This window comes from Oratosquilla oratoria, chromosome 13 (genome assembly GCF_046742065.1).
Source record: "Oratosquilla oratoria isolate Oo_2021 chromosome 13, ASM4674206v1, whole genome shotgun sequence".
Classification (NCBI taxonomy): domain Eukaryota; kingdom Metazoa; phylum Arthropoda; class Malacostraca; order Stomatopoda; family Squillidae; genus Oratosquilla; species Oratosquilla oratoria.
The window spans coordinates 484,271-605,526 of NC_134789.1; the positions used below are offsets into that span (position 1 = coordinate 484,271).

At 41.3% G+C, this 121,256-nt stretch overlaps 1 protein-coding gene across 2 annotated transcripts; it reads right to left on the minus strand.

Moving 5' to 3' along the window:
* Nucleotides 1-6,547: 6,547 nt before the first annotated feature.
* On the minus strand, nucleotides 6,548-98,718 carry S1P (membrane-bound transcription factor site-1 protease). Of its 2 annotated transcripts, none has more exons than XM_076196773.1 (14): nucleotides 98,261-98,718; nucleotides 89,057-89,408; nucleotides 88,819-88,970; nucleotides 70,979-71,329; nucleotides 63,144-63,261; nucleotides 56,412-56,635; nucleotides 54,645-54,829; nucleotides 45,671-45,787; nucleotides 39,773-39,910; nucleotides 25,345-26,283; nucleotides 21,251-21,743; nucleotides 21,047-21,147; nucleotides 19,274-19,413; nucleotides 6,548-8,835 (listed from the first exon to the last, which is right to left on the minus strand). In XM_076196773.1, exons 2-14 carry the CDS (start codon nucleotides 89,358-89,360, stop codon nucleotides 8,657-8,659), a joined length of 3,441 nt encoding a protein of 1,146 aa, XP_076052888.1. In that variant the 5' UTR covers nucleotides 89,361-89,408; nucleotides 98,261-98,718; the 3' UTR covers nucleotides 6,548-8,656. The 2 variants fall into 2 exon arrangements, with proteins under 2 accessions (XP_076052888.1, XP_076052889.1); XM_076196774.1 differs by having other exon boundaries at nucleotides 98,579-98,703.
* Nucleotides 98,719-121,256: the final 22,538 nt, after the last annotated feature.

A 121,256-nucleotide genomic window follows, 5' to 3' on the forward strand; every position in this document is an offset into this window, starting at 1 on the left:
ACACTTGGGTAATTTTGATGTCAGAAAATCACATGGGCCAGATGAAATAGCAAACTGGATTCTGAAAGAATGCAGGAATGAACTGGCAGACAAAATACATAGCATAATAAGCAGTTCCTTAAAAGAAGGAAAAGTTCCAGAAGATTGGAAAAAAGCAAATATAGTACCTATATATAAAGGAGGAAATAAAGAAGAACCTACCAACTATAGACCAGTCTCTCTAACAAGTACAATAGCAAAAATTTGTGAAAGAATTATCAAAAGTAGATGGGTAAAATACTTGGAAAAAAACAACGTACTAAATCCAAGGCAATTTGGATTCAGACAAGGACGATCATGCGTCACCAATTTAATATGTTTCTATTCAAGGCTAATAGATATAATACAAGAAAGAGATGGATGGGCTGATTGTGCATTTCTAGACCTAAAAAAAGCTTTTGACAAAGTACCACATAAGAAGTTGCTTAAGAAATTAGAATATGAAGGAGGAATACAAGGTAAATTGCTAAATTGGATGGAAGACTTTTTGCAAGAAAGAAAAATGAGAGTAGTGATAAGAGACCAGCACTCAAAATGGAATGAAGTAATAAGCGGTGTCCCGCAGGGAACAGTTCTGGCCCCAATAATGTTTGCTATATATATTAATGATATGGATGAAGGAATTGAAAGCTATATGAGCTTCTTTGCAGATGATGCAAAACTACTGAAAAGAGTGAAAACTGAAGAAGATTGTGAATCACTACAGAGAGATCTAAATAAAGTACAAGAATGGAGTAGGAAGTGGGAGATGGAGTTCAATACAAAAAAGTGTAGTATAATGGAATTTGGAAAAAGCAAAAACAGAATAACAGGATCATATAATTTGGGAGAAGAAGGAATAAAAAAAGTAGAAAATGAGAAGGACCTGGGAGTCATTGTTATGAATAATATGTCACCTGAGAAACATATAAATAAGATTTTTGGAGAAACTTATAATTTAATAAGAACAATCAAAGTGGCATTTACATACCTGGATGAAGAAATGGTGAGGAAAATCCTAATCACCCTGATAAGACCAAGATTGGAATATGCAGCAACGATATGGTCACCAAGTACAAAAAAATGTATAAAAAAACTTGAAAGAATACAAAGAGCAATTACAAAATTGGCACCAACACTCTCAAAACTATCATATGAAGAGAGACTACAAAAACTTAAACTACAGACACTAGAGCAAAGAAGAGAGAGAGGAGATTTGATAGCTATTTACAGAATCATGAAAGGCATAGAAATTACTGATAGAGAGAATCTGATAAAATGGGATGACAGAAATACAAGAGGACACGGAAAGAAAAAAGACAGCTATAGAAGAGATTTGAAAAAGAACAGCTTTCCTCACAGAGTAATAGACAGTTGGAACAAGTTAGATGAGAAAGTGGTGTGTGCAAAAACAATACATGAATTTAAAAATAGTTTAGATAAAATGAGATATGAAGACGGGACCCCACGAGCATAGCTCCCCTTCCCGTAAAATACAACTAGGTAAATACACACGCCCATACTGAAATAGAAGTAGAGAGAAGCGATAAAGTAAAACACAGTGCTAATGGTCAAAGGCGTCTGTAGTTGTTACAGAAACATAGGCGTCACCACATCTGTATGCCGCGGAAAAGTTGAAAACCAATGTTTGGTTGTCTTCGTTTTTTCGAATTTTTCCCGGGATACGGAAGTTCGGATTCACGAAAAAAAGACGTTCCGAACCCGGAAGTCCGAATCTTTTTTGACGTCGGTCCGAATCTGAACCTCCAAACCCAAATCCGGGATTTTGCCGGTCCGAACAAATCCGCAGATAAAGGTTCGCGAACATTTGTTCGGAATGCCCACCTCTGAATACAAGAGAGGGATGGATGGGCAGACTGTGCCTATCTAGACCTACAAAAGGCATTTGACAATGTACCACACAAGAAATTAATAAGAAAATTAGAATCAATAGGTGGCATCGCAGGTAAATTATTAGAATGGATGGAAGACTTCCTGACTGGGAGAAATGTTTGCCATATACTTAAATGACATGGATGAAGGAGTTGAATGTTATATGAAATTCTTCACAGATGATGCAAAAATATTGAAAAAAAAAGTAAGAACAGAAGAGGACTGATTCATTGCAATCAGACCTGGACAAAATCTGGAAATGGACTCAAAAGTGGGAGGTGAACTTCAATATAAAAAAATGTAACATAATGGAGTTTGGAAAAAGTAAAAACAGAATTTCAAAAAATTATAAAATTGGTGAAGAAATAAAAAAGTGCACTCAGAAAGGGACCTTGGAGTAATAATCAGCAAAGACATGACACCGGATAAACATATAAACAAAATAGTCTGAGAAACCTTCAACCTATTAAGGTCAATGAAAGTGGCATTTGACTACTTGGATAAAGAAATCATTAAAAAAATATTAGTTACATTGATTAGACCAAAACTGGAATACACAGTGACACTATGGACACCCAGTACTTAAAAGAATATAAGGAAATTAGAAAGAATACAAAGAGCAATGACAAAGTTGGTACCAGCACTTTCCAAATTAACAAGGGAGGTAGCCAAAAAGGAAAAGGCATAAAATCATTTCCACCCATTCCATCCCTGAATACACTCCACACCCCTCCACCCTCTCTCTTATCTTAGCACCTCCTGGATGACGGGTCATCCCTGCACCTTGTCCACTGCCCTGGGTCAGAAGCAGTGTCGCAAGACACAGCACATCCACAGCAAGGCCGCTTCATTAAATCGGCGACCCCCCCTCTCCGTCCCCCCATTGCATAAAAGGAGAAGACATACGAACAAAGATAATCGAAATTGGAGCTACCAACACTGGAGCAGAGAAGAGAAAGAGGTGATCCACTGACTATATTTAAAATCATGAAAGGGATTGAAATCCTTGATAGGAATGATTTACTAAAAAATGACAATGGAAAAACAAGAGGTCATGAAAAACTCAAAAAGGACAACTATAGAAGAGATCTGAAAAAAATAGCTTCCCACATAGAGTACTGGATATCTGGAACAACTTAGATAAAAGAACAGTGTGTGCAAATACTAATCAATGTGTGTCACTCTCTTAACCCATTCAACTCCGATGACAAGATGTCTTGTCATTTGGTCAAATAAAACAAAAAATCATAAAACACCAAAATGTTTGATCAAACACCAGAAAAATATGACGTCAATCCTCGCTTCGCTCGCAGCGAAGCGAGGACTGACGTCATATTTTTCTGGTGTTTGATCAAACATTTTGGTGTTTTATGATTTTTTTGTTTTATTTGACCAAATGACAAGTACCTTGTCATCGGAGTTTAATGGGTCAACTGACAATAATCTAGACACTGTCCTAATTCGACATCCAGACTTTGGTAGATGCTAAAGCTTACCTCACCTTGATAACCAATATATTTCCCCTTACAGAATGTAATGGAACTGCATAGTGTGGGCCTTGTGGTCTCTTGCATTCTCCTTATGTCTTTATTATTGCCATACAGCTTCACTGTATGTAGTAATGTGACCCGTGCATTATACATACTATATATAAATAGAAAGTGTCTACTGTACTAGGTTTGTCACTCTATGAGCATTTAAAAAAAAAAAAAAAAAAATTAGCCTAGTAACCCCTACCATACTTCTCAGGCATTTCATCTCAAATACATTTAAACTCTTCCTCTCTTATGTTCCATGTTTCTGCCCCATACAGTGCTGGTGGCACAATCACACTTTCATACAATCTCCTCTTAGCATCCATTCCCAAATATCTATTTCTCATTACACTTTTTAATTCCCTAAGGTATTGACTTGCTTCAGTCTACATTCTACCTCCACCTCCACATTTGTACCCAAGTATCTAAGGCTATCCACTTCCTCCAGTCTCTCTTCCTCAATACTTTCTTCCAATTTGCTGCCATCCTCTCCCCTTGTACATCTCATCACTTTACTTTTACCCACATTTATCTTCAACTTCCTTCTTTTGCACACCTTCCCAAACTCTGTCACTAACTTCATTCCTCCTCTGATTCTGCTACAAGTGTAGTGTTGTCAGCAAACTTGCTTATCTCCCACTTTTCTCCATTTCTTTCACCATCTCCAATCCCTGACTCATTACCTTTGTGTTTACCTCTCACACCACCCTATCCATATATAAATTGAACAGCCAAGGTGACATAACACATCCCTGGCAAAGTCCCACCTTTACCTCAAACCATTCACTCTCTCCATTTCTAAAACAGACTCTTCTACTCTAGTAGAAACTCTTGACTGCTCTCAACAGCTTTGCTCCTATCCTATGTATCTGCAATAGCTCCCACAGTGCCTTCCTGTCTACCCTGTCATAAGCCTTTTCCAAATCCTTACCTTTTCCTAAAGCTTTCTCATATTATGTCTGCCTTACCACAAAAATCTGATCCACGCAACCCCTACCTGTCCTAAACTCACACTGTTCCTCTCCTATTCCTCTCAACAAAAAACCTCCCATAAGCCTTCCAACCTACTCAACAAATTGATCCCTCTGAAACTACTGCACTCACACTTGTGGACTTCTATAGGCACTCCTCCAGTATTCTACCCTCTTTTTAGACAATTAAACAACCTCATGCTCTCATCATTAACTGCTTCCACCTCATCTTTCCTTATTTCTCCTCCATTTTCCTTATTCATCACTGTCATTTTCTTAGTGCTTCCCACTGCAACTGCCTTTCCTTCCCTATTCTTCTTCACATTTAGTAACTCCCTGAAATACTCTGCCCATCTTCCTCATACATTATCATCTCTCCATCTGCACCTACCTTTTCTTCTTTACTTGATTCACCTCCCCTTCCTCTCTTTTCTTCCAAAACATCTTTTATTACTTTCAAAATTTCCTGTCATACTCTTACTTCATTTCCCATCTGCTCTCCTTTATCTTATGCTTAACTTCTCTTTTCTTTGTACATTTCATATGATTATCTCATTCTATTTTGTAACCAATCTGTGAATGCTTGTTTCATCTCTTCTACAACCTTCTTCGCTTCATCATCCCACCACTCATTACCCTTCCTTCTATTTCCTCCCATCCTCCTTGTTCCACACACCATCTTTGTACACCTTGTGACTCCCTTCTTGAACCATCTGCATTCCTCCACTCCTAGTTCTCCTCTGTCCTTCACCCCCTCCCTCTCCTCTCTCCATTTCTTCTTGTACTCCTTCTCCTTTTCTTTCTCATTTAAACAGTTTACTCAAAGCACCTCCCTACCTTCTGCCCTTTGCCTCTTTCTCCATATATCTTCCACTCTCAATCTACCTTCCAAAAAATAATCTGATATTCTTCCTACGCTTCTCCTAGTTACCATTATATAGTCCATTGAAGTCCTATCTACCACCCTATCTCCCATGTGTACTTATGCTTGTCCTTCTTCCTAAACACTGTATTTCCTATCAACTCTTGACATATCTCCACCATCACCTCTCTATGATTTTTCCTGGAACTCCACACTTCCCAACCACTCCATCTATTGGTTCATCTTCTACCCTACATTAAGATCTCCCAGTAACACTACATTGACATTTCTCTCTAAACCCTCTATGCACTCATTTAAATCTATCCAAAAAGCCTCCCTTTCCTCTACACTCTTTTCACTACCAGGCCCAAATGCACTTACAAAAATCTACATCTCCCTTCTCAGTTTCACCTTCATCCACATTAACCTTGAAGAAACCTCCTCCCACTCCACCACTCATTTACCTATCTCCTCATTTTCTAGTATAGCCAGGCTCTACTATTCTCATAAAAACTCCTGACTGCTCTCAACAGCACTCTTCCCACCTCATACATCTGCAACATCCCCCAGTGCCTCCCTGTCACATACCTTTTCCAAATCCATAAAGGCCCAAAAAAACATTCTTACCCTTTCCCTAAGCTTTCTCACATAACCACCCCACCACAGAAATCTGATCCACACAACCCACTGTTCTTCACCAACTACTCCCTATGTTCCTCTCAATCAAAACCCTCCCACAAGCCCCCCCAACTACACTGAACAAACTGATCCCTCTGAAATCATCACACACTTGTCCTCCTCTCCCTTATAATGTGGAACCACACAGGCACTCCTCCAGTCCCCCCAGCACTCCACCCTCATTTAGACAAACACCAAACAACCTCACCAGCCAGCCCAACATCATTGTGCCTCATTTATTTTAGACATTAGAATAAATGTTATATTGTTGAACATATCTGATAAATACGTGCAAAAACAATGATAAAATGTCCAGTATGTCCTGAAAACATGAAGAAACTGACATCAACAAGGTTATTAGTTGTGATGACAATCCACAGATGAGCACACTCTGGGTCAGAAAGGGTTGGTGTGAGGTTCAGAAGTCACTGGAGGTGTATCTGCTTCTCACACCATAAGATTTTTTTTTTTCAAAGCCATAGGATAAATCTGCTTTCTGCAATTTTGAAAAGAAAAAAGAAAATTGGCAGGGACTTAAGGACCTCAAGCCCCCCTTTCCTCCTTTACCTACACCTATGGGTAATGAAACATTTGTACGAAAATTGACTTTATTTTAGGACTGAAACTATTTACATGATAAAAGTCAGTACACCCAATTAAAACCATATTCATTTCCAGAGACTCCATACCAATGCAATTTTCTTTCTTTTTTAAAGAAGAAAAAAACAAAACAAATCCCAACCAATGGCTAAGTACTTTGAATCCATTGTTTATAAAATGACCAGTACATTTATAAGGCCAGTGATTAAGTAGTCAGCACTAAAGAATAAAACTAGTTCACATCAACACAACATACATGTAATAAGTAGTAGCCAGTACAGAAGAATCAATTCAAATGGCTTACATCAACACAAGAGTTGCTGATAAGGAGGTGTGTTAAATGGCTTTTAATGTGTACAAAGTGTGTGCTTCGGCTCTACCAACCCTCTTATAATGGGGTAAGGATCATCCTCTTACAATACCTTTCATTCCCTTTAAGACAAACATCTGCTTCCCACCCTGCTACATGCAACTCCAAATACCCAAATCTCTACTCTCTCCAACCTCTCTCCCTGAAGACCTACATCCAACTCATTGTCACCCTACTCTCATACAGCTCATCACCCCATCCCTAGACCTCTCCCCCCCAATACACCCTCCTAAACTGTCACCAGTTGCTCTTGACCACCCCCTAACCTAGCCACAAGTATAGTGCATCTGAAAACAACTGGCTCACCTCCCACTTCCCTTCACTCCCAATCAATCTCCAACCCCCTGCCTATTACTCATATATCTACCTATACCACCCCATCCATATATATGTTGAATACAACACCATACAACCCCACACTAAACCATTCTCTTGACTCCCCATCCCAAGTTCTACTTATGCAAATCACCCAACCTCCCTCCCATAGATCTGCAATACATCCCACAATGCCACCCACCCCATCAACCTTGTCACATACATACATTGTCCAAATTCATAAAAACCCAAAAGATATCCCCATCTCTTGCCAAAAGCTTCATGCATATCTCCCCAATGAGAATCTGATCCATACTCCCCTTCCAAACCCACACTGCTCCCCTCTGCAACCACCAAAGCCCCATGTTCCCATATCAATCCTCTTAACTACACCCTCCCATACATCCCTCAAACATCACCCAACAGACAGTCCCCTCCAAAGCACACTCCCCTCCCCCCAATACACACCAAATATATGTGTACACACACACACACGAAAATCCTAAGGCCATATCATCAGTGCTCCACAGGTTTGCTCAGGTTAGCAGTGAAGTAAAATTGAGAGAGAAATTTTTTTTTTTTGCTAAAAATGAGTAAGTGTGCCTTACAGAAGCATAGATTACATAAAATTGTACCATTACCTCCTTTACATTTTAACCAATTCATAGATATTACACTTCAAGTTAAAAAAATTCATAGATATTACACTTCAAGTTAAAAAATTATAATTTTGCCCACATTCTTTTTACATGACTATTCTGTTCCTTAACAATCTCTTCCATACCAGGTGGTACTTTTCTCTTTTTATTCTGGCTGCTACCCGGCTATTTTACTTATTTTCATGGAAGTCCCTCAATAAAGGAGTTGATTTCACTCTACATTTGTGATCTACTTTACATAAAATTCTTATGTTGATGATACCCACTACCACCATGATTTACCTATCTGACTGTGACAAGAGAATAAACTACAACTGCACCATAAAAATTGAACCAATGTTTCCTTAATCCGATTCATACTTGCTGCTCTTGCAAACTATCATTACCAAGTATATATCTGGTACATATAACACACTATACTTGCTATATAATTGAAAGCAGTAGTTTACAAAAGGTTATAACCAAAATTAAGGAAATCTTCCACTTTCTCAGGCATGAAGCCAATCATACACAGGTGCAGTTTCTATATCTTTGGTTGAGCTTTAATCTAAATACTACTATCTCCTCTACCACTTGTAAATTACTATAATTACAAATTAGAGGTGGAAGCCAAGCTTGAGCTTCATACTTACTTCCACCTTTTATCTGAACAATATAGTGATGAATATATACAAGACTAAACTACAATATGTGAAGCCTAAAATCCATACATTACTCTTAAAATGATTTCAGAAAATTATTCACATAAAATTATTTCAAACAGAAGGAAGGCGTCCATTGATGGCTGCCAAAACAACTTTTCTAAACTTATTTCTTCGACGCTTGGGCCTGTTTCGAGTACAGTACCAATAACAAAATAGCAGGGCCAGGAGCAGCAATGAGAGAACTGCTAAAGTTGGGATCCGTTCCCTGTTGTAGAGGGATGGAGCTAGGCCTGTAAATACAAATGGTTTGTGTAGAATAATAACATAGTAGACTTGTTCACAAAATGGAACTATACATGCATTTCTCCAATCTACTAGCATCATGATCAAATTGGTTCAATTTTTTTTTCCAACAAAAAACATTTCAGGTAATGAACAGTGTCTCAAGTGATGAACATGCAAACCACCAACAACAGGGAGTGATAAGCTGGCAGTATTGGCATGATAGCGTCAGTTGTAGTATAGATTTTGCTTCATACACATCTGCAGTATTAAATTTTTCAATTATATTGTTATATCTCACATTACAGACATTTTTAAATGTACGCAAAAACAAACCTCATTTGAAAATTTTTAGTGAGATAGAAGTCCAGAGAGTCTCAAGCAGAGCTGAGTGGTGCTACGAGACAGGAAAGAGTAAGGAAAGAAACCCCAGAAAGACAGTTACCTGATAAGAAGCCCAGTGAGATGAGACAGTTACCTGAATTTTTATGGAATAGATATAACAGGGGGTATGGGATAGCAGAATGGAACTATAGTGGAGAAATGTTGGAGATTTGTATCAAAGGAGAAATGATGATAATGACTACAATGTGTAAGGTAAGTATAATTATATATGGACTTGGGTGGTGGGTAAGAGGATAACTGAGAAGGTATTAACGGACTATGTACTAACGCCCAAGAAGACTGGAAAAGTACTGGGTGAAAATATGTTCCAAGGAGTGGGTAGTGGATTGTCAGATCATTATCTGGTGGAAGTGAAAATGAGAGTGGAGGTTAAATGGGGAAGGAAGAAAAATTTGGGTGGCAGGGAGGTGGTGCTGAAGGTGGGCAAATAAAATGAGGAAGAACACCAGGCAAAGCTGAGAAATATGGGATGTAGTAAAGGATAATGGAAAAACAGAAGTAGAGGAAGCATATGTATGTTTCAAGTGCTTAACCTCTTCAATATGAGTCATATTCTTGTATTTACCTAGTTGTATTATACGGGAAGGGAGCTATGCTGGTGGTGACCCGTCTTTGTATCTCTCCACATCAAGTTTTATCTTAAAATCTTGTATAGTGTTAGCACATACTGTTTTGTTGTCTAATTTGTTCCATGTATTTATCGCTCTGTGTGGGAAACTGTTCCTTTTCAAGTTTTTTCTATAACTATCCTTTTTCAATTTTTTTCCGTGTCCTCTTGTTTTACCGTTGTCCCACATTAATAAGTCGTTCCTGTCTAAAACTTCCATTCCTTTCATTATTCTGTAGATAGCAAATCTCCTCTTTCTCTTCTTTGTTCCAGAGTTGGTAGGTTCAATTTGGATAGTCTTTGCTCATATGTTAGTTCGGCTAGTGTCGGTGCTAGTTTTGTTGTCGCTCTTTGTAATCTTTCTAGTTTCTTAATATTCTTTTTGGTACTGGGTGTCCAAAGTGATGCTGCGTACTCGAGTTTTGGTCTTATTAGTGTAGTAAGTATTTTCCTTATCATTTCTTCGTCCATATAGGTAAATGCCACTTTGATTGCTCTCAATAAGTTGTAGGTTTCTCCGAACATCTTGTTTATATGCTTATCTGGTTTCATGTCCTTTCCAATCATCACTCCAAGATCTTTTTCATAGTTTGTTTTATTTATTTTTTCTTCCCCAATTCTGTAATCTTTTGATATTCTATTTTTACTCTTTCCAAATTCCATTATGCTGCATTTCTTAATATTGAATTTTACTTCCCACTTTTGAGTCCAATTCCATATTGTGTCCAGATCTTGTTGCAAGGAGTTGCAGTCCTCTTCCGTTTTTACCTTCTTAAGTAATTTTACATCATCTGCAAAAAAATTTATATAGCACTCCACACCTTCATTCATGTCATTAATGTATACAGCGAACATGATTGGGGCCAGTACTGATCCTTGCGGTGACCCATCTTTGTATCAAGTCTTTTCATCAAGTCTTTTCTTAAAATCTTGACGTGATTGCACACACTGTTTCTTTGTCTAATTTGTTCCAGGTATCTATCACTCTGTGTGGGAAGCTATTTTTTTTTCAGATCTCTTCTGTATTTGTTTTTTGAGTTTCTTTTTATGTCCTCTTGTTTTTCCATTGTCCCATTTCAATAAATCATTCTTATCTAAGATTTCCATTCTTTTCATAGTTCTACAGATAGTAGGTCTCCTCTTTCCCTTCTTTGTTCCAGAGTTGGTAATTCTAATTTGGACAGTGTTCATATGTCGTTTTGGAAAGAGTTGGTGTCAGTTTTGTTGTTGCTCTTTGTATTCTAATTTTTTTATATTCTTTTTGGTACTGGGTGTCCATAGTGTTGCTGGGTACTCAAGTTTTGGTCTTATTAGAGTAGTTAAAACTTTTTTTATCATTTCCTCGTCCAAATAGACAAATGCCACTTTTATTGACCTCAATAAGTTGTAGGTTTCTCCAACTATTTTATTAACTATTTTATTCTAATTTGGACAGTGTTCATATGTCGTTTTGGAAAGAGTTGGTGCCAGTTTTGTTGATGCTCTTTGTATTCTTTCTAATTTTTTTTATATTCTTTTTGGTACTGGGTGTCCATAGTGTTGCTGGGTACTTAGTTTTGGTCTTATTAGAGTACAGGTACTCCTCGTTTAACGACCTACTCGGTTAACGACAACTCGGAGTAACGACGGGCTTTATGACGTCGTTTAACGTAAATCTCCCGAAGTTACGACGTCGTGTATGATAATTAAGTTGGCTGAGGCAAATTTGTATGATGTTATAAATGAACTTGCACTTGGATATTAGCTGTGAGGTAAAGTGTTCTGAAGCTTAGGTCTACATTACCATCCTGCAAGCTGCAAAAACTACTTGGGGTACAGTGTACAGGTAGTCGTCGACTTATGACCTATGCGACTTACGACTGATCGACTTTACGAACACGATATAGTCCAATAATATTTAACATTTAATAGAGTAATAGAATTGCAATGTTATGTCTGGCAGCGCAGAACAATTACTCCGCACGCCGCGAGACGCTAGTACGATAGTTTTGGCAGGCTGCCGACAGCGTCAGCATCCCAGCCAGCTAAATATTCTTTCAATTTTTTGTTTGAAGTAAAATCTTTCCTAATTTTGCATTGCATTTTGTATTTTTGTATTTCTATATGTTTTGCAATTAATAAAATGTAACAATATTTTTTTATGCCTAGGCTAGTTTGTCGATAACAGTATGTTCGGTACAGTACGTAAACGGAAAGAATGTGTTTTGAAATAAAAAAATTCCTAATTTTGCCTTGCATTTTGTATTTTTATATGTTTTGCAATTAATAAAATGTAACAGTAAAACTTTTTTATGCCTAGTCTGTTGTCGATAACAATATGTTCGGTACAGCATTTTGTATTTTTATGTTTTGCGATTAATAAAATGTAACAGTAAACTTTGTTTATGCCTAGTCTGTTGTCGATAACAATATTTTTGGTACAGTACGTAAACGAAAAGAATGTGTTTTGAAATAAAAAAATGTCCGAATTTTGCCTTGCAATGATTTTATTGTAACCAACAAAAAAGTATTTGTAGGTCAAAGATAACAGGACTTTATTCAGTATGCGTAGGCCTAGGCTACGTTTCCTAACGAAAATTATAAAAAAGTTAATGAATATTAAACAACGTAGCTCAAAGATAATAAGATTTTATTCAGTATGCATACGTTTCTTAAAGAAAGTCTGATGGTAAAATAATAAAAAGGTTAGAAAATACTCGTACAGTATTAGATATCATAGGTTAAAGATGATAGGATTTTATTCAGTATGCTTATGCCTAGGCTACGTTTCCCAAAGAAAATCAGATAAAATTATAAAAAGGTTAAGAAATACTATACAACATAGTTCAAAGATGCTAAGATTATTTCAGTATGCTAAATATAATATACAATATATATATACAGTAACAAAAATATTTAAAGGGTAATATATACTGTATATATATATATATAAAGACCGACTTGCGTCCAGATCGACTTACGACCTGTCTGTCGGAACTGAACTCGGTCGTAAGTCGACGACTACCTGTATACCGGTAGTGGTAAATTTTTAGTTTCGACCATGGGCGCAATATAACAATAGAAAATTAATTGTTAATTTTGTAAATTATAATGTATCAATGTAATATGCAATTTTGTGAGCGGAAATGAAAAAAAAAAAATGCTAAAACAGATTTCGTAAGATAAATTAATTCGTCTAACCTAAACTAAACTAACCTAACCTGTGTTTAATAAATCATTACCTGCAAATTAAATGTCATCCGGCTCGTCCTCGTTGTCGTCGTCGTGAGTGACGTTGGCAGACGACAAGATGGCGTCCCGAGCCTATGCTACCGACTTCGTTCATTAGCATATTTTCTTGTAGCAAGGTATTTTCTACTTTCATTTCCGCCCACAAAATTGCATATTACGTTGATACATTTTAATTTACAAAATTAATAATTAATTTGCTATTGATATATTGCGCCCATGGTCGAAACTAAAACAATACCCCGGTATTCAATATAGAATGTCAGCATACGCGGATTTGGTCATATACGGTAATTTTAGGAACCTAACCACCGTAAATAAACAAATAAAGCTTTAACGACGACAATTGGGACCAGCGCGCCGTCGTTAACCGAATTGGTCGTTAAGCGAAAGTGTATACATATACGTACATGTACTGTATGTACAATGTCCAGCAATACATGTATCTTTATTTTCGTGTATTTTCCCTCTTTTATACATACATACATACATATACCAAGGCTTTTTCCCCCTTTCAAGGGAGGTAGCCAAAAAGGGAAAGGCATAAAATCACTCCCACCCATTTAGGGATGAAATGGGTGGGAGTGATTTTATGCCTTTCCCTTTTTGGCTACCTCCCTTGAAAGGGGGAAAAAGCCTTGGTATATGTATGTATGTATAAAAGAGGGAAAATACACGAAAATAAAGATACATGTATTGCTGGACATTGTACATACAGTACATATACCAAGGCTTTTTTCCCCTTTCAAGGGAGGTAGCCAAAAAGGGGAAGGCATAAAAACACTCCCACCCATTACATCCCTAAAATACACTCCACACCCCTCCCACCCTCCCTCTCATCTGAGCACCTCCTGGATGACAGGTCATCCCTGCACCTTGCCCACCGCCCTGTACAGTACATGTACATATATGTATACACTTTCGCTTACAGTACATGTACATATATGTATACACTTTTGCTTAACGACCAATTCGGTTAACGACAGCGCGCTGGTCCCAATTGTCGTCGTTAAACGAGGAGTACCTGTAGTTAAAACTTTTTTGATCATTTCCTCATCCAAATAGACAAATGCCACTTTTATTGACCTCAATAAGTTGTAGGTTTCTCCAACTATTTTATTAATATGTTTGTCCGGTGTCATATCTTTGCTGATCATCACTCCAAGGTCTTTTTCAGAGTTTACTTTTTTATATCTTCTTCACCAATTTTATAATCTCTCAATATTCTGTTTTTACTTTTTCCAAATTCTATTATACTACATTTCTTGATATTGAATTTCACTTCCCACTTTTGAGTCCATTTCTAGATCTTGTCCAAGTCTTGTTGTAATGAGTTGCAATCCTCCTCCGTTCTTGCTTTCTTTAGTATTTTTGCGTTGTCTGCAAAAAAATTCATATAACACTACTCCACCCATGTCATTTATGTATATAGCAAACATGATCAGGGCCAGAACTGATCCCTGCGGGACACCAAATGTCATTTCTTCCCAATTTGAGAATTTATCTCTAATTACTACTCTCATTTTTCTCCTAGTCAAGAAGTCTTTCATCCATTCCAATAATTTTCCTCTGATGCCACCTATTGATTCTATCTTCCTTATCAGTTTATTGTGTGGTACCTTATCAAATGTCTTTTGTAGGTCCAGAAAGGCACAGTCTGCCCAACCATCTCTCTCTTGTATTATGTTTATTAATCTTGAGTAGAAGCAGATCAAGTTTGTTGTACATGATCTTCCTTGTCTGAATCCAAATTGATTTGGATTCAGTATAGTTTTTTCTTTCAAATGTTTAACCCATCTATTTTTGATTACCCTTTTGCAAAATTTTGCTACTGTGCTTGTCAGGGAGACTGGTCTGTAATTTGATGGGTCTTTCTTGTTTCCTCCCTTATAAATTGGTACAATGTTTGCCTTCTTCCAGTCCTGTGGCACTTTTACTTTTTAAGTGAGAATTTAATTATATTGTATATTTTGTATATATTGTATATTCAAGGGAGAGCGACTGGAGGAAGTAGATAGTTTTAGATACTTGGGTGCAAATGTGGCGGGAGAAGGTGGAGGTAGAATGTAGATTGAGAGAAGCAAGTAAATGCCTTGGTGGATTAAAAAGTGTAATGAGGAATAGACATTTGGGAATGGAGGCTAAGAGGAGACTGTATGAAGGAGTGATTGTGCCAACAGCACTGTATGGGGCAGAAACATGGAACATAAGAGAGGAAGAGAGAAGGAGTTTGAATGTGTTTGAGATGAGGTGTCTGAGAAGTATGATGGGGGTTACTAGGCTAGATAGAGTGAGAAATGAGGAGGTGAGAAGGATAACAGGGGTGGAAAGGGAGTTGGGAGATAGGGTTGATGAAAGAGTATTAGGATGGTTTGGACACATGGAAAGAATGAGTGAAGAAAGATTAGTAAAAGAGGTATGGAAGGCAGATATGGAGGGAGTGAACATGAAGGGACGTCCTAGGATGAGGTGGATGGATGGGGTGAAGTGGGCTTTGGGGAAGAGGGGAATGTCTGTTGAGGAAGGACGGGAGAGGACAGAAGATAGGGGTGAATGGAGAATGGTTGTATATGGATGATGTTGTGATGCATGAGGTGGAATGGGCGGGGATGGGGGGTGAGGTAGTATGTGTGAGCAAAATTTGATGCAGCCCGAAGGGATTTCTCCCCGTCTTCTCCTTTTATGCATGGGGGGGATGGAGAGGGGGGGTCGCCGATTTAATGAAGCGGCCTTGCTGTGGATGTGCTGTGTCTTGCGACACTGCTTCTGACCCAGGGCAGTGGACAAGGTGCAGGGATGACCCGTCATCCAGGAGGTGCTAAGATAAGAGGGAGGGTGGAGGGGTGTGGAGTGTATTCAGGGATGGAATGGGTGGGAATGATTTTATGCCTTTTCCTTTTTGGCTACCTCCCTTGTAAGGGGGAAAAAGCCTTGGTATATGTATGTATGTATATTTTGTCTGTTAATTCTTCCATGCATTCTTTCAGTATCCAATTTGCAATTCTGTCTGGACCATGTGATTTTCTGACATCAAGGGTTTTGATTTGGTCGCTGATTTCCTTTTGTTACAATTACTTCTTTCATTGAGGGGGATCTCTCTCTCTATTTCCTCAGTTAGGTGAGTTTTCTATTGTGAATACTGATTTGAAATGGTTGTTCATAATTTCAGCCATTTCCAGTTCTTCTGTATATTCATGTTTACCTTGGCACAGCTTTTCTATTTCTTGTTTGTTCTTCAGTTTGCCATTTAAATACCTGTAAAATAGTTTGGCTTCTTCCTTGCATTTTTCTATTATTTCGTTTTCATAGTTTCTCTTTTCATCTCTGCTTATTTTTACATACTCATTTCTTAGTTTGATGTACATTTGCCATTTAATTGTTTTCTTGTCTCTTTTCCATTTCTTCCAGGCTTTGTCTCTTTTATCCTTAGCCTCACTACACCTTTTGTTATACCAGCTTTTTATGTATGTTCTTTCTATTTTTTGTTGTGGTATGTTTCATTTAATCCCTCATTGTATGTCTGTTCGTATGTATGTGTAATCATTCTCAAAGTTTCCATGAGAGTCATATGATCACCATTCCTGTATACACTGCTTCTGACCCAGGGCAATGGACAGGATGCAGGGATGACCCATCATCCAGGAGGTGCCAAGATGAGAGGAAGGGAGGAGGGTGGAGGGGAGTGGAATATATAGGAAATGGAATGGGTGGGAGTGGTTTCTATGACTTTTTCTTTTTGGCTACCCCCCGTGTAGGGGGAAAAAGCCTTTGGTATATGTATGTATTTCAATTCTTGTAATGTGAAAGTGGGATGAATGTGTAATAGGATATCTTTATAAATATATCTATATTATTATATAATTTTGGGTGTCTGTTGTTTTCTGTGTGAAAGGGAATAAATGGAACTAATTGAGCAAATGGCAACTTAGGGAAAATTACAGTGTGCCCAGAAGGATGCGCCAGTGAGTCGTTAATTATAGAGCGTGAGTGCATGCAGAACAATAAAGCAGTGATACATGTCCGTGTCTATCTTTAGTGCCACATCTCTAAATGTTGAATAAAACTATTATAACATAGTAACATTCAATATTTGTACATGAGTCACCCCCAGATTCTGTGAACTGGTTTGATAAAAATTTCTGGGTCTATTATTACTCAGAGTAAAAGAGAATGAGAAATATAGCAGTACAGATTGACCTCTCATTAACGGACTAAAAGGGGGGTAACGGTGTCTGTTGATGTGAATAATCTGTTGATTTGGAGTGGTTTTTGTGTGTGTGTGTATTGGGGGGGAGATCACCTCTTAAGTTCTATAAAATCATAGTATACATACATACATATTAATGTTTTCCTTTCTGATACTGTTCACAAATCAATAATTCTCTTAAAATGCTCAAATGTTCATAATAAGCCTGAACGTCACCGTTAGCAGAGGTCAACGTAAGTTATGAGCGTGTCAATAGCCTGGCGCACCTCCGACATCTTGGGTTTAACTGCCACTACCTCCTTTTCCTCCTCACTGCCACTCGCTCCCTCCTGCTTGTTGCCAGCGAGAACAGCTTCAGCGATCTCCTCCATTGTGATTGCACAGCACTAAACAATAGCACCAAAAACACTGAAAACACTGCAAACACAGCTAATAAACATCCAAACGTCCACACCGATCACAATCTTGTTAACTAGTAAACAAAACAAAGTATGCGCCATCACGCCATCAGCCACTCAGCGGACAAACGCCAAACTAACGGACGCATTCACCCTACCCACGAAATTTAGACTGTCGGACCAGACCAGCGGATTTCTGACTGGACAAGCGGATTGTGTCCGTTGCACCCGATATCCAGTAATGCGGTGTCCGTTAATGAGAGGTCAATCTGTAACTATATTTTATAATGTGAGTAGTGTGATGAATTGTACATATGGCAGCTGATGATGTTGCGCATGAGAATTTGACTCATACTGAAGTGGTTAATCATGTCAAGAAAACCACTATGTGAGGACCAAGTCTTTATTGGTACAACATTTCACTCATTCAAGCTTTATAATGTACCTGATAAAGTCAAATGAGCAAACCATTGTACCAATATAGACTTCATCCTTACATGGTGTTTTTCCTCACTTACTTGCTGGCTGTTACCTTTCTCTTTCATCAGGGTTAATCATAATCATTAAAAGCTGAGGTGGTTTGGGCACACAGGAGAAAATTATTGAAGAAAGACTAGAAAAAATATATGGGAAACTGAAGTGGATGGAGTGAACTTTAGGGGAAATTGAGAATTAGGTGGATGGATGGGATGAAGGGAGCACTGGATGGAAGAGAAGCATGTTCAGGGAGGGTGAGGGCAAAAGATAGGTGTGAATAGAGAGTAGGTGTAAAATGGATGAAGAAATAAAGCAGTCCATAGGGATTTGTTGTTGTTGTTGTTGTCGTTCCCTAGACTGTCTGTCCGAGCAGTCCTGTCTCCCCAAGGAATGCTACAGCCGAAACTGGCTATATCACTTTCTAAACTATTCTATGTATTTATCTATCTAGTATGGTGAGTGGTGGGATGAGGAAGCAAAGACTGTAGAAGAGAAGAAGCAAGCATTCTGCCCTGCCCGACCCAAGCAGCATAATGGGATAAAGGGACGATCTTTCATCCAAGAGGTGCTATGATGGGAGGGGCAATGAATGGATTTTTTTTTCTTTTGGATGGGTGTGGAATGAGTGTAGTGTGGGTGTATGTCACCCTCCTTAACCCCTTCCATACGGTGCCGCACACGTAGGCGTCATGGGGAGCGAGTGTATTCGCGAGGCTGCCATATCGGCGTCTTGATTATATTTATTGTAGTCGCCCCTGTGTTTTTACATTCTCTCAAATGTGCCCTGAATCCCATTCTCTGTGGTATTCAAAATTCGCGGGTGAAAGAGAGAACGATCGATATAAGCGGTGACTATATTTTATGATGCGAGTATTATTACGACACGTCGTACGGCTGGCATTGGCTGCTGCCACTGAGATCTAAGTCCATGACGCCTACGTGTGCGGCACCGTATGGAAGGGGTTAATGGGGAAAGAGGCCTTTTAGAATATGTGTACATATGTACATAGCAGAAAATATCACAAAACAGGGAAAAAAATAGAATTCTACATTTCTTTGGTAAAATTATATTACCACATGAGGAAACTTCAACTTCTAAATCAGAAAATGCATAATATATGTACCTTCAGCCGCAACAACTTGTGGAGGGTGAGCCAACACATGGGCAACTGAATTTTCACCTTGTAGTTCCATGGGCATCATCTTAACTGCTGGAAGCATTTCTGGTTGTGACAATAACTTGAGGCCCACGTGGATGTTGAGGCTATGAAAAATATTTAAAAAGAAAATAATAATGTGGTTGTGTATGAGTGCTTAATTGTAGTATACAGGAAAGGAGCAACAGGGTCCTGCCTCTTACTCTCTAATTTATCATACCTAGCTTCTAATTCTATGGTTTCAACTTTGTGTATATCCTTAATTTCCAATTATCATATTTAGATTTGAATTCAAGTATTGTTCTGTGGCTATATCACTTTCTAAACTATTCTATGTATTTATCTATCTAGTGTGGTGAGTGGTGGGATGAGGAAGCATGACTGTAGAAGAGAAGAAGCAAGCATTCACAGTTTGGTTACAAAATAGCATAAGAAAATCATATGATAGGTACAAAGAAAAGAAAATAGAAGTAAAGCATTAGATAAAGGAGGCAAAGAGGAGAGCAGATATGAAATGGGGTAAGAGTATGACAGAAAATTTTGAAAGTAATAAATAAATGTTTTGGAAAGAAATTAAGAGAGGAAGAGGAGGAGAGTCAAGTAGAGATTCAAATGTCTTTTGTAGGTCCAGAAAGGCACAGTCTGCCCAACCATCTCTCTCTTGTATTATGTCCAAAAAAGAATGGAAGAGAAGGCAGTGAGAGGCATGTGGGCAGAGTATTTTAGGGAGTTGCTAAATGTGAAGGAGGATAGGGAGGGAAAGGTAGTTGCAGTGGGAAATGCTAAGAAAATGACTGATGAGTGAGGAAAATGGAGGAGAAATAAAAGATGAAGTGAAGGCAGCTGTTAAGATGATGAGAGCAAGTAAGGCACCTGGGTTGGATGGATGCCATTCAGAATGTCTGAAAAAAGGAGGTACAGTGATGGTGGACTGGCTGGTGAGGTTATTTAATGTTTGTTTAAGAGAGGGTAGAGTGCTGGAGGACTAGAGGAGTGCCTGTATATCCACTTTACAAGGGAAAAGGGGACAAGTGTGAGTGTAGTAGTTTCAGAGGGATCAGCTTGTTAAGTGTAGTTAGGACGGCTTATGGGAGGGTTTTGAGTAGATTAGGAGAGAAACAGAGGGAGTAATTGGTGAGGAACAGTGTGGGTTTTGGACAGGTAGAGGTTGTGCAGATCAGATTTTTGTGGTAAGACAGATATGTGAGGATGTTTTTTGAGCCTTTATGAATTTGGAAAAAGCTTATGACAGAATAGACAGGAAGCCACTGTGGGAGGTATTGCAGATATATAGGATACGAGGAAAGCTGTTAAGAGCACTCAAGAGCTTTTATGAAAGTAGTAGAGCATTCACAGATTGGTTACAAAATTTTACAAGAGAATCATAGAGGTACAAAGAAAAGAGAAGTAAAGTATAAGATAAAGGATGTAGAGAGGAGAGTAGATGTGAAATGGGGAAAGAGTATGACAAAAAAATTCTACTACATACCTTTCCAAACTCTATCACTGCCTCCCTCCACTATCTCTAACCACTTCCAATCCCCTACCCATCACCCTCACATTTACCTCCTGTATCACCCCATCCATACACACATTGAACAGCCATGGTGACATGACACAGCCCCATATTTACCTCAAACCACTCACTCTCTCCATTTCCAATCCTCTCATACAAACTCTTGACTGTACATAATTTCAAAATGCATTATATTCATAATAATAATTTTTTTTATAACATACTTCTTGTTGGAAATATTCAGAGGTTGGGGTGTTGATACCATGACTGCTGGACAATCAGGAAGAGGTCTGGTCTGTTCCACTCCAAGTGTATGCTCTACAACCTATAAACAAATTTTCATTTGCGTTACAAATTCAATAAATGTAAAATTTTGTAACTACAAATTATCTTAACATAAACTAAAGAAGCTTATCATTCTAACTTGCCTTAGAGTGTTTGTATAAATTACTGTTCTCCATTTTGGCTGGCAATTCAGACGATGGCTGGACTGGTGCTCCACTGTTTGCTGTGAAGATGGAGGCCAAATGACCTGACATGGTGTACTCCAAAAGAGCTTCCAGGAGCCAGAAACAATCTTTCTGAAGATGACTATTATCCAGGCAATTTGAGTCTCCATACACAGTAATGCGACCACCAGTCTTTGAAGGATCCTGATGAAATCCCAAGATGGGTACATCTTCAACATTTTCATTCTCAGCCTCAAGCACTTCTTTTGCTTGGTTCTTCAAAGTTTTCCTTATCACAGTTCCTCCCTTTGGGAACTGAGCTAGAGCAGTTCCTGTTGCATAATACATGTCCCGGTCTCCAAGAGAGTAATCACCTTCATAGACTCCATCACTTAGTGCCATACCCCAAGAAGCCAACAGGTAATTTAATGCTGGAATATTGCTTCCACCTGTCACTGGCATCCACAATTGCCTGCAATATCATAATTCTTCATAAGTGAAATATATTTCAAAGACCATACATACATACATATACCAATGGCTTTTTCCCCCTTACAAGGAAGGTAGCCAAAAACAAAGGCATTAAATCCATTCCTATCCATTTCATCCCCACATACTCCACTCTCATCCTACCCCTCCCTTCCATCATTATTGGGGGGATGTTTGAATTTTGCCATAAATTTGAATGGGGTAAATGACTTCATAGCAGCCCTCTGCTTCTTGCCGCTGACAACTCGCCAATGCTCAGTGCATCCTTGGCTGCAGGACTGACAGATTGTGTGCATGCTTCCTCCTGACTTCCATCATTATTTCCCTTGGGTTTTTCATACACATGTTGTGTTTGTAGCCTTACTATGGGTAAAGTAAAAAACTATTGCCCAGATTATTATTCTAAAGGTGGGGAAGCAAACTAAGGAAATAGCTGATCAGCTTTAAAGTTATTGGCCATGTAGTGAGACACTGTGTCATATTTTGTCATTGAACTTCGAATCGTTTGTTTGTTTGCGTGTCATACTCTGTCTGTCTGTCTGGCTACGTCGTTTGTTTTGGTTGCGAGTCATACTGGGTGAACTGTAGAGGAAGCTGACTAGCTACGTCATCGCATTCTGTCTGGGACCGGTTAGAGAAGCAGTCGTGACTCTCCTCGTAAGTTGCTTCCTTCCCTTACTTGTTCAATTATGTGGTCTACTCATATGATGAGTCCTATATGTTCATTATATATGTATATATTGTGTAAACTATATATTGTAATGTATTTCCAGGTGTTCTAGTTGATTAAAGCTTGGGAGTAGCTACCAAGTCTTATTATTATGACAATTTAATCAACTAGAACATGGAAAAACTATTAAAGCCGGCTCGTCTGGATCTGGACCCCAGCTCCTCAACTGCAGCGCGAGAGTGAAAGCACTGGTATAAAACCTTCTCCAACTTCATACAAGAGTGTGGATAAAATGCACCTGACAAACTAAGAACTCTTGTGAACTGTGTTAGTCATAATGTCTATGAATACATCGAGGAATGTACTAATTATGATTCGGCTATTTCTGTTCTACAGAATTTGTATGTAAAGACATCCAACGAAATATTCACTAGGCATTTACTCGCAACTCATCAACAAAAGCCCGGTGAATCCTTAGATGAGTTTTTGAGAGAACTACGTAAGTTAGGTAAAGATTGTAACCTAAAAGCAGTTAGTGCAGAGCAGTACAAGGAAGAGTTGATTAGGGACGCCTTTATTAATGGTCTAACCTCGCCTTTGATTCGCCAACGTCTCTTGGAAAACAAGACTTTAGATTTACAGGCTGCTTATGATCAAGCTTATTCTTTAGACTTAGCTCAACGCAATGCCAACTCTTACGGTCCCGTAACTCCTCAGTTTGTGCACAGCGCCGCTGTGATGACCCCTGATCGTACTCAGACTTGGGATGAGACTGTGAAGAATAAACCTATGTCTAAGGATTGTGTGATGACTGCTGAAGATCCGGTATTGGCAGCTACCCTGTCCATGAAGAATAGGTGTTACTTCTGTGGAGGACTACGCCATAAACGTATTACTTGTCCCGCTCGAAATGCTACTTGTAATAAGTGTGGTAAGCAAGGTCATTTCGCTCGTGTGTGCATGTCCAAGGTGCCGGCTCCTTCAGGTAAGACCCCTACTGCTACTATGTTTGACTCTTCCCAACCTTCGGTCCTTGCCACCATCTCTGGTACCACTTTCCCTCACAGCCTCCATCTAGCGGCCACCTCGACAACTATCAATGGACTAAAGCTATCGGCACTTGTCGATTCCTGCAGTGATGACAGTTACATAGACGAGGAAATTGCACGGGACTTGAAACTTCTAATACATCAAACAGGTAAAGATGTCACTTTAGCTCAGAAGTCATTACACACTAACTCTCATGGTTATGTCGTAGTTGACTTAACGCTACATCTTAATGGACAAACTTATCCTTCCAACCCAGAAAAAGCAGTCAGGTAGACCTTGTAAGACTAGGCATGCTAATAGCATTACCAAGATAGATCTACAGAAGCTTCCTCATACTTCAGTCCATAAAATTAAGGAAAGCAACAGTGGTGTGTTATGTGAAGTGTTTGTATTTCTGTTAGTTGATGTATACATGAACTTAGGTACTCCAGCCACAGTTCTGTGAAGAAACAGATTCTCAGCTGTGTGCAGAGGGTGCATACAAGATGCTTTCACTGAGAAATATCTCACACAATAACCTGAGGATAATTGTTTCAGCTTGCCAATAGTAAGGCTACAAACATAACAAATGGAAAAAAGGGACATAATGGCAAAGGTTGAGAGGAGGCATTTGCACAGCTTATCACTACTACCACCAAGCAAGTACTGAGTGTTGGTTACTTGCAGGGGATGCAGGGTTGTCATGTAATAACCCACTTAAACTTATGACAAAATTCAAACACCCCCAACCACATGAGTCTCCTTTGGACACAAGTTTGATCCTGCAACTCAAACTTTTGTGGAGTACTGTACATCTTTAAAAAATTGTACAGTAAATTTACTGAGACACAAAACTAGTGTAAATTGATTTGGAAACTAATACCTTTGAACAACAAAAATTACTGAAGGTCAACAGCTATTATGCATACTGTTCCTACAAATATACATAAATCATGTTAAAGTCTACAATACCATGAATTACAACAAAAAATAAGCTAATTAATTTCAATATATTAATTTGACCATACCTTTAATTTTGCACATTAAGATTTTTGGCCTGGTCCAGAGACCAGGTGTCATCTGGAAGTGAGGGTGTTGACAGATTTGAAGATGGGTGGGAGAGATGAGAACAAGGAGTAATGCTTGCCAACAGCTATTATACTTACTGTTTCTAAAAATATACACAATGTTTACAGTCTACAATATGATGAATCACAACTAAAAATAAGCAATTTGAATTCAATTAGTCTGATCATACCTTTGTTCTTAGTACACAACTCCCAACTACCTCTCTTTCCTATATTCCTGTTTTTTCATGTGTTGGTCAGTACCCCAGTACCTGCCCTCCCACATCTATTAGCTCACAACATACAAACCAACCCAGGTCCTTACACTCACCCCACATGCTCTAAACCCATACAACATGCACACACATCCATCAAATGCAACACATGCCACCACTGGTTCCACCTAAAATGCACAACACTTACCAACACAAACCAATACATAAAGAACTGGAGCTATAACCAATACATGACAACATTTACAAACACTACCTATTTATCTATATACTAAGGGCCTTTTCCCCCTTTTAAGGGAGGTAACCAGCCAACCTAAGTACTCACCCCCAACCCATGCCACTCCCATCCATCACCCATTTGTTTCCCTCTCCTCTTAGCTCCTCATAGATGAAAGATCATCCCTGTCCCTTTAAAGTAATGACCATATATAATTTATGCAATCAATACCCTACAACAGGAATTAGGTAAATATACCCTTTTTCCTTAGAGATTGGTATAAAGCATACTTTGTTCCTTTCTTTGGGCACTCTCTTTGTCTCTGAACATGCATCACACAACAATCTGGTGAAAACTTAACCACTTACTTTGTGTTCTCATCATAGAACTTGATCTTCTTCATGACTGATACATTATACCAGTCTGCAAACAAGATAATGGACAGCCCATTCTCAACATCTCTCCTAAGTTTTGTCACTTCTTCAGGAAAATATTCTTCTTCAGGATCAACAATCATAAGGGTCCCATAATCTTGAGCATTAAAACAAGTAAATGGTGATCCTAACACTTCAATGTAATAGCCACTATTACGTAAATGTTGGTACATGTCCTTAAAATTTGTGTGAATGTGATCAGCATTCCAGTCTAAAGGGTCATTCTTCATGCGCAGGTTGTCCCGTGGGAAATAGCCTGGGGGGTAACGCAGGTTGTGAAACTGGTCCCATAAAATACGTTTCTGTCTTGGTGGGGTAGGAATAATTTTGGCCTTGACAGGTAATTTTATGTAGGAGGTACGGGGCTGAGTTTCCCCTTCTTCTGGAGGTGACTGAATTGTTACAGATATGTGTCCTCTAGCATAGCCTTCCCAGTCATGTGCACTTTCATTAACAGATATCCAGACAGCTAGGTAACCAGACCAAGGCCACAATAACTCTGAATAAGTGAATGCTACATTAATATATTGTCCATTTTGAGGTGTATAAGGATGCCATACAGGTTTGTTTACTATGTGTCCAGACACACCCATTCCATTGAGAATTGTCACATTGATAATTGTAGGCATTGCTCCATAGTACAGTGGCTGTGTACAATATGGCCACATGTACTGACACTCGGTTAGATCAATATAACTTGGACTGAGAGAGGCTTGTGGCTTGTACTTCGAAAGAACTTGATAAGCTTTGACAAGATCTAGCTTGCCATGACCTTGTTCAAACATGTTTACACCTGGTAGTCTTCTTGCAGATGCCATAAGAGCTTGTTTCATACTAGCTGGGTTGATTATTCCACCACGATGTAGAACACCACTGGAAAAAGTAACAGACACATGTAATATACTTACATAAATATATATACATATATATATATAAGATGAGAGGGAGGGTGGGAGGGGTGTGGAGTGTATTTAGGGATGAAATGGGTGGGAGTGTTTTTATGCCTTTCCCTTTTTGGCTACCTCCCTTGGAAGGGGGAAAAAGCCTTGGTATATGTATGTATGTATGTATGTATGTATGTATATACAGTCGTACCTCGGTACTCGACCATAATCCGTTCTGAGGTGGTGGTCGAGCACCGATTTGTTCGAACACCGAAACCAATTTTCCCCTTATCACTGTCTTTCTTTGGACCCATTATTAAGGGCTAGAGCAACACGAAAAAGTTTAAATCTGGGAAGAAATACTCGAACAAACTGCGTACGTCTTACTCCGCTGGCGGTCTGAGTCGAACTGACGCTTACCCGCTGTTCGAGCTAGTCGAGTACCGAAAATCTGTTCGAGGTCCGATGCATTTTCTACTCGAATTTTTTGGTCGAGCACCGATTTGGTCGAGTATAGAGGCGGTCGAGTACCGAGGTACGACTGTATATATATATATATATATATATATATATATAATATATATATATATATATATATATATAATATATATATATATACTCTTGACAAGAGCTGTCAAGAGTTTTTATGAGATTACTAGAGCTTGTGTCAGGATTAGAAATGGAGAGAGTGAGTGGTTCGAGGTAAAGGTGGGACTAGGCTGGATAGAGTGAGAAACGAGGAGGTGAGGAGCAGAGCAGGGGTGGAAAGGGAGTTGGGAGGTAGGGTTGATGAAAGTGTGTTGGGAAGATTTAGACACATGGAAAGAATGAGTGAAGAAAGATTAGTAAAAGAGGTGTGGAAGGCAGAGGTAGAGAGTGAACATGAGGGGGCAACTAAAAATAAAATGGATGGATAGGGGTAAAAGGGGTAATGGGAAAGAGGGGAATGTCTGTTGAGAAGGATGGGAGAGAACAGAATATAGGGGTGAATGGATGATGGTGTGATGCATGAGGGGGAGTAGGTGGGGGATGGTGGGTGAGGGAATATGTGTGAAAAAATAATTTCATGCAGCCCGAACAGATTTCTCCCCGTCTTCTCTTTTTCTGCATGAGGGGACGGAGAGGGGGGACGTTGCTAATTTAATGAAGTGGCCTTGCTGTGGATGTGCTGTGTCTTGCAACAGTGCTTCTGACCCAGGGCAGTGGGCAAGATGCAAGGATGACCCATCATCCAAGAGGAGCCAATATAAGAGGGAGGGAATGGGGTGAATGGGAGTGGAGTATGTGGGGATAGAATGGGTGGGAGTGTGATTTTATGTCATTGTTATTTGGCTACCTCCCTTGTTAAGGGGAAAGAGACTTTGGTATATGTATGTATTGGGATGGTTTGGACACATGGAAAGAATCAGTGAAGAAAGACTAGTAAAAGAGGTATGGAAGGCAGATGTGGAAGAAGTGAACATGAGGGGCGACCTAGGACGATATGGATGGATGGGGTGAAAGGGTCTTTGGGGAAGAGGGGAATGTCTGTTGAGGAAGGACGGGAGAGGATAGAAGACAGGGGTGAATGGAAATAGTTGTATATGGATGATGTTGTGGTGCATGAGGTGGAATGGGCAGGAGGTGAGGTAGTATGCGTGAGAAAAATTTGATGCAGCCCGAAGGGGTTTCTCCCTGTCTTCACCTTTTTCTGCATGAGGGGATGGAGAAGGGGGATTGCCAATTTAATGAAGCGGCCTTGCTGTGGATGTGCTGTGTCTTGTGGCACTGCTTCTGACCCAGGGCAGTGGACAAGATACAGGGATGACCCATCATCCAGGAGGTGCTAAGATAAGAGGGAGGGTAAAGGGTGGAGGGGAGTGGAGTCTATTGGGAATGGAATGGGTGGGAATAGTTTTTATGCCTTTGTTTTTTGGCTACCTCCCTTGTAAGGGGGAAAAGCCTTTGGTATATGTATGTATGTATAGTTTGAGTTTGGGGGTGTAGTTGGGAGGATCTCAGGAGTGAAGAGAGAATGAGGGAGAGAAGGGGTAGCTATACAGACGCTCCTCAATTTACGTTTTAGTTACGTTCCGAACGGCCGAACGTAAGTTGAAAATGAACGTAAGTTGTTACTGTACTATACATCGGTAAATTCTATTACCATATCTTATAAAACACCCCTAAATAATTAATTAAACACATAACATTGTAAAATAATAACATTAATTTCAAATAGATTAAATTCAAGCAACATAAATTGAGGTGGTGGAGGAGGAGGAGGAGGAGGAGGAGGCAAGGCATCTTCAGTTTGTCGTCTGCGCAAATAAACAATGGACGCAGCGTCGTGCGCAAGTATCGTTTGAACTACGTTTTTTCTGCACCAAGGGGTGATTGTCCGGCGATCACCCCTCTTCTTCTACTTTTAGCTGGAGATGTAGAGAGCAATCCTGGGCCCACCACAAAATACACATGCCCAACATGCTCTAAACCCATTACTTCGAGCAGACAGACAAAGGGCTCAGTTCAGTGCAATATGTGCAAAAACTGGGCCCACCTCACTTGTACAACACTTGCTGACACAAACCAATACACAAACACTTGGACATGTTCTACCTGCCCTCCAGTAACTCCACTCCCACCTCCCCAACCACAGCCAGCACCCTCACCCACTCACAATTTCCCTCTGCCCTTACCCCCGATTAGTACTCCCCTTCCTTTGTCCCCGATCTCTCCTTTCCCCCCCTCTGACCCAGATCCTACACCTTCCCCACTACCACCCCAACCTCAACCCCAAACGGCAACATACAACACATACAAAACACACAACATCAACATATTACAACACAACATTGACGGTATTAACACGAAAAAACATGAACTTGAACACGTTCTTAAACAACACAACATACACATTGCGATTTTACAAGAAACAAAACTAAGACACTCACACAAAACACCATCATTTCATAATTACACCACCATCAGACAAGACCAGACTGACGGCTATGGCGGTGGACTCATCACCCTGATCCACCACTCCATCTGTTTTGTGGACACGAGTGCCACAACCAAAATTCTCCTCCCTACCACAGATAACACAACAGAAATCCAATCCATTCGAATCCGCACAGGCAACAAATCAACACTGACAACAGTTAACATGTACATTCCCCCCCAATCATCCCCCACAGTTCCAGACACCTTCAGGCCTCATTTTAGCCAACTAGCCTCAATCCCCAACCTGATCATGGGTGGAGACTTCAACGCCAAGTCGACTGCCTGGTATGTCGACAACCCTGACACAGACAGAGGGCTTGATATACAGACTCAGTTTGACTCATTGACTATCATGAACAACACACATAATCATACACATATCCCACACCAAGCCCTCTACACTCCCTCCTCTCCTGATATCACCTTTTGCTCCCCCTGCCTAACCCCAACAACATCATGGAGAGTGGTCGGAACCCTGGGCTCTGACCACCTTCCAATCATCATCACCACCAAAACAAGATGCACCCCAGTCGGCCACAGACACACTTACACCAATTACAAGAGAGCTAACTGGGAAGCTTTTACTGAAGAGACAGAACAACATTTTGAAACACTTAACAGTACACCAATCACAAACATAAACAATGCTGTGCACACTTTTAATACAATCATACAAAATGCAGACAAGAGATACATCCCTAGAGGCAACAGAAAATCACACAACCCCAACTTCACACCACAAATCCAAAGCCTCATCAGACAACGTGACACACTTAAACACGGTACCCCCACACCTATCCCTCAAAACATAGCAGACCAAATACAAACACTAAACACTGTGATTGCCAATAAAATACATGAACAAAAAACACAAAATTGGCAAAACTTTATCAATACACTTGATCACAAAACAAACACCAGCAAATTGTACAAAACACTCAACAGCATTACACTATCCAACAGTAACACTACTACACGCTCTCACGCAGCAATAATCACAACAACAGATAATCTACCCTCAAACAGACAACAAACAAACGCACTCATACGTCATTTTGCACAGACAAGCCATCTCACTTCTCACCCTGACGACCGACGCACCATTCGACGTAAGAAAGACTTTCCCACAGACTCAGACTATATACCCTTCATAGACAGTCAGACAAAACTCATAATACATAGTCTCAAGCACTCATCTGCCTGTGGCCCTGATAACATAAGCAACATCCACCTAAAACACATTGGACCACAAGGTATACATGCACTCACAAACATTGCAAACTACAGCTATTCACACAACACTATACCCGACATCTGGAAGCATGGTAAAATAATCACCATTCCAAAACCGAACAAAGACTCAACAATCCCAACATCGCACCGCCCAATCACACTTCTCTGCACCCCCTCTAAAGTCATTGAATGCCTAATACTTAAACTTGTCACACCACATATTCCCCTTGCTGACTCACAACACGGTTTTAGGCCACTACACTCCACAAACACTCTTCTGACAAACCTCACACAAAGAATTTTAGATGGCATCAATTCAGATAGGCCCCACCAAAGAACACTTCTTATAACATTAGACATTAGTAAAGCTTTTGATGCTATCCCCCGCCACAACCTAACAAATAAAATATATAACACAGACATGCACAATAACACCAAAAGATGGCTGGCCAATTATCTGGCAGGTAGGAATGCTTACGTGTCATATAATGGCCAATCATCGCACATCAGAAACATTAAGAACGGAGTACCACAGGGCTCAGTTCTATCCCCCACACTATTTAATCTATACATGCATGACTTACCCACGCCAGACACCTCAGAAATACAAATCTCTTCCTACGCAGACGACATAACAATCACATGCACACATCGTAACACAGACAAAGCTGCAGAAATAATCCAGCCATACCTTGACACACTCAACACATGGTTCATCACAAACAGACTCAAAATAGCTCCAACCAAATCTACAGCAACACTTCTCACCAACTGGACAAAAGAACACAAATACATACCTCATCTCTACATCAACAACACTCTGATGCCACACACAGGCACACCGAAAATTCTTGGTGTAACATACGATACATCCATGTCTTTCAAACAACACATCACAAACATAAAAAACAAATGCACACCTAGACTTAACGCACTTAAGTCAATCACTGGAACAACATTTGGACAAAACAAAGAAACTAATATAACAATATACAAACAATGCATACGCTCAGTGTTGAATTATGCGAGTCCTGCATGGGCTCCTAATCTCAGTGAGACACACCACAACACCCTTCAAATCATACAAAACAAAGCCCTAAAAACAATTACAGGCTGCACAAATACAACACCTACAGACCATTTACACCATGAAACAAAAGTCCTCAAAGTCAAGGACCACCTCGACATGAGAGGCACACAAACACTTGCCGCAGCCACCACAAACACATTACACCCGCTACACTACATAGCAGAACACCCACACACACCAAGAAACATTAAAACAACACCCAAAGACCTTTATCACGCACAGATACTCTCTTCTCTTCCTCCACAACCACCAAATACCAGCCTCCGGAAACATATTCATAATCATATCACTCACCACTCCATTAACACACTGAAAGACAACACACTGCTGCATGCCAGACCCCCTAATATCCACCCTTCTGAATCCTCTCTCCCACGAAAGGACAGAGTCCACTTGGCCAGACTGCGGTGCGGTCACCACCCAGCACTTCTAAGCTACCAGAAGAGGCTGGATGACCGTGTTGTGAACAGCTGCCCAGGATGTAACACTTCACCCCATACCATACAACACATAATGGAAGACTGCATTATACACAATCATGCACGCAAACAACACAACATACACTCTATAAAGGATTTGTGGGAAAACCCAGTTTCGGCTGTGGCCTTCCTTGGGGAGACGGGACTGCTCGGACAGACAGTCTAGGGAACGACAACAACAACAACAACAACACAACATACACTCTATAAAGGATTTGTGGGAAAACCCAGTTTCGGCTATGGCATTCCTTGGGGAGACGGGACTGCTCGGACAGACAGTCTAGGGAACGACAACAACAACAACTACGGAGAGCGTGGTAAACTAAAAAATTCACTCAAAAAAAATTTTTTTTTTAATTTTTTTTTTGCCGTCAGTTCAAACGTGAAATCGAAAAAACGTCTGTATTAGTAAATGAAGAGATGGGTAAACTTGTGGTAGAGTGGAAGTTCTTCAAGTTTAATGTGGAGGAAAGTGAAACTGGGAAGGGAGATGTGGGTTTTTGTAAATGCATATGGGCATGGTAGTGAGAAGAGTGTAGAGGAAAGGGAGGCTTTTTGGACAGATTTAAGCGAGTGCATAGGGGGCTTTGGGAAAAATGTCAATGTAATGGTATTAGGAGACCTTAATGCCAGCGTTGGCATCTTGATTAAATATATATATTTTGTAGTTGTACATGAGTTACCCCCAGATTCTGTGAATTGGTTTGATCATGTTTTATGTGTTTATTATTACTCAGAGTACATACATATACCAAAGGCTTTCTCCCCCTTACAAGGGAGGTAGCCAAAAAGAAAAAGGCATAAAAACCATTCCCACCCATTCCATCCCTAATACACTCCACTCCCCTCCACCTTCCCTCTTATCTTGGCACCTCCTGGTAATCCCTGCTTCTTGTCTACTGCCCTGGGTCAGAGGCAGTGTCGCAAGACACAGCACATCCACAGCAAGGCCGCTTCATTAAATCGGTGACCCCCCTCTCCGTCCCCTCATGCAGAAAAGGAGAAGACGGGGAGAAATCCCCTCGGGCTGCGTCAAATTTTTCTCCCACATACTACCTCACCTCCCATCCCCCCACCCATTCCACCTGATGCATCACAACATCATCCATATACAACCATTCTCCATTTACCCGTCTTCTGTTCTCTTCCGTCCTTCCTCAACAGACACTCCCCTCTTCCCCAAAGCCCCTTTCACCCCATCCATCCATCTCATCGTACGACGCCCCCTCATGTTCACTCCCTCCACATCTGCCTTCCATACCTCTTTCACTAGTCTTTCTTCACTCATTCTTTCCATGTGTCCAAACCATCCTGATACTCTTTCATCCACCCTATCTCCCAACTCCCTTTCCACCCCTCTTCTCCTCCTCACCTCCTCATTTCTCACTCTATTCATCTTAGTAACCCCCATCATACTTCTCAGACACCTCATCTCAAACACATTCAAACTCCTTCTCTTTTCCTCTCTTATGTTCCATGTTTCTGCCCCATACAGTGCTGTTGGCACAATCACTCCTTCATACAATCTCCTCTTAACATCCATTCCCAAATGTCTATTCCTCATTACACTTTTTAATCCACCAAGGCACTTACTCGCTTCTCTCAATCTACATTCTACCTCCACCTTCACTCCACCCTTTCCTGCCACATTCGCATGCAAGTATCTAAAACTATCCACTTCCAGTCGCTCTCCCTTAATTCTCACTTCCAGTCTTCTGCCACTTTCACCCCTTGTACATGTCATCAGCTCACTTTTACCCACATTTATCTTCAACTTTCTTCTTTCACACAATCTCCCAAACTCTGTCACCAACTTCCTCAATCCCTCCTCTGATCCTGCTACAAGCGCAGTGTCATCCACAAACAACAGCTGGCTCACCTCCCACTTTTCTCCATTTTCTTTAACCCCTTCGTTACCAACCCGTCAACCTTACGTAAACAAATGTTTCAAACCATCCCACAAATGGCTGGAGCCTTATATTTGTAAACACAGACACTTGCCACGAGAGCCCTCAATACACACAGCCCTCAATACACACAGCTTATAACTGTGACATGTGCGTGTCACGGGAAGCACGCTCGATTCCTGGCGGGTGCACTCAGCCGTGACACACAGGTGTCACAAAACACACATCCGGTACTCAAGGGGTTAAACATCTCCAATCCCTGACCCACCACCCTTGCATTTACCTCTCGCACTACCCCATCCATGTATAAGTTGAACAGCCAGAGTGACATAACACATCCCTGACAAAGTACCACCTTTACCTCAAACCATTTACTCTCTCCATTTCTAATCCTGACACATGCTCTACTACTCTTGTAAAAACTCTTGGCATCTCCTAGAAGCTTTCCTCCTATCCCATATATCTGCAAAACCTCCCACAGTGCCTTCCTGTCTACCCTGTCATAAGCTTTTCCAGATCCATAAAAGCCAAAAAAAGCATCTTTACCCTTTCCTATAGCTTTCTCACATATCTGCGGAGAGATACAAAGACGGGTCACCACGAGCATAGCTCCCCTCCCGTATATTACAACTAGGTAAATACAAAAATCTGATCTACGCAACCTCTACCTGTCCTAAATCCACACTGTTCCTCACCAATTACTCCCTCTCTTCCTCTCCTAATCCTTTCAATCAAGATCCTCCCATAAGCCTTTCCATCTACACTTAACAAGCTGATCCCTCTGAAACTACTACACTCACACTTGTCCCCTTTTTCCTTGTAAAGTGGAACTATACAGGCACTCCTCCAGTCCTCCGGCACTCTACCCTCTCTTAAACAAACATTAAATAACCTCACCAGCCAGTCCACCATAATTGTACCTCCTTTTTTTAGACATTCTGCATGGCATCTATCCAGACCACGTGCCTTACCTGCTCTCATCATCTTAACAACTGCCTTCACTTCATCCTTCCTTATTTCTCCTCCATTTTCCTCACTCATCACTCTCATTTTCTTAGCACTTCCCACTGCAACTATCTTTCCCTCCCTATCCTCTGTTACATTTAGCAACTCCCTAAAATACTCTGCCCATCTTCCCCTTACTGCCTTCTCTTCCATTATCATCTCTCCATCTGCAGCTTTTACCTTTTCTTCTCTACTCGATTCGCCTCCTCTTCCTCTCTTAACTTCTTTCCAAAACATCTTTTTATTACTTTCAAAATTTTCTGTCAAACTCTTACCCCATTTCACATCTGCTCTCCTCTTTGCCTCCTTTACCTTGTGCTTTAATTCTCTTCTCTTTTCTTTGTACCTCTCATATGACTCCCTCATCCTATTTTGTAACCAATATGTGAAAGCTCACTTCTTCTCTTCTACAACCTTCTTTGTTTCTTCATCCCACCATTCACTACCCTTCCTTCTATTTCCTCCCGTCCTTCTTATTCCACACACCATCTTTGCACACTTTGTGATTCCCTCCTTGAACCATCCCCATTCCTCCTCCACTCCTAGCTCTACTCTATCCTTCACTCCCTCCCACTCCTCTCTCAGCTTCTTCTTGTACTCCTCCTTTTCCTTTTCATTTAAAGAGTTCACTCTAAGCACCTCCCTACCTTTTGTCCTTTTCCTCTTTCTCCATCTATCCTCCAGTCTCAACTTACCTTCCACCAAAAAATTATCTGATATTCCCCCATTCTCTCCCCTTAGCACATGTACATCCTTAACTCTTCCTATTATACTCCTATCTGCCACTACATAGTCCATTAATGCTCTATCTACCACCCTTCCACCCACCACCCTCTCCCATGTGTACTCAGAGTAAAAGAGAATAATACAGCACTTTTCTCCATTTTCTTTAACCATCTCCAGGGATTGGAGAAAATGGAGAAAAGTGGGAGGTGAGCCAGCTGTTGTTTGCGGATGACACTGCGCTTGTAGCAGGATCGGAGGAGGGATTGAGGAAGCTGGTGGCAGAGTTTGGGAGAGTATGTGATAGAAGAAAGCTAAAGATAAATGTGGGTAAAAGTAAGGTGATGAGATGTACAAGGGGTGAAAGTGGCAGTAGACTGGAAGTGAACATTAAGGGAGAGCGACTGGAGGAAGTGGATAGTTTTAGATACTTGGGTGCAAGTGTAGCAGGAAAAGGTGGAGTGAAGGTGGAGGTAGAATGTAGATTGAGAGAAGCGAGTAAATGCCTTGGTGGATTAAAGAGTGTAATGAGGAATAGACATTTAGGAATGGATGCAAAGAGGAGACTGTATGAAGGAGTGATTGTGCCAACAGCACTGTATGGGGCAGAAACGTGGAACATAAGAGAAGAAGAGAGAAGGAGTTTGAATGTGTTTGAGATGAGGTGTCTGAGAAGTATGGTGGGGGTTACTAGGCTGGATAGACTGAGAAATGAGGAGGTGAGGAGGAGAACAGGGGTGAAAAAGGAGCTGGGAGATAGGGTTGATGAAAGAATATTAGGATGGTTTGGACACATGGAAAGAATGAGTGAAGAAAGACTAGTAAAAGAGGTATGGAAGGCAGATGTGGAGGGAGTGAACATGAGGGGACGTCCTAGGATGAGGTGGATGGATGGGGTGAAGGGGGCTTTGGGGAAGAGGGGAATGTCTGTTGAGGAAGGAAGGGAGAGGACGGAAGACAGAGGTGAGTGGAGAATGGTTGTATATGGATGATGTTGTGATTGCATGAGGAGGAATGGGCGGGGGGGTGGGGGGTGAGGTAGTATGTGTGAGCAAATTTTGACGCAGCCCGAAGGGATTTCTCCCCGTCCTCTCCTTATATGCAAGGGGGGACGGAGAGGGGGGTCACCGATTAAATGAAGCGGCCTTGCTGTGGATGTGCTGTGTCTTGCGACACTGCTTCTGACCCAGGGCGGTGGGCAAGGTGCAGGGATGACCCGTCATCCAGGAGGTGCTCAGATGAGAGGGAGGGTGGGAGGGGTGTGGAGTGTATTTAGGGATGAAATGGGTGGGAGTGTTTTTATGCCTTTCCCTTTTTGGCTACCTCCCTTGAAAGGGGGAAAAAGCCTTGGTATATGTATGTATGTATGTACTTTATATTCTATAATGCAAGTAGTGTGATGAATCATACATATGGCAGCCAATGCTGTGCACGAGAATTTTATTTGTACTGAAGAGGTTAAGAGCAGTCAAGAGTTATTACAAGAGTAATAGAGCCTGTGTTAGGATCAGAAATGGAGGGAGGGAGTGGTTTGAGGTACAGGGGCTTAGCCAGGGATGTGCTATGTCATCTTGGCTGTTCAATTTATACATGGATGGGGTGGTGCGAGAGGTAAATGCAAGGTAATGGGTTGGGGATTGGACATGTTTAAAGGAAATGGAGAAAAATGGGAGATAAGCCAGTTGTTTTTTGCTGACAACACTTCGCTTGTGGCAGGATCAGAGGAGGGCCTAAGGAAATTAGTGACAGAGTGTGGGAACATGTGTGAAAGAAGGAAGTTGAAGATAAATGTGGGTACAAGTAAGGTGATGAGATTTACAAGGACTGTGGCAGCAGACTGAGAGTATTAAAGGAGAGAGACTGGAGGAAGTGATTAGCTTTAGATATTTGGGTGTGACTGTGGCAGGAAAGTGAGTGAAGGTGGAGAGAGAATGTAGACTGAGAGAAACAAGTATACGACTTGGGGGGATTAAAAGTGTAATGAGAAATAGACATTTGGGAATGAATGCTAAGAGGAGATTGTATGAAGGAATGATTGTACCAACAGCACTGTATGGGGCAGAAACAAGGAACATAAGAACGAAAGAGAGGAAGTTTGAATGTGTTTGAGATGAGGTGCCTGAGAAGTATGATAGGGGTTACTAGGTTGGATAGAGTGAGAAATGAGGAGGTGAGGAGCTGAATGGGGGTGGAAAGGGAGTTAGGAGATAGAGTTGATGAAAGAGTACTGGGAAGATTCGGACACATGGAAAGAATGAGTGAAGAAAGATTAGTAAAGGAAGTGTGGAAGGCAGAGGTAGAAGGAGTCAACATGAGGGGGGACCATGGATGAGATGGATGGATGGGGGTAAAAGGGGCATTGGGAAAGAGGGGAATGTCTGTTGAGGAAGGACGGGGGAAGATAGTGGTGAATGGAGAATGGTTGTGTATGGATGATACTGTGATGCATGAAAGGGAGTGGGTGGGGGATGGGGGTGAAGGAGTATGTGTGAAAAAAAATAATTTGATGCTGCCCAAAAATATTTCTCCCTGTTTTCTCTTTTTCTGTGTGAGATGAGGTGTCTGAGAAGTATGGAAGAGGATAAAAGGATAGATAGAATGAGAAACAAGGAGGTGAGGAGAACAGAGGTAGAAAGGGAGTTGGGAGATGGGGCAGATGAAAGATTATTGGGATGGTTTTGGCACATGGAAAGAATGTGTGAGAAAGATTACCAAGGGTGTGTAAAGTAGAAATGGATGGAGTGAACTTGAAGGAATGACCAAAAATGAGATGGATGGATGGAGTGAAAGAGGTTTTGAGCAAGAGAGAAATGTATGTTGAGCAGAGAAGGGAGAAGGCAAAGGATAGGTGTGAATGGAGAATGGGTATGTATGGATGATATTTTGATGCAGCCAAAAGGGATTTCTCTCCATCTCTATTTTTTTCATGAAGGGACAAGGAGGGATGGTCACTGTGTAAATCAAGTGGCCCTGCTGTGGATGCACTGTGTCTAGCTGCATTGCTGCTGACCAGGACAGTAAGAAAATAGGATGACCCTTCATCCATGAAGAGCAAAGATGAAAGGGAAACAAATGGGCAGTGGATGAGAGCACATTGGGTGCAAATGGGTGCATGCCTTGGCTGGCTACTTCCTTTATTAACCACTTCCATACAGTGACGCCTACGTAGGCGTCATGAGGAGCAAGTGGGTACGCGATGATGTCGACGTCGGCGTCTTGATTATATCTATTGTAGTCGTACCTACGTAACCTCCATTCTCTCTAAACTGGCTTCATCATATTTTCTATGGTTATCAAAATTCACGGGTGAAAGAGAACGAACGATTGAGCACTGACTTTATTTTTTATAATGCGATTATTATGACGCAACATTGCATGTCGGGCAGCTAATGCTGCCAGACGTGCGATGTGCCCCGGAGTGAAGAGGTTAATGGTAAGAGGCCCTTGGTGTATAGATAGATGGACACAAAGACCGAGAGAGAGAGGGAGGGAGAATATTAAAGTGAGAGACAGAAAGAGAGAGAGAGAGAAAGAGAGAGATGGAGAAAGAGAGACAGAGATGGAGAGGGAGAGAAGGAGAGGGGGAGAAGAGAGAGAGGGAGAGAGGGAGAAGAGAGAGATGGAGAGAGAAAAAAGATAGAGTGAGAAAAAGAGAGATGAAGAGAGGGAAAAAGAGAGATGAAAAGAGATGCAGAGAGAAAAAGAGAGATGGAGTGAGAAAAAAGAGATGGAGAGAGAAAAAGAGAGATGGAGAGAAAAAGAGTGATATAGGGAGAGAAAAAGAGAAAGATAGAGAAAAAGAGATGGAGAGAGAAAAAGAGAGACACAGAGAAAGAAAAAAGAAAGATGGAGAGAAAGAGATAAAGAGAGGGAGAGAGCAATAACAATAGAGAACGGGTGAGAAAGCAAGGGAGGGGGAAGCAAAAGAGATAGAGAGAGAGAGAGAGAGAGAGAGAGAGAGAGAGAGAGAGAGAGAGAGAGAGAGGGAGAGAAGAGAGGGAAAGTAGAGCAGAAGAGGAGAGAGGGAGGAGAGAGGGAGACAAGAGAGATGAATAACTTTACCTTGCTAGGAGAGTGACTGCCCCAGCTACCACAGGAGAAGCTACAGATGTTCCTGAGAGTTGTCTGCATTTCCCTTCCTTACTTGATCCTTGCACAAGAGTGCCATATGTAACAATGTCCGGCTTCACACGACCATATCTGTAAATGTTGAATGTTTTAGTATTATGTTATTCTTAACTCACTGAGCTACCTCTCACCAAAACAGTATGATAGGGGACAAGGGGACCCTTCATCCTCGAATATTGAGACAGGGAAGATAGTTGAATGGGTTTTATTTGTGCTTGATGTGGGTGTGTGCTTTGACCAATCCACTGTCATTATAAGAAGGATAGGGCCTTTGATGTGTATGTGTATCTAACTACTTTTATTTACTTAACTGCAATATACAGGAGAGGACAAGACTAACAGGGTCCTATCACTCTAATTAATCATCCCTGGCTTCAGATTCAGGTATGGTTCCAACTTGGAATATATTTTCTTATTTTCCAATTATCATACATAGAGTAGAATTCATGTATTGTTCTGGCTTGGTATTATCAACTACATCTCTGACAAGAGATCCCCTTTTTCAATAACCTTCACTTTTCCTTCTTTAAACCTAAGATTTTATTCTCTTTTCTGCTGCTCCATGATCTCTATAAAGTTTACTCTATCCTTCTGTTGAACAAATAACCAGCCTTCTTCTACCTTCAACATTTCACTTTTGATTTTGTCCTGGCCTTGCTTGGTAATGTGAAGATGAATTCTCTCACTTGTCAAAATCTCACCTTTCCTTTCAAGTTGATCCATTTCTATTTTCTGAGCCAGACTTGTGGCTTTTTCTTGTTCAAACTTTCACTCTAGGTCATGAAACTTTGACTTATAGCAAGAAAGTAATCTACTCAATCTTTTCAACTCAATTGTGAATTCACCTTCAGAGTTAAGTTACTTTGACCTTGGTATCATCCCTTTCTTTTATTTTGGCCTCAGTATTATCCTTCAAAGTTTGTCATTTGTAGTGTAAAGATCAACACTTTGTGAGATAATTTTTTTTAATGAGTTTTCATCTTTTTTGTTTCTTATCCTGAGAGACATCAGCGATGAAAACACTATTTTCCATCCCAGATTTTTTCCCAAAGTTGGCATTACCAATTTTATATTTCAACAATGACCCTGAACTGCATTGTTTCCCACCATGTACTCAATTGGTAATTTTCTCCATTATAAGGAAAAAATTTAATGCATCAATCATTGCATTGATCCCATTTCACCCACTGTGACTGTGAAAATGTGGAACAAAACTGGGGGCAATACTGCTCTATGTGAGACACTGTTAAACATTCTCTTAGTCTTTGACAGATGTTTATTCTGAGACACTGCAAGCCAAAATGTTTGTCAGCCATTTTTTATCATTTTATTTTCTTTATGTTTTCACACAAAAAAAGTTGACATCTTGTGACTACTCTCCTACTACTACTATAGATCAGTACATACATACATATACCAAAGGCTCTTTTCCCCCTTACATGGGGGGTAGCCAAAAAGAAAAAGGCATAGAAACCATTCCCACCCATTCCATCCCCTACATATTCCACTCCCCTCCACCCTTCTCCCTCCCTCTCATCTTGGCACCTCCTGGATGACGGGTCATCCCTGCATCCTGTCCACTGCCCTGGGTCAGAAGCAGTGTTGCAAGACACAGCACATCCACAGCAAGGCCGCTTCATTAATTCGGTGACCCCCCCTCTCCGTCCCCTCATGCAGAAAAGAAGATGGGGAGAAATCCCCTCAGGCTGCATCAAATTATTTCTCATACATACTTCCTCACCCCCCACCCACTCCCCCTTATGTATCACAGCATCATTCATACACAACCCTTCTCCATTCACCCCTATCTTCTGTCCTCTCCCATCCTTCCTCAACAGACATTCCTCTCTTTTGTAATGCCCCTTTTACCCCATCCATCCACCTCATCCTTGGATGCCCCCTCACATTCACTCCTTCCACCTCTACTTTTCACACTTCTTTTACTAATCTTTCTTTACTCATTCTTTCCATGTGTCCAAACCATCCTAATACTCTTTCATCAACCCTATCTCCCAATTCCCTTTCCACCCCTGTTCTCCTCCTCACCTCCTCATTTCTCACTCTATCTAGCCTAGTAACCCCTATCATACTTCTCAGACATTTCATCACAAACACATTCAAACTCCTCTCTTCCTCTCTTATGTTACATGTTTATGCCCAGTACAGTGCTGTTGGCACAATCACTCCTTCATATAACCTCCTCTTAGCATCCATTCCCAAATGTCTATTTCTCATTCCACTTTTTAATCCACCAAGACATTTACTTGCTTCTCTCATTCTACATTCTACCTCCACCCCCACTCCTCCCTTTCCTGCCACATTCGCACCCAAGTATCTAAAACTATCCACTTCCTCCAGTCGCTCTCCCTTAATGCTAACTTCCAGCCTGCTGTCACTCTCTCCCCTTGTACATATCATCACCTTACTTTTGCCCACATTTCTTTTCAGCTTCCTTCTTTCACACACCTTCTCAAACTCTGTTACTAACTTCCTCAATCCCTCCTCTGATCCTGCTACAAGCGCAGTGTTGTCAGCAAAAAACAAATGGCCTATTTCCCTCTTTTCTCCATTTTCTTTAACCATCTCCAACCCCTCACCCACCACCCTTGCATTCATCTCTCGCACCACCCCCATCCATATATAGATTGAACAACCAGGGCGACATAACACATCCCTGACAAAGTCCCACCTTTACCTCAAACCATTCACTCTCTCCATTTCTAATCCTAACACAAGCTCTACTACTCTCATAAAAACTCTTGACTGCTCTTAACAGCTTTCCTCCTATCCCATATATCTGCAGTACCTCCCACAGTGCCTTCCTATCTACCCTGTCGTAAGCCTTTTCCAAATCCATAAAAGCCAAAAAAACATCCTTACCTTTTCCTATAGCTTTCTCACATATCTGTCTTACCACAAAAATCTGATCTACACAACACCTACCTGTCCTAAAACCACACCATTCCTCACCAATTACTCCCTCTGTTCCTCTCCTAATCCTCTCAATCAAGACCCTCCCATAAGCCTTCCCAACTACACTCAACAAGCTGATCCCTCTGTAACTACTACATTCACACTTGTCCCCCTTTCCTTTGTATAGCGGAACTATACAAACACTCCTCCAGTCTTCTGGCACTCTACTCTCTCTTAAACAAACATTAAATAACCTCACCAGCCAGTCCACCATAACTGTACCTCCTTTCTTCAGACATTCTGCATGGCATCCATCCAACCCAGGTGCCTTACCTACTCTCATCAACTTAACAGCTGCTTTCCCTTCATCTTTCCCTATTTCTCCTTCATTTTCCTCATTCATCACGGTCATTTTCTTAGTGCTTCCCACTGCAACTACATTTTCCTCCCTATTCTCCTTCACATTTAGCAACTCCCTAAAATACTCTGCCCACCTTCCTCTCACTGCCTTCTCTTCCATTATAATCGCTCCATCTGCACCTTTTACTTTTTCTTTTCTACTTGATTCACCTCCTCTTCCTCTTTTAATTTCTTTCCAAAATATCTTCTTATTAATTTCAAAATTTTCTGTCATACTCTTACCCCATTTCACATCTGCTCTCCTCTTTGCTTCCTTTATCTTATGCTTAACTTCCCTTCTCTTTACTTTGTACCTCTCATACGATTCCCTCGTCCTAATTTGTAGCCAATCTATAGATCAGTGCTATAGAAAAAGCCCCAAACTAATATAATACAAACAATAGTCTAATATTTCTTCTCAGAAAATTTGCTGGGATGTCCTAGGACTGTTGCCAGCCATAGTGGAGCTGCAGATTTCTGTCAGTGAAATTTGAAGCAACAATTATTATTATTTTTGATGGAGAAGAAACATGGAAAGACGAAGTAAAGGCAGTTGTTAGGATGGTGAGAGCAGGTAAGGCACCTAGTTTGGATGGGTGTCATTCAGAATGTCTAAAAAAGGAGGTACAGTGATGGTGGACTGGCTGGTGAGGTTATTTAATGTTTGTTTAAAAGAGGGTAGAGTGCTAGAGGACTGCAGGAGTGCCTCTATAGTTCCACATTACAAGGGACAAGTGTGAGTGTAGTAGTTTCAGAGGGATCAGTTTGCTAAGTGTAATTGGGAAGGCTTATTGGAGGATTTTGATTGAGAGGATTAGAAGAGGAACAGAGGGGTGAGGAACAGTGTGGGTTTAGGACAGGTAGGGGTTGCGTGGATCAGATTTTTTGTCGTAAGACAGATACATGAGAAAGCTTTAAGAAAAGGTAAGGATATTTTTTTGGACCTTTATGGATTTGGAAAAGGCTTATGACAGTGTAGACAGGAAGGTATTGCAGATATATGGGATAGGAGGAAACCTGTCAAGAGCAGTCAAGAGTTTTTATGAGAGTAGTAGAGCCTGTGTTAGAATCAGAAATGGAGAGAGTGAGTGGTCTGAGGTAAAGGTGGGACTTCACCAGGGATGTGGTATGTCACCCTGGCTGTTCAATTTATACATGGATGGGGTGGTGCGATAGATAAATGCAAGGGTAATAGGTTGGGGATTGGAGATGGTTAAAGGAAATAGACAAAAGTGGGAGATAAGCCAGTTGTTGTTTGCTGATGACACTACTTGAGGCAGGATCTGAGGAGGGATTGAAGAAGTTAATGACAGAGTTTAGGAATGTGTGCGAAAGAGGGAAGTTGAAGATAAATGTGGGTAAAAGTAAGGTGATGAGATGTACAAGGGGAGAAAGTGGCAGCAGACTGCACGTGAGTATTAAGGGAAAAAGACTGGAGGAAGTGGATAGTTTCTGATACTTGGATGCAAATGTGGTAGGAAAGGGAGGAGTGGAGGTGGAGGTAGAATGGTTGAGAGAAGCAAGTAAATGCCATGAGGGATTAAAAATGTAATGAGAAATTAACATTTGGGAATGGATGCTAAGAGGAAATTGTATGAAGGAGTGATTGTGCCAACAGCACTGTATGGGGCAGAGACATGGAAGAGAGGAATTTGAATGTGTTAGATGAGGTGCCTGAGAAGTAAGATAGGGGTTACTAGGTTGGATAGAGTGAGAAACAAGGTGAGGAGGAGAATGGGGTTGGAAAGGGTGTTGGGAGATAAGGTTGATGAAAGAGTATTGGGATGGCTTGGACACGTGGAAATAATGAGCGAAGAAAGACTAGTAAAAGAGGTGTGGAAGGCAGAGGTAGAAGGAGTAAACATGAGGGGGTGACCAAGGTTGAGATGACTGGATGGGGTAAAAGGGCCATTGTGAAAGAGGGGGTCTGTTGAGGAAGGACGGGGCATGACAGAAGATACAGGTGAATGGAGAATGATTGTGTATCGATGATGCTGTGATGCATGAGGGGGAGTGGGTGGGGGATGGGGGGGTGAAGGTGTATGTGTGAAAAAATAATTTGATGCAGCTTGAAGGGATTTCTCCCCGTCTTCTCCTTTTCTGCATTAGGGGATGGAGAGGGGGAGTCGCTGATTTAATGAAGCAGCCTTGCTATGGATATGCTGTGTCTTGTGACACTGCTTCTGACCCAGGGCAGTGGGTGAGATGCAGGGATGACCCATCATCCAGGAGAAGCCAAGATAAAAGGTAGGGAGGGGGGTGAATGGTAATGAAGTATGTGGGGATGGAATGGGTAGGAGTGGATTTTATGCCTTTGCTTTTTGGCTACCTCCCTTGTTATGGGGAAAGCCTTTGGTATATGTAAATATTTTTTATGGAATAGGTCTAGGGACTATTAAAAAAAAATTATTTCTATTGCTAGCACTGTTCTGTCAGATGGTACCCCTTTACCAAAACTATTTAATATTTGTTGTATTATACAAAGAAGTACAGACTGAAATATAAGATATATATACTAACCCTTGTGGCAATTCCCAGGTTGTCATACCACGTGAAGAAAATCTTGCTATTTGGTCTTCAAAATTTATTCCTCCAACTCCAATAACATCCATTTGGTCAGCAGGATTATTAAGTGTTCTGCATAGGAAAAAAAAGAAAAGAACCATACAGACATACAAGATACCTTCTCCACTTATAATGAAGCATACACTCACCTGACACCTATTCATTAAAAAAATAGTATACATATATATATATATATATATATATATATATATATATATATATATTATATATATAATATATATATATATATATATATATATATATATATATACACACACACACACACACACACACATATATATATATATACAGCCACTATCCGAGTTACGACCTAGATAGGTTCCGACCAACCAGTCGTAAGTCGGATTGGTCGTAAGTCGGATCCTATTCAAAATGGCCGATACGAGGGTTCTACTCTAGGATACATGATATCAATCTGTTGCGTTTTTAAGTAACTTTTTCTATTGAATACTATTAAATACAAGCTGTTTACTGTTTATTTATCAATGCTTTTTAGTTTCATTTTTATAATTTTTTCTTTTTTTTCAATGTTTTAATACTGTATTGTATTTCAGTATATATACATATGCAGGTACTGTATGTATATACTATACCTGTATACACACACACACACACACGTATTAAATATAACCTTGCTTACCATTTTTAAGTTTTTTAAATTGTAGTTTCCTTTTAATATTTTTTTCTTAATTCTTCAATTGTTGTATGTACTCTAAATATATGTGAATTTTAAGATCTATTTTTCTCATCCATTTCAATCCATTCTAAGTGTGAGATATAGGTACAGCAACGACTGCAACAGCACTGTAGGAGAGAAGCCAAATGCAGAGTATGGGATCCAATGTATTTAATGTTGCGCCCAGCAGGGCTTCTCCCGAAATAACATAGTGGACTTTTTTTTTTTTTTTTTTTTAACACCAGTTTCATGTTCGTTTCTCCCCGCAAGCTTGGGTTATATAAGGAGTCAGATGTTTGTCCACTATGTTATTTCTGAAGAAGCCCTGGTGGGCGAAACGTTAAATACATTGGATCCCATACTCTGCGTTTGGCTTCTCTCCTACAGTTGTATACAGTATTGTTTTCAGTTGCTTAGTTGTTAATATAATATGGTAAGTTAAAGAAAGAAAATACTTATTATAGTATATTCGTATTAGTAAACTCATAATAGGCATCAGCTAGACGTGGTCGTAAGTACGTAAATATCCTTCATCCATAATTTATCAAACTCTTCCACAAATGCCTTAGCTGCAGGCGCATCACTGCTAGCAGCCTCACCTTTTGACAACACGTGGTGAACCTGGTAACACTCTCGAAAGCAACGAAACCACCCAGCACTCACTATGAACTCATGTGAAGCGTATTCTTCACCTGCACTTTCTTTCAACATGTGAAATTAACTTGTAGCCTTACTTTGCACTGCTTGCAACGTCACTCTCACATTTCTTTGCCTATTATCTTCCAACCACGTGTATAGCAACTTTTCCATCTCTGCCATAACTGCCGTATGCGATGCCGGTTGCCACAACTATCTTACGCACTGTGCTGCCAGACATGTACAGTAAACTCATAATAGGCATCTGCTAGATGTGGTCGTAAGTACGGGTGGTCGTAACTCGTGTACGTCATAACTCGGATAGTGACTGTATATATATATATATATTTATATTATATACGAGGGGTGATTGAAAAACTCGTGACCTATGGTAGAAGGACACAAGATAGAGAATTATAGTTTTTTTCACACAAAATCTAATCTTCCATGAGCCGGTATAAGAATTTTCAAGCCTTTAACATAATATTTTTTCATTTTACAGATAACTGATTTGGGACAGTAGGGTATTGTAGAGTAATTTGGTCATCGGGCAGATTCAATTCTTCCACATCAAGGGCTTAACTCCAAAGGAAATTGGCGAGGACATGGTGGCTACTCTAAAAGTCAATGCTCCTTCATACAACATGGTTAAAAAATAGACAGCTGTCACTGTCACCACTCAAGAAATCATTGACAAAATCCAATGTTGCTCACAGATCGGTGTTTGACTGAATGTTTTATTGCGACAGAGTCGGGCATCTCCCAGGAATGTGTTCATGCAATTATCCACAACCATCTTGAAATGACAAAGGTCTCAGCTCTGTGGGTCCCAAAACTTCTTGGACCTGATCAGAAGCAGGTGTGACGCAACATGGCAAAGAACAATCTTGCCATTTTTGATACTGATCCACAAAGATTTATCAGACAATTTGTGACCATGGATGAGACTTGGGTTCACCACTTCCAGCTTGAGTCATAGGAACAATCAAAATAATGGAAGCATCATGGATCTCCAGCTCAAAAGAAGGCCAAGTCAGTGATCTCTGCATGGAAGGTGATGGCTTCCATTTTTTGGGATTCTGAGCGGATGCTATTAGTGGATTATCTGACAAAGGGTCAATCCATTACTGGACCATACTACATGCCAACTTGATAAGACAGCTGTGAGAGAAAATTAGGAAAAAATGGTGTGGAAGGCTGTCATTAGGGGTGCTTTTCCATCACAACAATGTGCCAGCACACAAATCTGCCATGGATCTTGTTGCCATACAGATTGACCTCTTATTAACGGACACCGCATTACCAGATATCGGATGCAACAGACAAAATCCGCTGGTCTGGTCCGACAGTCTAAATTTCGCGGGTAGGGTGAATGCATCTGTTAGTTCAGCGTTTGTCCGCTGAGTGGCAGATGGCGTGATGGCATGCACTTTGTTTTGTTTACTAGTTAACAAGATCGTGATCGATGTGGATATTTGGACGTTTATTAGCTGTGCTTGCGGTGTTTTTGCTGTGTTTTCGATGGTTTTGGTGCTGTTGTTTAGTGCTGTGCAATCACTATGGAGGAGATTGCTGAAGCTGTTCTCGCTGGCAACGAGCAGGAGGGAGCAAGTGGCAGTGAGGAGGAAGAGGAGGTAGTGGCGGTTAAACCTAACATGTCGGAGGTGCGCCAGGCTATTGACATGCTCATAACTTACATTGATCTCTCTGCTAATGGTGACGTTCAGGCTTATTATGAACATTTGCGCACTTTAAGAGAATTATTGATTCGTGAACAGTATGAGAAAGGGAAACATTGATATGCATGTACGTATACTATGATTTTATAGAACTTAAGAGGTGATTTCCCCCCCAATACACACACATACAAAAACCAATCCAAATCAACGGATTATTCACATCAATGGACAACGTTACCCCCCTTTTAGTCCGCTATTGAGAGGTCAATCTGTACATGCTGCTTCCAGCTAGTTGAACATCTGCCCTATTCACCTGATTTGGCTCCCTCAGACTAGTATCTATTTTCCAAGATGAAAAAAAGAGCTCAGCAGTCAACATTTCGTCATGGATAATGACGTCGTTCATGCCGTAGAGGTGTATTTGGAGGACCAAGACTCAAGCTTCTATGAAGAGGGGATTCGTAAACTCCATGACCATTGGAATAAGTGTGTAAACTTGGAAGGGGATTATGTTGAAAAATAAATGTATCAATTTAGCATTAAATACATTTTTCTACCTTGAGCCACAAATTTCTCAATCACCCCTTGTATTCATAAAAAAAATCTCACTTTAATACTCATATTACTCAAGGAGGATGGGAGGAAAGAGAAGGAAGGGTAGTGAGTGGTGGGATGAGGAAATAAAGAAGGTTGTTGAAGAGAAGCAACAAGCATTCACAAATTGGTTGCAAAATAAGATGAAAGAAATATATGGGAGGTACAAAGAAAAGAGAAGTAAAACACAAGATAAATGAGGCAAAAAGGAGAGCAGATGTAAAATTGGGGAAGCGTATGACAAAATTTTGAAAGTAATAAAAAGATGTTTTGGAAGGAAATTACAAGAGGAAGGGGAGGTGAATCAAGTAGAGAGGAAAAGGTTAAAGGTGCAAATGAGGAAAAGGTTAAAGGTGCAGATGGAGATATGATAATGGAAGAGACAATAAGAGGAAGATGGGCAGAGTATTTTTGGGAGTTGCTAAATGTGAAGGAGAATAAGGAGGGAAAGGTAGTTGCAGTGGGAAGCGCTAAGAAAATGACAGTGATGTGTGAGGAAAATGGAGGAGAAATATGGAAAGATGAGGTGAAGGCAGCTGTTAAGATAATGAAAGCAGGTAAGGCACCTGGGTTAGATGGGTGTCATGCAGAATGTCTAAAAAAGGGAAATACAGTGATGGTGGACTGACTAGTCAAGTTATTTAATGTTTGTTTAAAAGAGGGTTGAGTGCCAGAGGACTGGAAGAGTGCCTGTATAGTTCCACTTTAAAGGGAAAGGAGGACAAGTGTGAATGTAGTAGTTTCAGAGGCATTAGTTAGTTAAGTGCAGTTGGGAAGGTTTATGGGATGGTCTTGATTGAGAGGATCAGGAGAGGAACAGCATGGGTTTAGGACAGGTAGGGGTTGCGTGGATCAGATTTTTGTAAGACAGATATATGAGAAAGTTTTAGGAGGTGAGGCTATTCAATGTTTGCTGGAGAGAGGGTAGAGTGCCGGAGGACTGGAGGAGTGCCTGTATAGTTCCTCTTTACAAGGGAAAAGGGGACAAGTGTGAATGTAGTAGTTTCAGAGGGATTAGCTTGTTAAGTGTAGTTCGGAAGGCTTATGGGAGGATCTTGATTGAGAGGATTAGGAGAGGAACAGAGGGAGTAATTGGTGAGGAACAGTGTGGATTTAGGACAGGTAGAGGTTGTGTAGATCAGATTTTTGTGGTAAGACAGATATGTGAGAAAGCTATAGGAAAGGGGAAGGATGTTTTTTGGGCCTTTATGGATCTGGAAAAGGCTTATGATAGGGTAGACAGAAAGGCACTGTGGGAGCTTTTGCGGATATACGGGATAGGAGGAAAGCTTCTAGGAGCTGTCAAGAGTTTTTATGAGAGTAGTAGAGTTTGTGTCAGAATTAGAAATGGAGAGAGTGAGTGGTTCGAGGTAAAGGTGGGACTTCGTCAAGGATGCGTTATGTCACCCTGGCTGTTCAACTTATACATGGATGGGGTAGTGCGAGAGGTAAATGCAAAGGTAGTGGGTCAGGGATTGGAGATGGTTTAAGAAATTGGAGAAAAGTGGGAGGTGAGCCAGCTGTTGTTTGCGGACGACACTACGCTTGTGGCAGGATCGGAGGAGGGATTGAGGAAGTTGGTGACAGAGTTTGGGAGAGTGTGTGATAGAAGAAAGCTGAAGATAAATGTGGGTAAAAGTAAGGTGATGAGATGTACAAGGGGTGAAAGTGGCAGTAGTCTGGAATTGAGCATTAAGGGAGAGCGACTGGAGGAAGTGGATAGTTTTAGATACTTGGGTGCAAATGTGGCAGGAAAAGGTGGAGTGGAGGTGGAGGTAGAATGTAGATTGAGAGAAGCGAGTAAATGCCTTGGTGGATTAAAAAGTGTAATGAGGAATAGACATTTGGGAATGGAGGGTAAGAGGAGACTGTATGAAAGAGTGATTGTGCCAACAGCACTGTATGGGGCAGAAACATGGAACATAAGAGAAGAAGAGAGAAGGAGTTTGAATGTGTTTGAGATGAGGTGTCTGAGAAGTTGATTTGATTTGATTTATGAGTTTTTGGCCGACGGCCAGGCACTGGGACCAAAATGATCATTCAGCGCCACGGTGTCTGAGAAGTATGATGGGGGTTACTAGGCTGGATAGAGTGAGAAATGAGGAGGTGAGGAGGAGAACAGGGGTGGAAAGGGGGTTGGGAGATAGGGTTGATGAAAGAGTATTAGGATGGTTTGGACACATGGAAAGAATGAGTGAAGAAAGACTAGTAAAAGAGGTATGGAGGGCAGATGTGGAGGGAGTGAACATGAAGGGACGTCCTAGGATGAGGTGGATGGATGGGGTGAAGGGGGCTTTGGGGAAGAGGGGAATGTCTGTTGAGGAAGGACGGGAGAGGACAGAAGACAGGGGTGAATGGAGAATGGTTGTATATGGATGATGTTGTGATGCATGAGGTGGAGGTAGTATGTGTGAGCAATTTTTTATGCAGCCTGAAGGGATTTCTCCAAGTCTTCTCCTTTAAGCATGGGGGGACAGAGAGGGGGGGTCGCCGATTTAATGAAGAGGCCTTGCTGTGGATGTGCTGTGTCTTGTGACACTGCTTCTGACCCAGGGCAGTGGACAAAGTGCAGGGATGACCCATCATCCAGGAGGTGCTAAGATGAGAGGGAGGGTGGAGGGATTTGGAGTGTATTCAGGGATGGAATGGGTGGGAATGATTTTATGCCTTTCCCTTTTTGGCTACCTCCCTTGTAAGGGGGAAAAAGCCTTGGTATATGTATGTATGGATTTGAAAAAGGTTAATGACAGTGTAGAGAGTATGGCACAGTGGGAGATACTGCATATATGTGGGAAAGGAGGAAACCTGTTATGAACAGTCAAGATCTTTTACGAGAGTAGTAGAGCCTGTGTTAGAATCAGAAATGGAGAGCGAGTGGTTTGAGGGAAAGGTGGGACTTTGCCAGGTGTGTGTTTTGTCACCTTGGCTGTTTGATTTACACATGGATGGGGTGGTGCGAGAGGTAAATGCAAGGGTAATGGGTTGGGGATTGGAGATGGTTAAAGAAATGGAGAAAAGTGGAAGATAAGCCAGTTGTTGTTTGCTGACGACACTGCGCTTGTGGCAGGATCAGAGGCAGGATTGAGGAAATTAGTGACAGAGTTTGGGAATGTGTGTGTAAAAAGGAGAGCAAGTGGTTTAACCTCTTTACTCCGGGGCCCATCGCACGTCTGGCAGCATTAGCTGCCCGACATGCGATGTTGCGTCATAATAATCGCATTATAAAAAATAAAGTCAGTGCTCAATAGTTCGTTCTCTTTCACCCGTGAATTTTGATAACCATAGAAAATATGATGAAGCCAGTTTAGAGAGAATGGAGGTTACGTAGGTATGACTACAATAAATATAATCAAGACGCCGACGTCGGCATCATTGCGTACCCACTTGCTCCTCATGACACCTACGTAGGCGTCACCATATGGAAGTGGTTAAAGTAAAAGGGGGACTTTGCCAGGGATGTGTCTTGTCACCATGGCTGTTCAATGTGCACATGGATAGGGTAGTGTGGGAGGTAAATGCAAGGGATTGGAGATGGGTAAAGAAAATGGTGAAAAGTGGGAGATAAGCCAGTTGTTTGCTGATGACACTGCACTTGTAGCACGATCAGAGGAGGGATTACGGAAGTTAGTGATGGAGTTTGGGAAGGTATGTGAAAGGAGGAAGTTGAAGGTAAATGTGGGTAAAAGTGAGGTGATGAGATATACTAGGGGAGAGGATGGCAGCAAATTGGATGTGAGATATTTGGGGCATGTGTGGTGGGAAAGGGAGGAGTGGTGGTGGAAGTAGAATGTAGATTGGGAGAAGCAAGTAAATGCCTTGGGGGATTAAAAAGTATATTGAGAAACAGACATTTGAGAATGGAGGCAAAGAGACTGTATGAAGGGTGATTGTGTTGACAGCACTGTATGGGGCAGAAACATGGAACATATGAGAAGAGAGGAAGAGTTTGAATGTGTTTGAGATGAAATGTCCAAGAAGTATGGTAGGGGTTACTTGGCTGGATAGATTGAGAAATGAGGAGGTGAGGAGGAGTTGGGAGATAGAGTTGATGAAAGAGTATTGGAGTGGTTTGGACACAGGGAAAGAATGAATGAAAAAAGATTAGTAAAAGAGGTGTGGAAGGCAGATGTGGATGAATGGGGTAAAAGGGGCATTGAGAAAGAGGACGATGTCTGCTGAGGAAGGCAGAAGACAGATGATAGGGGTGAGTGAAGAGTGGTTGTGTGTGGATGATGCTGTGATGCATGGAAAGGAGTGGTTGGAGGATGGGGGGGTTAGGGAGTGGTTATGTGTGAATAATATTTTGATGCAGCCTGGAGGGATTTCTCTCCATCTTCTCTTTTTCTGCATGAGGGGTTGGAGAGGGGGGGGGGGTTGCTGATTAAATGATGTGGCCTTGCTGTGGATGTGCTTTCTTGCTGCATTGCTTATGACCCATGGCAATGAATGAGATGCAGGGATTACCAGTCATCCAGGAGGAACTACAAAAAGAGAAAAGGAGGGAGGGAGGGAGGGAGGGAGGGGTGGTGAATGGGAGTGAAGTGGGTGGGGATGAAATGGGTGGGAATGGAATTATGCCTTTTGACTTTGGCTACCTTCCTTATAAGGGGACAAAAGCCCATGGTATATGTAAAACTCGTTTGACTTTCAACATGTATGTCTGACATCTGACAGTAAAATGGAACATGATAATGAACATCTATCTATATATCAAGGACTTTTTCCTCCTTACCACCCTTTCCCCCCCATCTCATCTGATCTCTTCATGGATGATGGGTCATCCCTGTATCCTGAAAATGAACATACTACTGAAATATATATAGCAACCTACCACCTGTACCACTCAAACACATACACACTCAGATCATTAAAGCCTTTCAAGAAAGACCACCAATTTCAGTACTCCACCAACACCTACCAGACATAAACCCCACAGAAAAACTCTCCCACATCTGATTAGAGCCACTGGCATGCTTGCATTCCAGGATTGAAACAGTGCCAACACAGAATAGGACTGGCCACAGATTCAAACTGATCCAGATGCAACATAGAGGATACAGAAGACCTCATACTACAATGCCCCACACTATCAATCCCTAGACAACAACACAAGATATCTTCCCCGAGTGATTTATGGTACCACTCAAGAGGCTGTTGCCAGTTACATGAAGGCAGTAGCTCTTCTGCAAGAGACTACGGGCAACAAACTGATTGATTGATTATTGATGTGTCATCTAAAAATACAATAATAAATAAAAATGTGATTACTACTCAAGTACAATCTACACAGAATAGGTAAATCTGTAGTAAAAATAGTACATACCCATACAGCGGGCCATCATTACCGATGGCTGAAACCATGATGACTCGATTTGCTGTTAGTTCCCAAACCTTGTCTACAAATGGATGATCCATGAAATCAGGTCCACCAATACTCAAATTAAGGACATCAACTTTCTTCAGAATGGCATAGTTAAAGGCATCAAGAAACCATGAAGTGTAGGAAACCTGAAAAATAGGTCTGATATAAGAGTTACACAACAAAAAATGTTCAATTACAGCAATCTTTTCAGTAAACACTGGGATACTATACAGAAAAGTCAATTTTGCCAACATAAACATGTCCTACACTAATCTGTTCCTTGGTAGCTTTCTATACTAATCCAAGTATAAATAGTCACTAGCACACCAATGTGGTTTTTCAGAGTTTTATTCCTTCTACATACATGCATATACCAAGGGCTTTTTCCCCTTTACAAGGGAGATAGACAAAGTCAAAGGCATGAATCCACTCTCACCCATTTCATCAATGCAGCAAGACACAGTTCATCCACAGCAAGGCATACATACATATATACAAACATATACCAAGGCTTTTTCCCCCTTACAAGGGAGGTAACCAAAAAGGAAAAGGCATAAAATCATTCCCACCCATTCCATCCCTGAATACACTCCACAGCAAGGCAGTTTCATTTAATTGGCAATCCCCCTCTCCATCCCCTCATGGAAAAAAAAAGAGAAGATGGGGAGAAATCCCTATGGGCTGTGTCAAATTATCATTCACACATACTCCCCACCCACTCCCTTCCATGCATCAGAGCATCATCCAAACACAACCATTCTCCACTCACCCCTATCTTCTGTCTTCTCCCTTCCTCCCTCAACAGACATTTCCCTCTTTCCCTAAGTCCTTTTTACCCCATCCATCCGTCTTATCCTTGGTCACCCTCTTTTGTTCACTTCCTCCACCTCTGCCTTCCGTACCTTTTTTTTACTAATCCTTCTACACTCATTCTTTCCATGTGTTCAAACCATTCCAATACTCTTTCATCAACTCTGTCTCCCAACTCCCTTTCCAACCCCACTCTCCTCCTCACCTTGTTTCTCACTCTATCCAGCCAAGTAACCCCTACCATACTTCTCAAGTATTTCTATATATACTAGGTTTCTTCCCACTTATAAGGGAGGTTGTCAGCCAAGGCATGCACCCATCCTACACATACATGCATACATACATATACCAAGGCTTTTTCCCCCTTACAAGGGAGGTAGCCAAAAAGGAAAAGGCATAAAATCATTCCCACCCATTCCATCCCTGAATACACTCCACACCCCTCCACCCTCCCTCTCATCTTAGCACCTCCTGGATGACGGGTCATCCCTGCAACTTGTCCTCTGCCTACACATAATTACATATTTGTTTCTCTTTTAGCTTTGCTCCTTGGGGATGAAGGGACAACCCCCCACCCCTACATGCACACAGCCTGGGTCAGAAGCAATGGAATGAGACACAGCACATTCACAGCTGGGCCCAATAGCTTAAGCTGGTTTACTCCACAGCTTCTTTTACATGATAATCCTCCTTTCTCATCCCCTCACACATAAGTGAAGAAGATGAGAAAATATCTCTTTGGGCAATGTCATTGTATCATTCATTCACAACCATTCTCTACTCACACCTATTTCTTGCCTTCCCCCTACCTCCTCAACAGACAACCGCCCCCAACCCAAGTCTCCACCCCCAAGCCCACCCCAGCCATCTCCCCATGAATCAGAGTTTTCTAAAAAGTTCTAAGCTTATTTTCCTTACCTGATTATTGGTAAATACTCTATATATGTGCAGCTCAGCATCTGGTGCAAATCCCAAACAGGCTTTACCACTAGAAGCAATAACACCTGCCACAAAGGTCCCATGCCCAAGTCCATCATCTAATGTCTTTTCATTGGTCCAGTTGGTTCTTTCCTTGATTAGCTTAAAATGTGGATGTGTCTTGGATAAGCCTGTATCAAATACTGCCACTTTGATTCCTGTGCCTGAAGGAGAAAAAAATTATAACAAATAAATAAAATAAAAATAAATAAATACATACATATACCAATGGGTTTTCCCCTTTACAAGGGAGGTATCCAAAGTCAAAGGCATAAATCCACTCCTTCCCATTTCATTACCACTCCACTCCAATTTACCACCCCTCCTTCCTTCTTTTCTTGGCTCCTCCTGAATGACGGATCATCCCTGAATCTCACCCACTGCCCTGGGTCAGAAGCAATCTCGCAAAACACAGCACATGCATAGCTCAGCTGCTTATATTTAATTCAAACCTCCCCCTCTCTGTCCCCTCATGCAAAAAAAGAGAAGACTGGGATAAATCCCTTTAGGCTACATCAAAATACCATTCACACACACTCCCTAACTCCCCCATCCCCCACCCACTCCTTTCCATGCATCTCACAGCATCATCCATACACAACCATTCTCTAGTCACCCCTATCTTCTGTCTTCTCCCTTCCTTCCTTCCTCAAAAGACATCCCTCTTTCTCGATGCATCTTTCACTCCATCCATCTCATCCTTGGTTGCCCCCTCATGTTCACTTCATCCACCTCTGCCTTCTACCTTTCTTTTACTTATCTTTCTTCACTCATTCTTTCCGTGTGTCCAAACCATCCCAATACTCTTTCATCAACCCTATATTCAACTCCTTTTCCTCCCCCACTCTCCTCCTCACCTCCTTGTTTCTCACTCTATCCAGACAAATGACCCCTACCATACTTCTCATAAATTTAATCTCAAACACATTCAAACTCCTCCTCTCTTATTGTTCATGTTTCTGCCCAATTCAGTGCTGTCGGCACAATCACCCCTTCATATACATATACAGTATATACCAAAGGCTTTTCTCCTGTTGCAAGGGAGGTAGCCAAAGTCAAAGGCATAAATCCACTCCCACCCATTTCATCCTCACAATACTCCACTCCCATTCACCACCCCTCCCTCCCTCTTTTCTTGGCTCCTCCTAGATGACAGATCATCCCTACATATTGCCCACTGCCCTGGGCCAGAAGCAAATAAATAAATAATAATAATATCAACTGGAATGGGTGGGAGTGGTTGCATACCTTTCTTATAAGTGTGAAGAATCCCTTGGTACATTGATAGATATAGATGGATGAAGTGGGAAGGTGAGCAAATAGTTTGAAGTTGAAAGTAAATGTAGGCATAATCCCTTTAAAACTACTTAATTTATATTTGTCCTCTTTTTCTTTGTAAAACACAACTATTCAAGTCCTCCAGCACATTTCTATCCCATAGGCACACATTAAACAACCTCACTTGCCAATCCACTATAACCATTCCTCCCTTTGTCAGACACTGCATGAAACCCAGCTAACCCAGGCACATTACCAGCTTTCATCACTTTCAAAACACTTTGAACCTCATGTTTTTCTATAACCCTTTAAATTTCCTCACCAAGCACAGTCACCTTCCTAGCATCTCCCACAGTCACAACCAATCCCTCTCTAACCTTCCCCACATTCAGCAATTCTCTGAATTACTCTACCCATTTTCCCCTTACCAACTTCACTTCCATTAGTATATGTCTATCTGGACCTTTTACCTCTTCCTCTCTACCTCCCCCCACATTATCTACATTTCCTTCTAAAACATTTTATTCTTTTCAAAATTCTCTGTCCAACTCCTACCTTATTTTACATCTGCCCTCCTCTTTGCCTTTCTTACCTTGCACTTTGCTTCTTCTCTATTCTTGTTCCTCACATGTGCTTCCCTAGTTCTACCTTACAACCAATCCTCATACACTCACTTCTACTCTACCACAGCCTTCACCCCTCCATCTCACCATTCACTACCTTTCCTTTTATTACCTCCCATCCTCCTTGTCCTACATACCAACTTTGAGCATTTTGTAACTTCCTTCTTGAAACATACCCATTCCTCTTCTACTGCTGCTTCCTCTTTATCCTTCACCACCTCCCACACTTCTCTCAGCTTCTCCTGGTGTACTTTCTCACTATCCTTCTCATTCAATTTGTTTAGTCTCAGCACCTCTCTACCTCCCTCCCTTTTCAACTTTTCCTCCACTCTCAATTTCCTTTCCACCAAAAGATGATCTGTCATTCCCCAACTCTTACTTACTTCTTACTTCTTACTTCCGCTCCCAGGTAGGCTTACAGCCTGTCAGTCGGGCCAGCACACTTCTCCAGATTGTCCTCTCAAAGCTTCCCATTCCCCAACTCTCTCCCCTGAAAACATGAGCATCCACAACTCTTCCAATCCTTCTTTTGGGTGCTACTACATAATCCATTAACACCCTACCACCTTTCCCTCCACTAGCTTTTCCAACACATACTTATGCTTGGCTCTCTTCTTAACCACTTCAGTACGAGTCAAATTCTCACACGCAGCATTGGCTGCCATATGAACAATGCATCACGCTACTCGCATGATAAAATATATAGTCACTGCTGTATTACTCATTCTCTTTTACTCTGAGTAATAATAAACACAGAAAACATGATTAAACAAGTTAACACAATCTGTGGGTAACTCATGTACTACTACAAAAAATATATAATCAAGACACATCCTCCTGTATTCACTTGTGCCTCATGATACCTATATAGGTGTCATTGTATTGAAGTGGTTAAACTCTGTGTTTGCAATCATTACATCTTCAACATCAACTCTCCACTATAATTCTCACCTGGAATCCTAAACCACCCAATTATTCCATCTATTGGTTCATTTCCTACTTTCACATTGAGATTCCCCAATACATATTTATCTTCCTCTCAAAACATTCATTTATATCAATCCAAAAAGCCTTCCTTTCCTATTTGCTTTTCTTACTACCAGGACTGTATGCACTCACAAAGAATTTCACCTTTTCCCATAATATCTTCCAAGACACTTCCCCTTGTACTTTCTTATTTCATAACTTACCAGCAGAGTTACTTCTTCCCTCCCTCACCCCCTCATCACTCCTAACACTCTCCCCACCACACTCCCAAATAAAAACTCGCCCCGTCCCCTTCAACATAGTTTTACTTTACAGTAACACATTCATCTCCCTTCTCACAAACTGCCAATCTCTTTCTTTTTACTCTTAGCTGCACCACACCCAAGTATATTTAATGTTCCAATTACTAGGATTCTGACTGGAATCCTCCTCCCAGACCCTCTTATGTTTGGACTTTTCATGGGAGAAGCATGCAAAGCAGGATCCTTTGTCCCATCACTCCATTCCACTTAGTTATCTTTTACAAAACACATGGAAAACACATACATACATACATACATATACCAAAGATTTTTTCCCCCTTACAAGGGAGGTAGCCAAAAAACAAAGGCATGAAAACCACTCTCACCCATTCCATCCCTAATACACTCCACTCCCCTCCACCCTCTCTCTTATCTTGGCATCTCCTGGATGACGGGTCATCCCTGCATCTTGTCCACTGCCCTGGGTCAGAGGCAGTGTCTCAAGGCCGCTTCATTAAATCGGTGACCCCCCCTTTCTGTCCCCTCATGCAGAAAAGGAGAAGATGGGGAGAAATCCCTTCGGGCTGCGTCAAATTTTTATCATACATACTACCTCACCCCCTATCCCCCCACCCATTCTACCTCATGCATTACAACATCATCCATATACAACCATTTTCCATTCACCCCTGTCTTCTGTCCTCTCCTCTCATTCCCCAACAGACATTCCCCTCTTCCCCAAAGCCCCTTTCACCCCATCCATCCATATCATCCTAGGTCGCTCCTCATGTTCACTTCCTCCACATCTGCCTTCCATACCTCTTTTACTAGTCTTTCTTCACTCATTCTTTCCATGTGTCCAAACCATCCTAATACTCTTTCATCCACCCTATCTCCTCACCTCCTCATTTCTCACTCTATCCAGCCTAGTTACCCCCATCATACTTCTCACACACCTCATCTCAAACACATTCAAACTCCTTCTCTCTTCCTCTCTTATGTTCCATGTTTCTGCCCCATACAGTGCTGTTGGCACAATCACTCCTTCATACAACCTCCTCTTAGCATCCATTCCCAAATGTCTATTCCTCATTACACTTTTTAATCCACCAAGGCATTTACTTGCTTCTCTCAGTCTACATTCTACCTCCATCTCCACTCCACCCTTTCCTGCCACATTTGTACCCAAATATCTAAAACTATCCACTTCCTCCAGTCGCTCTCAATGCTCACTTCCAGTCTCCTATCACCTTCACCCCTTGTACATCTCATCACCTTACTTTTACCTACATTTATCTTCAGCTTTCTTCTATCACACACTCTCCCAAACTCTGTCACCAACTTCCTCAATCCCTCCTCTGATCCTGCTACAAGCGCAGTGTCATCCGCAAACAACAGCTGGCTCACCTCCCGCTTTTCTCCATTTTCTTTAAACATCTCCAATCCCTGAACCACCACCCTTGCATTTACCTCTTGCACCACCCCATCCATGTATAAGTTGAACAGTCAGGGCGACATAACACATCCCTGATGAAGTCCCACCTTTACCTCGAACCACTCACTCTCTCCATTTCTAATCCTGACACAATATATACATACATATACCAACAGTGTTTTCCCCTTACAAGGGAGGTAGCCAAAAACATATGCTTAAAATCCACTTCCACCTATTCCATCCCCACATACTTCACTCCCATTCACCCCCCTCCCTCCCTCTTACCTTGGCTCCTCCTAGATGACAGGTCATCCCTACATCTTTCCCACTGCCCTGGGTCAGAAGCAATTTAGCAAAACACAGCACGTCCAATAAAAATAATGATAATAATAACTGTAGGTAAATTGTACAGTGGGGGAAGCAAGTTAATGTTTTGGGAGATTGAAAAATATCATGTGAAATAGGCATCTGTGAATGGATGCAGAGAAAATTATATGAATGTGTGATTGTGCCTATGACACTATGGGGCAGAGACTTGGAATTTATGAGAGGCAGAAAGGGGAAGCTTCAATGTATTTGAGATGAAGTGTCATTAGAAGTATGGTTGGGGTTACAAGGTTGGATAAAGTGAGAAATGAGTATGTGAGAAAGAGGGAGGGGATGGAAAAGGGTAAGGGTTGATAAGGGCTGATGAAAGACTATTGGGATGTCTTGGGCACATGGAAAGAATGAGGAAAAAAATAACAAAAACACTGTGGAATGCAGAAGTGGATGGAGTGAACTTGAGAGGATGACTGAAGATGAGATGGATGGCTAAGGTGAATGGGCTCTGAGCAAGAGGGGAATGTCTGTTGATCAGGGAAAGGAGAAGACAGGGGATAGGTGTGAATGGAGAATGGTTGTGTATGGATGATATTTTGATGCAACACAAAAGGACTTCTTCCTGTCTTCTCTTCTTTCCTCATAAGGGGACAAGGAGGGAGGATTGCTGTGTTAGTGAAGCTGCCCTGCTGTGGATGTACTATGTCTTGTTACATTTTATACTTTCTCTGACCCTGGTGGTGGACAGGAGACAGAGATGACCCTTCATCAACGCATGCCTTGACTGGCTACCTCCCTTATGTGGGGAAAAAAAAAACTTTTTACAAAGGTAAATAGACTAATTGATAGATATACAGAGAAGAGGAGGAAGAAGAAAAGAAAATGAGGAGGGAGGGGAGGATCTAAGAACTGTTCCCAGCCACATTCGGGCTGTGGGTTTCCAGTCAGTGAAACTCATGGCAACAATTATTATTACAGGAAATCCTTGGTTTATGACAGTCTTGACTTCTGCCATCTCATCGTTATGACACTAGCAGTGTTTGTCCCTGTGCATTCCCCTTTGCTGATTTTCTTTTAATAATACAAAGAACTAGTTGGCAAGTGCATCAGAGAAATGTCATTTGTGATAAGAGACTAAAGCTTGTGCACCATTTTAGATTATTATTCATCATTCACTTTCTCATTTCTGTTGCTTTATTTGGGGACTTTGTGCCCTTCACTGTGGCTCCTAAGCATGAGGCACTCTTCTGATGGTAATGCACTGAAGAAAAGAAAAGCAATCACCAGGGAAGGTGCTCACTTAGGCTGGTTCTGACCTACAATGAAAATTGGTTTATGACATGGTAAACAGAACTCTGTTGTAACTCAATGACCCCCTGTATTATAAAAAACAAAACAGCTGACTTTGAAGAATCAATCAGTTGTTGACCTGAGGTTTATTGAGTGGAAATCTACAGCCCCACATCAGCTGGCAATTATCCATAGGCCCCCTCATAGATTTTTCTGGAAAGAAACCTTGAACTGAAATCTGTACTGTATTAGTGTGGGACTGTTTCTGTCACCAGCCAAAAGTAATAAAAAGTAGGGGAGCAGTCACTGATTGATAGCCCCTCAAAGCTACACCTCCAAATGGAAGCAAGAAAGTTGACAATATTTGAAGATGGTCAGCAAAGAGATGACTCTCCCTAATGTTTATCTCACAGGACCCCCATTTGCAGGTATCCATCACTGGCTCCTATATAACTAATCTTGTTAATATAATTAAATACTATACACAAAATCTTACCTGTTATACCCATACTCCAAAGTACATCTGCTTGTAAAGTGGAGGTTATCTGCCTTGGAATTGCTCTGAGGAGTCGTCTACTAGTATGTCGCCCTGTAGTCTGCCAGAATGCTGTTCCCTGTAATGAAATATTATTACAGTACTAGAGACTAGTCTTTATGTAGTGTATTAAAGTTCATGATAAAAAGGGAACCTGTCTACAAGATACTAACTGATTTTTTGTTGAATGAAAGTAACTGATGCATCCCTTTAAACTAAGAAAATGAATATGCAACCTTCAGCATAAAGCAAAATTTGCTCAACATGTACATTGCCAAAAAATTATTTAAACCCAAAAATAAACATAAATAGAATCAAACAAACAAACTTTCAGAGCTGTAAGCATTAGTATACAAACATTCCATACATATGCTATTGATGTAAGAAATTAAAACTCATACATACACTCACATTTACCTGGCATCAGAAAAGCCAGACATAATGGGAATAGTGGAAACGAAATTGAAAGGGAATCTACCATCTAACACAGTGGGACAAAGTCTATATAACTGCTGGATGAAGAATAGAAAGGAAAAACAAGGAGGGGGAGTACTATATCTGACCAAGAAAGACTTAAATGTGACAAAGATAACAGAAGGAAGAAATAATGTAGAGTCAATCATGATAAAGATAGAAAACAACCACATGAAAAGTAGAAAATTTATAGTAGTGTATGTGCCCCCTAAAACATAGGCATGGACAGAACATGATCATTCCAAATTGTTAGAAGATACGAAACATGAACTAACTGATATACTGAAAGAAAGAGGAAATACAGTAGTTATGGGTGTGGAACAAGAAGGACAGGGGGAAATAGAAGAAAGGGTAGTGAATGGTGGGATGAGGAAACAAAGAAGGTTGTAGAAGAGAAGAAGCGAGCATTCACAGATTGGTTACAAAAGAGGACAGGGGAGTCATATGAGACGTACAAAGAAAAGAAAAGAGAAGTAAAGCAAAAGGTAAAGGAGGCAAAGAGGAGAGCAGATGTGAAATGGGGTAGGAGTATGACAGAAAATTTTGAAAGTAATAAAAAGATGTTTTGGAAAGAAATTAAGAGAGGAAGAGGAGGCGAATCAAGTAGGGAAGAAAAGGTAAAAGGTACAGATGGAGAGTTGATAATGGAAGAGATGGCAGTGAGGGGAAGATGGGCAGAATATTTTAGGGAGTTGCTGAATGTGAAGGAGGATAGGGAAGGAAAGATAGCTGCAGTGGGAAATACGAAAAAAATGAAAGTGATGAGTGAGGAGAATGGAGGAGAAATAAGGAAGGATGAGGTGAAGGCAGTTGTAAAGATGATGAAAGCAGGTAAGGCACCTGGTCTGGATGGATGTCATGCAGAATGTCTGAAAAAGGGAGGTTCAGTGATGATGGACTGGTTGGTGAGATTATTTAATGTTTGCTGGAGAGAGGGTAGAGTACCGGAGGACTGGAGTAGTGCCTGTATAGTTCCTCTTTACAAGGGAAAAGGGGACAAGTGTGAATGTAGTAATTTCAGAGGGATTAGCCTGTTGAGTGTAGTAGGGAAGGCTTATGGGAGAATCTTAATTGAGAGGATTAGGAGAGGAACAGAAGGAGTAATTGGTGAGGAACAGTGTGGATTTAGGACGGGTAGAGGTTGTGTAGATCAGATCTTTGTGGTAAGACAGATATGTGAGAAAGCTATAGGAAAGGGGAAGGATGTTTTTTGGGCTTTCATGGATCTGGAAAAGGCTTATGATAGGGTAGACAGAAAGGCACTGTGGGAGGTTATGCAGATTTATGGGATAGGAGGAAAGCTTTTGGGAGCTGTCAAGAGTTTTTATGTGAGTAGTAGAGCATGTGTTAGGATTGGAAATGGAGAGAGTGAGTGGTTTGAAGTAAAGGTGGGACTTCGTCAAGGATGCGTTATGTCGCCCTGGCTGTTCAACTTATACATGGATGGGGTGGTGCGAGAGGTGAATGCTAGGGTAGTGAGTCAGGGATTGGAGATGGTTAAAGAAAATGGAGAAAAGTGGGAGGTGAGCCAGCTGTTGTTTGCGGACGACACTGCGCTTGTGGCAGGGTCAGAGGAGGGATTGAGGAAGCTGGTGGCAGAGTTTGGGAGAGTATGTGATAGAAGAAAGCTAAAGATAAATGTGGGTAAAAGTAAGGTGATGAGATGTACAAGGGGTGAAAGTGGCAGTAGACTGGAAGTGAACATTAAGGGAGAGCGACTGGAGGAAGTGGATAGTTTTAGATACTTGGGTGCAAGTGTAGCAGGAAAAGGTGGAGTGAAGGTGGAGGTAGAATGTAGATTGAGAGAAGCGAGTAAATGCCTTGGTGGTTTAAAGAGTGTAATGAGAAATAGACATTTAGGAATGGATGCGAAGAGGAGACTGTATGAAGGAGTGATTGTGCCAACAGCACTGTATGGGGCAGAAACGTGGAACATAAGAGAAGAAGAGAGAAGGAGTTTGAATGTGTTTGAGATGAGGTGTCTGAGAAGTATGGTGGGGGTTACTAGGCTAGATAGAGTGAGAAATGAGGAGGTGAGGAGGAGAACAGGGGTGAAAAAGGATTTGGGAGAGAGGGTTGATGAAAGAATATTAGGATGGTTTGGACACATGGAAAGAATGAGTGAAGAAAGACTAGTAAAAGAGGTATGGAAGGCAGATGTGGAGGGAGTGAACATGAGGGGACGTCCTAGGATGAGGTGGATGGATGGGGTGAAGGGGGCTTTGGGGAAGAGGGGAATGTCTGTTGAGGAAGGAAGGGAGAGGACGGAAGACAGAGGTGAGTGGAGAATGGTTGTATATGGATGTTGTTGTGACTGCATGAGGAGGAATGGGCGGGGGGGTGGGGGGGTAGTATGTGTGAGTAAATTTTGACGCAGCCCGAAGGGATTTCTCCCCGTCCTCCCTTTATATGCAAAGGGGGACGGAGAGGGGGGGTCGCCGATTAAATGAAGCGGCCTTGCTGTGGATGTACTGTGTCTTGCGACACTGCTTCTGACCCAGGGCGGTGGGCAGGGTTCAGGGATGACCCGTCATCCAGATGGTGCTCAGATGAGAGGAAGGGTGGGAGGGGTGTGGAGTGTATTTAGGGATGAAATGGGTGGGAGTGTTTTTATGCCTTTCCCTTTGTGGCTACCTCCCTTGGAAGGGGGAAAAAGCCTTGGTATATGTATGTATGGGTGACTTTAATTCCAAAGAAATATGTTGGGAAGAATTGACAGTGAGGGGTGGAGAGGACATATGGGGCAGCATGCTACTCGATATGACTATTGAATACACATTGACCCAATGGATAAAGGAAAATACCAGATACAGAAACAATGAGGAACCTTTGAGACTGGATTTAGTACTCACATCGGAACCCGAAATTGTAGACAGAATAGAATACATAACACCATTAGGAAAGAGTGACCATGTACTAATAGAATTCAAACTAAAAGAGCAAATGGACCTAAGAAGAAATGAGAAACATAGAATAGGAAGACCAATGTATAGCAAAACGAATTTTGAGAAACTTGAAGAATTTTTTCGAAATGCAAACTGGAAAAAATTCTTTAGTGAAGAAACAAGGATGGAAGAGAAATACATACATACATATACCAAAGGCTTTTTCCCCCTTACACGGGGGGTAGCCAAAAAGAAAAAGGCATAGAAATTCCTCCCACCCATTTCATTTCCCATATACTCCACTCCCCTCCACCCTCCTCCCTCCCTCCTATCTTGGCACCTCCTGGATGACGGGTCATCCCTGCATTCTGTCCACTGCCCTGGGTCAGAAGCAGTGTCGCAAGACACAGCACATCCATAGCAAGGCCGCTTCATAAATTCAGCGACCTCCCCCCTCTCCGTCCCCTCATGCAGAAAAAGAGAAGACGGGGAGAAATCCCTTCGGGTTGCGTCAAATTTTCTTCATACATACTTCCACACACCCCATCCCCCCACCTCATGCATCACAGCCTCATCTATACACAACCCTTCTCCATTCACCCCTATCTTCTGTCCTCTCCTGTCCTTCCTCCACAGACATTCCTCTCTTTTGTAAAGCCCCTTTCACCCCATCCAGAGAAATGGAATATACTAAAGGAAATTTATAATGAGGGTATGATCAAATATGTTCCACAACAAAAGCAAGAAAGAATATACATAAAAAACTGGTACAACAAAAAATGTAGGGAAGCCAAGGATAAAAGACAAAGCCTGGAAAAAAAAAAGAGCAAATGGGAAACATACATCAAACTAAGAAACGATTATGTAAAAATATGCAGGGAGGAAAAGAGAAATAAAAGGAAATTATAGAAAAATGTAAGGATCAGCCGAAGCTATTTTAAAGATATGTGATTGGTAAACTGAAAAACAAACAAGAAATAGAAAAACTACACCAAAAAAGTCATGAATACACAAAAGAACAAGAAATGGCAGAAGTTATGAGTAACCGCTTCAAATCGGTTTTCACAATTGAGAACTCACCTAACTGTGAAGGAATAGAGAAACAGAAATCCCCCCAAATGAAGGAAATAACTGTAAGAAAAAAGGAAATCTGTGACCAAATAAAAAAACCTAGATGTTAGAAAATTGCATGGTCCAGATAGAATTGCAAATTGGATACTGAAGGAATGTGTGGTGGAACTAACAGATAAAATACACACTATAATAAAATGCTCGCTCAAAGAAGGAAAAGTACCACAAGACTGGAAAAATGCAAACATTGTACCAATATATATAGGAGGAAGTAAGGAAGATCCAACTAACTACAGACCAGTCTCCCTCACAAGCACAGTAGCTAAAATATGTGAAAAGATAATTAAAAGTAGATGGGTTCCTCTGGAAGAAAAACCTATACTGAACCCAAGCCAATTTGGATTTAGACAAGGAAGATCATGTACAACAAATCTAATCTGCTTCTATTTGAGAATAATAGATATAATAGATGAGAGAGATGGATGGGCAGACTGTGCCTATCTAGGTCTACAAAAGGCATTTGACAAAGTACCACACAAAAAATTAATGGGAAATTAGAATCAATAGGTGGCATTGCAGGTAATCTATTAAAATGGATGGAAGACTTCCTGACTGGGAGAAAAATGAGGGTAGTAATTAGAGACAAATACTCGAAATGGGAAGAAATGATAAGTGGTGTTCCACAAGGGTCAGTACTAGCTCCAATCATCTTTGCCATGTACGTAAACTAGAATCAATAGGTGGCATTGCAGGTAATCTATTAAAATGGATGGAAGACTTCCTGACTGGGAGAAAAATGAGGGTAGTAATTAGAGACAAATACTCGAAATGGGAAGAAATGATAAGTGGTGTTCCACAAGGGTCAGTACTAGCTCCAATCATCTTTGCCATATACGTAAACGACATGGATGAAGGAGTTGAATGTTATATGAATTTCTTTGCAGATGATGCAAAAATATTAAAGAAAGTATCAACAAATGAGAACTGTGACTCATTACAATCAGATCTGGACACAATCTGGAAATGGACTCAAAAGTGGGAGGTGAACTTTAATATCAAGAAGTGTAGCATAATGGAGTTTGGTAAAAGCAAAAACAGAATTTCAAAAAATCACAAAATTTGTGAAAATGAAAAAAAAAAAAAGTGTACTTGGAAAGGAACCTTGGAGTGATAATCAGCAATGACATGACACCGGACAGACATATAAACAAAATAGTAGGTGAAACATACAACCTACTAAGGTCAATGAAAGTGGCATCCGAATACTTGAATGAAGAAATGATAAAAAAAGATTATCGAAACTAGAACTACCAAGACCAGAGCAAAGAAGAGAAAGAGGTGATCTACTGACTATACCGGTATATAGAATCATGAATGGAATGGAAATCCTTGACAGAAAAGATTTACTAAAAAATGACAATGGAAAAACAAGAGGTCATGAAAAAAAAATCATAAAGGACAACTATACAGTAGCCGCAAAAAAAATCTATAAATTTTTTCCGCAAAAAAAATCTATACACGGGATTTTATGAATAGATTTCACTTGATTTCCTGTCATAATAAAAAGTGGGCGGAGTTACTGATGACGTGGGTGTGTAGAGCGCGCCTTTTTACACTGTTTGCCAACACATCACGCTTCAGTGCGCTGCCAGCGCTAGATGAGACAGAAGTCTATGCATGCTGCTCTTTAGTGCCCTTTTGTTCACTTTTTCACTGACTTTGGTGCCCTCTAACTCTCCTTCTGGTGATCAAAATGGGTCATTCCAAGCTTTCAATGCAAGAAAAGGCCCGCGCCCTAGCTCTGTTAGAGCAGGGAATGTCTGTGATACGTGTTGCCGCAGACCTGCAGGTGACAAGAATGGTCATTTACAGCCTGAAGAAAGCAGCCACCACACACCCTCCTGGTACGGTACCACCAAGAAAGCCAGGCTCTGGAGCCCCAAAGAAGAGATCTACTCGCACTGACAAGATCCTAAAACGAGAAGTGATGTCAGATCCATGTATAACAGCTGTTAGTCTGAAGCAAAAACATCCTGCTCTCCTTAAAAACGTTGCTGTAAGAACGATCCAACATCAGCTGCAGAAGGACCTCAAAATGCCAGCTCGACATGCCGCCAAGAAGCCCCTGCTCACAGAGGCCATGAAGAAGAAACGGATTGATTTCTGTAAGAAATACAAGGACTGGACATCAGAGCAGTGGCAGAAGGTGATGTTCAGTGATGAAAGTACCTTCAGGCTGATCAGGGGCAGCTCCAAGATCGTTCGTCGCCCCAGTGATTTGTCCAGATTCGACACGCGGTACACAGTTAAAACAGTGAAACACCCAGACAGTGTGATAGTATGGGTTGCCTTTAGTGGTAACAAGGGCAGGGGTGGATTATATTTCTTCCCCAAGAATGTGACCATGAAAGGGAGCAATTATATCAATGATTTGAGGGATCACATGCTCGAATTTTGGGACATCCATGAGTGTGATCATTTCATGCATGACGGTGCCCCTGCCCATAGGTCTAAGGAAGTGATAAAGTTCCTTAATGACAACAATATCAGTGTTATGGAGTGGCCAGGCAATTCCCCAGACTTGAACCCAATAGAAAATGCCTGGAATCTGATGAAAAACGAACTGGAGAAATCGTGACCCACCAGTATTCCAGACCTGAAGGAGGTGCTGAAGAAGATCTGGGTCACTATGGACAGCGCCTAGTTCACCAAACTCGCCTCTTCAATGCCCAGAAGGATCCAGATGGTACTCAAGAACAAGGGGAACATGACAAAATACTAAATGTAACTCTTAAGTGGCAATAAAGCACATGTTAGTTGTACTTTTGAGTTTTATTGTCCAAAAGTCCTTAGTGTATAGATTTTTTTTTGCGGCGATTGTAGAAGAGATAGGAAAAAGAATAGCTTCCCACACAGAGTGCTGGATATATGGAATAACTTAGATGAAAAAACAATGTGTGCAAATACTATTCACAATTTTAAGAATAAACTTGATGCTGAAAGATACAAAGACAGGTCACCACGAGCATAGCTCCCTTCCCGTACAATACAACTAGGTAAATATAGATGGATTAATATCAGCAAAACAACTAAAAGAATGATTAAAAAATAATAATAACAATAATAATAATGTGCTTTGCTGAACCCAAGCTTAATCAAAAAGTACTGATGTTCAAATAAGCAAATAGGAAAATATAGTACAAAGAGAAGGAACAGGAGAGGAAAAAATTAAAGGAGTGATGATAGCACATAAAATTCTTTCTCCATCTTCAACAGATGTCCTCATACATATATTTGTAATATGCTCCATACAGCTTTTCTGTCAACCCTATCATATTCATTTTCTAAGTAACATAAAATACATACCAGAGTAAGAGATGACCTTCTAATCAAACGGGAGGCTGGCCAACTGCTCTCCTTGATGCGAGCACATTCGGAACCTTTGCATTTCTCTCCTGACAAATCTATGGACTCCTGACTTTTCTGCTCTGCTTTCTCATTGATGTCATCTTCCAGAATGCCATAATTATCATCACTTTCATCTTCTGATGGCTCCTCCCATTCATGTTCTTCAGAAGTCAAATTGAAGTAGATGTCTGGAGTATCATCATCAACCAAATGCAGATGCCGCACAACCATCCTTTGTGGAGTCACTCTTTTCACTGCTGGATGATCTTTTAATGCATCTATGCCATCATGTCCATTATTTTCTTGAATCTGAGCAGAAAGACAATAATTAAAAATATATATATATATAAATATATAAATATATATATATATATATATATATATATTGAATGAAAAAGATATTGACAAATGAGAATGAAGGTGGAGGAAGTATACAAGGAATAGTAGGGAAATTTTAATGCTTGATGTTTCGACCCTTAGGGTCTTGATCACAAAGCTTTGTGATAAAGACCCGAGGGGTCAAAACGTCAAGCACTAAAATTCTCCTACTATTCCTCGTATATTTCCTCCACCTTTATTCATATATATATATATATATATATATATATATATATATATATATATATATATATATATGTATATATATGTACATATAGAAACCTTTCACTGGACCCTGACAATATGCTGTATTCTACAAAAGACTACCATGTTTTATGTCCTGGGCCCAAATATCCACACAAGTGGTGATTGGAAAGTGCTGGATTAAGAGACCTAGGTGTATATACTGTGAAACACACACACACACTTCAACGAACGGACGGCTTAGAGGACGTTCTGAAGAAAAAGTGAACTCTCGTGGATCCCGAAGCAAAGGAAGTACCTATTGTATTTACAGGGTGGGGGGGAAATTGCTCATGGTGTAGGGGAAAGTGAGGAAAAAGGAGAAGGGGAGGGATTACTGAGGGAAATGGAAGGAAATGAGGAAGGAGAGGACTTGGCCCAGGCAGGCAGATGCCATGTAAACAAAAGAGGTCCCGACCAATTTAGTGACGACGAAATGTCTAACAAAAATGTAAAGATTAGAAACATAGATAAGAACAATTCAATGGAAGGTGAGGATAACAATTTCCAAGGATTTAAAGAGGGGGAGGCGGATACCAACCTCCCCCGACTAGCAAAACTGGAGGAAAGGCTTGAACAAATGACTGAACATTGGGAGGTTAGGTTTGGTAAAATGTCAAAACTTGCAGAAAAGTTTGAAAGATTGGAAGAACTAGAGAAGGTGAACAAAAACTTAACTGATGAAATAGAAGAACTAAAAAGACATTTAAGAGAAGTAAAAGAGGAGAATAAAGAATTAAAAAGGAACAATAAAGACAATAAAGAAACAATAGCAAAAGAGGCACAGGGGTGGAGAAAGATACAGGAAAATAGTAAAGTTGCATTTACTGATATAATTAAACAGCAAATGAAAGAACAAACTGAAGACTCAGTTATCAAAGTGATGAGACAGAAGGAGAATATTGTAAGAGCAGACAAAAAGAAATGTATAATTATATTAGGAATGGAAGAGAAACATAACCCAGATAGAACCTCAAGAATCAAAGAGGAAAATTAAAAAGTAAGCAGTTTACTACAATTAGTTCAGGAAGATGAACCAGAAATAATTAAACAAATCGAAGAGAAGTTCAGACTCGGAAAGTATAGTACAGATAAGACCAGACCAATTAAGATTAAATTCAGGTCACAAACGACGGCAGAGAATATCTTATCCAAAACAGGGAAACTAGCAACAAGTGAACAATATAAAAAGGTATGGATAAAAAGGGAAATGAATAAAGAAGAAAGAGAGGAAGAAAAAAAGAAAAGACTTGAAGCTAGGGAAAAAAACGAGAACAGAACAGAGTCAGAAAAAGAGAGATTCTATTGGAGAGTAGTGAATATGAAACTAAGGAAATTCGACACACAAGAGAAAAACAAAAGGGAAACAGAGAACACAATGGAAGTGGCAGAAAACTAAGAGTGTCTTACACAAATATAGATGGATTAATAACAGGATTGAATGAGCTGAATTATTATTTGAAGGAAAAAGAACCGGACATAATGGGAATTGTAGAAACAAAATTAAAAGGTCCACTACCACCCAACAGTGTAGGACATGATGCATATAATTATTGGATTAGAAACAGAGAGACAAAACAAGGGGGTGGAGTTATGTTCCTGACTAAGAAGGATATAAACGTGAGGTGTGTCACATATGGAAAGAATACAGTAGAGATGATTATGATCGAAGTGGAAGACAGAGATAAGAAGAGCAGAAAGTTTGTGATAAATTATGTGCCTCCGAAAACAGCCTCGTGGGAAGAGAGTGAACATAAAAGTATGTTAGAGAACACAAAGATAACACTAAATAAGATAATGGAAGATGGAGGAAGAATAGTTATGATGGGCGACTATAATTGCAAAGAAATCTGCTGGGAAGAGATGACAGTAAAGGGTGGAGACGGCTCATGGGGAAATGCTCTACTTGAGATGATTACTGACAATACAATGACACAGTCGATACAGGAGAACACTAGGTATAGAAATGAGGAAGAACCATCGAGACTAGACTTAATAATTACATCTGAACCTAGAATAGTGGACAAGATTGAATATAAAACACCAATAAGTAAAAGTGACCACATATTGATTGAACTGGAACTAAATGAAGAAAAATACATGAAAAGAAATGAACAATACAGAAAAGGAAGAATGATGTATGAAAAAACAAACTTTGATAAAATAAGAGAATTCTTTCAAAAAGAAAACTGGGAAGAAATATACAAAGAAGAAACAACAGTGGAAGAGAAATGGAATATTTTGACAAAAATTTACAAAAAAGGAGTGGAAAAGTATGTCCCAAGACAAAAACAAGAAAAAGAATATGTAAAATGCTGGTACAATAGAAGTTGTAGGGAGTTAAAAGACAAAAGAGACAAAGCTTGGACCAGATGGAAAAAAGACAGAAGGCCTGAAAAATGGAAAATATATACTTGTTATAGAAATGAATATGTACAAGCATGCAGAGAGGAAAAGAGAAAATATGAAAAAGATGTCATAGAAAAGTGTAAAGATCAACCAAATCTATTTTACAAATTTGTAAACAACAAATTGAAAAACAGACAAGACTTGGAGAAATTAAGACAAGGAGGAGTTGAATACACAGAGGAAATTGAAATGGCGGAAATTATGAACAAACATTTTAAATCAGTGTTTACAAGGTAGAACATACAACCTGAAGAGATCGAATGGAAAGAGAAAGTCCCTCCCATGAAAGAAATAGAAGTAACAAAGAACGAAATATTGAAACACTTGAGTAATCTTGATGTCAGAAAATCGCATGGACCAGATGAAATAGCAAACTGGATTTTGAAAGAATGCAGGAATGAACTGGCAGACAAAATACATAGCATAATAAACAGTTCCTTGAAAGAAGGAAAAGTTCCAGAAGATTGGAAAAAGCAAATATAGTACCCATATATAAAGGAGGAAATAAAGAAGACCCTAACAACTATAGACCAGTCTCTCTAACAAGTACAATAGCAAAAATTTGTGAAAGAATTGTCAAAAGTAGATGGGTAAAATATTTAGAAAAAAACGTGTTAAATCCAAGGCAATTTGGATTCAGACAAGGACGATCATGCGTCACCAATTTAATATGTTTCTATTCAAGGCTAATAGATATAATACAAGAAAGAGATGGATGGGCTGATTGTGCATTTCTAGACCTAAAAAAAGCTTTTGACAAAGTACCACATAAGAAGTTGCTTAAGAAATTAGAAACTGAAGGAGGAATACAGGGCAAACTTCTTAATTGGATGGAAGATTTTTTGCAAGAAAGGAAAATGAGAGTAGTGATAAGAGACAAACACTCAAAATGGGATGAAGTAATAAGCGGTGTTCCGCAAGGAACAGTTCTGGCCCCAATAATGTTTGCTATATATATTAATGATATGGATGAAGGAATTGAAAGCTATATGAGCTTCTTTGCAGATGATGCAAAACTACTGAAAAGAGTGAACACGGAAGAAGATTGTGAATCACTACAGACTGATCTAAATAAAGTATGGGAATGGAGTAGGAAGTGGGAGATGGAGCTCAATACAAAAAAGTGTAGTATAATGGAATTTGGAAAAAGCAAAAACAGAATAACAGGATCATATAAATTGGGAGAAGAAGGAATAAAAAAAGTAGAAAATGAGAAGGACCTGGGAGTCATTGTTATGAATAATATGTCACCTGAGAAACATATAAATAAGATTTTTGGAGAACCTTATAATTTAATAAGAACAATCAAAGTTGCATTTACATACCTGGATGAAGAAATGGTGAAGAAAATTCTAATCACCCTGATAAGACCAAGATTGGAATATGCAGCAACGATATGGTCACCAAGTACAAAAAAAATTATAAAAAAACTTGAAAGAATACAAAGAGCAATTACAAAATTGGCACCAACACTCTCAAAACTATCATATGAAGAGAGACTGGCAAAACTTGAACTACAGACACTAGAGCAAAGAAGACAGAGAGGAGATTTGATAGCTATTTACAGAATCATGAAAGGCATAGAAATTACTGATAGAGAGAATCTGATAAAATGGGATGATAGAAATACAAGAGGACACGGAAATAAAATAAAAAAAGACAGCTATAGAAGAGATCTGAAAAAGAACAGCTTTCCTCACAGAGTAATAGACAGTTGGAACAAGTTAGATGAGAAAGTGGTGTGTGCAAAAACAATACATGAATTTAAAAATAGTTTAGATAAAATGAGGTATGAAGACGGGACACCACGAGCATAGCTCCCCTTCCCGTAAAATACAACTAGGTAAATACATATATATATATATATATATATATATATATATATATATATATATATATATATATATGTAAAATACATATGAATACTGCTGCAGGCAGAGGTATTGACTGTATGGCTACATGTAGTCAGTACTTTCAGGACAGTTTCTAGGGCCCCCCTATAGACCAGGTCCACATGTAGTCTATATTAGAGTAAAATCTCTACTCATAAAGAATAATGAGATGCATACTACTGCTGTCCCACCTTTGTGCCATCCACTTGAACCTATTCTTTACCATTTATATGGCTAACTTTTACTTCTCTGATCCCATTGTGAAGGGGGAAGAGAATCCTGCCTCTATATTCCCATCCATATCATAGAAGGCAACTAAATGGAAAAGAATAAGGGACCAGAGATCCCCTTTCTGTATTTTTCTTCTACAAAAACTCAAGGAATAAGAGGGTCTGGGAGGACTCAAACCAGAACCCTAGTAAATGAGTCATTGTATGTGGATATGGTGCAGATGAGAGTAAAAGGGAAGCTTGGTAGTAATCAACTGAGCTGGGCATGTTACTGATGGACATGTAGTGTGTTACCATAATATATATATATCTATATATATATATATATATATATATATATATATTTTTATATATATAAATATTTTTATATACATATATTTTTATAAAAATATATCTTTATATATATATATATATATATATGTATATTTGTATATCTATATACAGTCGTACCTCGGTACTCGACCATAATCCGTTCTGAGGTGGTGGTCGAGCACCGATTTGTTCGAACACCGAAACCTTATCACTGTCTTTCTTTGGACCCATTATTAAGGGCTAGAGCAACACGAAAAAGTTTAAATCTGGGAAGAAATACTCGAACAAACTGCGTACGTCTTACTCCGCTGGCGGTCTGAGTCGAACTGACGCTTACCCGCTGTTCGAGCTAGTCGAGTACCGAAAATCTGTTCGAGGTCCGATGCATTTTCTACTCGAATTTTTTGGTCGAGCACCGATTTGGTCGAGTATAGAGGCGGTCGAGTACCGAGGTACGACTGTATGTATATTTGTATATCTATGTATGTGTATTTGTATATCTATATATGTATATTTGTATATATATATATATATATATATATATATATATATACATACACATATATACATATATATATATATATATATATATATATATATGCATGAGAAATCAAATAAACTTGTGATTCTAAATATGCGGAAAAACCACCAAGGAAAAAGAGAAACTGATGACCAAGCTCTTTCGTCATCAGTCTGAATAGACGAAAGCGCTTGGTCATCAGTTCATCTTTTTCCTTGGTGTTTTTTTCCACACACACACATATATATATATATATATATATATATATATATATATATATATATATATATATATATACACACACACACACACACACAAATATATGTATATAACACACATTGACAGAAATGCACCCCAGATTTTTTGGTAACTCACTACCTGTCTAGTGGTAACACGCCCAGCTCTGGTAGTCAGTCAATTACCCCTAGTCTCTTTTGCAAGAGATCTGAGGCCCTGAGGTAACCAGCAATGGACCCTGAGAGTGTAATGTGAAAACTGTGACCAGTTAACAGAAGTATTTATTATATTAGTTGACACTGGATTTGTGCCTATTTCCTGAGGCAGACAAATATTGTTTGTGTATCTAAAAATGGTTATAAATCTTCTGTGCACAACTACGGACCAATCAGTTTGACAATTGTTATTGACAAAATACATACATACATATACCAAGGCTTTTTCCCCCTTACAAGGGAGGTAGCCAAAAAGGGAAAGGCATAAAATCACTCCCACCCATTCCATCCCTGAAAACATTCCACACCCCTCCACCCTCCCTCTTATCTTAGCACCTCCTGGATGACGGGTCATCCCTACCCCTTGTCCACTGCCCTGGGTCAGAAGCAGTGTCGCAAGACACAGCACATCCACAACAAGGCTGCTTCATTAAATTGGCGACCCCCCCACTACATCCCCCCATGCATAAAGGAGAAGACGGGGAGAAATCCCTTCGGGTTGCGTCAAATTTTGCTCACACATACTACCTCACCCTCCATCCCCCCGCCCATTCCACCTCCTGCATCACAACATCATCCATATACAACCATTCTCCATTCACCCCTGTCTTCTGTCCTCTCCCGTCCTTCCTCAACAGACATTCCCCTCTTCCCCAAAGCCCCCTTCACCCCATCCATCCACCTCATCCTAGGACGTCTTCATGTTCACTCCCTCCATACCTCTTTTACTAGTCTTTCTTCACTCATTCTTTCCACGTGTCCAAACCATCCTAATACTCTTTCATCAACCCATTCTCCCAACTCCCTTTCTACCCCTGTTCTCCTCCTCACCTCCTCATTTCTCACTCTATCTAGCCTAGTAACCCCCATCATACTTCTCAGACACCTCATCTCAAACACATTCAAACTTTCTCTCTTCCTCTCTTATGTTCCATGTTTCTGCCCCATACAGTGCTGTTGGCACAATCACTCATTCATATAGTCTCCTCTTAGCATCCATTCCCAAATGTCTATTCCTCATTACACTTTTTAATCCACCAAGGTATTTACTCGCTTCTCTCAATCTACATTCTACCTCCACCTTCACTCCACCTTTTCCTGCTACACTTGCACCCAAGTATCTAAAACTATCCACTTCCTCCAGTCACTCCAGTCACTCTCCCTTAATGCTCACTTCCAGACTACTGCCACTTGTACATCTCATCACCTTACTTTTACTTCTTTTCAGCTTCCTTCTATCACACACTCTCCCAAACTCTGTCACCAACTTCCTCAATCCCTCCTCCAATCCTGCCACAAGCGCAGTGTCGTCCGCAAACAACAGCTGGCTCACTTCCCACTTTTCTCCATTTTCTTTAACCATCTCCAATCCCTGACCCACTATCCTTGCATTTACCTCTCTCACTACCCTATCCATGTATAAGTTGAACAGCCAGGGTGACATAACGCATCCTTGACAAAGTCCCACCTTTACCTCGAACCATTCACTCTCTCCATTTCTAATTCTGACACAAGCTCTACTCTCATAAAAACTTTTGACAGCTCCTGGAAGCTTTCCTCCTATCCCGTATATCCGCAAAACCTCCCACAGTGCCTTTCTGTCTACCCTGTTGTAAGCCTTTTCCAGGTCCATAAAGGCCCAAAAAACATCCTTCCCCTTTCCTATAGCTTTCTCACATATGTCTTACCACAATAATCTGATCTACACAACCTCTACCTGTCCTAAATCCACACTGTTCCTCACCAATTACTCCCTCTGTTCCTCTCCTATTCCTCTCAATCAAGATCCTCCCATAAGCCTTCCCAACTACACTTAACAAGCTAATCCCTCTGAAACTACTACATTCACCCTTGTCCCCTTTTACCTTGTAAAGAGGAACTATACAGGCACTCCTCCAGTCCTCCGGCACTCTACCCTCTCTCTAGCAAACATTAAATAACCTCACCAACCAGTCCACCCTCACTGTACCTCATTTTTTTTTTAGACATTCTTCATGGCATCCATCCAGACCAGGTGCCTTACCTTTTTTTCATCATCTTAACAACTGCCTTCACTTCATTCTTCCTTATTTCTCCTCCATTTTCCTCACTCATCACTCATTTTCTTAGCATTTCCCACTGCAACTATCTTTCCCTCCCTATCCTCCTTCACATTTAGCAACTCCCTAAAATATTCTGCCCGTCTTCCCCTTACTGCCTCCTCTTCCATTATCATCTCTCCATCTGCACCTTTTACCTTTTCCTCTCTACTTGATTCGCCTCCTCTTCCTCTCTTAATTTCTTTCCAAAACATCTTTTTATTACTTTCAAAATTTTCTGTCATACTCTTACCCCATTTCACATCTGCTCTCCTCTTTGCCTCCTTTACCCTTTGCTTTACATCTCTTTTCTTTTCTTTGTGCCTCTCATATGACTCCCTCGTCCTATTTTGTAACCAATCTGTGAAAGCTCGCTTCTTCTCTTCTACAACCTTCTTTGTTTCCTCATCCCATCATTCACTACCCTTCCCTCTATTTCCTCCTGTCCTTCTTGTTCCACACACCATCCTTGCACACTTTGTGACTCCCTCCTTGAACCATCCCCATTCCTCCTCCACACCTAGCTCTACTCTATCCTTCACTCCCTCCCACTCCTCTCTCAGCTTCTTCTTGTACTCCTTTTCCTTTTCATTTAAAGAGTTCACTCTAAGCACCTCCCTACCTTTTGTCCCTTTCCTCTTTCTCCATCTATACTCCACTCTCAACTTACCTTCCACCAAAAAATTATCTGATATTTCCCCACCCTCTCCCCTTAGCACATGTACATCCTTAACTCTTCCTATCATAATCCTATTTACCACTACATAGTCCATTAACGCTCTACCTACCACCCTTCCATCCACCACCCTCTCCCATGTGTACTTATGCTTGACTTTCTTTCAAAAATGTAATTTTCGCAGGAAAATTAATTTTTCCCTGATACAAACCTGAGGTACTCCTTACACTAGGATACTCTCGCGTAGCGCGAATATTTCTACTGCGAAATTAAAATCCTCACTCTGTGGGTCTGGGCAACGCTTATCCTCAGTAAGGGGCCCCATTGGGGCAAGGGGGGGGGCCCTTGCCCTCCACCACAAGTCTCGCACACTATAACCATTCTCTGAGCCAGGTATGATTTAAGCACAAGGTTGTCAGGCAAGGAGAAGGAACTGTTTAGAGGGGTGGTTGAGGAGGGCCATTAAAGGTAAGGAGTACCTCAGGTTTGTATCAGGGAAAAATTAATTTTCCTGCGAAAATTACATTTGTTCCGAAGAATACAAACTCTTCGGTACTCCTTACACTAGGAGACTCGGACTTAGGAGGGAAGGAAGTTGTTATCTAGCCTGGGAAACCGCTGTAAGGAAAATCTAGTGTGCTAAGACTATGTTGACCAGACCCCTATACATCCCCCTCACTTTGAAGTGCACCCCTTTCTGTTCCCTGGAGTGGAGACAGAAAGGTTATAATCACTTTTGTACCACTGAAGGGCTTGAATTGATTCCCTTGGAATGCTAGAGAGCCCGCGGGTGAGGTAAGGGAATGTAAGAGTATGAGAAGGACTTTAGAAAGTTATCCCTGCAGTTGCCGAGCCAGAACCTGGATGAGTTGTCAGGGTCGGCTGTGTGCTCTTGAGGAGGGGTATATCATTTTCAGGACTTCTTGGGCGGCCACTATGGGGCCCAAAGATAAGTTCCCTAAAGATTCCCACATAACTTCTTTGAGGTAAAAGGAAGTGAACGTATTCTGGCTCTTCCATATACCTGCTTGAAGAACCTGGTTGACTGACCGATTCTTTCTGATGACTAGGGAGGTCCCTACTGCCCTCAGGTCATGGGCAATCTGTGTGGTTCATGTCGCAGGCTCTGCGGATGACTTCCATTGTCCAGTAAGAAATGGAATTCTTAGTGATGGGCTACCTTTAGTAGAGATGAACAACCACTTTAATTCTGGTCGAAGATGTTCGGTTCTCTTGAGGTAGGTCCGGATGGCTTGTACCGGGCATAGAACTGTTTCAGTCTATTCTCCCCCTGCAAATTCGTCTAAGGATGGAACACTAAAGGACCAGAATCTAGGGTCGGATTTGGCAGGATCTTGGTTTTTGGCAATGAATTGAGGCATGAAAGTGAAGGAGACCTCTTTCCATCCTTTGGAATGGACGACTCTATAAGAGATGGCATGTAACTCCCCTACTCTCTTGGAAGATGCCAGGGCTAGCTAGGAGAGGTCCTTCAGATGTGCCTCTCGGAGAGGTTCGTAAGGGGGACCCCTCAGAGAGTTCAGGACTAATGCCACATCCCGCGGAGGAGAACTGATTTCCCTGGGGGGGGCATGATCTTTGAAGTGCCTGAAGAGCATGGAAATTTCCTGTGAAAGGGCTAGGACCATGCCCTTCAGAGAAAACACCTGATTTAGAGCTGCCCTATAGCTTTGTACTGCCGAGAGGGAGATCTTCCTGGACTTCCTGAGGACGTGGAAGGAGGCGATCTCAGGAATGGTGGCTCGAACTGGGACTAACTTCCTGGAGTGGCACCATTTGCAAAGGCGCATTTCCCTTGATAAAGGTTAGCTGAGGATGAGCAAATAGGAGCGGACATGTCCTCAACCACTTCTCTGGGAAAACCCTTCTTTAGGAGGATCTGGACCATAGTCTGAACGCGTGAAGATTGAGTGCTGAAGGGTTCTTGTGCCAAGGCCCGTTGATGGGTGGATACAGAAGATCTGGTCTTCCCTGAAGGGCCAGAGGCTCTTCTACTGCTAGCTCGAGGGCGTCCGGAAACCATGGGGCTTCGGGCCACCAAGGAGCGATCAAAGTCATCCGAAGGTAGGATGCGTGTCTTGCTCTGAGGTACCTTCTGGAGCAAGGGAAATGGTGGGAAAGCGTAGGAGTCCAGGTTGTCCCAACTGTGCAGAAGAGCGTCTTCTCCTGCTGTCAGAGGATCCAGGAAAGGGCTGAAATATTGGGAGTTGGTGATTCCATCTCATTGCAAAAAGGTCCACTAGAGGGGAGCCCCATTTGCTGAGGATGAAGTTCGCTACCTCTCGATAGAGGGACCATTCTGTGTTGATTATCTGATTCTTCCTGCCGAGGTGGTCCGCCCAGACATTCCTCTTCCCCGGCATGTAACGGGCTTTGAGTGACACCTGGAGATTCTTGGCTAGGTTGAGGATGTCCATCATCAGAAGGCATAGTTCCTGGGAGACTGTGCCCCCCTTGCTCGTTCAGGTAGGGTACTACCGAGGAGTTGTCCGACATTATGCCCACTACTTTTCCTGAGACTTGATCCTTGAAGTGACGGAGAGCCAGGAGTACTGCTTTCAACTCAAGCCAATTGATATGGGCTGTCCGCTCGACTGTGGACCAGGAACCGCTGATGTGATCGTCGTTGAGGTGGGCTCCCCAGCCCTCCTTGGAGGCATCGGAGAACAGGAGGACTTCGGGGGGAGATGGGCCGAGGGGCATCCCCATGAGAAGGTTGCATGGGCCTTCCACCAGAGAAGAGAATCCTTGACTTCTTCGGTGAGGGAGATGTGTTGTAGGGGTTCTCCCTCTTGCGGGGCCCACTGAGACTTGAGGAGCCACTGTAGCGGTCGCATTCTTTGTCTACTCCAGGGGATTAATTTCTATATGGAGGCCATATGGCCCAGGAGGATTTGGCATTGTGTAGCCGTCAGGAACCTGGTCGATAGTGCCTGTGCAACTAGAGAAGCGAGATTCGGGATCCCCTTTCCTACTAGGAAGGATTCCATTAGGGAGGAGTCCAGGACCATACCCAGGTACGTGACTCTCTGTTCTGGTAAGAAATCTGACTTTTCCGGGTTGACTACTGTGCCCAATTTCAGGACAAAGGTTAGGACCATTCTCAGGTGTTCTGGCATAGCTGGGCGGAATGCATCTTGGAGGTCCAGCGACACCATGAAGTTCCCTTCCCTGATAGACGCCCTTACGGACTCTGGGGTGGCCATTCGGAACTTTGTCAGGGAAAAGGAACTTGTTGAGTGGAGACAAATAGATGACTGGTCTCCACACCCCTGTTGTCTTTTCTACTAGGAATAGCCGTGAGAAGAACCCTGGGTCCGGAGTCGAGACTTCCACTCAAGTTCCTGTCTGGAGCAGAACGGAGGATTCCTCCGCTAGGGCCCGCCCGCGAGCCGAGTCCGGGTGGAAGCTGCTGACTTGGATGGGATAGAGGGAGAGGTTTGGGACAGTGGAAAAGGGAAGACAATAGCCCGTCTTAATGACTCAGTAGGTCCAGTCTTCCGCCCCGGCCTCTTCCCATGCTCTCCAGTAGAGGGAGAGGCAACCCCCTATCTTGTGCAGAGGGGCTGGCGAATTCCTAGGAGTCCTGTGGGGGAGTCCGGAGCCTCTATAATGTTTGCGTCTAGGATCTCGGAGTCCACCATATCCGGGGGAATCAGCGTGTGGGTGAGCATAAATCTCCCTGAGGAGGGGGTCACTGGGGTCCCCGAGGATGGTGTCTCTCCTGCGGGACTCGAAGTTGGCCCAGGACGTTGAGAGACAGGAAACCTGATGCTTCAGGGCTCTGCTCGCGCTTGCCAAAAAGCCTGGAGGTCGCATTCTTCCTGGGGTTGTAGTGCGGGTAAGAACCCCCACGCCGAGGCAAGGAGGCGTTCTAGCCAGGAGTTCACCGCCAGGGACAGAGCCAGTGATTGAAGGTGGTTGCTGACTTTCCTGCCAGAGAGGAGGACGTTTCGTCTGCGCAGCGACTCGGCGTCCGCCTAACCAGCTCTGGTAACCTCGCCGGGATCGAGGCTGCTCCGAGGGTTGACCCCGATGGGGTGTAGAAGCGCTTCTGGTGTTCCAATGGGACCGGAAGCCAACGCGTCTTCTCGGTCGTCCTTGTTGCGAGAGCGTCGGAGGCCTGGGCCATGGCTCTCGCCGTCTGCGTACTCCATGGAAGGTGGAGGGGAGGAGGCTGGGCTTTCTGAGAGTTGGCCGTCATGAAGATGTCAGACTCGAATGTGGCTTCCTCTTCTTTCGGGTGGCCCAGTCGATTCGCCCTCCGAACCCTCGCGAGGACGTCCGAGAAGGAAGGTGGGACCACCATCGAGGATTCCGACTGGGAAACGGGAGGGGAAAGGGAGCGTGCCCCCCCCCCCCCTACGGAGCTGTGGACATCGTCGTCGGCGTAGGAGGAGTCGGGCGGGCAGAGAGGAACCTCACGCTACCATCCCGGTCACTGATGGGTACAGAGGGGGGCCGAGCAAGTGGAAGATGGTCGAGGGGGGCCCTTGGGGGCGGTGACTCCTCACGAGCTTCCGTGCGGTGCACGAACCGCGCTTGAGAAGCGCGGAAAAATTCCCGTTGGGCCTCCATCTGTTCCTTCAACGTAGTGACGAGTGAACAGAGTGGGGAGGAGGTCCGGGGAATGTCCGCTTGAGTCCCGCCTGGGTGCGGATGGTCCGGGAGACGCCAAGGGGAGACTGCCTCCTCTGGACGAAGCCGAGTCACCCACGACGAACGCGCGCGTGGGCACATCTCGGGCTTCCTGCCCACCGGGCATAGAAAGGGTTCCGGCGATGACCCGGCTCGTCTGACGACGGGTGGAAGGTGGATGTGGGGGCCACCCGAGGAGGAGAAGAGGCCGACGCGCTCCGAATCTCCGAACTCGGCTCCTTTGTCCGTGGGGGGGCGGAGCCGCCGGCAGCGTCGCGGGGCCGGCGGACGCATCCGGGAAAATCTCGTACCCGGGGGGGTTCGCGGGGGCCAGCGCGTGCCCGTCGGAGCTAACCACCCTGTGGGCAGGAACAGGAGACAAGTGGCCTGAGACTGACTCGGGGCGGCTATTGTACAACCTTTCCGTTTACTACGCTTAGGAGGGGGGAGACAACTGCCCGCGTCCTCCGCCGACGTAGCATGCCTTCTCCTTGTGTCGGGTGAGGGGGGAAGCCATCTAGAAACACCGCGTCTGCAACCTCGTCCCTGATCTCTGTCCCTGTGAGCAAAGGGCATGGAAAGGGCACCGTTGATCACCCAGCTCTTCCTACGGTGGGTGTTGTGCGTACAGCGGGATTCCTGAGTAGAAGAGACTCGTCGTGCCGGCGTCGAGTTTCGGGGGCAGCCGCAAGCGACCACATCCGGGAAAAATGTCATACAGGAACGGTAGCTAGCGGTGGCTTGACGCGCATGTCCGACTACGCTAACCGTCCTTTGTTGAAGGAAGAGGACAACTTGGCCTGAGAATGACTCGAAGTGGCGTTGTACCACCTTCCTGGCGACTGTTGAGTTTCTGGGATGGGCGAGGGCAAGCCGCAAGCGACCTCATCCGGGAAAAGCTCGTACAGGAACGGTAGCTAGCGGTGGCTTGACGCGCATGTCCGACTACGCTAACCGTCCTTTGTTGAAGGAAGAGGACAACTTGGCCTGAGAATGACTCGAAGTGGCGTTGTACCACCTTCCTGGCGACTGTTGAGTTTCTGGGATGGGCGAGGGCAAGCCGCAAGCGACCTCATCCGGGAAAAGCTCGTACAGGAACGGTAGCTAGAGGTGGCCTGAGGCGCATGTCCATCTACGCTAACCGTCCAGGTTTAAAGGAATAAAGGACAACTTGGCTTCCTGTCTACTACGCCGTGGAGGAGGGAGAGAATTGCTCGTCTCCTCCGAAGCCGTAGGCCGCCTTCCCTTGTTTTTGGGGGGGTGAAGAGGGAAGCCATTTTCTATGCTTGCGCACCTTTGCCCTTATCTCCCTTCGGCGAAACCACAACAATACTGGAACCAGATTCCATACTTACAGTGAAGGGTAGGATACCCGGTGGCGGTTAAGGGAATAATACAGGGAATGGAGAAGCACTTAATAATTCCAGGACACAGGATGGCGTAGGGAAAACCCCGATGAAATTGAAGGACGACGAACTCCTTAGCGTCCTTAGAGTGAGCTGGCGACAATCGAAGCGGATTGCTTGATTTTCGGCACCGACGTAAACATAGAGAGATGTTAACGCGGTCACTACTGCGAAGAGAATGGTTATAGTGTGCGAGACTTGTGGTGGAGGGCAAGGGCCCCCCCCCCTTGCCCCAATGGGGCCCCTTACTGAGGATAAGCGTTGCCCAGACCCACAGAGTGAGGATTTTAATTTCGCAGTAGAAATATTCGCGCTACGCGAGAGTATCCTAGTGTAAGGAGTACCGAAGAGTTTGTATTCTTCGGAACAACACTGTTTTTGCTATCATCAACTCTCTTTCTAAACACATTTCCACCATCAACTCTCCACTACGATTTTTTCTTGGAACTCCACATTTCCCGACCACTCCATCAATTGGATAATTTCCTACCCTAGCATTAAGGTCTCCCAGTATTATTACATTGATATTTCTCCCTAAATCCTCTATGCACTCATTTAAATCTATCCAAAAAGCCTCCCTTTCTTCTACGCTCTTCTCACTGCCAGGCCCATATACACTTACAAAAACCTACATCTCCTTTCCAAGTTTCACCTTCATCCACATTATCCTTGGGGAAACCTCCATCCACTCCACTACACGTTTACCTATCTCTTCACTTACTAGTATAGCCACCCCTTCCCTTCCTCGCCCTCTCTTCACTCCTGATAACCTCCCACTTACACTCCCAAACTTACACTCGCCCTTCCCTTTCAGCTTAGTTTCACTCAAAGCCAACACATCCACCTTTCTTCTCACAAACATACTACCTTCTCTTCCCTTTTACTCTCATCTGTACCACATCCACGCACATTAAAAGACCCAAACCTTAGGGTGCTGGTCAGAAAACTCCCAGACCCTCTTATTTTTTTTTTTTTTTTTTATAAACCAAGGCTTTTTCCCCCTTCCAAGGGAGGTAGCCAAAAAGGGAAAGGCATAAAAACACTCCCACCCATTTCATCCCTAAATACACTCCACACCCTCCCTCTCATCTGAGCACCTCCTGGATGACGGGTCATCCCTGCACCCTGCCCACCGCCCTGGGTCAGAAGCAGTGTCGCAAGACACAGCACATCCACAGCAAGGCCGCTTCATTTAATCGGCGACCCCCCCCTCTCCATCCCCCCTTGCATATAAGGAGAGGACGGGGAGAAATCCCTTCGGGCTGCGTCAAAATTTACTCACGCATACTACCCCACCCCCCCGACCATTCCTCCTCATGCAATCACAACATCATCCATATACAACCATTCTCCACTCACCTCTGTCTTCCGTCCTCTCCCTTCCTTCCTCAACAGACATTCCCCTCTTCCCCAAAGCCCCCTTCACCCCATCCATCCACCTCATCCTAGGACGTCCCCTCATGTTCACTCCCTCCACATCTGCCTTCCATACCTCTTTTACTAGTCTTTCTTCACTCATTCTTTCCACGTGTCCAAACCATCCTAATATTCTTTCATCAACCCTATCTCCCAAATCCTTTTTCACCCCTGTTCTCCTCCTCACCTCCTCATTTCTCACTCTATCCAGCCTAGTAACCCCCACCATACTTCTCAGACACCTCATCTCAAACACATTCAAACTCCTTCTCTCTTCTCTTATGTTCCACGTTTCTGCCCCATACAGTGCTGTTGGCACAATCACTCCTTCATACAGTCTCCTCTTCACATCCATTCCCAAATGTCTATTCCTCATTACACTCTTTAATCCACCAAGGCATTTACTCGCTTCTCTCAATCTACATTCTACCTCCACCTTCACTCCACCTTTTCCTGCTACACTTGCACCCAAGTATCTAAAACTATCCACTTCCTCCAGTCGCTCTCCCTTAATGTTCACTTCCAGTCTACTGCCACTTTCACCCCTTGTACATCTCATCACCTTACTTTTACCCACATTTATCTTTAGCTTTCTTCTATCACATACTCTCCCAAACTCTGCCACCAGCTTCCTCAATCCCTCCTCTGACCCTGCCACAAGCGCAGTGTCGTCCGCAAACAACAGCTGGCTCACCTCCCACTTTTCTCCATTTTCTTTAACCATCTCCAATCCCTGACCCACTACCCTAGCATTCACCTCTCGCACCCTCTTATGCCTTTGCTTTTTCTTTTAGGAATGTCCCCTGCGGGGCTACAAGGAGAAGGATGCCTAGTCCCAATCCCCGTCGCTTTCTTCTCGCCTCTTACGATCCAAGTGGAAATACTTGGTGGCAGTATTCTTTTCCCCCACCATAGGGAAAATGCTGGAATCATTAATACATTATATTATCAAGGATCAAAGGATCATACTGAGAGGCATTATCTGGTTCGTGACTCAGAGCACAGGTTCACCAAGGGTAGGTCATGTGTAACTACTTTCTTATACTTTTACACTAATGTGTACAAGGAGGCAGACAACAATGATAGTTACAATGTTATGTACTAGCTCAATAAGATAAATCACTAACCTGAACAACATCAAAATCACTTGGATAATCACTTGCTGGATTGAATCTTGGTAAAATCTCCCAGTGAATAACATTGGAATCATTCAATGCTGCTGCAATGAATCGACTTCGAGCTTCTTGCCGATAATATCCATTGTAGGCAACTATGTATTCTGTTCAAATGAATATAATCTTAGAACATGAAAAAATATAATCAGTAAATATTTCTTTAAAACATAAACATAGTAACAGAACCTACCATTTTCAACTACACTTGCAGAGTATTTGATTTTTACTTTTTCCTTTTTATTTGCGCATAATGACCCTTCTTCATTTGCCTCCATGCCAGATTCTTGTACATTACTCTTAAGAGGTGCACTAACTTTATCACCTACAAATACTGATGCTGTTCCTTGGTATGTGGATTGCCCACTCTCTGTGGTATATGTGGTTGGAATCCAAAATAAAAGGGCAGTTAAAACATATAGATAGGCATTTGTTTCCAAACCAAATACTCTTTGTCTTGTATATTTGAGGGACTTCCATCTTGACATACATTTCATGTTGGGGTGTCAAGAACTTTGTCCTGTCATGTCATTGTGTGCCACTACCTGAAATAAGAAAGAAAATGTCAGTGAAACAAGTCAACATTGACCAGGTACCAATTCACTAATTTAAAACATCAGAATATCTTCTGTAGGACCTGCATCAGCAGCATCTGGGAAGTTAGCAATGGGGCTGCACCCTCAGAATAGATAATAAAAGATGGTAGCTTTGTCTCCTGGTAATAATAATAACAACAGTTGCCTTGAGTTTTACTAAGTGAAAAACCCATAGCCTCACAGTAGTTGGCAAGATCTCTCTGGAGAGAAACTTTGAACTGTTGTATTGGTATTGGACCATTTCTAGTATGTCACTGGCTGAAAGTAGTAGAAGGAGGGGAGCAGTTGCCAGTTGTCAGCTGTATAAAGTGTAAGAAATACAGATGAAGTTGCCAGAGATCTTGGGCCTAGTCTGGAGACAAAGTATCAGTCCCTTGTGCCTTTTGATGGAGGTAATGTTGATAGGTATTCAAAATGAGCAGCTCCATTCTCCATATTCCTGGACCACCACACACAGGTTCCTATCATTGGTCCCTCTCCTGAGGGTAGATATCTAAACAAAAACACCCTACAGTTACCAATGGATTATACAGATACAGTATAAAAACTTACAATATTCATTAAAGCAGGGGAAAAATAATCATCTCTTGATCCCTTTTTAATTCCTCACTAGTGGTGCATGCCTTCTCAGCTTGGGCAGTTGTTACCTGGAAGAGTCGCTTAACATTGGAAAGGATAACCCTCATCCCTTTTGTTTCCATTACACATGTCCCTTTCCCATGAATGATCAAGGCAAACTCTGACCCAGACACCCACTTACAAGGAGGAAAAAAGGCCATTAGTAGATCAAGCCACCAAGCTCTATCCATTATAGTCCAAACTGTGAACTAGCTACCCATTTGCTACAATCTTATGACTCCCTCCTTGAACCATCCCCATTCCTCCTCCACTCCTAGTTCTACTCTATCCTTTACTCCCTCCCACTCCTCTCTCAGCTTCTTATACTCATTCTCCTTTTTTCTCTCATCTAAGCAGTTCACTCTAAATACCTCCCTACCTTCTGCCCTTTTCCTCTTTCTCCACTCTCAATTTACCTTCCACCAGATAATGATCTGATATTCCCCCACTCTCTCCCCTTAGAACTTGTACATCCTTAACTCTTCCTACCATACTCCTGGTCACCACTATATAGTCCATTAACACTATTTGTCACCCTTCCATCCACCACCCTCTCCCATGTGTACTTATGTTTGACTTTCTTCCTAAACACTGTATTTGCTATCATCAACTCTCTTTCAAGACACATCTCCACCATCAATTCTCCCCTACAATTTTTACCTGGAACTCCATACTTCCCAATTAATCCGTCTATTGGTTCATATCCTACCCTAGCATTGAGGTCTCCCAATACAACTACATTGACATTTCTCCTTAATCCCTCTATGCACTCATTTATGTCTACCCAAAAAGCCTCCCTTTCCTCTACGCTCTTCTCACTACCAGGTCCATACGCACTTACAAAACCCCACATCTCCCTCCCTAGCTTCACCTTCATCCACATCAACCATGATGAAACCTCCTTCCACTCCACTACCCACTTACTTATCTCTTCAATTACTAGTATAGCCACCCCTTCTCTCCCTCGTCCCCTCTTCACTCCTGAGTACCTCCCAGCTACACTCCCAAACTCACAGTTGCCCTTTCCTTTCATTTAATTTCACTCAAAGCCAGCACATCCATCTTTCTTCTCACAAACATACTGCCTATCTCTTCCCTTTTACTCTCATTTGTACCACATCCACACACATTACAAGACCCAAACCTTAGAGTACTGGTTGGAAAACTCCCAGACCTTCTTATGCCTTTAATTTTTTTTAGGAATGTCCCCTTTTGGGGCTACAGGCAGCAGGACTCCTAGTCCCATCCCCCGTCCCATTTTTTGTCGTCTTTTACATCTCAAGTGGAAAGACTTGGTGGTACCATTCTCTTCCTCTTCCACAGGGTAGGCAAAAAAAGGAAATGGATATTCAGAGAAATAGTACAGGACAGTAACAAGGGGTTGGGGGACAGCATAACAGAAGGATAGTCTTTGTATAAAAGTGTCATCATTTCTCTATGAACAGAGTTTTCCTCTATCACAGACAAAATTATGTGTGGGTCTGGTACACAGGGGTGCCCCATATAGACCCTAAAGTATCAACTGCATGCTACTCTGCCACAATACCCCAGACGAGTTAAAAGATAAAAGGGATAAAGCTTGGATAAAATGGAGGAAAGACAAAAAAAAACAAAAAATGGAAAATATATACTGATTATAGAAATGAATATGTACAAGTGTGCAGAGAAGAAAAGAGAAAACACGAAAAGGATGTCATAGAAAAATGTAAAGATCATCCAAAACTATTTTATAGATTTGTAAACAAAAAACTGAAATGAATTAGTGAAACTATGACAAGGAGGAATAGATTACAACACAGGTGCTCCCTCGCCGTTGAGATCCACGAAATTTGCTTTTTTCCCGGAGTTCCAATCTTTGCTGGCACTTTGACTATCGTGTGTATTTACCTAGGTAGTCGTATTTTACGGGAGGAGAGCTATGCTCGTAGTGACCCATTTTCGTATCTCTCCAGATCCAGTTTATTCTTAAAATCGTGTATAGTTTTGGCATTCACTGTTTCTCTATTCAGTTTGTTCCAGACATCGATCACTCTATATTGGAAGCTATTCTTTTTTTCAGGTCTCTTCTATAAGTGTCCTTCTTTAGTTTCTTTTCATGTCCTCTTGTTTCTCTTATGTCCCACTTTAATAAGTCATCTCTATCAAGGATTTCCATCCCTTTCATAATTCTGTAAATGGTCAATAAATCACCTCTTTCTCTTCTCTGTTCCAGTGTTGACAGATGTAGTTTCTCCAATCTTTGTTCATATGTCAGATTTGCCAGTGTAGGTGCCATTTTTGTTGCTGCTCTTTGGATTCTTTCTAAATTTCTTATGTTCTTCTTTGTGCTGGGTGCCCACAATGTTGTGGCATATTCTAGTTTAGGTCTTATCAGTGTAATCACTATTTTTTTAACCATCTCTTCTTCTATGTAGTCGAAGGCCACTTTCATTGATCTTAGTAAGTTAAAAGTCTCTCCAAATAATTTGTTGATGTGTTTGTCAGGTGTCAAGTCGCTTGAGATGATTACTCCCAGGTCCCTTTCTGAAATGACTTTTATGACTTCTTTGTTTCCAATTTTGTATTGGCCCGATACTCTATTTTTGCTTTTTCCAAATTCTATTATGCTACATTTCTCAATGTTGAAGCTCATCTCACGTTTCTGACTCCATTCCCATATTTTGTCTAGGTCTTCTTGTAGCGATCTACAATTTTCTTCCGTTTTTACTCTCTTGAGTAATTTGGCATCGTCAGCAAAGAATTTCATGTAACAATTTACTCCCTCATCCATATTATTTATATATATGGCAAACATTAAAGGAGCCAATACAGAGCCTTGCAGGACTCCACTTTTCACATCTTCCCAGTTCGAACTTTTATTTCTAAGTACCACTCTCATTTTTTTCCAATTAAGAAGTCCTTCATCCATTCTAGCAGCTTACCCTCTATTCCTCCTATTATTTCAATTTTTCTTAATTTTTATGCGGTACCTTATTGAACGTCTTTTGTGTGTGTGTATGTGTATGTATATATATATATATATATATGTATATATATATATATATATATATATATATATATATATATATATATATATATATATTATATATACATATACATACACACAGTGTGGGCTAACTATTCACACTAAAATCATGATGTTCCAGGCTGTAGTTCTTTCCACCTTGCTACACTATCCGTGTGCAAAACCTGGACCCTCTACATATGCCATATTGAACACCTCTAGAGCTTCCAACAGACTAAGCTATGGCATATCCTCTGCATCCACTGGAAGGACTGTATCACCAACAATGATGTTTGAACATAAGCATATATGAATAATGTAATTCTGGATAATTTCACTTCAATACACAGCATAGACCCAACATTGTCGTTTATTCCAATTTTCCCTGATCTTCAAAATGAATACTCTAATGTCTCAAGAGGGAAATAGATAAACTCCTAAGAATCATGAAAGGACTGCTGCAATGATCCTTTCTAACTGGGTTAAGTAAACACATTCTAACCTAGTGGCACTAGAAATTATCATAGAGGATGGTTGGACTATGTGTGGTTCTAAAAAACTGTTACCCATTCATTTGCATTAACAAAACACAGATAAATCAAGGGTAAATCAAAATTCAACCTTACAGTAGGTCTTCTAGGTAGGTTTTAGTGTTAATACCTGGGGACACACCACTCCCACATCTCTGCCTGATCCTAATACACTGGAACTGGTCCATAATCAAGTTCATTGCTGCTCCTCATGAGGCTGGGCTATGCAGAACTGGAGGCTTATCTGGGATGTTGTCCAGGAATTTGTTTAGCCTCCATTTGAAAGCCTCTGTGCTGACTCCCGTTAGGTCCCTTACCTGTCTCTGGAGACAACTGAAGAGTATGGGGCCAGCACAGGTGGAGCTTTCCACCTAGATTGTCTTCAGTTGCTGGGAGCAGCTGCTTATGGACCTTCTTTTGCAGGTCCTACCAAACCTGGAGTGGTATTTCCCTTTGATACCACCTCTTTAATTTCATGATGGGTTTGGTGTTGTGCCCTCCAGTACTTTCCAGACATAAGTCACAATATAGCTTTTTCTACATTTCTGCAGTGAATAGAGCTTGAGGATTTTCAACTTCTAGTAATTCAGAGTCCCTGATTAACCTCCTCATGAATATCCTCTGAACCTGTTAAGTTCTTGTATCTACCTAACTTTGTGTGGAGACCATAGCTGGCAAGCATACTCCAACTTTCACACTACTAGGGTCTTTCACTGAGGTAGCAAGTGCTTGGACTTCCTGGTCTTAAGGAAGACACAGTCATCAGTCATCCATACACCCCAGGTCTCTAGTGTTTCCTTTATTTTCATTTTCTCTGCACTCACTGTGTACTGGTACTCTTTTAGATTTTCATTTGCCTATATCTTATCAATTCAAATTTATTTTTGCTGAATATCATGTGGTTTTCACTTGACCACTTGTATACTACCTCCAGATCTTTTGGTATCTTTTTGGAATTCTCTCTGGTTGTAATCTCTTGAGAGATCCTGATCTCATCTGCAAACAAGAACACTTAGGATATTCTAACCCCCTGATCTATGTCAGTTTTCATGACCAGGAAGAACAGTGGGCCAAGCACCAAGCCCTGTGGCACTCCACTATTTACCATTGAGCTTTTTGACAGGGCTCCATCCAGTATTATGCTAGGTAAAATTCCAAAATCACACAAACACAGTTACCATATTTTTCTGTGCATACCACACTTTTTTACTACATATCAAACTTAAAAATTAGCCCTGTGGGTTATACAGTGAGGCTATGATTTTTATGGGAGGGGGAGAGGATAGTCCAAATCTGCCCTATTAGTGCCAAAACAGCCCACTCTAGCAACAGCCCTTAAGTGAAAATTTATCAAAATAATAATAAAACCAACTTAGTAATGTGGAAATTTATAGAATGGTTTCTAAAGTATATTCAAACTTATAAAATTTACCAATATTCCCAATCTTTAATGATGATTTATGATCTGTTTAATTACATTTATCTTTATATTGGTATGGGACTTCAATCAACCATGTGTGATGGATAAAATTATTTGAAGACACATTCAATATGCCACAAGTTTGTTTACAGTTGCTGCATCATTATTCAGCTGACAGCATTCTTCTTCTTATGACCTGTTCTGCTTTGAATTGGTTCTTAAGTCACTCTCCTTCATCACACATGCATATATCCATACCTGTCAAGTCTTATGTTTTTTGCGTAAGTCTTACATAATTTTTATGATTTTCAAGTCTTACGGCATAAGTTGAAAATCTTACGCTTTTTCTCCACATGCAATGTGTTTTTTAATGTGTTTGTTTTAAAAGATTTGAAATTTCCCTTTTCAAGTGTTTACAAGAACCTTTGTAAACAGTACTATCATCATGGTCAGCATGGTGTCAAAATCTACTGTGAAAAAGCTATGGTTGTACTTTGGGCGATACCAGCCTGAATGGGAACATGACAAGGAGTTTCACAATCAGATCACGAAGTCAGAAGAAGGATGTGAATATGCATTTTGCAAGGCATGCAGAGTATAACAAAGAGCATCAGTGAGCTGCAGTAGGTTCACTGCAGCTCTGCCTCGCTGATGGTCTTTGTTGTACTGTTGTACACAATGTACACACATGACACAGTATGAGCACCACATACGGTAACAAGAAACAGTACTGTTCACAAGAAGTAAACAGTACTGTTTTTCATTATGTGGTGTTCATACTGTGTCATGTGTTTACATTGTGTTTTCATTCTACATTTGTTTTAAAACAAATATTGAATGACAAAAAAAAAAATGGATTTCTTATGGTTTAATTACCATTACACAAACTTATGGTCTCTAATGCAAAATCTTATGGCAAGACACCACAGTAGCTTCAGTTATGCATATAATCAGTATCTAATATCTACACCAAGGTACAAATTAAAATATAATGAAATAAAAATAAGTCAAGAAAATATTGTACTGTAATTTCTTCAAATAATTTCAACTACTGTATTATGATGAAAAAGCATAGTAATGCAATTGGACTTATATGAGAACTTAAGGCATGGCGTCACAAACATTCACTGTCTTGTTCACTATGGTAATATTACTAGTCATCAATCTCATCATCTTCAGACCCTGAGAAGTCATTCTGGTAAGTTTTTAGAAGTGTACACCTATGCAATATGGCATTAGAAAATTAAATATTAATTTTGTAAATTCTAATACATCAACATGATAAATGTTTTTCTTGGTGGAAATCAATAACAGAAAAAGTTGATAAAAGTGATACCCTTATAAATGGAACTGTGGCAGCAGCTTGCGATGCCATCTTTATTTTGATAGATGTGGAGTTTGAAGAAAATAAAGTATGATAAATTTGTCTGTTCTAACCTAACCCACCTAACCTAACCTCCATTTAGTAATGTGGTACCTGTAATTCTAGAGGTAATCAGGGTCATCACCATTGACTTGGACCTTCAAATCTATCAAAACAAAGATGGCGTCACAAGGAGTCGCTGTGGCTCCATTTGTTTGTGTATTGTTCTTTGTGATGTTGTGATGCATGAGGTGGAATGATGGGGGGTGAGGTAGTGTGTGTGAGCAAAATTTTGACGCAGCCCAAAGGGATTTCTCCCCGTCCTCTCCTTTATATGGGGGGACGGAGAGCGGGGGGTCGCCGATTTAATGAAGCGGCCTTGCTGTGGATGTGCTGTGTCTTGCGACACTGCTTCTGACCCAGGGCAGTGGACAGGGTGCAGGAATGACCCGTCATCTAGGAGGTGCTAAGATGGGAGGGAGGGTGGAGGGGTGTGGAGTGTTTTCAGGGATGGAATGGGTGGGAATGATTTTATGCCTTTTCCTTTTTGGCTACCTCCCTGGTAAGGGGGAAAAAGCCTTGGTATATGTATGTATGTATTGTTCTTTGTAATGTTGTTATTGATTTCCAGCAAGAAAAACTTATTACATTAATGTATTATAATTTATAAGATTATTATCTAATTTTTTAATGCTATATTGTGTAGGTGTGCCATGCTAAAAAAAATACTGTCATTTTAAGTTAGGTTAAGTTAATGGGGGAGAAAGGGAATTTTTATGGAAAAATTTATAAATTTCATTGACAACACACCTAAATCTATGAAGAAAACATTTTCTCATCATAAATTGTAAGACAGGGAAATGAAAAATTACCATGATTTGTAGACATTTTAAACCCACATTTTCTAACCCCCCCCCTCAAAATGAGTCTACCACTAATTAGGAGGGTCTCACTAATTGCCAAACAAACCGAACAAAACCGATAAAAGTTTGATCCATACCACCAATGATCATTGAGGATGGGCTGGATAAAAACGTAACTTCTCTTTGATCATATTACATGGAAATCACACATTTTAAAGAAAATAGTTCAAATAATGCAACCATATATATATATATATAGGTGTGCATTTGAGCAAAAACCGTCCTTGTTTGGGTTTTGTTGGTTTGTTCGGCTTTTATCGGTTTTGTTCGGTTTGTTCGGCAATTAGTGAGACCGAATAAGGAAGGCACTATCTGCCACAGCTTGATATACACCAGAAAATATGGTATCTTTACTAACACAAAACTTACATTGTCCAATAACTCGTAACCTAACATAATCATTCCATAGAAAAGATAGATCTTTCAAATGCAATAAATAATGAAATGAAAAATGTGTTAGTGTGATACTGGAATGTTGTATGTTAACCTCACCTATGTTAACCTGACCACTAATATCTTATTCGGGGGAGGGCAAACTGCGCTGATCCTAACCCATGGGCCTGGGATTGGGTCAAACATGGACATTTAACATAAAATTTACATTGTGACTGTCCAATTACCAATAGCTCCTAACCTAATACTACCTAACTTAACCTAACATAATTATTCCATGGAAAATATAGACCTTACAAATGCAAAAACGAAAGAAGTGAAAACTGTCCTTGCGTGATACTGGAAGAGAATTTGGGATTGAAGGGGTAGATCAAAATAAAATACAAACTTGAGGGGTTAGGTCTGTAAATTTTTAATTTGCAACTGAGTTACCAAATTGAATTCTCGAAACTTTTAAAAACTTAATTTCGTGGTGCTATTTAACTAAACCATTCCCTTTTCAACCTGTATGTAGAATCTAATTAATCTGGCTACACTATTTAGAACTTACTTCACCATGTCCATTACAGGGAGATATGTTTTGGCGAGTGCAACCTGGATTCGATGTATTTGTTTACACACTTCAAGAGAGCAATATTTATTTTTCAACTTGTAATAATATGTTATTTCTTATCTAATAAGGAATGTCACGGAATAAATTTCAACGTCTTTGTCTGCTGTAAACGGTAAACATGAAATATAAATAATTCTCTGTACTGAACACTGCGTCAATGGTATTTGTACTTCTGTTCTTTACGATCCTTGGAAGAGTTTGTAAATACCATCGTCTTCAAAGCTTTCTTCACTGTCACAACATTTATGTTCGTACCATAATATAGTCACTAGAGTATTTGCTGACAGAGCTATACCATTATAGAAAACTACAGTACTATTGATTGGAATAATTTTTTAGTAGTTTATGGTAACTGCCTGCCTAGATTTTCCTGTTTACTAAACACATATTGAAATTAAAGCAATCACAAATGCTTTCAGCACCTTCTGAGAACGCCTACTCCTATGACCTCTTGGTCCTTATAAGGCAAGATAACAAGAACTACGTGTACAAAATACACCATAATAAACCCATGTTATAAATTGTATTGTCTTTAGGAAATAATCATTATGATAATAATTCACACACGGGACAATTAAACACATCCAGTACTAGTCCAGGAGCATTAGCTCAAATATGGCTTCAACCCAGAACAAATTAGTAACAAGCTGAAATTTTCAGAAATTGCTAGAGACTTTCCTACTAAAAGTCCCTAAGAATCCCCCTCGAGAGTTTTGAGAAATTCAAGATGGCGTCCAAAATGGCCATCGATACCATATTTTGTTATATCTCAGGTCTCAGTCAAGATAGAAACACAAATGAAATATGAAAATATAGGTTTTCAGATCCAAAGAATTCACTTATATCAGTGTATGTGCCATAAATTAAGCCTGTGCCATGTTCTTGAGTTACAAGTACATTCACAGATGTTGTAACAAGTAATTCTGAAACGCCAGAAAATATTTTTTTAGTTATACGTGTAAAACCATGATTATCAATTGATGAAAGTGTTATCCTGATTCATATGTTGTATGTAATTTTATTTTTTTTTTTTTTTTTTTTTTTTTTTTTTTTTTTTTTTTAGAGTTCAAGGTGGATTCGTGCGTTATTTGCAACGAATTATGCACCAAGGATTATGTACAAGTAGGAGCCAAGGGAAGGACAACCTTAGTAGCAGCAAGCCTGGAGAGGAAGGATGGACTTCATGAAACCTTGGAGATGCAGAACCCACTGACACTTCACATCGCCTGCAGGAAGGCCTACACCCCCGGAGTCCTCCATCAGATCCGCGAAGAGGAAGTCAGAAGAACCTGTACTACAAGAGGAGGTTCAGCCACCCACCATAAGATAAAAAAAAAACTCCAAAGTCTGACATCAACACACACTGCTTGTTCTGCTCTGAAGTACTGCAAACTAATAGCAGACTTACTATAAAACGGAAGAGGATGACCAGTAATGTGGAGACAATGCCCTTCAGACAGAACATCTTAGACAGGGCAAAAAAAAAAAGAGGAATGATGAATGGGGAGAAATTGTTGCCAAAAGAATGATTGAGGCATCCTCTGACTTGGTTGCTGCTGAAGCCAAATATCACCGTAACTGTGCCCAAGATTTTCTCAGCAAATCTGAAACACAGAAATCAGTTGGCAAGCCACCTGATGCTCTGAAGCAATCTGCCTTCATTGAACTTTGTGCCTATCTGGATGAAAATGATGAATGTCAGTATGCTGTGTCTGACCTCATAGAGATGATGGAGACATTCTTTCATGGTGAGGAGGGCTACTCCATGAAGTACTTGAAGCAGAAGCTGAAGGAAAGATATCAAGATGACATAATCATTACAAGCCTCCCTGGAAAGTCGAGCATTGTTAGCTTCAGAGATTCAGCTCACCGCATTCTTCGAGAAAAGTGGATGGCAGACAGAGCAGCAGACAAAGCAGAGGAGAATGAAAGAATAATTGAAATGGCTGCGTCAATTATTCGTGATGACATTCGATTGTCTGTATTTGACCTCAGTGAATATCCCAGTTTGGAAGATACTGAAAATGGGTTGTCTATGATTCCTGGGTCTCTGAACCTCTTTCTGCACAAATTGTTGGACCCAAAGGGCAAAAACACAGGTGTACTGAGCAGGCGATGTACTGCCATAGCCCATTCTGTTATTTCTGCCTGCAGTGTATCGGCAAGGGAAGCGCAAGGCATTCAACCTGGTTCACAACAAGAAGGAGTATGATCAGCTCAAGACATTCTCTAATGCTGGAAGCACTCACCAACAAGTGCAAGAAGCAGGTGAAAGCTTCCTCCTGAAGTTGTATGGTGCACCTCATTCTGTGTCACTAGATGAGTTCCACTACACTGCCTATAAACAGACAATCAGTAGAACATCTCTGTCCTCATCCTTCCAACTGGCAAGTTTGCCTCCGACAAGTGCTGCAGCCAAACAGCATTCCTTCAGAACTTATCACACTGTCCAGGAATGGATGGGCAGGCCCTTGCAGCCAACAGCCTGGGGATGGAAGCTGGAGGACATCCTAATTCCAGTTGAAACTGACCACCCCATTGCCCCCGACTGTCTGCTCAACATGATCTCATGTGGCTGCAAAGCAGATAGCTGTGGAGCATCATGTGGCTGCAGGAAGATGGGGGTGCACTGCTCTGCCATGTGTACAAAGTGCAGTGGTCAAACCTGCAACAATGCAGCACAAATGCCATCCTTCATTGATGATGATGAAGAGACTGAAGCACCAAGACCAGTTTCTCCTGAAACTGATGACAAAGATGATGCCTAAGACCATCGTCAAAATTTATTTGATTTATTGATTGGTTAAAATTATATAATTAGGACTACAGCTAAGCGTTTTTGTCCATATTTAAGGTAATGGTTAAGTGTTGTTTCTTGCTACTGGCATGACTTTTATTGTATAATGTGTGTATGTTCAGGTTGATAAACATGTATTTTGTTTTTCTTTTGCTAATGATTCCATTCAAAATTCAGATAATCCAAAAATTAGTTAGAGAATTGAACTCAACCCAAAAAACATATATATTGACTTATTGTTTGACTTTCTATGATGTTTGGGGCTTGAAATATGACAAAATCTAAAATTGGCTGCCATTTTGGACGCCATCTTGAATTTCTTAAAACCCTCGCAAGGGGTTCTTGGGGACTTTTAGTATCTTTATATAAGTAAAAAATAAACTGACCCTTCGCGTTTGGTGGTAAATCGGTAACACCTTCGCGTTTGGTGGTAAATCGGTAACACCGCCAACTACGGTGAAGAAGAAGAACTCGAAGAAGAAGAAGAACTCGAAGAAATCGAAGAAGAAGAAGAGGAAGAACTCGAAGAAGAAGAAGAAGAAGAAGAAGAAGAAGAAGAACTCGAAGAACTCGAAGAAGAGGAAGAAGAAGAACTCGAAGAACTCGAAGAAGAAGAAGTAGAACTCGAAGAAGAAATCGAAAAACTCGAAGAAGAAGAACTCGAAGAACTCGAAGAACTCGAAAAAGAAGAACTCGAAGAACTCGAAAAAGAAGAACTCGAAGAACTCGAAAGAGAAGAACTCGAAGAAGAAGAACTCGAAGAAGAAGGAGAACTCGAAGAAGAAGAACTCGAAGAAGAAGAACTCGAAGAAGAAGAACGCGAAGAAGAAGAACTCGAAGAAGAAGAACGCGAAGAAGAAGAACTCGAAGAAGAACTCGAAGAAGAACTCGAAGAAGAACTCGAAGAACTCGAAGAAGAACTCAAAGAACTCGAAAAAGAACTCGAAGAAGAACTCGAAGAAGAACTCGAAGAACTCGAAGAAGAACTCGAAGAACTCGAAGAAGAACTCGAAGAACTCGAAGAAGAACTCGAAGAAGAACTCGAAGAACTCGAAGAAGAAGAAGAAGAAGAAGAAGAACTCGAAGAAGAAGAACTCGAAGGACTTGCGAGAACAGCTAGATGTTGACAAGAAATAAAAAGCAATATGATTTTGATATTTTATTTTCCAAAAAAGGGGCGTAGCCCAGGGCGCGCAGCGCCGCAGGCCAAGGCCCCCGGCGTAGCCGGGCCGGCGCAGCCGGTGGGCTTGTGTTATTAGAAAAAGTCTTTTGAATGCGTTCTGAAAATTTCAGCTTGTCACTAATTTGTTCTGGGTGAAAAGCTAATACTCCTGGACTATACATACAAGTCAACTCTGAGTGTCCACTGCAGGAACAGCGGATTATCCCCTTGTGAACACTACATTCCCTATTCCGTCATGGTGGTTTATTCCGATATAGTCAAGTTGTGCAGATAGAGAAAAGTTCACGTAGTATCGAACGAATTTAGTAAAATGACTGTGCGAATGGAGTGTGAACCAGATTAATCATAGTGATTAAGTGTCAGAAGCAATGAAGTGCGGCAGTGGTATACTGCACCTCCGATGCTCACAGTTTCAGAGAAGGATTGTGAAACTGATAATGCGAATGACGTCACACTTCTCAGTGATCGAACCCAGGGCTCCTGTGATCGAAGCAGTCACGCCATCCACTGAGCCACGGGTGTTCCCTAGGAAGATACGAACACGCCGTTTATAAAGCTACACTCATCTACCATAGCAACGGTGTGCAAGTAGAAAGCTTTATTGTTTCATTCGGCGTGAGTTGTTGAAAACGCTGCCCGTGTATAGCAAGTGCTTAGAAAGGGTGTGGAGTCATATGGAAGCAGTTGCATTGACGCAGAAGCTGTTCCATGCACACTCTTCGTCCGCATTCACGGAAATATCATTAGTTATAAAAAATCATATATACAACTATCATAATCATCGGCAACCCAGTGGTCTCGATGATGACTGCGGCTTTTTTATCATTGGCAAGCTCTTCTGTGGGCCATTAGTCTTGCCTTTTAGCAGCATAAACGCCCGCATAGGTTGCACTGAAACTGTGTTCTTGTTGGAATCGTGTGACGAATTTCGTGGTTCTTAAGGCAGAACTCGTGACGTTACTACTCCGCAGCTGTCTTGGTTTCATTGATATTTTGTCTCCACTTCTCCCTGTCCACAGCGTCCTTCTCCCACGTGTTTGGACAATCTGGCTGGTCCTCATGTGGCGTTTCAGAACGTCCTTGTGGCGAAACTTCTGTCCTCCTTGGTTTCTTCTTCATCTTACAAGCTCCCTGGAACACCATCTTGGGAAAGCATGAGTTTGGCATTCTACTGGTATGCTCTACTCATCTAAGTTGTGAGGCTGTGAGCCTGTGATGATTGCTTCTGCACTGATGGTGTTGGCATTCTTCAGAATATCACCAGGGACTTTGTCTTACCATTTGCTCTGGAGTTGGTAGAGATGGTTGAGTTGGGTTCGAGTGAGTTTCCTGGTGTCCTTTCGGTAGGGGGTCATGGCTTCTGTGGAGTACAGCAGTGCTGGCAAAACAACTGTGTTGTACACCTTGATCTTGGTGGTGAGTTTGATGTCGTTTCGTGACCACTGTCGCTTGTGCAGAATTCACCAAAGGCTTTGTTGGCTACATATATGCGCCGGTCCACTTCTGTATCTGAGCTGTTGGTGCATGTTACAGTACTGTCCAGGTAAATGAAAGAATCAGTGATCTTCAATACTTCTCCTTTTACCATAATGGTTGGTTGGACTGTATCAGAGTTGCTATGTGGAAGTGGCTGTTACAGCAATTCAGTTTTGGAGACTGTTAGGAGTAATCCTCACTCCCTGGTCCTCACCTCTTGTCCTCACTCCCGTCCTTACTGATCCACAAGCGGTCCCATGGGACACGACTCGCGCACCCTCAGCCGCATGACCATTACAAAGCCATTTGAAGAAGCGCACGTGCAGCTCACCAGCCTAAGACCAACCCTATGAGGCCCCAAAGATAACTAACCAGTGCCAGGGTCTACCACGGGTGGGGCAAAGCCTCCTTGAGGAAACACGTGCAATGTCAGTGTCGGCCAGCCACGTGACACGGGAACACTGGACCTATTGAAGAACACATACCCTCTGTCTTCGTGAGTCACCGGCGTCAAACGTTTTGCCTCCGACTTCCCATGCAGCACACGTGACCTCACGCCAGTTAGGAGCCCGTGTATATAAAAGATGAACCAACGCCGAAGACTCAGATCGCATCAGAGCATCATGCATGATATTGGCTCGCTGCTCCTTGCTTTCTCACCTCCTCTCCCACCCCATCCCCGCAAGCAGATCGCCCGGGACACTACTTGAAACACAGTTGTCATCTCTCTCGCCGTCTCGTTCACCCCCGCCATTGTCATTGTTATTGTCATTATTATCATTATTATTATTATTATTATTATTATTATTATTATTATTATTATTATTATTATTATTATTATCATTATTATTATTATTATCATCATCATCATCATCATTATTATTATTATTATTATTATTATTATTATTATTATTATTATTATTATTATTATTATTATCATTATTATTGTTGTTGTTGTTGTTGTTGTTGTTGTTGTTGTTGTTGTTGTTGTTGTTGTTGTTATTATTATTATTATCATTATTATTATTATTATTATTATCATTATTATTATTATTATTATTATTGTTGTTGTTGTGTATACATTGTGACGAATGTGAATAGGAGGTAAAGGGAACACGGGCTGAGGGAAATACTTTTATTCCTGGCTAGTTTCGCCTGAAGAAGCCACTCAGGCGAAACTAGTCAGGAATAAAAGTATTTCCCTCAGCCCGTGTTCCCTTTACCTCCTATTCACATTATTATTATTATTATTATTATTATTATTATTATTATTATTATTATTATTATTATTATTATTATTATTATTATTATTATTATTATTATTATTATTATTATTATTATTATTATTATTATTATCATTATTATTATTTTTGGCTACCCCCCCTACGCGGGGGGTAGCCAAAAAGAAAAAGGCATAGAAACCACCCCCACCCATTCCATTTCCTATATATTCCACTCCCCTCCACCCTCCTCCCTCCCTCTTCTCTTGGCACCTCCTGGATGACGGGTCATCCCTGCATCCTGTCCACCGCCCTGGGTCAGAAGCAGTGTCGCAAGACACAGCACATCCACAGCAAGGCCGCTTCATAAATTCGGCGACCCCCCTCTCCGTCCCCACATCAAAAAAAAAAAAAAAAAAAAAAAAAAAAAGAGAAGACGGGGAGAAATCCCTTCGGGCTGCGTCAACTTTTTTTTTCATACATACTTCCTCACCCCCAACCCCCACCCACTCCCTCTCATTCATCACAGCATCATCTATACACAACCCCTCTCCATTCACCCCTATCTTCTGTCCTCTCCCGTCCTTCCTCCACAGACATTCCTCTCTTTTGTAATGCCCCTTTCACCCCATCCATCTCATCCTAGGACGCCCCCTCATATTCACTCCTTTCACCTCTGCCTTCCACACTTCTTTACTATTCTTTCTTCACTCATTCTTTCCATGTGTCCAAACCATCCTAATGCTCTTTCATCAACCCTATCTCCCAGTTCCCTTTCCATCCCTGTTCTCCTCCTCACCTCCTTATTTCTCACTCTATCCAGCCAAGTAAACCCTATCATACTTCTCAGACATTTCATCTCAAACACATTTAAACCCCTCCTCTCTTCCTCTCTCATGATCCATGTTTCTGCCCCGTACAATGCTGTTGGCACAATCACTCCTTCACATAACCTCCTCTTAGCATCCATTCCCAAATGTCTATTTCTCATTACACTTTTTAATCCACCAAGGCATTTATTCGCTTCTCTCAATCTGCATTCTACCTCCACCCCCACTCCTCCCTTTCCTGACACATTCGCACCTAAGTATCTAAAACTACCCACCTCCTCCAGTCTTTCACCCTTTATGCTCACTTCCAGCCTGCTGTCACTCTTTCCCCTTGTACATCTCATCACCTTACTTTTGCCCACATTTATCTTCAGCTTCCTTCTTTCACACACCTTCTCAAACTCTGTCACTAACTTCCTCAATCCCTCCTCTGATCCTGCTACAAGCGCAGTGTCGTCAGCAAACAACAACTGGCTCACCTCCCACTTTTCTCCATTTTCTTTAATCATCTCCAACCCCTGACCCACTACCCTTGCATTCACCTCTCGCACCACCCCATCCATGTAAAGATTGAACAGCCAGGGCGAAATAACACATCCCTCAAACCATTCACTCTCTCCATTTCAAATCCTAACCAAGCTCAACTACTCTCGTAAAAACTCTTGACTGCTCTTAACAACTTTCCTCCTATCCCATATATCTGCAGTACCTCCCACAGCGTCTTCCTGTCTACCCTGTCGTAAGCCTTTTCCAGATCCATAAAAGCCCAAAAAACATCCTTACCTTTTCCTATAGCTTTCTCACATATCTGTCTTACCACAAAAATCTGATCTACACAACCCCTACCTGCCCTAAACCCACACTCTTCCTCACCAATTACTCCCTCTGTTCCTCTCCTAATCCTCTCAATCAAGACCCTCCCATAAGCCTTCCCAACTACACTCAACAAGCTGATCCCTCTGAAACTACTACACTCACTGTAGGAGAGAGGCCAAATGCAGAGTATGGGATCCAATATATTTAACGTTTCGCCCAGCAAGGCTTCTTCGGAAATAACACAGTAGAGTTTTTTTTTTTTTTTTTTTATCTTTGAGGCTATCGACCTATAATGAGGTCATTAAGCCTGGTGTGAACCTGCGATCCTTTTTAGTCTACCATTACAATTTCCACAATAGTCCTGTTGTGCGGAAATGAAATACTACTTTGTCGATAAGTGAACGGCCATTGGTCAAAAGATTTGTGGTATTTAGCTGAAGCTTTTTAAGTTTGCAGTGTTGTGTAAGCGCTTGGCGCTGTGTGTTATATTTTGAGCAGTGTATGAGAATGTGTCTTATGGATAATGTGGTGTTGCAGGTGTTGCACTGGGGAGGAAATACGCCATTTATATATGGGTGTAGGTGGGTGAGGTAGGTCGAGTTCATCCTCAGTCTTGCTATGGCGATTTCCTCCCGTCTATTGTTTCTGTATGATGTCGAACAGTCTGTTATGTGTTCCTCTTGTTAGTGCGAGATATGAAGGTTGTCCCACTGGAGTTGCCAGTGGGCGTGTAATTGTTTTCTTAGGATAGAGTTAAAAGTTCCTGTGTCCATGGGTATGTCTTTAATAGAGTCTTTCTCTAAGGCAGATTTGGCCAAATTGTCAGCCTTCTCATTCCCGCAGATCCCAATGTGGCTGGGAACCCAAGAGAGAGTAATGGACTTGTTGGTCGTCGACAGTGTGCTAATGATTTTGCCCAGGAGAAAATTCCCCGTGTGGTTACCTGACTTGATTGACTTTAGTGCACTTAACGAGTCTGAGAATATGACAAAGTTACTATGTGTATCAGATTGAGCACTTTCTATTGCTTTGTATATACCGAAGAGTTCGGCAATATAAATGCTCGTATGGTCCGGCAATCTGAACATCATCCGGGTTTTGGTGCTGTATAACCCTGTCCCTGTTTTATGGCCGCACTTGGAGCCATCCGTGTACAGTGCCCTGTGGTCATTGTACCCGTTGATGGTTTCTAAGGTTTTCTGACAAAGTTCTTCTGTGGAAGAAGATTTCTTCTGGAGGTCTTCGTTTGTGTTGATCTTCTGGGTGATAGTTTCCCACGGTGGTATGAATGTGATCATAAATTTTTCTATCGACCACAGTGGCAGTGAATATTGCTCGCACAAGGATCGGATCCTGATGGAAAGGGGATTTAGGCTGGAGTTGGTAAAGTGCTCGTTTTGCGATATTGCCTGTTTGCAGGGATGTCGAGGATTACGGAGCACTTTGGCGGCGTATCGGAGAGTTAAGAGATCGCGCCTGTAGTGGAGGGGGTGGGGGCATTTGCTTAAACTTCCAGCCTCTCGATTCTTGTGCAGCGTAATGCTCCAAGTGTAAGTCTTAGCCCTTTTTTTTTTGGATGATGTTCAGGGGTTGTAACGTGGTTGTTGTTGCCGAACTATAAATCTGACACCCATAGTCTAATTTAGATCTAATTAGGGACTCATAAATCATTAGCAAGGATTTCCTATCTGCTCCCCAATTTGTGCCCGTTAATTTTCGTAGCAAATTAATTCTTTTGTTGCACGCATCAACTAGATATTTTATATGGGCCTTCCAGTTTAGCCTGGAGTCCAGTTTCAGGCCAAGGAAAAAGGTTGAATTTTGTACTGCAATGGGATTACCATGTAATTGTAGATTTATTTCTGCGTGAAAATACAACCACTGTTGATTTTACTTCCGAAAACTTAAATCTCCATCTATCAGACCATTCCTGGAGCGAGTCCAGGGCAATTGTACGCGAGAGCCGGAAAAACTAGCGTTCGATGAGGAATGCCAGATTCCAACGTCGTCAGCGTATAATGAGCATTTAATGTTCCGAAGTGGAGCAGGTAGAATATCGTTGATAAGTAACATAAATAATGTGGGGCTCAACACACTTCCCTGTGGTACGGTATTTTCTTGTATGCGTAATGATGAAAAGCAGCCTTGAATTTTGACAGAGAATGTTCGTTCTAATAGAAATTTTTAAATAAAAATAGGGAGATTCCCTCTAAGGCCAAGTGCATAGAGTTTTTCGAGGATACCACGTCGCCATGCCATGTCGTAGGCTTTTTCTAAATCTAAGAAGCAAGCTACAAGGAAATCTTTCCTCTCGAAACTTGAAAGGATATCATGTTTAAGTTGACCAAATGGTCGAGACTACTTCGATTTTTCCTGAAACCGCATTGGACAGGAACTATTAAATCTTGAGATTCGAGAATGAATTTTATTCTGTTATTGACCATACGTTCTAATACTTTGCATAAGCAGTTGGTAAGCGTTATAGGGCGATAAGAGGAAGGACTCTTTGGGTTATTCCCCTTTTTGAGAATAGGTATGACATGGGCATGTCTCCATGTTTCTGGGAAGTCATGATTAATCCAATTTTCGTTGTATAGTTCCAGTAATTTGTTGAGTGAGATTGAATTTAGATGTTGCAGCATCTCATACCTAATCTCATCCGGGCCAGCAGAGGTCCCCCTACACGAGCTTAAAGCCTGTTTAAGCTCGTGTAGTTGGAAGGGAGTATTGTATTCGTGGTGTGTATGTGTACGGAAGACCAGTGACTCTGCTTCCAGTCTTTGTTTATGCTGTAGGACTGTTGGCGAATAGTTATCTGTATTGCTTGTTTGTGTAAATGTATCTGTTATTATGTTTGTGATGTCGTTGGGGTATCTACAAATGTGGTTCCTATCGTCAAAGTCTTTATGGTAGATGCATGTTTGCCGTCAATTCTTCGGACGGCTGACCAGATCTGCGTTAGAGGGGTCTGTATGTTTATTGTCGAAATAAAATCACGCCAAGACTTTCACTTGGAGTGTTTAATGGTTTTACGGGAAGTAATGATGTAGGTAGGGTGAGATCAAAGGAGCTTGTTCGGAATTACAAGGTCCTCCTTCAGGAGATGAAGGAACGTGGGAGCCGTCACGTAGTCTGTGGGATCCTCCCGAGGAGCTCCGCAGGCTCGTTTTGGAACAGTAGAGCCATAGGGATCAATGATAGGATATCGCAGTTGTGCACACAATTGGGATACCACTTTCTTGATCCTTGGTATCTCTTTTCTAGGCGCCATGACCTTTACGCTTCTGATGGGATCCACCTTACCCGCAGAGGCAAAGATGTTCTTACAAACCTCATTGTGGGAGTTTGTAATGAACTAGCTCCTTTTTTAGGGTAGAAGCCCAAAGGGAAGGGGAAATAGAATGTACTTGGGAAAACAGTGTAGAGTATAGCATTAATGTAGAACAATGTGCCAGTATAGGACAAAATATAATTTTAGGATATAATGTCGCTAGAGGACGAAATGTCACATTAGGATGTAATGCCATAGGACAAAATGTCGCAATGGGATATAATGACAGTGGAAGACAAAAGATCACGATGGGAAGTAATGATAGTGGAGAACAAAATATCACGATAGGATGTAATGATAATGGAGGAGAAAATATCACGGTAGGATATAATGTCAGTGAAGGACAAAATATAATTTTAGGAAGGGATACCGGACAGAATGTCAATGAAGGTCAAAATATCATGATAGGATGTAATGTCGCTAGAGGACGAAATGTCACATTAGGATGTAATGTCATAGGACAAAATGTCGCAATGGGATATAATGACAGTGGAGGACAAAAGATCACGATGGGAAGTAATGATAGTGGAGAACAAAATATCACGATAGGATGTAATGATAATGGAGGAGAAAATATCACGGTAGGATATAATGTCAGTGAAGGACAAAATATAATTTTAGGGAGGGTTACCGGACAGAATGTCAATGAAGGCCAAAATATCATGATAGGATGTAATGTCGCTAGAGGACGAAATGTCACATTAGGATGTAATGTCATAGGACAAAATGTCGCAATGGGATGTAATGACAGTGGAGGACAAAAGATCACGATGGGAAGTAATGATAGTGGAGAACAAAATATCACGATAGGATGTAATGATAATGGAGGAGAAAATATCACGGTAGGATATAATGTCAGTGAAGGACAAAATATAATTTTAGGAAGGGATACCGGACAGAATGTCAATGAAGGCCAAAATATCAAGATAGGATGTAATGACAGTGGAAGACAAAAGATCACGATGGGATGTAATTATAGTGGAGGAAAAAATATCACGGTAAGATATAATGTCACTGGAGGACAAAATATAATTTTAGGAAGGGATGCCGGACATAATGTCACTGAACGACGGGAGGCCGGCGTGAATCACGGTGACGTAGGGGGACAATATGTACAAAAGAGATCGGATGACCGTGATCGACTTGATGTCCGTGATGGGGGAAATGTTAATTTTTATAGGAGAAATGTTAATGAGGCATTGAATGTCAATGAAGGACCAAATAATAATATAGAGCAAGGTATAAATAAAAAACAAAATGATAATATAAGAACAAATTTCAAGAAATACAGGCGTATGTCAAAAGCGAAAATCTCGATATGATAGGAATAACTGAGACATGGTTAAATGGTACAGAGTTCGAAGCTGAATTTAATATTGCGGGATTTAAACACTTTCATCAGGATAGAAACCACAAGAAAGGTGGGGGTGTTCTATTGTACGTTAAAAACAATGTTCATGCTTGTGTTTTAGAGAAAGTGAAACAGGATGCATATGATAGTTTGTGGGTTGAGTTAACCCAAACAAATGGACAAAAAATGAATATACTGTAGGTGTAATATATAGGCCAAAGACATTATCATTAGCAGACGACAAACTGTTATTTCAAGAACTGTCTAGTTTCTGCAACCGGGATTTATTGATAATGGGTGATTTCAATTTTACTGACATTGATTGGATGACCCTTGAACATGGCCATATAGGTAGTCGCTTGATTGATTTTCTTGGTGACAATTACTTAATTCAGCATGTAAAAGAGCCCACAAGATATGGAAACTTACTCGATCTTTTGATCACTAGCCGCGAAAGCATGATAACTGATGTAGAAGTCGGTGAATCTGTTGCAAATAGCGATCACAACTTAGATTCAAACTCCTAAAGAATTTTAGAATAGATACTTGTGTTTCTAAAATACCCGATTTCAGTAAAGCTCAGTTCATAGGACTACGTCAGGAGTTTCAGCTTACAGATTGGGAGGCAAAATTAAACGAAAGACCTGTAGATCAGATGTGGGAAATATTTCAAAATACGCTCACTAAGATGATTCAAACTTACATTCCTTTTAAGGACAGACGTCCCCCAAATCAGGCTCGCCCAAAATGGCTCGACAAAGAAACTGAAAAAAGTATTGCTAAAAAGAGACAGGCTTATAAGAAATATAAGTGCTCGGGTACATCTAATGACTATGAAAGTTATGTATCAATACAGAGAGATTTAAAAAAGACAATAAGAATAAGAAAACGACAATACGAAATGAACATCGCTGATAAATCCAAAGAGAATCCCAAAGAATTCTATAGTTACATTAGAGATAAAAAGGTTGTTAGGAATCACATTGGTCAACTATTATCTGCTGACGGTCAACTTGAATATTCAAATGAAGGAATGTGTAATATCTTAAACAATTACTTTAGCTCGGTATTCGTAAACGAAACACCTCAAAGTGAATTCCAAACTGAAACCTGTGAAAAGTCTGGGGTAAACTTACTCACTACGGTAAATATAACAAAAGAAAAAATTAAAAGGTGTATAAACAAACTCAAAGTTAATAAAACACCAGGGCCTGACGGTTGGCATCCAAGAATCTTAAAGGAAATGAAAAATGAGATTGTTGTTCCATTAGAAATTATTTTCAAGAAATCCATCATATCCGGAGATGTCCCAAGAGAATGGAAGCTAGCTAACGTTACTCCCATATTCAAAAAAGGTGACAAAAAGAAACCAAATAACTATAGGCCTATAAGTTTGACTTCAGTCGTAGGAAAAATAATGGAAACTATCATCAGAGATGCTATCGAACATCATTTAGAAAGTAACCGTTTGATAAATGATAGCCAGCATGGTTTCAGACGGAAACGTTCTTGCGTGACTAACTTACTCGAATTCTGCAACACAGTTATCTCGAATTATGACAAAAGAAACAATATAGATTTAATATATCTAGACTTTGCAAAAGCTTTTAATACCGTCCCACACGAAAGACTACTTACTAAATTAGCTTTACATGGAATAAGTGGTACCCTATTAGGTTGGACTAGTAATTGGTTGAATGGTCGTAAACAGAGAGTTGTTTTAAATGGAAAAAACTTCTGGATGGAAAAGTGTTGCAAGTGGAGTTCCTCAGGGTTCCGTTCTTGGGCCACTTCTATTCATAGTATATATAAATGATATAGACCATGGACTAAAATCTACTGTTTCCAAATTTGCTGATGATACAAAACTGTGCGGAGTGGCAAATGATCACTCAAACCAATTAGATATTCAAGAAGATTTAGATCAATTACAGCAATAGTCTGAAAAGTGGCTAATAAAATTTAACACAGGTAAATGCAAGGTAATGCACATAGGTAAAAATAACAGTAAGTACTATTACAAATTATTTGGAAATTCGTTAACAAAAGTGGATAGTGAAAAAGATCTCGGCGTAATTATCAGTAACGACCTCAAATCATTCAAACAGTGTATTTCAGCCTCTGAGAAAGCAAATAAGATTCTGGGACTGATTGCGCGATCTTTTGATTTCAAAAGTCCATCACTCATTAACAAGCTATATAAATCGTTAGTTCGTCCACATTTGGAATATGCTGTTTCCGTATGGTCACCGAATCTCATTAAAGACATTGACAGACTGGAAAAAGTACAACGGCGAGCCACAAAACTGATTCCAAATAAAATAAAAAATCATACGAAAATCGACTAAAACACATGAATCTGTTTTCCCTAAAAAAGCGTAGACTCAGAGGTGACTTGATACAGGTCTTTAAAATTTTAAAGGGAATTGACATCAAAAGTGACAACATTTTCACATTGAATGAGAATCAGACAAGAAACAATGGTCTCAAACTGTCCGGAAATAGATTCAATTTGGAAGTAGGTAGAAACAACTTTGCCAACCGTGTAGTTAATGAATGGAATAAACTTCCTGCACAGGTAGTGCAATGTAGTTCAGTTCGAAGCTTTAAGAATCATTTAGATAAATACCTAAGTAAGATGCTGTAATGATTATAAAATAACTTATATTATTTGTTTTTGTTTTGTTATCATTTGTCTGTCTGATTTTCATTTATTATTAGTTATATGTCAATTTATTATTATTTACTACTTACCTGTTTGTTTATTATTTAACTATACCTATGCATTTATTTATGTATTTTATTTGTTATTTACATTATTATAGTTTTTATTAATTGTTTTATTATTAATATTATTTTTTTCGCATCCGACCTAGATATGGATCAAAAGGTCTCCTGTCGGTATGCTCCGCCTTTGTAATCCTTTGTATTGAAGTTGGGTAAAATTGGGTTCTTTTTAAAAGTTCGATAAGCCCTATTCCGCTTGCAAAGTGCTTTTCTGCAGTCTGATGTCCACCAAGGAACTCTATGCTTGTGAAATGCCGAGATTTTTGGTATGTGCTTATGCGCTGAATTCAAAATGGATAAAGTTAAATTGACTACTTTGTCATCAATATTGTCCCCTGTGGTGTTGACGTTGGTAGTACGTCGATACATTTCCCAGTTGGCTTTCCTCATGATGAATTTGGGACAGGGAGGGGGTGGGTTGTCTCCATGGGCTGGAGCAGCCGTAACGTGGTCACCCCCTATTTTTAGGATGACTGGGAAATGATCGCTGAGCATGGTGTCGTCATGCGTAGTCCATTCTATGTCGTCAGACAGCGCAGGAGATGATATGGATAAATCGATGCATGAAAAGGTACCCCTAGCATTGTCTACACGAGTGGGATCGCCAGTGTTTAGGAGGACCAGGTTGTTGATATTCAGAACTGCCTCCATCTGCTCCCCTCGAGCACATGTTCTATGACTCCCCCACATGTGATGGTGGGAGTTATAGTCTCCGACTATAAGTTTATGGTGGGGCAGCTGTCTTATAAGTTTATTTACCTCCTGTAGCGGAAATGGTTGGTCTGGAGGTAAATACATGGAGCAGATGGACACAAGTTTGTTCTGTACTTTCGTTTATACAGCAACTGCCTCCAAAGTTGTGGATAATGGCAGCTCCGCTTGGGGAAGGCAGTCGCTGACCGCAACTGCGACCCCCCCTCCAGGTGCGAACCTGTCCTTCCTATAGATGGTAAAGTTTTTCAGGTGTAATTGAACACTGGGATTTAGGAATGTTTCCTGTAGACATTTAACTGAGGGGTTGTTTATAGAGTTGAAAATAGATAGGTCATTTACTTTATTTCTAATACCTCGGCAATTCCACTGGATGATTTTCATTTTTATTTATTTATTTATTTTTATTTTCATTTTTTTATTTGCTTCGATTTCTTCCTTTCTTGGCCTTAATGGGAGAGGTGTGTTTTGCCCCCGATGCTCGGTCTGGGCTAGATATTGGACTTAATAATCGTTTGCCGGAGCCGGCGATCTCCATGGGGACATCCTCTTCCACATGTGTAGGCACACGTAGTGGAAGCTCTGGGATAGTCGGGGAGGGAAGGTGCGAGTGCGTGGTTTGTTTGGTAGATGGGCAGAGATTTTTGTCCATATCGGAGTGCTTGCTCTCAGTTTGTGTTTCAACGGTTCTGTATGTTTTCTTAACTGCAGAAGCATAGGAAATTGCTCCGGAGGGACTAGTTGGGGTAATTTGTCTTTCCATCACACGCTTCCGTGCTTCGTAGAAAAAGATGTCACAAGTTGCTTTCTCGGTACAAATTTCTTTTTCTATTTTGAAGGTGGGACAATCTCGGGAGGTGGATGCATGGTTGTTATTGGAGGGGCAGTTGACGCATTGAAACACATTTGTAGAGCAGGCATTTGTAGGATGTTCTCCTGCACACTTACCGCACACGATCGTTTGGCTACGACAAAACTTAGCAAGGTGACCATATTTAAAACACTTATTACAACGCAAAGGGTTAGGGACATATGGTCGTACTGCGACATAGATGTATCCAACTTTGACGTGGTCAGGGAGGGTTGTGGAGTTAAAAGTGAAGATAATAAGGTGCGTATTCACTTGCATGTTCTTTTCCCGGTCCATTCGCGTTATGAATTTGACATCTAGAATCCCTTCGTCTTTCATCTCTTCGATGATGTCAGACTTGTCCATGGTCATCAAATCCCTGCAGTGGATTACTCCTCTTCAGGAGTTGAGTGACTTAGGGAGGTAGGCAACAACATCGAAGGTATGAAACTTCTTGGCCTTAAGCAAGTTGCGTGTGGCTTTCCCAGAGTTGGTGGTAACTTGGAGATCTCCGTTTCTTAGTTTCCTAACCTGGATGATATCATGAGTATAAAAGCACAAACATTTCTTCAGAATAAAGTGATTGAGATCAGCTAATCGGGTTCGGTCTGAGTGGAGAAAAACGTGCCTAGCCTTATCTGGGTCGATATTAGGGTCGTCAGGGGAAGTCTTTATCGTTTGCAGAGGTGGAGTTGAGACTCCATTCTGCACGTCGGGGTGCGGGACAAGCCCCCTGCTACACAAGAAGTGTGCTCAGTAAACTCAAAGGGACAATACTACAGGGGTCACACAGTTCCTTGGCGACTGGCGACAGCTGCGTGGAAAGGCACGCTGTGTGCCCAGTGGGGACGGGGTCTATACTACTCTAATCTTCGACAGGTTTATACTAAATTTCGCCGGGCCGGACGACCGAGGGGTCTCACGAGCAAGCAAGGACTCGTGCGGATCCCGGAGAGCTACGAAGATAAGGAAAGGTGAAGGAGAGTAAGAGCTGGGAAACGCCCAGAAGTGTGTGGCAGTGTGAACTGCCTAGATGAAAGACATCCAACGTTACGCTGGACTACAAGAACAAGTCAACTCTAGAGAGTAGCCCTAGCAGGTATGACTGTCTTGCGAATGATGATGGGTGACAGTGGAGAACATCTGACTCCTTAAATAGCCCGAGCCCGCGGGGAGAAACAAACATAAAAATGGTGTACACACAATTTGCGTAAATTGCTTGTTACTTGGTTATTAAAATTGCTAATGGTTTATTTATTGCAAAAAATCCACTGTTCTGATTTATATTATCAATGAGGGATATAAACGCAGATTCAAAACATCTACGTTTCGTAGTATGGTTTTCATATATAATAATCTTAGAATTATTCCAGACAGCATTGTGGCCTGTATCGAATCTATGTCTAACAATGGCATTATTCATATTGTAAGTTTTCATATCATATTTATGTTCCAATATTCTTTTATCAATACCACGGAAACTTTCACCAATGTAGACCTTTTCACAACCTAAACATGGCACACAGTAAATACAAAAATAATATGAAGGAAGCAATTAAATATGCTAGAAACATTCTTTCCAATGCTCCTGGAGGGAAAAGTATGTTACACCTGCCGAAAGTCCATTTTCCAGCATACATATATACATACATACATATACCAAGGCTTTTTTCCCCTTACAAGGGAGGTAGCCAAAAAGAAAAAGGCATAAAATCATTCCCACCCATTCCATCCCTGAATACATTCCACACCCCTCCACCCTCCCTCTTATCTTAGCACCTCCTGGATGACGGGTCATCCCTGCACCTTGTCCACTGCCCTGGGTCAGAAGCAGTGTCGCAAGACACAGCACATCCACAGCAAGGCCGCTTCATTAAATCGACGACACCCCCTCTCCGTTCCCCCACGCTAAAAGGAGAAGACGGGGAGAAATCCCTTCGGGCTGCGTCAAATTTTGCTCACACATACTACCTCATCTCCATCCCCCCGCCCATTCTACCTCATGCATCACAACATCATCCATATACAACCATTCTCCATTCACCCCTGTCTTCTGTCCTCTCCCATCCTTCCTCAACAGACATTCCCCTCTTCCCCAAAGCCCCCTTCACCCCATCCATCCACCTCATCCTAGGACGTCCCCACATGTTCACTTCCTCCACATCTGCCTTCCATACCTCTTTTACTAGTCTTAACTCATTCTTTCCATGTGTCCAAACCATCCCAATACCCTTTCATCAACCCTATCTCCCAACTTCCTTTCCATCCCTGTTCTCCTCCTCACCTCCTCATTTCTCACTTTATCTAGCCTAGTAACCCCCATCATACTTCTCAGACACTTCATTTCAAACACATTCAAACTCCTTCTCTCTTCCTCTCTTATGTTCCATGTTTCTGCCCCATACAGTGCTGTTGTCACAATCACTCCTTCATACAGTCTCCTCTTAGCATCCATTCCCAAATGTCTATTCCTCATTACACTTTTTAATCCACCAAGGCATTTACTCGCTTCTCTCAATCTACATTCTACCTCCACCTTCACTCCACCTTTTCCTGCCACATTTGCACCCAAGTATCTAAAACTATCCACTTCCTCCAGTCGCTCTTCCTTAATGCTCACTACCAGTCTGCTGCCACTTTCTTCTATCACACACTCTCCCAAACTCTGTCACCAACTTCCTCAATCCCTCCTCCGATCCTGCCACAAGCGCAGTGTCATCCGCAAACAACAGCTGGCTCACCTCCCACTTTTCTCCATTTTCTTTAACCATCTCCAATCCCTGACCCACCACCCTTGTATTTACCTCTCGCACCACCCCATCCATGTGCAAGTTGAACAGCCAGGGCGACATAACGCATCCCTGACGAAGTCCCACCTTTACCTCGAACCACTCACTCGTATATGGTCTCATATATACGCATATGGTCTCATATATACGCATACATATATGGTCTTCCCAAATTACACAAACCAAACGTACCACTTCGTCGAATTGTTTCTGGTTTAGGCAGTTTAATACACCAACTAGCAAGAAAATTAGCCAAAACAATCTCTGGCAAAGTAGGCACCATTAATGGTAAAAATCTTAAACATTCTGGTGATCATATTAATAGGATTAAAAATATAATTATGAAAAATAAGCAGATGGCAAGCTTTGATATAGTATCGGTATTTTCCAATGTACCAACTAATAAAACATTGAGGTGTTAACCAGTGTATTGTCTGAACATGATGAGTTACCTGTACCTGTTTATGCTTTTATCAGACTAGTGAACCTTTGGTTTTCAAACTGTTGTTTTACTTTTAATGATAATTATTACAGACAGACAGCAGGTTTACCAATGGGTTCCCCACTAAGCCCAGTGCTGGCGAACTTGTTTCTAGAACATTTAGAAAATACTAGTTTTAGCAACATTGTCCCTAGAGAGTTAGTTTGGCTTTGATACGTCGACGATGTACTTATAATAGCTCCTTGTAGGTTAGATTTGTGTAGAATTTTAAATCAGTTAAATCTTGTAGAAGATAGTATCAAGTTTACAGCAGAATATGAAACTAACAACATGTTGCCCTATCTTGATACCCTTTTAATAAGAGACGGAAACAATATAAAGTTTAAAGTTTTTAGGAAAAAGACAAATAATAATGATTATGTACATTTTTACTCTGCTACGGATAAGAAAACCAAAATGGAAATTATCATAGGTTTTTATCTTCGAGGCTAGAATATGTTCAGAGGAGTATTTGGGTGAAGAATTTAATAAAAATTTTAGCGCTTGTACTGAACTAAAATACCCTCCTTATTTTATCCTAAAAGCCAAGAAGAAAGCTGAAATTATTCATAAAAGAGTAGGGAAAATAAAAGAATGTACAAAGAGGATCATATTACCTAATACCTCAGTTGCAGACAATATTTCCTCATTATTAAACAAGGCTGGTGTTAATGTTGTTATACCCAGCTCGGTAACAGTTGGCAATCTTAAAAAAAAAATCCGAAATAAGAGCAGGGAAAATATTCGTTAGCAGGTATTTACTGTGTGCCATGTTTAGGTTGTGAAAAGGTCTACATTGGTGAAAGTTTCCGTGGTATTGATAAAAGAATATTGGAACATAAATATGATATGAAAACTTACAATATGAATAATGCCATTGTTAGACATAGATTCGATACAGGCCACAATGCTGACTGGAATAATTCTAAGATTATTAAATATGAAAACCATACTATGAAACGTAGATGTTTTGAATCTGCGTTTATATCCCTCATTGATAATATAAATCAGAACAGTGGATTTTTTGCAATAAATAAACCATTAGCAATTTTAATAACCAAGTAACAAGCAATTTACGCAAATTGTGTGTACACCATTTTTATGTTTGTTTCTCCCCGCAAGCTCGGGCTATATAAGGAGTCAGATGTTTCTCCACTGTGTTATTTCTGAAGAAGCCCTGCTGGGCGAAACGTTAAATATATTGGATCCCATACACTGTGTTTGGCCTCTCTCCTACAGTGCTGTTGCAGTCGTTGCTGCTTTTACTCTACTACACTCACACTTGTCCCCCTTTCCCTTGTAAAGCGGAACTATACAGGCACTCCTCCAGTCCTGCGGCACTCTACCCTCTCTTAAACAAACATTAAATAACCTCACCAGCCAGTCCACCATAACTGTACCATCCATCCAGACCAGGTGCCTTACCTGCTCTCATCATCTTAACAGCTGCTTTCACTTCATCTTTCCCTATTTCTCCTCCATTTTTCTCACTCATCACGGTCATTTTCTTAGCACTTCCCACTGCAACTGCCTTTCCCTCCCTATCCTCCTTCACATTTAGCAACTCCCTATAATACTCTGCCCACCTTCCTCTCACTGCCTTCTCTTCCATTATCATCTCTCCATCTGCGCCTTTTACCTTTTCTTCTCTTCTTGATTCGCCTCCCCTTTCTCTTTTAATTTCCTTCCAAAACATCTTTTTATTACTTTAAATTTTTTGTCATACTCTTACCGTATTTCACATCTGCTCTCCTCTTTGCTTCCTTTATGTTATGCTTGACTTCCTTCTTTTTACTTTGTAACTCTCATACGATTCCCTTGTCCTAATTTGTAGCCAATCTATGAATGCCTGCTTCTTCTCCTTTACGCCTTTCATTGCTTCCTCATCCCTCCACTCACTACCCTTCCTCCTATTTCCTCCAGCCCTCTTTGTTCCACACACCATCTTTGCACACCTTATGACTCCTCCCCATTCCTCCTCCACTCCTAGTTTTACTCTATCCTTTACTCCCTCTCACTCCTCTCTCAGCTTCTTCTTATACTCATTCTCCTTTTTTTTTCTCATTTAAGCAGTTCACTATAAGTACTTCCCTACATTCTGCCCTTTTCCTCTTTCTCCACCTATTCTCCACTCTCAAATTACCTTCCATCAGATAATGATCTGATATTCCCCCACTCTCTCCATTTAGAACATGTACATCCTTAACTCTTCCTACCATACTCCTGGTCACCACTATGTAGTCCCTTAACGCTCTATCTGCCACCCTTCCATCCACCACCCTCTCCCATGTGTACTTATGTTTGACTTTCT

Coding starts and splice junctions, on each gene's coding strand:
- S1P (XM_076196773.1), bottom strand. CDS start 89,360: ATGAAATGTATGTCAAGATGGAAGTCCCTCAAATATACAAGACAAAGA. Junction 39,911..45,670: donor ACCTGGGAATTGCCACAAGG/GTTAGTATATAT, acceptor CAACATTTACAG/ATATGGTCGTGTGAAGCCGG. Junction 19,414..21,046: donor CTGAATATTTCCAACAAGAA/GTATGTTATAAA, acceptor TATTTTTCATAG/CCTCAACATCCACGTGGGCC.